Source organism: Thunnus maccoyii, chromosome 10, assembly GCF_910596095.1.
Source record: "Thunnus maccoyii chromosome 10, fThuMac1.1, whole genome shotgun sequence".
NCBI lineage: Eukaryota > Metazoa > Chordata > Actinopteri > Scombriformes > Scombridae > Thunnus > Thunnus maccoyii.
In genome coordinates this window covers 33,105,109-33,249,287 of record NC_056542.1, presented here as the reverse complement: position 1 = coordinate 33,249,287, position 144,179 = coordinate 33,105,109, and the positions used below count along the sequence as shown (strand labels likewise).

The 144,179-nt window shown below is 39.6% G+C and overlaps 2 protein-coding genes and 7 long non-coding RNA genes across 15 annotated transcripts; 6 read left to right on the top strand and 3 right to left on the bottom strand.

The window, feature by feature from the left end:
• Positions 1 to 49,334: 49,334 nt before the first annotated feature.
• LOC121904889 lies at positions 49,335 to 58,483 on the top strand. The gene is made up of 4 exons (XR_006098304.1): positions 49,335 to 52,489; positions 52,931 to 53,305; positions 53,480 to 53,533; positions 53,800 to 58,483. It is a non-coding gene; the product is annotated as an uncharacterized LOC121904889 (long non-coding RNA).
• Positions 58,484 to 58,579: 96 nt separating this feature from the next.
• LOC121905873 lies at positions 58,580 to 61,194 on the top strand. The gene is made up of 2 exons (XR_006098482.1): positions 58,580 to 60,501; positions 60,846 to 61,194. It is a non-coding gene; the product is annotated as an uncharacterized LOC121905873 (long non-coding RNA).
• A 4,812-nt stretch (positions 61,195 to 66,006) lies between these two features.
• Positions 66,007 to 78,096, bottom strand: LOC121905121 (zinc finger MYM-type protein 1-like). 5 transcript variants are annotated; one of them, XM_042423119.1, is made up of 4 exons: positions 78,014 to 78,096; positions 69,747 to 77,627; positions 69,103 to 69,528; positions 66,007 to 68,554 (listed from the first exon to the last, which is right to left on the bottom strand). In XM_042423119.1, exons 3-4 carry the CDS (start codon positions 69,521 to 69,523, stop codon positions 66,564 to 66,566), a joined length of 2,412 nt encoding a protein of 803 aa, XP_042279053.1. In that variant the 5' UTR covers positions 69,524 to 69,528; positions 69,747 to 77,627; positions 78,014 to 78,096; the 3' UTR covers positions 66,007 to 66,563. The 5 variants fall into 5 exon arrangements, with proteins under 5 accessions (XP_042279053.1, XP_042279054.1, XP_042279056.1 ...); XM_042423120.1 differs by lacking the exon at positions 78,014 to 78,096 and having other exon boundaries at positions 69,747 to 75,401; positions 75,537 to 76,015; XM_042423122.1 differs by lacking the exon at positions 78,014 to 78,096 and having other exon boundaries at positions 69,747 to 74,636; positions 75,301 to 75,373.
• Positions 78,097 to 81,011: 2,915 nt separating this feature from the next.
• Positions 81,012 to 85,030, top strand: LOC121905124. Its single transcript, XR_006098354.1, has 3 exons — positions 81,012 to 83,319; positions 84,361 to 84,432; positions 84,616 to 85,030. It is a non-coding gene; the product is annotated as an uncharacterized LOC121905124 (long non-coding RNA).
• A 3,695-nt stretch (positions 85,031 to 88,725) lies between these two features.
• LOC121905123 lies at positions 88,726 to 92,085 on the bottom strand. Its single transcript, XM_042423125.1, has 5 exons — positions 91,762 to 92,085; positions 91,295 to 91,396; positions 90,643 to 90,780; positions 90,355 to 90,507; positions 88,726 to 90,234 (listed from the first exon to the last, which is right to left on the bottom strand). The coding sequence occupies exons 1-5, from the start codon at positions 91,813 to 91,815 to the stop codon at positions 90,055 to 90,057; spliced, it is 627 nt and encodes a 208-aa protein (XP_042279059.1). The 5' UTR covers positions 91,816 to 92,085; the 3' UTR covers positions 88,726 to 90,054.
• A 124-nt stretch (positions 92,086 to 92,209) lies between these two features.
• On the bottom strand, positions 92,210 to 95,288 carry LOC121905127. The gene is made up of 3 exons (XR_006098359.1): positions 94,716 to 95,288; positions 92,839 to 92,994; positions 92,210 to 92,488 (listed from the first exon to the last, which is right to left on the bottom strand). It is a non-coding gene; the product is annotated as an uncharacterized LOC121905127 (long non-coding RNA).
• A 5,230-nt stretch (positions 95,289 to 100,518) lies between these two features.
• LOC121905126 lies at positions 100,519 to 102,289 on the top strand. 2 transcript variants are annotated; one of them, XR_006098357.1, is made up of 3 exons: positions 100,519 to 100,646; positions 100,740 to 100,798; positions 101,044 to 102,289. It is a non-coding gene; the product is annotated as an uncharacterized LOC121905126 (long non-coding RNA). The 2 variants fall into 2 exon arrangements; XR_006098358.1 differs by having other exon boundaries at positions 100,740 to 101,314; positions 101,395 to 102,289.
• Positions 102,290 to 111,229: 8,940 nt separating this feature from the next.
• Positions 111,230 to 115,535, top strand: LOC121905125. Of its 2 annotated transcripts, XR_006098356.1 has the most exons (5): positions 111,230 to 111,732; positions 112,584 to 112,698; positions 114,503 to 114,592; positions 114,682 to 114,737; positions 115,228 to 115,535. It is a non-coding gene; the product is annotated as an uncharacterized LOC121905125 (long non-coding RNA). The 2 variants fall into 2 exon arrangements; XR_006098355.1 differs by lacking the exon at positions 111,230 to 111,732 and having other exon boundaries at positions 112,066 to 112,698.
• Positions 115,536 to 125,765: 10,230 nt separating this feature from the next.
• Positions 125,766 to 131,480, top strand: LOC121905128. Its single transcript, XR_006098360.1, has 3 exons — positions 125,766 to 126,067; positions 128,497 to 128,626; positions 128,850 to 131,480. It is a non-coding gene; the product is annotated as an uncharacterized LOC121905128 (long non-coding RNA).
• The last annotated feature ends 12,699 nt before the right edge of the window (positions 131,481 to 144,179 follow it).

Below are 144,179 nucleotides of genomic sequence, written 5' to 3'. Positions count from 1 at the left end.
ATTTCAGATGTGATTTGATTTGACGTCTCTCGCCTCGGCCCTAATCGCTTGCCCGCGGACGCCACCCAGCATGCAGACATTACTCCCAAGCCCAGCGGCAGCAGCTTGTAGAAGCAGCTGGAATGGCTTTCTATTGAACCACACTGACTTTACTCTGAGAAATGTCACAAACCTGCTGGCTACAAGCAAGAAAGATTTTTTCAAAAAATCATATATTTACATATACACGGAATATATATTAAGTATACACATGAATGAGTATATGAAACAATAAAACCTGGAACAAATGAATGAACAAATGAGTCTGTTGGTTTATAGTTTAAGTAGTAAAAAGTTCACATTTCTTTATTTAAACCCCTTTATACTCCTTTATTTAAAATCACTGGGGGCGAAGCCCTCATTTACAATGATGTCGGCAAGAGAGAAGACGAACATAAAAATACAATAAATAACAACAAAATCAATTAAAACAGGTACAGAGGTAGTCTCTGATAAACCCCGCTCTGTGGGGGCGAGTGTTGTCATCTTGGAGGACGGAGTTCAGTCCCAGACTGTGGAGACATGGGATTGCCACTGGTTGCAGAATCTAATCTCAATATCTCTGCATTGACAAGTGATGGCAAGCCTCATTTTTCCAGTGAGGGAGATGCCGCCCCACACCATCACACTGCCAAAAGATGTTACTGTATCGGTACATTCTGGGCAAAATTTCCCACATGCCTGAAATGCTGCTTTATTGAGGTCTATGAATTGTTCTTGGTATGGACCCTCACCTTGGACAAATTTACCTTGGGGAACCCTCCCAGGGGCTATTGCCCCCAACAACACAACTTCCAGGGTCACAGGGACACTCACACCCCTCCACCACAATAAGGTGATGATTCTTGGAAGAGTGAATACAAATATGAGTAATTAAATACATGAAATAGTGTGAAAGTCAGCAAATCAGATAAAACACATCATAAAGGAACAGATGAATGAATGACTGAGTGAGTGGCTGAGTGAAAGAATGAATGAATGAGTCATGTGTATGTAATTAATGGTGGATGAATGATTGAATAAACGTGAATTCATAATTGAATACACTGAATAAGTGAAAGTCGACAGATAAATACAGCAATGAATGAGTGAATGAACAGCAAACAAAAGAATATGTTATAACAGTTCAATTTAGGGCCCAAATGCAAACACAGACCAGGAGACACAGGAATGGTTAACGGGCAGTTTATTGTAGCTTGAGTTGTAGATAGATCTGATGACTTAGCTGTTCTTTGGGTTTTGATATGACAAAGAGGGCTCGGAGCTCGGAATTTAAACAACATTTGTAAAGGAATGATTCTGTCCCGAGCTTTTTGATCCATGTAAGTGGTTGATCATTGTAATCGTGATCACTATAAACGGTTTCCATTGCAGTAAAATAGCCATTAAAACTATGGATAATAGAGTAGCACCATCAGTAATCAAAGCAATAAATAATAAAACAAATGAATGACTGATAGAATGGTGAATACATACAGAAGAATGAATGAATCAATGATTATTTGTCTGTTGACAAATTATGTATGTGGTTTAGTGACATACACAGTAAATGATCTAATATATTTAAGAATCATTAAATGAATACATGGAATAAGTAAAAGAACACATGCAATTAGTAAGTGAGTGGATGAAAAATAAACAGAAATTAAAATATAGATAACTGAGTAATTAAAGCAATTTGAAATTGAAAAAATAAGTGAATAAATTTGTGTAGTAAATAGTAAGTGAATCAGTAAGTAAATACAGGGGTGAATGAAGGAAAAATAAACAAATCACTAAAAACTATGAATTGTCGGTAATTAAAGCAATGAATAGGATACTAAATGAATAAAGTAATCAATGAACGGCTGCTGCTATGTAATATTGTTCAAGCTGATAGAATCCAAGAACACCAGATTAAAAACATAAAAATGCAACACAAAAACAGTGTTCGGAGAGCAGCCTGCTGTTTGGAGCAGAGTGGTATTAAAGTGTGATGCCTTGCAGGTTAGCCCAGAAAGAAGATGTGTTTTACCCTGGACACTGACTGTGCTTGTTAACAATCAAACCCAGAGATTAGGTACACAGCAAAACAGACCGTTTTTGTGAAGCAAGCCAGTCTGAGCCTGAGAGGAGGAGGAGGAGATGGAAGGAGGAGGAGAGGAGGTCCATGTCCTTGAGAGAATAAACACAATGACTACATCTGAGGAAGCAATATTGCTCTGGTAAACAGGAGTTTGAATAAAGAAAACATGCTTCCACCTCATCTCACCCTGCCACTCAGAGACACATGAGATGAGGAGGAGACAGAGAGAGAGAGAGGTAGAGAATGCTGAAAACATGCTCAGCTCTGTGGAGTAGATTGATATATTCTAATACAGAATTGTATCTTTGGGGTTCACAACAGACACGAAGAAAAACATGACACTGGATCAAAGCTGAGTAGTGTAAAACGTTATTAGCAAAGAATATTTCAGTAGGGACAACTCCTATTGCGGCTTATCTAACTTAAAGGAATACTGCAACTAAAATCTATCTTTTGAGCATCAAACATTTACCCCCTATAGATGCAGTGAGGTTACAATGGATTCCAACAGTGACAAGTTTTCATGGTAGAGGAAAGTATCAAAACAGAAACAAATACCTCAATACAACAATACACACTTCTATTTCACTCCTCAAATCTGGAGCTCATCCTCACATGTTTCGATTTGTGGACATTAAAGCACAGCCCACCATCTCTAGGAATTATGTTTATATTGAACTTCCACACCTAAAGATTTACACACATCGTCTTTGCAGGAAGTAGTTTGCCTTTTATGCAGCGAAGCAGAAAGTAAGAGTGGGGAGATCACAGTGTTGGATGGGCATGTAGCATTCCATCACAATCAAAACATTACTCTTTCCCTTTTTTCCAAACATTAACCAAGTGTTGAATTAAATCCATTCTTCTTTCTAGTTTTTAACACTATTTAAGGTTGTGTAGCTTCCATTTACATTGCTGGCAGTGAGTTTGGTAACATACAGTATATAAGAAGGTGGGTGAAGGCGAGAGCCTAAACCTAACCTAACATTAAAGATCCCTTCCAGACATGTATTAAGACATATATAATCTCTGCTTGGAACAATAATGTGCACCTTATGTGGGTTTTCCACAAAAGAAGTATAATTACCACTTTAAAATCCTTAAAATGGCACATCCTCTTTCTCCCTCATTAAAAATTCCAGAATCTATGAATATGTAAATATATTACTTATCAGAAGTTTAACTGCTGGACAAAAGATGTCTTCTATTTCACTATAAAGTCCATTCTCAGTGTATGTGCACTGGAGGTTTCCATATCACACTTATCTAAGTTGAATATTGGACCAGCATTGACTGCAAACTAGTTTTGATGTCACAAATTATGCTTGAAGGCCCACCCTTTAAAATCTGATTTTCAGTGAGCACAGAGAAACTTTCCACGTTCAGCAGATGAATGTGAAAATAGCTTTCCTGTGTCAAAATTTACACATACATCATTCTGCACAGTGAAAACATATTTTTGAGTGGAGGGGTACTTTTGTTATCATAGGATGAAGCATATATATTTTTCAACTGTGATTTGTAATGGTTTTTGGAATGTTATCCTGCTGATAACTGATAGGGGCGCCAGATCACAAAACACTTCTATGTATTGTGCTGGAGTGCACTGACCAGTAACATATTTTGATGTTTGATGTGGAGGACTTGTTTATTTTCCATAAGGGCAATCTTTCCACAACTTTAACCATACCATATTTACCATGGGCATATGTTGTAGAAAGCATGAATTCAACAAATTTTGCAGATGAATGTTAAAAAAAAGAAAACATTATCAGTGGGATTTTGCAGAACATCAATATTCCCTCTGGTGACAGGGTTGTTGAGCACCCACCATTTGTTCTCCCAGTGGTTAGGAAAACTGCTTTACCCTATCTGAGACTCGGGAACCTGTAGTGCAATGATGAATTTGTAATTTAGAGTGGTAGATGCCACATACAGGTATATGTCATTGCCACTGAGTTAAATTCACACAATCCAAAGTTCTTTTTATACAAAGGCCGCAGAAAAAGAAGGTTGGAACGCAACTTCAACCACACACAAATCCTCCATCACCGGTGTCATATTTCCTTAGAGTACAAAATGAAATACTTTTATCAGTGCTGCAACAGTACCGACATGATACCAAACAGTGTTTTGTTGGTGTGAAAGGTTCAGTACAGGCTATCAGGTGCTTGGTGTTTGCCCAGCCCGGATATGAACTCTCTGTCCAGCTGAGCTCTTTGTTCAACTAAGCAGATAAACGATCCTTTGACAAATCACCCCAGCCTTCCCTTTAACACTGTTCCCCCTCCACACACACACATACACACACATGCACAAACACAGACATACACTACCCCTACCTACCTCCCCCACCTCAATCACCATTATCTTTATGAGTAGACGCCACCGGAGGACATGTGCAATCACCAGCACAGATATGCTTTCTCTGCTCCCATTTCTACCTCACAACCTGACTCTAATAGCATTTGATTGAGAGCCAGTTAGCTTGTCATTAAAAATCTTTGATTGTAGTAGAGGTGATCAGTACTCCTAATATTTTATATTAGAAGCTTTAATCTTAGTTAATTCTACAAAAAAAGATGCTTAAAGTTACATTCATTGATTTTGTTGGCCACTTGGGGGCAGTGCAACAAGCCTTATTGCCCTCTAAAGCTGTTGTGGCTAACAGTGGGCTATTTACACATCCAGCAGACAAAGAGCAACATTAATGTTCTTTTGGAGTTGTGCTTCTGTCCACCCAAAGCTTTTTCACTGAAAACAGAGCAGAATTAGAGGGCCAGAAAGTCAAAAAATCAGCTGAAAGAGGCTAAAACTGTATTTTGAGCTGAAGTAAACTGCAGAGTTGGTGATAGTTCTCTGTGGGTTTTGTGATAAGTGTCACAAAACAATTTTGTGATCCATTGTTCATATAAAAATATTAATATTAGTGCAGCTTTACATTTTGATATTTGATACTTAAACATCCGTGCATCGATATGTTTCATCACAAATAGTTATTCTTATAGCCTGATCCATGGTTTGGGTGAAATTTGGTTGCCCCATGCTCTGTATGTTGTTCCAGATCATAATACAGACATGTTGTTATGTTGAAATACTGAAATTTATTGAATACCAGTAGTGAGGGAATATTTTCTACTGAGTACAAGGGAGATATGTCCCTCTAAGTTCTATTTTTGTTACCCCATTTACAGTTTCTGTTTCTTACTAAAAGGGCTATATACATTGTCCTCTGACAGTCCAACAGATCCTGCCTCTGCTTCTGTACCTTGTTCTTGTTGTTGCTGTCTGTTCTTTACCTGATTACTTGCTACCTGTTAAGACCTTCTGCTGCCCTCACCTGTAAGCCTTAGGAGACAATGCTGCTGATTTCAGGGCTAACTCCATTCACTTTTCCAGCAGTTGGGAAAACAACAGATTAGACTTGGTCTAATCTCTTGGTCTTGAGAAGCTGTAGCAGTAACTGACACACTGTAGCCTGTACTGTATATTTACTGCCAGACTGACAACTTACTGCTTAGCTTTTCCTCTGCTCCGCTTGAATTCACTGTCACTTTTCTGTCGCTCGCTGTCTCCGCTCACTCAACCACACACTCGCTTTGCACACACACTATGCACTGCCCTATTCCTTAAAGTAGCTATGCTTCTCTTATAATAATAATAATAATTATTATTAGTCTTTATTAAACAAGGATCACGCACAAAAAACAATCTCAAAATGAGAGGAGATGATTTATGCAAGATTTAGCTATTAGCTAATTTCCATCTGCAATCCCTGGGCAGGAACACAGAACAATTACCAGATACTAAAAACATTCACTTACATGCAACACCATAGTCTCCATCACACTAACAATTGTACAGACAAATCTAAAAACACACATCAACATATAAATACCAGCACATTCATCCAGTACAACTATAGAATTACAACTCATTACAATTTAAAATCTGAATCACTGTGAAATTTATGTTGACATGACTGGTTGCTCAATGTCCATTTTTTTACACCGTGGGAAAAAGAATGAAAGTCTGTGCAAGTTTTAAACTCAGCTGGAAGCATATTCCAATGTTTGATGGCCGCAAAAAAGCAGTCCACCGCTGAGGGATGTTTAAGTCTGAGTTTGGAGCAGAGAGATTCTCCTAATTTGCTTGGAGCGGAGCTGAAAAAAACTCTTCAATTGTGGAGGAGCAGCATTGTGTATTTTGAATACCAATTGAATACCAAACTTCTGAAAACAACAAATGCTGGTTGAAGAATGGGATGCCATCCCACAGCAGTGTGTGACCAGACTGGTGACCAGCATGAGGAGGAGGTGCCAGGCTGTTGTGGCTGTGTATAGTTCTTCTACACACTACTGAGGCTCCTGTTTGTTAAATGAATAAATTGTTAAATTGCCAATATGTCTTGTTTCTTCAAACTTCAATCATCCTATCCACCAAACACCAAACAAGAGTCAATGGCAGAATAAGCTGTTTGGCATTGGCAGAGAAGATTTGGCAAATTTTTCATGGGCGCAACCCACATACTCAGCTCTGCTGCTTATCCCACAAATGCATGTTCCTTACAAATGTGGCACCATTTAAAAGGGAAATAAACAAGCTTTCCAACGGTATAAGATTTATTGCCAAGAAGCATTGTTACAACAAAGAAATAATCTACCAAACACAAATTTCCTTACTTTTTGTGCTAAGTTTATTTAACCTCATCAACGTTTTTGATTATTTGTTCATTAACACTAAGCTGTGGATACGTGGTTTGTTTTTATTTATCAGCAAAATACATTGTGTGTACATTTTGTATTTAAAGTACAACATAAGTCACTCAGCCACTTTGCAACTTTATGAAGCATTAATGATGTTGTTGTTCAGGATCTCTCCCATGAGTGTATACGCCTGTGTCATCAGCATACATCTGAATATCCACATTCTCACAAACAGATGGGAGATCATTGTTGTATAAACTGAACAACAGTTGCCAAAGAACTGAGCCTTGTGGCACTCCCATTATACAAAATTTTATTAATGACAGTTCATTATTTATACAAACACACTGTGAACAACCAGATAAATAAAACCAAATCCAATTCAGTGTACTAGCTGAAAATTTGCGCAACTTTGATGGAAGTATTGGATAACTCACTGTATCAAATGCTTTATGCAGGTCAAGAAACACTGCTCCTACCTCCCCTCCTTTATCTAATTTAGACTTGTTTATTTCCAAGAAATATCAACATACAGTCTCAGTGGAGTAATTATTCCTAAATCCGAACTGCATAGGATGGAGTAGATCTTTGTTGTTAAGATGTGACACCAGCTGTTTTCAACCACTTTTGATTTGTAATATAGATAATAAGAGTGGCTAAATAATTTTTATGCTTTTTAAAAAAGACTGTGTCAAGTCCCCAGTGATCCCTTGCCTTAGAATCTGATAAAGTTGAGATGATTTCATTCACTTTTACCTCATTAGTTCATCTAAGAAATACTTCTTTACCATCGCACTGTTTAAGAACATTAGTTAAATGATCAAAGAACCATAACAATAAACCATAACACCCCCTCCTTTACCATGAGTATGATCTTGTCTATAGATATTATATCCCAAGATATTAACAATATCCGATGGAGTTGCAGGGTTTAACCAGGTTTCAGAAAGACATAAATAATCAAGGTTTGAATCTGTTAATAACTGTTCAAGTTGTTCTATTTTTGATTAGATGCTTCTGACATTTAGGTGTCCACCAAAAATGCCCTTAGCTTTAGCATGAGTCCCTAACACCTTTGCATGATTTGTGGTTTGAAACATTTTAGTTTTCTATTGTTTTGTCTTGACGGGGTTGCAAATAGTGCGCTGAAAGTTTGATTTTTGTTCATCAGTAGCTTCTTGTAGTTCAGGATTGATGACAGAGTTACCTTGTGGCATTGTAGCATTATAAAGATCCGTGTGGAAAGGAAGAAAGGGGCACCGGTATACCGTTGGTACAAAGTGTGGGTCTGCAAGTCGAAACCAGGGTCTCTCCAGCCACAGCACAGCCATGTGAGGCTAGGGTGCAACTGATCAAAGATCCACTGATCAAAGTCACAACTCCACAATGGCAAGAAGCCAACTCGGTCAACACCATTGACAAAGAGCAAGGGTTAAATGGTTTCGAGCCCACCACTTGTTCACAGAGCATGGATGTATCCTGCACACCATCACTTGGCATCTTCTGAGCACGTTCAGGGCCAGGATTTAGATGAATATTCCCACTAAGCAGAATCATGCAACAAAACCCAGCAGACCCTCCGTTTTTCAGACAAAAAGTTCTGCTCCTAATGTGACCAGGAGATCTGGCAGTTTCCAAGTATGTTTTTTTTTTTTTTGGAAAGGTGGACCAACAGCACCTGCCAGACTGTGATCCACATCTGCCAGCTTCCATGTTATAACAGTACCCGTCACGTAGATGTCCTTCGAAGAATGAGGAGAAGGAGGATTCTGGGATCTGATACACTAGTCAGTGACTCAAAACAATTCCTCAATAACGTAGGGTGTTATCTTGCTCACAGAGTGTGCAAGTGCAAATCATTAGTGGCCCATTGATATTAATGATTGTGTGAAATTTTAGCAGCAGCACTCATGAACATGGGGGAAACATTGGACAGGTGGACAAACTGACCAACTGACTGACCAGCAGATATCACCATTCTTCAGTGCTGTTTGCTACCAGGACGAAAGATTTTGGAGAAAGTGCTGAATACTTAGAATCTTTTGAAGTGAAAATGATAGGCAATGTCACACCATCAGCCATCAATAGATGTCTTTTTGCTTTATGGCAGTATATTCTGTGTGATTCCAATATGGTCCATGCATACTGTACATACACAAGTGGTGTGTGGTGTTTAATGTAATGAGTCAGGCAAAGAGTGGCAGCATTGCTGTGGACACCAGCAGTAAGAACTGCACATTTATGTGCAAATGCATTGTATTTACCGATGTGAATTCCCCTCGTGATTTTATTCATGGAAAATCCAATCCTCTGAGATTTGTGACAGCTGTCGTCAGCGCCTACCCTCTGAGTTATTCATAGACCCTTTAGAAGGCTAGGCGCTATCAGAAAACAGTTTGTTCATAACTCACAGCAACATCAGATGGCTGGCCACCTTCATCCTCTCCTCTCTGTCTCTTCCTCTTATCTTTGCTCTTCTCGCTGTGCTGGCTGAAGCTTAGGGGGTTGTCGATAAGTGACCTTGTAGAGCAATTAATGTGAATAGTTTAACCTTTCATTTCAGCTTCCTAGAGGAATCATTGTGACTTCATAACCCAGGTCATCAATAAAGACTCAGCTCATGAGCCATTTCAGAAAGGTTAATAAGTATAACCCTCTTTTACCGACTCTCTCTGGTTGAAATCATGAGCCCATCTGATCCCTCTCGTGCTTCAGTGAATGCCTTCCTCCATCTACATCTGTTTGTATTTCCACTAAACATGTCTTTTATGAGCTTGTCGTCGCTCATACAAAATTTATCGATCCAGTCAGGCACTAAGTAAGGACTGTCTGACTGGATCAAATACACTGGTTTTAATGAGGCTACAGGGGACCAAATAGGGTGATTGGCAGTCAGTGATGTCCTCTAGCTGATGATCTGCATTGACTGCACCTCTTCACATGTGTTGTCCTTTGCTGACAGAGATCAGAAGAGACATATAAATCTCTTTGAGCAAACAACTCCAGGAAATAAGTAGCCCCAGGACTAAATTCCCCTTTGTGCAGAGAGATGCACAAATAGTGGCTATGGCAGGTGAGTACTCCTAGGAATTATGTCCACATTGGACACCCCAATTTACACTCAGCACCTACATTAAGCACAGGGAGGCAGACAGTAAGACCGGGGTGGTGGATGGCTATATAGTGTACTAAACTTAAATGCAGGAAACCAGAGTTTGAGTCCTGTCACAAGTCCTGTCCTGCCTTTTTATTAAACATATCCACAATTCTTCACTTAAATTAACCACATGTTTTAGTTGTCTTATCCTAACCATACCTTAACCATAACTATTGATTTACCATAACCACAATCTTTCACTAACCTTATCCATAGTGTTGTTGCCAGGCACAGGTATTGTAGAGAGTGAAAATTTAAAAAAAAAAAAAACAACAACTTTGGGATTGGACTTAATCCAGAGTTTTTCAGAATCATTCAATTTCAACATTCTTGTCTGGCGATGGGATAGACTATAGCGGTAGTGAAACTTTCACACAAGGTCACAGCTTTGTAATACCAACACATCACTCCAACAAAGAAAAAAAGACAGAAAAAAAAAGACATAAGAGAATTTTCCCATAATACAATTTAACTAAAACTGCCACATCTGACAAAACAACATGGTGGCCTGACTTGTTAGTAAGGGCACTGTTTGCCTGTAACCAGTGCTATCTGCAATGTGAGCACACGGCTTTAGTGCTGGACTGCAAGAGAATTAATGTGTTTCTCTCATCATTCCTTTTAAATGCTCCTAATTAACTTTAATTTTCTTTGCAAACTTTGAGAACAACATCTTACTGCTAGTGTTAATGTAAATGTTTGCATGCCATTGACATGACACCTTGTCATAGTAATGACATTATTTTTTATTGTGATAAGACCAAACATATATGCATGCAGCATTATGTATGTTCGTATGTTCTACATTCTGTCACGCTAGCAATGTTCAAACACAAGAACATTTATCCCTACATGATGTAATTAGTGATTGGACCTTGGTCCACACCTTGAGAAGCCCAGTTACTGCTCTTTTACCCACTTTAGAAAAAGTACTAATCTGGACCAAATAAATGATTAATATCTATTTTGATGTTACTGGTATTATTGTTGAGTGTACAGATCCTGTTCATGTCCAGTTCTAGTTGAATTAGCACTGACTTCACTTTTCTCTTTACACTGTTCTGTTGTACTGTTCAAGTCTCTTTGCCTTCCTGTAGTAACCACTGACTAAGGCAATCTGAGCTGATTCTCTGATGTGAGTCACATCCATGTCTGCTGATCCCAAACAGCTGGTTTGCATAGGCAGAGAGCTCCTAGCTTTTATTATAATTTTTATTTGACCAAATGAAGTTGTCTTGCTAATTGCTGGTGAATATATGCTGTTGTGTGTGAGGGTGCTGAGTCTTCATTAAGTTCCATTAATGATATACTATTTGTACACAACAGGGATATATATCATTCCTATTCAGTTTAATATACAGTAACCTAAAATATGTGTATAATAACATTTTATCTGGAACTTACTGTATCATCTGATCACATTTCCATCTAGGTACAGAATTTTAATAGCATATGTGTGTGTGCATTTTATTTTCAGCAGTAGACATTTTGGCCATGAATTCTTCTGTATATGTGGAGGCCACAAAGTCTTTGTTTTTACATTGGGTGTTATGATACATTTATCAAGAAGGATACAACTTGAGATTTCCTTTAGCTAGGGGTATTGTAGATGTATATTTAGGTTTTCAATTCATCGTTCTACATTTGTTTGCAGCTTATACAGTTAAAGAGCAGGACTGATATACTGTACATTTACAGGTATATTATATTTTTAAACATATCCCAAGGGTTCTATGTGCCCTAAGCAGACAAAGGTGAGGCAATATCAGATATAAAATTGAAGACAAAAAGATATTACATTGATTACAATGTTGCTCCACAACATGTGAGATAAATTCTGCTAACTGACATAAACCCCAACCGGTCTGTTCTCTTATGGAAAGCTTTAGGCGCAGGTTGGGTTCTGTTATTTTGAAGTGCAATTCAACAGCTTTCTTTCTAACCGAGCCAATGATCTATATCCACATATGTCAAGTGTTACAAGTAGATACACAATACCCAGAGGGGAGAGGGAACAGACTAGCAAACTAATGCTCAGTAATGTATTGAATAAAGCACAATTATAGGATTTTTGGGTCTGGGGTTGGGTTTAGGTCTCAAATTTGGCAGTTCAGCCAGGTCGCACCTGAAGATGCAAGTACAGGCCATTTTCAGGTCTCAGTTTTAGGCCCTCATAAGTCTAGTTAGAGTAGATCATATGATGTATTGTGCCAGCATTACTAGTGAGGACAGTACAGTGGACAGTTGTGGTAGGGTGGTATCAAAATGTGAAGTGCCTTCAAAACTCAAAAGTTTGGAAAAATTAGACTGGTTTTGTTTGACATATAATTTTTACATGTGACAAGAAAACAGTCATCATGTTATTCCTACATACAGTAGGTAATTAATGAAAATTAAAATGTGCATGTATTCTTGCCTGATATCAGACAGAACTGTCAACTCGTTACACTCCATTTCCATCTTCAGTCTGACATTGCCTCCACTCTAACCGATTTCTGTGGGGAAGGGAGATTCGGTTCGATCACCGAATGCTCCAGCTGGTGGTGATGTGGTGGTTGACGTACTGCAAGTTGGGTGGTGGTTGCTTTTGGCTTGTCCATTTTCAAAATGGAGGCCGGGTTATATATCACATTACAGCTAAACAGTACACTAAAATATGTTTCTGAACATTTGAGGTGAGAAATGGGCAATGCAGTAACAGAATCTTGTTTCATATTTGATCAGCACTGCCTAGTTTTACTCCTCCTTGGTTCTGGTGCACAGCTTGACAACAGCATTATTCCTGGCTGTGGCCCTGATTGGCTAATCGTTAGTCCCCCCGCAGCGCTCATTGGATTGATCGATTTTTCAACCAAGAAACCGTTGTTTCGTGTCATGATGCCAGACCAGAATCAATCAACTGGGTGGAGTGGGCAGAATCAAAGTTCTGGACCCAGGCAACATGTACTCATTTTGTACTGGGTGTGTTTCAATCTCCATTGTTGCAGTTGTACTATATTGTAGCCTGCAATTCAATTCATGTAAACTCTAAAAGCATAATGACAAATTTGCACCTGAATCTGTTTTATTACCCATTTAATCAAGACAAGATTCTATTGCAGTTTATTTAACAAAGCTTGTGTTTAGGTTAATCAAACAGTTGATGGGAATGCAGTGCCACAGTGTCCACCTGTTGGAAGCAAATGAGGTTGTTATTTCCCTAATAATGATGCATTTCAGTGCAGTACCTTGAGGCCTTGGGTTGGGGGTAATTTATGGCTTCTACAGAGCAAATGGTAACACGCACGCAAAAAAGGCAGCTGATCATTATTCATCTTTCTGCTCCTTCTCAAACTCATCCCCACAGATTGCAGAAACAGATACAGCCTGTTTCATTTTGCTGAGCTTTCAACTTAAGTGGAGCAAAGCAGAAAGATTAATTCTATGAAAACAAAGATTTTTTTTTTAAATTAAATGACAAGATGCAATTTTCCACCCTGCTGGCTTGGCACCACAGCAGTGGAGGAGGCAGACGGCGAGACGGGGAGGGTTGGGGGCTAGAAGGGGGTGGGTGGGGGGTGGGTTTGGGGGTTTGACTGTAGTTTCCCCTCTGTGGTGTGGGGTTGGGGGTGGCAGCACTCCATATGAACACTCACCATGCACCATCTGATTAGCTGCAGTCAGGGAAAAAGTATGGAATAGTACAGAACAGACCTCCCACCAGTCAGCAGATCCAAACACTGCTCAAGTTTATAAAACTGAAGGCTGCCCTTCATCAAAAAATATCCAACATGACCCTCTCTCTGGTAAGGGTTCAGGATGACACAGACTGACTGAAGTTGGCCCTACTACTCATCATCTATTTGATATTCTTATATTTCCAGGTGTTTCTGTTATTTTGCCCTGATGTTGTACTTGTTGGTACTGGTAGGGGCGCTTTTGGTTATTAGTAATTATTCATAATTCTAACAGATAATTATGAATTATGAAATCAAAAGATTATTAATATTAATTAATATTTTGGGCACCAGCTGTTAAAGAACCTCACAGGACACACACACACACACACACACACACACACACACACACTTTCAGATCTGTGAGGAGCATGGTTGGTTATTAGCAATATAAAAATTATTATTATAAAAATTAATAGAATTATTAATATGAATTAATAATTACGGGGCACCACCCAGAAACCGGGACCAATAACCAAACAAGGTAGTCTCATAAGAGTTCACCTAGAATGTTAATATCTGAGTGATAAACATTCACAGGTGAACACAGAAGGTGAATCCAAGCTCTGACTCCACACATAAAACACAATAATGACAAAAAAACTTCTCTTTAAAGATATGACAGTGTTTATTAAACTTAGCAGAATTAATAAATGCTCTGATCAATAAACAACTATTCTAAAATCTAATTCTACCTAAGCAAACACATAAACAACAGCTATGTACAGTGTGGAACACATGCAGGTGAATGCGTGTGTGTGTGTTTGTGTGACAAGATGGTGACGTGATCTGGCGTGATGACGTCGAGGGTTTAGACACGGACGTGACTATGGGAGGAAGTCACATCATGTGAGAACCTAATGGCGGAAGTGACGGCAGTGTCTTGGTTAGACAATAGCAAGATGGCGCCATCTGGTGGTTGATGTCTTGCACTCACTCAATTCCGTGTAAAACACACGTGTCTGATGGCGGATAGCGAGGGACGTGTCCCACGTTATCTGACCATCAGATGTGTAAAAAGATGTGTGTGTATGTGCGTGTGTGTGGGTTAGTCGAAAGAGAGGGAAGGAAGAAGAGAGAAAGCGACCGCGAGGGAGAGAGAAGCGGTTGCTTTGTCCACAGAGAGCGTGTGTACGTACGGCAGTCTGAAACTCATGTTGTCTGGTTTCTGATCAACAAAACAACTTACTTCCTCACTCACAGTGGCACAAACACAGCAGTAGTCCCGAACGGGACAAACTCAAAACAGTCTAGTGTGGTGAACACAACTAAACAGGCTGCAAACTTCAAATACTCCTAAGAGTAAAGCAGAACAAAGGGACTTGGCGGTCCGTCAATTCATACAACAAAACAATAGCAATAAAGCTTAAAAAGCTACAAGCTAACAACAGCACTGAAGCTGAAAATAACACACTAACACTGTCTTTGCCCAGACTTAAGCCTCTTTCTTGGTCACTACAGAAAGTGAGCAGGGTGTGTGTTAAGTCCGTCTTTCGGTCCGGCTTGGATCCTCGGCTCGGATGCTGACAGGGCCGTCCTAGTGCTGTCAGCGGGGTTCCTCGGCGGCATGGTGGAGAAAACAGCAGTCGACTCGGTTGAAGAAGAGCGGGGCAGAGAAGTTATCCGCATCTTCCTGAAGAAATCCTCTTTTTCCTTCTGTCATGTCATCATCAAATATGGGATATATACCAGGCCTCTGGTAGAGGACCCAAGCTTGAGGAAGACACACCACCAACCCCCCATGGGAGGGGGGTGAGAGGGAGATTTTTTTTTTTACATATACATACATACAATAAGCCTAGATAATTACATCTGAGACACACTGAAAACCTGAGTGTGATGTTTTGAAATAATACACAGGATTTCTTTGTTAGTAAACAGTGGACACAGCATCGTATACCTTCATTCATGGGTGGAGAGGGTATAGGGCAGGAGCGCCAGATTCATTCAGAAGTGTGGGGGCCAAAAAGTGTGTGTGTGTGTGTTAAGGCCTTTTCATACTTTCCGAGGACTGCAGATTATAATTTTCGGGAGTCGGCAGACACACACACATTCCACATGTGCGCACTAGTAAACAGGGTTGCAGCGTGATAACTTTTGTTGTGAGTTGTGAGTATTAAAAACTGCTGCGCAGTGTTTTTCTGATCAGCCTTTTAATGCAATAATCTGTTACTCCAACCAGACTTGCTTGCACCGGAGACTTCCGGATAGCCCTCTGCTAACTTTAATGGGGATAAAATAATTGAATATTGTGGCTCCCCTAGACTTTCCAAATGTCATCAGACTGAATGGATCAAATTTTGATAGTGAAATGAGTCATTTCATGGGGGTTGTGTGAGTTTTGTTACATTAGTAACGTAATGAGAGCTCAACAGAATGTGCCTGCATTGGTGGCAGCATGTTGGTTGAGGGGGGGACTGTATCTTTATCCTGTATCCTGTATGTTATACTCTGTAACTTTTACTTTAATCCTGTCCCCTATGTATCCTGTATCTTGTATCTGCACTTTATATCCTGTTCCTGCCCACCTGCCTGTTACTTGTCTTACTTGTACAGATTGTCAACACATCTTTTCTCTCAGGTGTCTTCCCACAGGCCCTGAAAACTGCTGTCATCAAGCCACTCTTAAAAAAGAATAATCTAGACACATCACTAATGAGCAACTATAGGCCCATATCAAATCTCCCATTTTTAAGCAAGATCATCGAAAAAGCTGTTTTTCAACAGCTGAACAACTTTGTAACACTAAACAACTATTTTGATGTCTTTCAGTCAGGATTTTGACCACACCACAGCACTGAGACTGCTCTTGTTAAGGTCTTCAATGACATCCACTTAAACACTGACTGACAGTGACAGAATTACAGTATTAGTATTACTTGATCTCAGTGCTGCATTTGACACAGTCGACCACAACATATTACTAGACAGACTGGAAATCTGGGTGGGACTTTCTGACACTACTAGTACTAAACTGGTTTGAATCCTACTTAAAGGACAGGGACTACTTTGTGTCTATTGGTAATTACACATCTGAGCGGACAAAAATGACATGCAGAGTTCCCCAAGGCTCCATTCTGGGGCCTCTTCTGTTCAACATCTACATGCTCCAACTAGCTCAGATTATGGAAAACAACAAAATATACTAACACAGTTATGCGGATGACACACAAATTTACATAACCATATCACTAGGGGACTATGGTCCAATACAAACGGTGCATAAGTGCCATTTTTTGTGGGTCTTGTAATACTAATAAAATGCTAGAATACTAGCCTTATTCTTAAAATAACACACTATTTTCATCTATATACATTATCATTACATCTTACAGAAGCTGCAGGATCCCACCCTGCAAGTGTCTATCTGCATGTCAATCTTGGCAGATATAATTAATATAAATGGAGGGGGTGTGTACTTTTGGAAGGACATTATGCTTTCAAGGGTCAGCATCCTAGGAGTCTTCGGGCTGCTGCTCAGGTTCATGAAAAATTTAGATTTATATAGACTCATAACAACTGAAAACTCAGGTCACTTGCAATGTGGGATTATATGAGTGATTAAAGTATTACAGCTGTTCTTTATCAGATGAAGATTTTTATGGACAACACATTCAGTTTGTCACTGTCATTTCAGTAATAAAAGTGAACCATAACAAAGTAAAGTTGGAGGGAAAAGAAAAATAGAAGCTTAAGACCAAAGAAATCTGAATATGACTTAACGGGTTAAGGTTTACTGATGCAAGTGTTAACCTCAATTCCTGCATCTTTTAAATTAAAGTCACAGAGACCTGGAAACCTTGGATTCAACCTCTCTTATAGTTCAATTCATATTTAATATTGTCAGGAGGGAAAAAGGAAGTGCAAGAATTGGATTGGATGCTGCTGGCACATGACAAATTTGTTGAACAATACTGAATACTGTATGAGCTGAGCCTTCCTGCTATATGGGAATTAAAATGGATATCCAATCGCTCATTAATCTTGTTGCTTGTCATGTTTATAAATGGGTAATTATGTTTGCTGCTTGTGGATCACTTATCAAAAAAAGAAATATCCTTCTCTGCCAAGGGATCCTTGTTGTTTTGACCTTTACTGAGTCACATTTATTTACACTGAAAACAAGGTTTGGTCTGTTTGGACAAATTTGTACAAGACCCTTACACATTTTCTTTACAATGGAATACATGAAAATCACACTACTTCCTGCATTGACACTGAATGTTAACATTAACTTCAAAAACAATGACTTCAATAACTTCAAAAACAATGTTATCGTGAAAAGAAGCAGGATGAAACATGTCATTACAATAAACTGAGTTTTACAATGTACTGGATTATTTTAACAATTTCACAGTTATATTAGGCTATATAGTTTTTTCTGTATTTATCTATATGATTATTAAGTGTATAATGATGTATGTGTTTATTTAATATTGAACACCATTTTTACTTTGTTCTTTCCAAAATAATAAATATTCTTTATTGATATAGTGATATTGACACAGGTTTGAATTTAATGGATCATAGCAATTTTACATAATAATGTGGTAAAGTAACTTTCCACAGGCAGCAACAGTAATGAAGTCCCTAAAATTACATTACTGGGGAAAAGTATTCATGGTACCCTAACACTGGCTACCAGATTGTCCTGCTTTGAGCAAGAGGCTGCTGACCTAGGGTCAGCAGGGCCATGTACCTGTACTGTACTACAGTAGGTGGAAACAGAGCCAGAGCTCTCTGATTTACCAGGGACTTCCTGTTTGTGAGGCCCCTACAGCACCCAACATCTCCCCTCCTCTCTGCTGCATCCAAAAGCACCTATAGTAATGAAGGGTGAATGAGTTGTCTGGCTCGAGGTTACATTCACCCTCTAGGTGGATTTCTATAATGAGACCTCCTCTTTTGCAGCTCGACATCTCTGTCTAGGTGAGGGTTGCAAAGAACATGAAATTCTGGCCAAAGGGCAGAAAAACAGCAAATTTTTTTGAAGGAGGTTGGTGTTGTAAAGCTTGTAAAATGTGGAACAGTTCACTTAATGGGAGCTGGACAAAATCACTACAGTATTTTCTTTTATAGTCCTGAAACTCATCGTCTCTGGAGAGGTTGTTCTTCTCTGTATAGCTTAAAGTGAAAAAAATGACTCAGAACTAAAAAACAACAGTTATCTTTGAAAGAGAGTGTGGCAGGCATAAAATAGTTGCAGGTGTCTGAGTGTTAACACGTACACCAATTACTCTAATCTCACCTCCTGTTCCTCTTTCTCCTCATCCTCTTCAACTTAACACAAAGACACAACATGGCCTGCAGAACAGACAGAAATTGGTCCCTTGGAGGCTCCCATGGCCTCGTTACTGAGGCGAGCAGAGGAAAACTCACTCAAATGCATGCTCCCTCACTGGCCCACAATCCCCTGAACAAACCACCAGATTTATTCTGTGCTCAAAGAGCTGTTGCCAGATTTGTCTTAGGTTTGTTCCCATTACTGGATACCTAATATCTTCCTTTTGTCATCAAGTTTGGTAGCCTAATGTCCTCTCCAGCCACTGAGTGCCGAGAGTGCTGCCAGCAAAGAGTGCTGCCAAGGTGATGACTGAATATCACTCAACTCACAAGGCCAGAGCATTTAGCAGACTAGCTTGGGACCAGTAAATAACAGAACTGGCTGTTCTCATCACCCTAAACTGTTCTTTATAACATGTGGCAGATTAGGCTTTTCTCCTTTTTTCCCCAGCGCACTAAAGTGTCACTGGGTGTATTCAAACAATCAGCTGTGTGCTGATTACAGGGCGGCACTATATCTGGGCAGGTGACCTCTCCTCAGATGGACATTTCTGCCTCTTTTTGGAGCCTCGTTTCCATATGGCTGGCATGTGCACAGTTTGGCGTACTGGTGGGTCTGCTGTGTTTCCTCGCAATCTGGTCTAATAGCAATTGTAAGGTGTGTATTTTTACAGTCTTCCTGTGCTGCATGTTCATAGCGTATGCCATTGGCTATTTTGCTAACTTTAAACCAATTTTACCTGGCTTCCAGCTAAACGTAACTAACTTTCTTTTTGGTCTCTCATCTGCTGTCAATAGTGATTGAGCTGAAGCTTTTTTAGGTATTTTTGAAGTCAGGCTGTGCACTACGGTGTGTGGCCCTTTCCAAACCCTGGTCTCCACTCCCTGAGCAACTGCTGTTCTGTTTTTACATCTCTACATCAGCTTTTTTGTCTCTACGTTTCCATGCTTCCACTTTGCGACCATTGTTGGTATATGGACTGGTTTTTACTTTTATTGTTTTTTTGTTTGTTTTGTTTTTGCACCGCAACCAATTCAGGTCACTGTCTTTTAAAAAATTATATTATTATTAAAATTTATATCTATTTTTGGAATCACGTCTCAGTCCAGTGTTTTTTGAGCGGATATCACCTTTCTTTTTTTTAGTTCCACAAGTGGTTAAGACTCAATTTCCTTGGGGTTAAATTCCCTGAAGTGGTGTAGTTGACACTATCTTTAGCAGCTAAATGTTCCACTATGTTTACCAGTGAGTCCCTAACAGGGCTTTCACACCAGAAGTGCAAGTGTGACATTCCAGAGCAAGGCCATTATTTCCAATTAAGAAAGCCATTTAAGCTGAACTTTGTCCCCAAATATGCTGGCTTCTACAAATCGGATTCTGACATTGACAGGAGGCAAAAGTTATGGAAGTTACAATTTTACCGCAAGGAAGAATGGTGGAAAAGCTTATTTTGTGCATCTGTATATAATACTACTCTCAGATCCTACCTGGACTCAACTACCCATTGTAGCAGCTCTTAATTCTGTGCATTACCCCATGCAAAGTACTCACTCTGGTGTGTTTGGTCTGAAACCAGCATATATTTGTCTGCTGTTTGGTGCTGTACAGGTAGTGTACAGTGGGTTTATCTGAGCTTTTTTTTTCAGAAAACAGCTGACTGCTGCTGCTGGAAACTAGGTTGATGAGGGCTGATTTTTGGGTCATTAAACCAAAACAATGAGCTAAAAGTGCACTGTTAGACATTCTATTGCATTTTTACAGTAACTTACTGGCAACACTGCCAGAGAACAGACAAACCCTTGCCAGGCTAACTGTAGTGGGTAAAAGTGCAGAATACCACAACAATGATGTACATTTCTACAAAAAAATATGACAGTATGATAGAAAATATTTCTCTTACCAAGCATGATTACCCTGGGTGTGGTGGGTAAGGTCATCTCCATCTCAACAGACATCTTGGTGGAAAATGCCCTCAAAACACAGAAGGAAAATGCTCTTCAATATTAACTAGTAACTTATATTTACAGGGCCAGTTCACCCAGATTACAAAAAAAATTCTTACTGGAGGGGCTAACAGTTTTTTTGCGACTGAGCAAGGTTTTGAGATCTTCACCCCTGAGACTAGACTAGAGTTTACCCCTGGTCCTGCTACCACTTGAAACAGTGGAAGTGAATGGAAGCATTTTTTCAAAGCATTATGTTCCACAAGTACAGTATCTGTTATTTAGCCATTTGAAAGAAATGGCTAAATAACAGTATGGCTGAACACAAAATGTTTATGTAATTTGAGTGAATTGATCCCTTAAACACATTAAAATAAACAAATCTCATTGAAGATGCCTGTTTTAAATTGAGAGTAAATGTCTAAAATTTAGGAGCCAAGATGAAGATTGAGTCCTCTTTTTCTTTGAAGTACTTCATCAATAAAAGGATGGCTGTTGTGGCAATCAGGTGGCTGTTGAACTCTGCACTGTTGCACTGACGTAGCAGATGCTCAATCTCCTTTTCTTCCACTTAAGTAAATTCTACTTCCCTTCGTAAGGAGAGCTTCACTGAGGCATATGTCTACCTTGATACCTGTGAGTGTCTGGAAGTAAGTGCAGAGGCCTCTTTTAGTAAAAAGAAAAGGCCACTGCTCTTCATCACACAAAAAGTAGGGGCAGGCCAAGAATTTGTCATGTGCTTTTGGTAAGTCAATGTCATAAATTCATCTACATCCTTCATCTCAACAGCTTGAGGTTCTGCTGATCAGAAGACAGTTGACATAGTCTGGTTTTTTTTGTCTCCTAGGATTCTGCTGTTTCTCCTGGTAAAGCTCTGGGTTGTCAGTTGATGCAGCCATAACTATCAAGTTCAGATCTCCCCCTTTTGATGGCAGTGTCACCACCACTGTTTTCACTGGCAGGCCTTTTCATAGGCTGTTGCTACTGACATTGTTGCTGTTGACATGTTCAGCTCTCGTTTTAAGCTGTTTGAGTAGGGAATAATAACCTAACTACTCACCGTCCGCAGTCTTATCAGCAAAGATAGCAGGATACTGAGATACAATAGCTCTGGCTACCTCCACACAAGCAGCTCTGTTGGGGTTGGGGCAGTGTACTCACATTGCCTCCACAACAGTCCTAATCATTATTTTCCTGTCTTCTGAGTGAGCCAAGTCACCTCTTGCCATGGCCTGTGAGAGTCTTACCGGCATCTTCTCCCATGGAGTAGTAAAACTGTTGATTCAAGAGGCTTTGCTTATGTATGGTTATGTGGAAGGAAGTTGACTTGATGTTTGTGCAGAATGGAGAGAAATTTGTGAATGGTGGGCAATTGGTTTCATCGGGTGGTTTGAAGAATCTGACTCCACTTGGTCATCTGAATACACACACAAAAAAGAACAACTCTCCATTAACTATGTACAGATGGAATATTTATAGAGTAATAAATGCAGGCTCTGAAGTTTCTATGAGAAACAAATTCAGAGTGCTTCGGGAAATCATACTCCTGGCAATGAAATCTAGAGTTTCAAGAATTTTCTTCTTCTTTTTTTTTTACATGTTTAATACTTATAACTAGGACAGATCTTCAGCCATTAATTAAACATATGTTCTCACCTTTTCTGAATGCTTTAATGAGTCTTTGAATCTGTATTGTAGTTAGGAAAGAGTTAATGTCGTCAGGTTCGACATACATGAGATCTTCTTTCTTTCTAATGCCAATAATGTCTTTTAGGTGCTCAAAGTGTCCTTGCTGTCTCTTCATGCAGTTCAGGTAATGCCAGGTTAATTTCATGTTGTAGGCTGTCATCATTAATATCTGCAATGGTTTAAGAGGAGGATATTGAATGATGCAAGGAGACAACAGACAGGCCTGAAGCTTTATACACTGGCAGAGGGTAATAATCACACAAAATGTCTGCATGAACACATATGAATCTTTTTTCAAAATTTTGTAGGCAATGAAGTCCAAGATCAATCAATGACACAGACTGAAGCAGACTGTCCAAAACAAAGTGTACTTTTCTTGTGATTGATGAGAATCACTGAGATTTTTCCTAAGACATAGCCATGTTTATTATGGCCCTAGGCATGTACATAGTTGCATGTGTCAGTACTTGGCTTTGAACCCGTGAACAATGCTGATATGTAACAAAGAAATGTCTCAATTATCAATTATATTATTCAATAATGGATCTACATAGCTGGGGTTGTGTTTTTAAAAACACTGAAATCAGAAAAACACCCTAAGATAACTGATTCTGACTATAACACTTACACTAACCCAGACCTTTGGAACATAACAAAGATAACTTAAATTGATGAATGTTAACTAGGATGTGAAGAAAACAAAAATACATGCCCTCTTTCCCCCTTAAAAAATAACATTGAGTTGACGGAGTGTCGGGTGTCACAGCAAGGCATAGGAATGGCATTGCTTACTTTATATGTTGACGTTCACACAAACTGCAACAAACGTGGGAAGTCCTACACCTAACCTGTTCAATAAAGTGGCTTTTAAAGTGGTCCAACAATAAAAGCCAGTAATTAGCACTCGTAATTGCTTCCTGTGGTTACTTTGGATTAAAAGCCAAGCAGTCACGTCAGTGGACGACATTTACTTGAAAGAGGGTACAGCTTAGCAACAACAGAAAACTTTCCTCATTCCTCAACAACCCCCTGACCCTCTGGTGCCTGTGTTCAGTTGTCTTTTTTTAATTGAATGGGGCTGTTGAAAAAACAGTCAATTTAGTTGACAGGAAAAACACTATAATCAGCAATTATTAACTCACACTGAATTGAAATTAGGGCTTATGTTGATCTATTTACGATAGATAAATACACAAACCCCTTACTTTTCTTAAACTGTTGGAATAAAATGCTGGTTTGGTTTCAATCTGGAAATCTTCTCTAGAATTCATCTTACACAGTCCCGATTTTTTGTCAGCCAATGATGAAAAATATGGGGAGGAAAGTTAATTTTGCCATATACTGGAAAATAAAAAAGATTTTTATGTTTAAGTAAATTCTGATTTGTCATTAGATATTTAAAATGTGATGTATTAATGCAATCACTGAAGGAGTAAAAATACACAAACAGCTTATAATGTTGTATAGGAGTGATTCTGTCTCAGAGCTTTTTGATCCATATAAGCAGCTGATCACTGTAACTGTGATAACTATAAGCAGTTACCACTGTATACATTTAAGTACAACAGAAGGACATGGTTTGGACTTTAATTTTCTTTTTGTCTTCACAGCTTGAACAAAATGAGTGAATGAATAAATAAATAACTTTAAAATAACGCTGGCACACTTTTATTTCTTAAATTATAAATGCTAAGCCTTTAAATAATAGGGTTGCGAGTGCAAAAAGACACTTGATGGACGCGTCTTTTGAGAGTCTGTTTCCGTCCATTGGACATTCTTTGACACGCAGCTGAATTAAGCTTGACCGTAAGCCTGCCACGGAGCAGGCTAGTTCTGCTGACTAAGTTACCATGGTTACTGAGCTGGGACTCATATAGGCCGCATTGATGGAATGAAGCTCTCACTTAAATTAGCGAGCCTTATTGAAATAAGCAAGGCTATCCCGTTAGCCAGCTTGATGGAACACCCCCATGGTCATATGGTTTTGCTTGTTTTGATTTGGGTGGTGGGTTTAGAGGATTGCCTTTGTTGGTTAGCTTAGGGTGTTGTGTACTTGGGTTTGTGTTAATGGTTATTCTTGGGTGGGTTAGTGTGGGTTGTGTTGGGAATTTGTGTTTTCTAGGCTTTGGTTTTCAGTTTGCTCTGTGCTCCTGCACTCCTCCCTGGCCTGCTTTTCTCTCCACACCTTCCCTGCATCTAGACTCGTTAGCCCTGCCCTGCTCTGTTTTCCCCACACCTGCCCTGTGTTAGCCTCATCAGCCCTGCTCTGCTCCCTGTGTTTCCCCGGCCAATCAGCTCCCTGTCTGTTCCCCTGTTTCATCACCTCACTACTTGCTACTCCACATGACAAAATACTTTTATTGGCAGCACATTCACATCATATAACTATAGTAGCACTATTCCTAATGTATTAACAGTGAATTACCACAATTTCAAGAAATACAGTAAGTTACTGTAAATGACATATAATATCACTATACCCGGCTGTGGCTCAGGAAGTAGAGCGGGTTGTCCACTAATCGGAAGATTGGCAGAATGATTCCTGGTTGTCCAGTCCGCAAGATACTGAACACCAAATTGCTCCTGATGGCTGTGCTATCAGTGTGTGAATGGTTAGATTCCTCTGAATGGCAGGAACAGTAATCCGTCACTTTTCCCCAGAGCAAAGCAGTTCTGAACAATGAAAAATCAGGAGACGAGAGTGACAGTGATTCAGGGACATAAGAACCATGTTGATGCAACATCTTGCATCTTAAGGCGGGGACACTCATGACGACTGGTGAGCTGATTATGAATATGATTTGGGCGTGGCGACTGATTGGACCGCGTCTGGGTCAGTCGGTGTTGACAGTCGGCAGATAAAATTTAGTGTGTGATAAGTAAAGATTTTAATCATACATCTTCAGATCCAGTCGCTGCCAGTCCTTCTCATTAAGATTATTTAAAACATGTTTGACATTTCTGACTGACATTTGTGAGAAACTTGTGTGTCAATGTGAGGGAGACACAGGGTCAATAGATAAAAGAGAGGGGAAAAGATGCTGAGCAAAAAGGCTTATGGTGTGAGAGCAGTGGAGAACTGAAATGGAGGAAAAGCTGAACTGTAGAGAGAACGAATGTCTCTACAACATCAAATCAAAGAGCTACGCAGCTGACTAAAGGTCACTCACCTCCAATTGCCTTTGCAGGCTCTGTAGTCCACATTACTCACACCTCTCCATGCAGGACCTTAACCAAACTCTGTACTTTTTTCTTCTGTTTTTGTTTCTGTCTTTCTTTTTTTCTTTTTTTTTTTTTTTAGACTTTTCAGCGTAAACTGCACTGCATATTAACCATGGATGTTTTAGTACAAGCAGCTGGTTGCCTCCATGTTTGTTTTGGTACAAGAACATATATTTGGTATCATTCTTACAGGATTTTCTGGGTCGTCTCCCACCAGAATGCAAGTTGTTCCAGAGCAGTGTGTTATCTGTGTGATTACTCAGTTGTAAGGTTTGTACTCCTCCCTGACAAGGACTAAAAAATCAGTGCCAGTTGGTGGAACCAACCTTTATGTGTGGTCAGTCCAGTCTTGTAGGTTTCAGCTAGTTTTCAGGTTTGTCGGCAGCTTTATTAGTCAAGTCTTAGTTTGTCAAAAATATACTGATAGTTGGTTACAGTTGAAAATTTGCAACTGGGACATTTAGAGAAATGTTGATTAATTTCTATAGCTCCCATCGTGCTTTGGCAGATGTAAAGAGGAAGTGTTACTGTTGCCTAAAGTTGGATTATATGTCAAGTAAATATTCACAGCTCTCAGTTCCTGTTTGCACTGAAACCTTGGATGTGCAGACAATTACTGTTGATACTGAAGAAAAAAACATTTGTCTTTTTGTCTACATTTCATGATGTCAGTCATTCAGCTGCACCAATTCCAACAATATGTGTGTATATACAGTATGTCTGTATGTACTGGTTTGAGTTATGATGCCTAGAAAGGATCCACAAAATGCCTCAATCTGTTGTCAATCGAGGAGTTAAACCTGCAGTGCGGAATTTTTACATATAAATTAATGTCCATTACATTCAAGCTTTTGCCAAATGAGTTCACACAATGCTGATTAAGCCTATCACAGCCAGTTAAATCTCCCCGTGTTTAACATTATACAGAGTTTTTAAATCTCAAGTCGGGAGGGACATTCCTGCACTGGCTGGCTTTCGCTGGCCGAGCTGGCTAACTTCTGGTTAGCCCTCTGCTAGCTTGAATGGGGATAAAATAATTGAATTGTGTGGCTCTTCTAGCCTTCCCGAATATTATCGGACCAAATTCTTTTTTAATTCATCTGATGTCAGGCTTTGGCTTAAGTGTCTCAGAACAAATGTCTCCCCTTAAGGCCTCTAGCTCTTACTTTTACAGTATAAAGTTTCCTCTGACAGTCCACATGTTACAGCCAGACTACAGGATAAAAGCACTACTCAGCTACACTGCCAGGTTTATAGCCACATGAGAGTGATTATTCATTGCAAAGCAGGAGTTAGTAATGTGCATGTGTATGGACACAAACCATAAAGAACCCAAGCAGGAGTGCTTTCCCTCCAGACTCCATAAAGTACAAAAGGGCAGCGAGAGAGCAACATTTCCTTTACGATGTGCCAATAAGAACACACTGAAGTAACTGGTTTGGCTTGTCTTAACAGATCCTCTGCCCCAGCTCCCCTCACTGATCTAAACTGGAGACGATGAGGACATTTCAATGTCTGGACCCATACCCCATCACCTCTCCCTCCACCCAACCTTTCTGCAACACCCCTCCCTTTGTCCCTCTTTCCTTTTGCACCATTCCTGACCCCTGTTTGCCTTTCCTTTCCTCTGTACTCCTTTTCTGCCACTATCTTACCTCCTGGGAAGGTCTTCCACGCATCAAAGCTGTCCACTGCCATCCATTCCGAGACAATCAGCAAACATGGGATAATTGGGTGTCGGTGGAGGTTCCCCTCAAGCCCACAGTGCCTTTCTGACAGGAAAAGAGCATAAAAAAAGGAGAGAGTGACAGGCCTGTAGCCTGAAGCAGAAGTACGGCAATGAAAGCCAGGAATAGTGAGTGATGACATGCATATCAATGCTACCCCTGCAAGGTAAACAATGACTCTTAATTACCAGGCCAAGTTTTAATTAAGATGATGGTAGAGTAATTATTGCCCCTGACAGGGATGATTGAGCCAGGGAGTCCTTGTTCTGATTAGGGAGCTCGTCTGGATGCTTCCTGTCCTATAGGGAAGTAATAATGACATGACCTCTTGTTGTCAGAGGGTGGCTGGGTGGCAGAGGGAAGGAGTCTTCAAATGCTCTCGGTGCTTCTTTTTTCTCACATGCCTGAGTACACTTCAGGAAAAACTTCACATAGATATCAGCACGAACAGCACAGGGCAGAGGGTCAAAAAGATAAACTCTGGAAACTCCCGGTGTGGCCTTTTTCTTCATATGTCGTTGCAGTAGTGTGGCTGATGATATTGAATCACATGAAAAGATCAAATCAACAATGATTTGATCTATTACCTTGTGTGTGTGTGTGTGTGTGTGTGTGTGTGTGTGTATGTATTTAAAACTTGATATATCATTCGTCTGTGCCGTACAGCTCCATCATTGTCCAAAAACTGGTAAAAACACAATGTATGGGGCTAGAACAGTGACAGTTAAATTTTAGCATCTGAACTTAAAAAGGAAACATTGTCATTGAAACACTTGTATTGGAAAAAGTTGTATTGGCACTGAAAAAAGTTACCCTGAAAAATAAAATAATTTATTTTATTTTGAGATTTTTTTGCATTGTGATGTCTTTTTCAATGTCAGTTTTCAGATTTTTTTCTTCATGTCTGTCTTTTTTTGTGACAGTTGTTTTTTATGCTATTTTTTTTTCAGTGTCAGTTTTCACTTTGAATTTTCTGTCACTGTTTTGGCATAGAGAAGAGGGCCCTTGCTGGTACTGCATTACTCAGTATGCCTTGCGGTCCGACGATACCCTTGGGCAATGGCGGAGATTTTGAGCTGCACTGTTGTAATTTTCACTGTAGGACTGTTAATGTCACTTTAAGTTTTAATATTTTTTTCAGGGGAGAAAGAATCCATGTAGATTTCCAGCATGGGGTCAGATTATCCAAACAACGCCTGTTTGTAAATCTGCTGCAATGTTTTCAGAGCCGCTGGCAGGGTGAGACCAGCCAGTCATCTCTCAGCAGCAGTCTGAGTCCTGTGTCTTCATCCCGGGGAGAAAATGATCCGATTAACTGATCTGTGCAGTTCTTTGATAATTTACCACTGGCTCTAATGTCTCTGTAGCACTTTGATATATGATTTAATTCCTTTTGGAAGATAAATGTTGTTCTCACAGATTAAATCTAACACTTGTAGCTGCCACATTAGTTTGTCTGAATGTAAAGTGAAGCTTCATGTTTTTAATGGACAGAACAACAGCGCTGCCTCTGGGGCGATATCACCACATTTCAATGAATATGAATGTATTAAAATGAACAGATCAGGCTATATTAAATTTCGTTACTTTGGGGTTTTTTGTGGGATTACTTTGGAATAAGCCAATCATGTCCTATAAAGTCAATCTCTAGAATCTTTTAGAAAGGTAAGAAGCTTTCCCCTTTAGCATTACACTGAATGTGAATTTATTGCTTCTATGTTAATTTCCTGTTTCTGCAAAAACATGAGGAATAATGAGGATGAGATAAGGGAGTCAAGTCAGACTGATAAAATTGCAAATACCTGCAATAAAACAGAGGCATATCAGAAAATTAATCGGAATCCTGTAAATATCTTTTCAGCTGTTTCTCTGCATGATATTCACACTTTACATTTTTACTCCCCTACTTTGAATGCCTCGCAGACAAAAGCATCAGAGGAATTGGGCTTCTTCCACTGATTATCTCCACTTCATTGTATCGATCAGTTTTAATTGAAGTCAGAGGCTTGTTTCTGTATTTGAAGTCCAGCGGGACTGCTGATGCTGGCCTTTTAAAAAGTTCTAAGGCGCTGCACAGGTGGATGAATTATTCACCGCTGTTGACGGCACCAGTCCACTGCTCCTTTACTAATGAATGAAGGGCTGTGATGTGCCAGGAAACTTGGCCTTGACTTGCACTGAACCTTACATTAACCTACAAAGAGTTCACACTCAGCTGCTGTTATTTTAACATTATGACCTTTGGGAGTTCAGTGGAATTTTACAGTAACTGTTAGCTTCCTTAAGGCTGTTCTTTAATTCAATACATGTCAAGGCTTTCGACCTGCGCATAAACAAAGTTATTTATGTGCTGGAAGATATAGTATCATCAACGACCTGACAGCTCTAATGTCTATCAAACGGAGTAATTCACTGAGACATTCATCACCCTCACACAGCTGTCATAGCAGCAGTCATTACACTGTTCCACACCCAGCCATCTTCCACTGAATACTCTGCTGCCTGAAGCCTCAAACAGGTTGCTTGATTATCAAATGCACAGTGACCTTTTCAAGAAGATCCCCTCAATAAAAATCTCATTCTTCTCATTTTTTGCCCTCCCTGTGGATAATACAAGATCAACTGCTCTCAGTTTATTGAAATGTAAGCACACTGAAATGAAATGAACGCAGTTAGTGTTCGTGACATGGAAACATAGCCTACACACAAACAAAACCAGGGAGACACACTTCATTAGGCTATCTCTGCCTCTAATACAGGGCTCTACACTAATGTTTTTTCCAAGGACTACATGTTCTCCTTAATGAAAAAATTTTTAGGAGCAAACAAAGAAATTTAGCACAGTGAAAAATGTAACACTGAGTTTATTAACTCAGTAATGGGCCGACGTCGCCACAGTTTATCTTTCACATGAAATCATTACTATGTCTTACTGTCTTTAGCCCATTGTCAGCTTCCACCTACTGCTGTTTCTGCTGTGCTGTGCTGTGTGTGGGTGTGCTCAGGTCTATGTCAGTCTCAAATTTAAATACACTGAGGGCAGCTTAATGCAAGATCTGTATTCTCAGAGAACATCATTTCTCCAAGGGGAGTATCAATGAGAGAACAAGAAATGAACTATCGTTCACCTTTTTGTGTTGGACCACAGTCAAGAAGTTAATTCAATAATACAATACAGTCCTCATTGTGTGTTTTAAACTAGAGCTGTAAAGATTAGTGAATTAATTGATTACAGCATAGTTGGTTATTGGCACGTGTTGTGTTTACTGCCACAGAGAAGTAATACATCTTTGGTTTATTAGCAGGATGTTGCCTTTCTGTTGTCTCTTATCAGACTTGCTAATGCTACCAGCAGCTCTGTGTGCGAGGCACAAACTGAGGCAACAGTTAGCAGTGTGCTGATCTTTATAATTAGTGGCATTTCTTTTCTGTGAAACTAATGAACTGTTAATAAACATTGTACATTATCTGACTATTAAATACTAATTTTTGAACAATTAGCAGCGGGGAAAGATTATGGCAGGTTGCGAGTGAAAACCTCACACTGTAGAGGAATGCATAGGGATGAGAATTGTTAAGATTTTATTGATACCAATACCTTATCGGCCCAATTCTGTATCGATTCCCTCATCAGTGTGGGGGGGGGGAAAGCAGGCCTACACAGGGTTTCAGTGTCAATGCAACTGTTGTCAGTCAGCTGCACTGACCATGCAGGGCAGAGTTGTGCACACACTTTTAAAATTACAGATGACAGGACATTAGAGTTTAACTTGATTTGATGTGTTTCTTATATTATTCATTGCACTCAGAAATGCTAGGGGTTTTTCAAGACTCCACGAAAGTTGAAACTTTGTTGCTTCCAGGGGAGCTCAGGTCTCTTTTAGGCGAAACAACCCCTGGCTCCCTCATAATAAAAAAGTATTCCAAATTGAATGACAAAACACATCATTGGTCCATGCACTCCAGAACAGTACATGGAAGTGTTTTATCCCCTATCAGTGTTTTTATGACATCATTTGTCTGTGCCTTCTAAAACCATTACAAATCACTGTTGAAAAATAAATATGTTTTATGAGGTGCTAGGGTTAAAGTTTGGTTAGGTGTAGGAAACACTGTTGTTTGGGTTTAAGTACTACTTCCTTAAAGGACCACTTTGAGTTATTTCAACCTTGTCTCTACCTATCCGAATAGGAATATAGTGTGAAAAACAACACCAGTTGTTTTTAATGCTCCCTGTGTCTCTGGGGCGCAGCTCCAAAATTTGCTCTGCTGCAATCCGTTGTACTCGGAACTAACAACCGCCGACACAGAAAAGTGCAATAGAATGGTCATTCAAGTCTATCTTGTGGGTATACAGCCATCCCTTCCTCCTAGAAATTCATATACAACTGAACTGTAACAGCACATATGTTTTGTTAGAGACATAATGCTGACAGAATTACATTTTCTCTCAACATGAGAGAATGTTCTTAATTAAGGTATTTAGCAGTTTTTTTTTGGAGTGATATGTTTCACAACATGCCTAGTTCTTTTTTCCCACCACAATATTCTGTAGAAACTACAGTATTATTGAAGATTTATGGTTATGTTTAGGCACTGGCAGCACTTGGTTAAGGTTAGTGAAATATTGTGTTCTTGATTTAATACAGAAGAAAGTTCATAATGACTCAAAGCACAACATGTTCAGTAATATTTAAGTGATATCACAATTTTTCACTAACCTTAACAAAAGTGCTTTGCTGCCTAAACCTGAACACACACCGGTCTCAGGACACGAATCCAGGTCTCTGTTGTCAGAATCCTACATCTTCAGAGCGATATATAAATGTAGTTCTTCATTCATTTGAAAAAATGTTACCTGTGAACATAATCCAGGCAGAGATGACATTTGTCAACGTAACATAATTGAGAAAACAATTTAGTTGTATATGAATGTAATTTCTAGGAGACAGGTAGGAATAGCAGGACTTGAAGATCAACACTTCAAGTCCTGCTATTCCTACCTGTCTCTTCTTGTGTTTGAAACACAAGAATGTTATGGTTACATTGTACTAAGGATGTGCAGAGAGCCCAGTATTTGTATTTGTGTCTATATTTGGTGAGGCAGCAAAAATAATTATATTTGTATTTGTGTTCGAATAAAAGAGGAAATAGGCGTAAAAATCCAGTTTTTGTTTTTACTACGCTTTTAATTTTAGGATACTAAAGTGTTACAATAAGTGTTTATGAATAAAAGGAAGTCCTCACACCGGGTCTCAAACTTGTGTCTCCCAGATCACAGACAACTGCACTGCCTACTGAGCTTAAAGCAAGTGCATTCCCAACATGCAGACAGACCTCTACTTATTTATACACCCATAACACGTGTAGAGAAGAACTTCAAAGGCAATTCTTGCTTTGCATTTTTCATTTATTTTTTACAACCTAACTTTGTGGAAAGGAGAAGGGGAACAACAGGTTATGGAGAGTCCCTTGGGAGCACTTAGCGTGTGTCAGTAGCTCAGCTTTATCTCTGGGGAACACCCCCAACTCCGGGAGTGATGTCCAAATAAGGAAATGTGCGTCATGTAGCAGGTGGATGTGACTCCCCTCGTTGAAACCTGTTGATAGACGTAACAGCAGAGCAGAGGAGAGAGACTGAGATGGTGGTGTAACCGACCTGTGCGCTGATATTTGACATGTTTTTTTTTTTTCTTCCCGAAAGCAAATAATTTAATTCGGACACAGCCCTTACATTGTACACATAAACATGGAGCCCAAGGCCACCATGACACCTCTGCTGCTACCCTGCTGCTCTGCTTGCTGCTACTTTACCTCTTTAACCTCTGGAGTACCTTTACATTTGATACTTGACCATACTGCAAAGAACACTGAACCATGCAATCTTCTCAATATTCTCAATATTACCCTAATCTGGAAAATTTCAGTACCCAAAGTATTTGTTTGCATGTCAATATACTGTAACTTTCTCATTAACAACAAAATAGACATAAAACAAACAAAAACATTATAAAAATGAAATTGTCTTTTGTATTGATCTGGATATTCCAGAATTCTGATCATTGCTGAAAAGGTTGTAATTAACAGATTATTACAGTGCATGTGAACATAGTGCATGTTGTCCGTTTCCCTGCATGGGTTACTTCTTTCTGTCCTCTCTGAGGCCTCCCTCTATTCTCTTGCACACAGCTGATCTGTGAGCTGAACTCAAGGCAGTTCTAGTTGGAAACACAAAAGAAACACAATTTTATTTTATTTTTTTTATTCTAATGTGCTCCTTTGGTTGATGTGCCCTGGGTGTGTGGCGAAAAATTACAGCCATTACTGCCATCACTGCTTTGCCTTGAAGGCCTCTGCTTTTTCATCATCTTTTTCTCTCTCTCTCTCTCTGTTCCTCCCACCTCACCTCTTCCATTTCGTCGGTGCTGTAATATGAAACTGTAACTGAATTCAGAATGAATTCCAAGCTGTGGCGGGAGGAAACTGATGTGTTGAATGCTAAGCTCTGCATTAAAGCATGACGATAATGGCCTGGTGTTTTACGAGTCATCTCGGCGGTCCTTCTACTCCTGTGCCCCCCCCCCCCCCACCAGAGCACTCTCCCACACCCTTAATCTTACCTTAGCCTGCAGCTAAAATAAATCCCGGCTGCTGTAACCTTTGTGGTAAAACAACAGATTTTCTAAGTATTGATCATATTTCTAAATGTCAGTCAGTGCCTGGCCCCTTGCATTTTACTGGTTTCAGAGCTGAGGAGGTGGCAGCCATCTGAACTACACACACTGGCTGACAAGGTTCTGAGGACTACAAGAGATCTGGTTTGTTAACAGATCCATGAGTTTTTGAAGGCTTATCCGACATCACAAAACCCTGTGCAATGCATTTTATTACTATGATACAGGATTTTACAAGGCTGGAAAGTTCTAATTTTAGAATTACGGTTGATCTAGGTTGAACTTTTTTGCCACCCTGCATTTTTGGTTGGAGCCCTCTACATCAGGGGTTCTCAACTGGTCTCACTCTGGGACCCACATTTTCCCATCGTCATTAAGTCGCAACCCACTTTTATAGAATTCAAACCAAGCAAATTTATTCTTCAAAAATATCCTTTGAAAACACATGTATGTCATCTTTTTTTTTAACATAAATACATATATTTACATGTACAAAGTGCATTTCAGAGCACATTATTAAGAAACTGAGGAGGACCATGACAACTGCATGTACACTAAAATAAATATCAGAACTGCACAAAATAAATAAGGTCACAAATGAGATATTATGGCAAAAATCATAATCACAATTATTTTGGTCAATATTGAGATTATTTAACAGGATTACATTTTGACTCTCATTTTTGCCAATTGCCAATGCTGATATATGCACAAATTTTTTTCCACCTGGCTGAGGAGACTATTACACCTGCGATCATAGATTGTACTAATGATCAAGAAAGACAATATATGAGGGAAAAACTTAGGAAGACTGGCACTCAGCATTAAAACTTTAATGAACCTGCCAAGTGGGTGGAGCAGTAGTTTTCTTTGAGTTTATCAGACAGACAGGATTAATGTGTAGGATTTAATCTTTGGTCCACAGCCTGAAGCAGAAGGTGGCAGTAATGCACCTAATACGCTGGTTGCCAACCACTGATATAAACCAAAAAGAAGAAGAAGAAAAAGTTTTTTCAAACAGAGTGGTACATCGTGTCAGCCGAGGGGTTTCCTATCTGTGCAGCCGAACACCGCAGCACCTCCACGGACTATAACATCCTGACAGTCCTGGTGTTTCCTCTGCAGGCACCGAGCCCCGCTTTGTTATTTAGGTTAAAGTGGGAAGAAGCAGCAGGTCTGTCGGGCAGCTGAGTGAAGTGGAGTCCGCGGAGGGAAGCCAAAAGCATAATCGAAAATAAAATTCGATGAATCGCACAGCCTTATTTCATACTCTCAGTTGCAAGCACTTCACTACATATCACTCACTGGGGTTTCTGTCCCCTTTTATCCTCAGTGTACGAAAATCCACATTTTAAATACTCCGGGTCATACTTTGCTTCACCATCTTGCCTCCCAACATCTACACAAACTTAAAGTGAATGTCAATTAAATGATGGTTACCATGGCAATGGCGGAGACTGCTGCACATCTCCTTTTTTTCAAAATAAAAGACAAGTCCAACATCAGATGCGCATTAAATATTATTTATTTATTTTTGACCAGCTGTCCGCGACCCACTCAGAACAGGTCTGTGACCGACTTTTGGGTCACGACCCACCAGTTGAGAATCACTGCTCTACATGGCACCCAACCTGTACCCCACAATACAGTGGCCTCATTGACGCATTGAAATCAATTGATTTTCATCAACCATTTGCTAGGAGAGAATCTTGAAGTTTGACAATTTTACAAAATCCTGGATTACATTCAAAATCAACATCTTTAAAAACGATTTCTTTCTGCTATATCTACTCATGGCAACTATAGTAGGCTATGGTTACATAATAGTTTCACCGCTCGTGTTTATCAAACTTTTAAGAATCACATTTGAGAAGCTGTAAAGTACCAACTTATGATTAAAAAAACATCGCTGAGTGTGAGCAATGAGACACACTTAGGCTATCAGGCAACTTACTCCTACTTACAGCAAAGTGTAAAAGTAACATTTAAGAGCAACTTTCAAGTGATCACATGATTGGCTATAACTTCATGTGATCAATTAGAGATATCAACTGATACTACATCTCCCAACAGTTTGGAGCAGTCTAAATTAGATGAATCAAGTGGGTATCTTACAAAGTTACAGTCTTTTTAGTACAAAATGCCCACCTTGTATTTCATACATGTTTCTTTGCTGAGCTGCAGTGGAGGGAGAAAAGCACAAAGAGAGAATGTCATTGTAAAAAGACTTCATTTAGCTAACTCTGATAAAAGCCTCATATTGGAGATTTAGCTGAACTGAGGTATGTATTTTTTCAGAGAATGAGGAATGTGGATTGTGTCCTCTGTCTTCTATTGTAGCCACACTAGGAAAGGATGTCTTCATGGTCAGTGTGGATGGGAGGAATGATTGCAGCAATGTAAGTATTGTACTAAAATAGACTTTAAATGTGAAAGAAATCTGAACCAAGCTGGAAAGATCATGGTCATGGGACATAAACTATACTAGGGGCATGGGTTGGGTTAGGCATGACAACACTGAAGTAAGCCTATGTAACTTTTGCTGAATAGTGGGGCCACAAGTAGTAATGACAGGATATAGGGTACAGGGTATAACATCAGCAAACTTACTAAGTAATGTCAGTAGCTAATATTAGCCATTATAAGAATCTGGTCATACCAGTACATAAGTAAAGTATAGGTCATTTTTGCCAGCCTGAATTTTAGACCTATACTGTAGTTTTTCGTGTGAGGACGGGCTGTAAGAGAATACCAGAGGCTAGACTGGGACGGGGATGAGATTTCATGTTAAATGCAAGCTCCCTTTTCTTGTACTTTGCATGCTGAGTCTGTCTCTCTGGTTGATGTGACTCTAATAGCAGAGATGTTTGTCAAGACAAATCAGCACTGTGGAGACTCACTTTTCTCACTCATCTGGCAGAAGCACAAAGTTCTGTGGAACATCATTATTTCCACTCATCCCTTTTATCTCTCAAACACCCACTGCACATGAGCCTTTAATACTGTTAGCTTGAAGCTCATCTAGTAACAGTATTATCCATTTTGCTGTTCCATTACTTATAGCACCTATTGTGTATTATTAGATATGAATTTCTGTACATTCTGATTCCGGACACTGATGATTTACGATGCTGATTTTAAGTGGATACAGTACTTTTCATGGTCCTGATTGAAATGAATGACTTTCCAGATCTAGGCAGACAGAGAGAATTGGCTTTTTTTTTTTTAAAACACTTTACCACAGAATCACTCACAGCTAGCGTTTGGTAAGCTGTGGGGTCTTCCACAGCCCCCCACAGGGGCAGAATGATAGTCATTCAAAGACAGGTGGGAGGTACCTTACCCATCAGCTGCACCACAGGTTATTCCACCTGGACAAACCACTCGGGATATACAAGGACACAAAGCTCTTTGGTTGCTGTGAGACACTGCATACATTCCAATTCCCTTATTTGATCATTCCTTGCTCCACGCTTGACCCTGAAATCCTTCCAGTCCATGATCATAAAGGACGTTCCAGTGCTCTTCTGCCTTGAGGATCGAGGATTGATGAGCAAGGCTACATGAGACCAGACTTTGTGGAAGTCTTCTTTCAACCCTTTATTGTAAATAAATCTAACCCTAAACACAGCTGATAGGACTGCTTTGACACTGCATCATAACATCACCACAGTTTTATTCCTGGAACTGAAGAGTATCACTCACAAGTTTTAGATTTTATGTCTTTTCTGATTCACCGTCTAGTTCAACATAGAGGACCGGTGTTAACTGTAGGTCTGATCAACCATTAACAACTTTCCACCTTCATTCGAAAGAGTTTTCTCTTTATTATCTGTTATTTTATATATGTTATTCTGTTTATTTTAATCTGCATAATGGATGATATTATAGATAGGAAGAGGAGAAGAGTCTCTTGTCTTTCAGCAAGAAACACATTTTAATTGTTTATCATCATTTCCATATAATTATGACAATTGTGAAAACATAGAACTGAAATGGGATTGCTTAAAATAACTAATGACATTCTTATGCATGCAGATAAAGGTGAATATTTAGGGCCTGAGCATGAAAGTGCAAGGGCCCAATGGTCCCTGGCACTGAAAGTGTGAGGAACCTATTGTTTTTGTAAAGATTATTAGGGCCCAAGCACCAAGTGGGCAAAGGCCCTACTATGTTTCGAAGATTTTTTTTTTTCAATTATTTATTTATTTATTTATTCATTTATTTTTTACAAGTCAAACACATTTTTGAGGTGCTGGGGTGCTTGAAAACTCATGAAACTTTGCACATGCATCAGAAGTGGCAAAACCTTATATCTGATATGGGTCTTCGGCTTGGGCGTGGCAAGCTGGCTCGATAGCGCCCAACAACAATTTTAACCCGAGTGACTTCAAATTTGGTCAGTGTCAACTAAAGACTTTTGCAATGCTGAGTTTTCATGAAACCCTGTTGCCGTGACAAAGTGGCCAATTTCGATGTTTCACTATGATAAAGAAAGTTGTTGTAATTTGAATATACATATACTGATGGTTGCCATTTAATCACAGCCTCTGTTCGAATGTGACGTAATCCCACACACTCTCTCACCCGCACACATTTCACACAATTCATATTAATACTTTTATTGATTTTTAATAATTAATAAATATGTTCGATAATTACTTACTGCTAATAACCAAACCTGCTCCTAACTGAGTCTCAACACATGTTTGATAAGAATCCTGGTCTTAAGACATGTACAGGCCAATAGTGAATCATAGTCATGTGCTGGCAACAGGAAGTTATAGAACCTATATGTTTACAAACTAGCAGCACCTAAAATTTGGTCAGCTAAGTTGTAAGACCTTTATAATGCTAAATATTGAAGCCTTTGAGTTTTCATCAAACACTGTTTCATGACGATGCATTATTCGCCATGAAACAGGAGGCTGTCTTTGAGGTGCTAGGGGTGTTCAAAAGCTCATGAAACGTGGCACACACATCAGAACCTGTGAGCATTGCAAGAATATACAGCAGTTGGGTTTGTGTGTTTAGCTCCATAGCACTCCCTAATGCGTGGCAGGCGGTGGTCAGAATACAGTTGCTCCGACATTCACAAAGTTTGGTGTGCACGTTGCTCTCATCTTTTCGGACATATTTCACATTGGCTTTCATTAGCTCTGCCCAACCGGAAGTCATCCATTTTTAATTTTGTGTGTTTTTCCTGTATTTTATGCAAACCTTTTTGAAGTCCTCTTGGAGGGTTTATCAGATTCATTTGAAATTTGGTTGGTATAAACCTCAGACTAATGTGATCCTAAATTACGAAGGAATACTCAATACCTTGAACGATGATGTCATAGGTCATGTCACAACATGCCATTTTAGGCACTTTATTTGTATGGAATGCCTCATAGAGGATTCAACAGGTCCACTTCAAATTTGGTCAGCAAAATCTCAAGACCTTCATGATGCCAAACTGCAAAGCTTGTGAGTTTTCATGGAACACTGTTGCCATAGCGATACAGAAAATTTATGTTTTGCCATGAAAGAGGAATCTCTTGTAACTTGATTTAACATTGTCCAATCTGGATAAGAGTCCAGGCCTGAAAACATCTACATGCCCATATTGAGTCATAGTCATAGCACCACCTGCTGACAACAGGAAGTCAGCCTTATGTGACAAACATCATCTGATTTACATTAAATTTACATGGCCTTATCTACACTGGAAGATGATGTACAGTTAAGCCCAAAATTATTCATAAACATGCCAAATTTTGATTTATGGTGAATTTTTATTTGACCAACAGGTTTCTTCTGGCTGGAAATGACATAAGCATGTGACAAAAGATGGTAAAAAAGTGAACAGAGAGTAATTATTAAAAAAAAATACTCTCTGTTCACTTTTAGTTTTCATTATCTTGGTTGTGTGGTTATTTCTTGTCTATGTATCAGGCATATGTATGTAAGTATGTAGGTTTGTAAGTATGTATGTATATTTGTATTTGTATGTGTGTATATTATCCTATATGTGAAGAACTTTGTAACTGTGTTTTTAAAAGTGCAATATAAATAAAGCTATTATTATCATTATTATAATTAGGGGTGAGCGAGTACACCATTGTCTGTATCTGTTCAACCAACTAAATTATCTGTATCTGTATCTGTACTCTGAATGGGCGGGGCTTAAACCATAAGTGGGTGGTGCCTAACCAGAAGTTGGTATTTTGAGCCTGAAATGTATATGGGTTGAAGCAGTAAGAGTTGCAAGCTGTTAATCCCCGTGGACAGAGAGGCTGTGACAATGGCAAGATTGTGATGTGTGGCGCAGCAGCAGTGAACTTTGTATAGGCTTTGTGTAGGGGAGGAGCTCTGTGTGTGACTGGCCTGTCATGGAACGATGTGGACACAGAGTATTTGGCTTTACCCTAACTATTATTGTTGTTATTATTATTTTTTTTTTTTTTCCATGAATTCTGCAGGGCAAATGGAATGGTTGAAATCACCCCCTCCCCATCCCTGCAGTGCTCAATATTGTGTACAAATGGTCATAAATTCCACAGTTCTTTGTGCTGTCTACTATTTCCGGTCCCTAGGTAAATGTGAACTCTGTAGTCCTAATGCACTCTGGAAAGTCCAATAAAACTATAGTAGCTATAGGCACACATTTATATGCAAGAACATGCTTGTGTTTCTACTTGGGTGAGTTGGACTATGAGTATACCCTCACCTTTATTCTGGGAACGAGTCCTCCTTCTTATTTACCCGCCTCTTATTCTCATCACATCCTTTTGTCCCCATGCCACCCTCAGTGAATGTGTTAATGCATTATCACTTCATTAGAGCAACATCAGGGTGATAAATGAACTGCTGCTTTTCCCCCCTAAGACACCTCCACCCCCACTGATGGCACTGCCTGATCTGGATCACTGTCCTGGGGGGAAGGATGTGGTTGGTCAGTAGTGGGGGGGGGATGGTGCGGGTGATACTGTATAGCTGCTATCCCAATGTCACCTGGATGTGTGTGGTTTCTCTGTGTGGTGCAGGATCATCCTCCTACCTCCTGCCTCTCCTCAACACGTCCTGATTTCCTCAGACATTGTAATCAATCTGCCTCCCTGTGGAGTGTGATGAGGTGGTGCATATGTACGGGATCTCAGCAGCTATGCCTGATGAGATGCTGCATGTGCATTCAGGTTGTCTTGTACATCAGAATGGATGGAGCGAGCCCAGCAAACATACTGATAGACACTCTCTGCAGCATGTACCTTCCGGCCTTCCTGACCTGAGTTACCAAGAATTCTTTAACCTCTTGAGCACTTCCTTTTGAATTTCCCCTGTTCAACTTATTACACATTTTCATGCTCTGTGACAATATTCCATAGGAGTTCTTCCTCTGCTCCAACACTTTTCTGAAGCCAGGGGATATTTAAGGTGAACTCACACCGCCTGCGTTGCAACTCCTGTTGTATACGGTCATTTGAAATTTGACCTCTGTTGTTCACGCAGTACACACATAAGAAGTAGTTAAGATATGGTAGGATGCTGTCCTTCCAGGACTAATGACAGGATAAGTGCCACAAACAACAGATTTATTTTTCAGTAACAGGAACTGTAGTAATTATGACAAAAGCAAAAGGAGGAAATCAATCGATGTTATTATAGAACAACAAAGTCTGCGTAGGAAGGACAAAAAAACATAAGACTTTAACACAAGAGATTGCTGTTCATTTCCTCTACCTTAAAGAAGTAGTAAGTTTAATTCAAATTACAATCTTTACCTAAACCTAACCAAGTGTTTTTTGTGCCTAAACCTAACCAAACTTTAACCATAGTGTTGTCACATCATGACACATATTTATTTTTCAACAGTGATTTGTAATGCAAGAAAATGTTTCAACTTGAGCAAAATATTTGTGCATATCGCGGCAATTTACGAATGTACAGAGACGAGAGGGGGGGAGGAGAGAGACTGGAGGGAAATGACAGCATGAATCAGAGTTCTTGATGAGTTCTGAGTTCAGTCAGAAGCTGCATTGAACACAAACGCACAGTCACACTCCCTCAGACACAGTTGGTGCCTTCTGTTACTAGCTAGCTTACAGCTAATGTACCGTGATGTATTTGGTTGTTTGGGGTGAATAAACACAAATGGCTCATTGGTCAAACTAGCACAAGTAATGCGAGGTGAAAATTTGCTTTACATTTGGTCTGAACACAGCATAAGGAAAACCTTTCAAAGCCCTGTTGGACAGACTTGCCACAAGTGGGCACCAAGCTTGAAACAAACACATTGACTTAAACCATGACGCCCCTCCCACTTTGTATAGTGGGCTGTCCTGGCAAACCTGAGACACCTAGCTGACAGTTGACGATCGTCAGTTGATCTGGTTCACCTGGGACTTCCAGGCTATAAAGCTGGCCCATGTGCTCACACTTGCTTTCTCTTCCTTCACGTGACTCCACCCTGCATCTTCTCTGTTTCTTTTCGCATCTTACCCAGCACATAACCCACACATCCATGTATTGCTTTCATTGCTAATGTTGCAGACTCACACACGTTATTTTGTTTGTGTTAACTTCACATTTCTCAAGCCAGTTTGTGACAAAACTCTGAGATGAAAGTTGATCTTATGAAGGAATCTTATGTTCAAAACACTTGAGAAACATAATTTGCACTAGTACATTACCAAACAGCCTGTAGAGATAAGATTGTTTCACTATGGACATTGACCGGCGAGTTTTCTCTGGAGCTTGCCTGCTAGCATCCGCTGGTTGATGTGAGATGCATTCTAGGATACTTGCCCACCCCAAGTTCACACAAGTCAGCTCCCAAAGCATTCTCAATAAAATAGGAAGAGTAAGAACTCTTCTGTTTATGTATTATTTAGGTATTTAAGGCTTTCTTGGCTGAATGAGGAATTGTATGCTTGGGCCTTGATGATGTTAAGAACAGAGAACATGTATTGAGTAAAGCCTAATAGTCATTTAAAGCAACCACTACCATACCTACCACTACCACTTTCAAGGGCGTAGATTTGGTTGGGACATTTTTTGTTGGACACTCAAAATAAAAAAGTTGTGTATGTGCACTTGCTTCTTCATATCCACACATGTGCGCACACACTTTCACACATAAAGAGCCAAAAAGTTGACTTTATTGAATATGTATCTGCTGATATACAGGAATCTCTCTTGCATTCCTTAATGCAAGGACAATATGCCACAACTAAAGTATTTTAGTCATGACATCTGAGTTATTAATGATGTTCATGTCTTCTTCATAGTAAAATCTGCAGTTTCAAGGGACAGGCTAAAAAGCTGAGCAGTCACGTTGTGCAAACGTATTCTGTTGAATTCCAATCATTGTAATCATGATTAAGTATGAGTTTTTCATGATTTCATCCTGTTTGTGGCCCTTCAAATAAAGTGGTGACATGATCATTATTACTAACTTAGATATCATGATGATTAAGTAAAGTATTGGGCTTGCATTAAGGTATGCACGAGATACGTTAATACTTATTCCTAATAGTTCATGAGGTATTACATGAATGAATTTATCCTTTTTCATCAAGTCAAGTATACGCCACTCTTTCGCTTTTCATCATAATAACGCACTTGTCACAGAAAAAACAAAAACTTTGCACAGATCTTACCGGTAACATTATGAGTAGCAGCCAGATGTTTGAGATATCTAAAAATATGGGTGGGGACAATTCAGCAACACCTTGACATTGGAAGGGACATGTGCCTACTGTCCATACAAAAATATATAGGTCCATGACCACTTTATATTTGTCATCACGACTGCTAAGAATCAAAAACATTTAATGCTAAACATCAAAAACAAACACAAAACTTTGGACCTCAACTTCTATCCAACTTAAAATTTGGTTTTCTTCACAATGAGCATTGGAGCCTCATGGAGCATCCTGTCGCAAATTTCTGTCAGGGGTGTAAAATTACATGTCATTGCATTTATTTTTGAATTTAGCAGGATATATACACTACAGATGTAAATGAGCACAGCTTAGCTCAGTTTATCTGATTTGCATAAAGTGCTGCTAAATAGGATTTTAATGCCAGACTGTTTTAACATGTGTTGAGCATATCTATTGAATCAAGTGCAAAATAGTCTTCTGCTGCTGATCTGTGAATATTGGTTGAACAGAAGACACTTTTGGATCTGCAACTGGAACGCTATATGTGAGGAAATATTTAATAGCCTGCTGTTACGTGCTCAACAAGAGATCAGGGATTGAATGAGTTATGAAATATCAGTGGGAGACTTTTGGTAAAACTTTAAGACTCTTGACAAGATTGGTCTTGGTACCCCCCAAGAATCCGTCGGAGGTGAGCCACACATTCAGGTGATCTTTCAGTTCATGCCATTGAATCAATGCATTAAAAAAAGCCCCGTTTTCTTTGGGGGGCAACATATACGCACCACAGACAATCAGAGCTGATAGCCTCATAGGCAGCTTTGCTTCCTCTCCCAGAGGGAGAATGGCAGCTTATTATATGCATCAAACCTCTATTTGAAGTCCTTAGTAGTGAAGTGCTAGAGGACATTAATCAAGACGAACAAGCTGCCTCTCACATCTGTTTTGAGTTGAGAGTGGAGCTGGCAGCTCCCTCTACCTGAATGTCTGTCACTGTCAGTCCTCTGGAGGTCTGACAGCACCCCCCCTCCCCCCCAACGCTCCCTCCACCACCACCAACACATCCAAACAGGATATATTTAGTCTAAAAAGCTGTGCATTCAGATCTGACTCCATTTAATTACATCCTTCAAGGTGGCAAGTGCCTGTTAAGAGTTTCTATTCAAGGAATTACACTGGAGAGAAAATTGACAAGCAATAAAAACGAAAACGAGAAGCTGTTATTTTGTATTTAGGGCGTCTTGCAGCCAGCACCTTGCCTCTTTTCACTGCGCACTTCCTGGGGAAAGAAAACATGGCAGCATCCTGAAGGGGTGGCAAATCTGCAATTTTACTTTTACTCTGCAAATAATCAGTGTTAATTTTGACAGCAAATTTTGTTTAGTAAATTTAGTTTTAGTCATAATTTAGTCATCTGAATTGTTTTAGTTTTAGTCTAGCTTTGGTTGACTAAATATCTTAAGACTTTAGTCAACTAAATCTGCAGGAGATTTGTTCGACTAAAATCGAAATTTAGTTAAATTACATTTTAACTAAACAAGTTTAGTTAAAGTGTAAGAATAAAGAATAATTGATGGATCAAGGCCAGGTTCTTTTTAGCAGTGGCTAAATACAGGCTTAAATAATCTGGGAGACATCCAGAGCAAAGGGAGCTGTTTAAAATATGTAGCAGACTAGGGCCTATTTCCTCCATCACTTTTCTGAACAATTTAGCTGGAATGATATCCAAATGACTGGATGAGGGTTTCATGGGGGACACAGTGTCAGTGGGAGTTTCCATATCTACTGGCTGGGAGCTATCCAGCAAGTGAAGACACGGAGAAGGAAGCATCATGGGAGAAGTTGGAAGTGCAATGTTTGCTCGAATTTGGTGAATTTCTTCAGGGAAAAAAGGAGAGAAATTTCTCACAGTCAGCAGCAGATGAAGCAGAGGGACTAATGGTGGAAGGTTTGACAAGCTGATTAATGGCTATAAATAAAATTCTGGGATTGTGCTGATTGGTAGTTATTAATTTAGAGAAATATTGGTTTATTGCCTCTTTTACTTTATGATTGTAGATGAGCAGTTGATCTTTCATTTGTCCTCCATATGCGTTCTGTTTTCCTGAATGCTTTTTTAAGGTTTCACATGTCCTCATTGATTCATGGGAAGGAACTGAAAACATTTTTTGTTTTTAGTTGTAAGTGGGGCGACAGTGTCCAGTGTAGTCTCACAAATTTGATAGAATTTTTCTAGCATTTTGTTTATATCTGAATTAAAAGATAGATTGTGTTTTACCTTGTTAAATGGGAAACAGAATTCATCAGCTGTATGTTCAATAACTGCCTGCAACTGAGTGGTGCATTTACATGTCTTTGGTGCAGCCTGTAACAGAGTCTCAAATAAAATACATTGGAAGTCAGAGATGGAGAGGTCCATCAAAGACACATTATTTAAGTCCAAACCAAGTGTAAACATCAAGTCTTAAGTATGGCTGTGGCTATGAGTTGGGCCAGAGATATGTTGAACCAGATTGAAGGACTCAGTAATATTTGAAAACTCAGCTGCAGTAGAATTTGAGGTGTCATCTATGTGTAGCTCAAAATCACCAACCAGAATCATATGATCATATTTTAAAACAATTGACAATGATTAATAAAAATTCAGAGAATTCCAATAAATGGTAAATGGACTGCATTTATATAGAACCTCTCTTGTCTTCCGACAACTCAAAGTACTTTTTATACTACATGTCACATTCACACACACATTCATACACTGATGGCAGGCTGTCATGCAAGGTGCCGACCTGCTCATCAGTAGGATCTAATCATTCACACACACACTCACACTCTGATGGCACAGCCTTCGGGAGCAATTTGGAGTTCAGTATCTTGTCCAGGGACACTTTGACATGTGGACTGGAGGAGCTGGGGACCAAACCACTGATCTTCCGATTAGTGGACGACCTGCTCTACCTCCTGAGCAAACTTGCCAGCTAACGAGCTAACTGATACATTTTATTATTGCAGTTAAAGTAGTCACAATGTTTCTTATTCTGATAGAATTGGGCCTTATGGTATATTTACAAAGCATTTATGGACAGTGAATTGAAACATTGGAATGGAAAATGTGACTCATGCACTCTTTTTCTCTTATTGCAGCCACTGAACATTTTCAAAGTTGGTTTTGGTCTCATATTGTTATCTCTTTTTGTTTGCTTTGTTTGCTTCTTGACCAGGTGCACAGATTGGAGGGACAGCCTGATTTCAAGTCAAGTCAGTTTTGTTTATATAGTGCCAAATCACAACAGAGGTTATCTTGGAGCACTTTTCATATAGAGCAGGTCTAGACCATAGTCTTTAATTTACAGAGAAATTCCTCCATGAGCAGCACTTGGCAACAGCGGCAAGGAAAAACTCCCCTTTAACATGAAGACACCTTGAGCAGAGCTGGGTTCTAGGTGGGCGGCCATCTGCATTGACTGGTTGGGTTGAGAGAGAAAGAAAGAGGGAGGGGGAGAGAGGAGAGAGACAAATAATGACAACAACAACAGTAATGATAATAATAGAAATATGATTAATAATAATAGCAATAGGGCAATATCTTGCTTCTTTCATTGCTTGATGATATGGTGGTGTCCCCATGTGTTTCATTGACTGAAACAATGTTTTGTACATTTATCTGCCTCTCATTCATATCTGCTTTGCTATAACTTTTACTTTTGGGTCATTATGATTGAGTCTTTGCCTCAGGTTTCATAAACCGACTGAGCTCCTTTCTAAAACAGGTGTACTATATCGATATCTGTGATTGTTCATTCTGAAACATTATTATCATACACTACAACAGACCACCCAACTAATTAGGTTGCTTCTAAAGGTAACATTGTGTACCTAACTGAATTGAGGTTTGCCAAAGTAAGGGGCTATCATGTATAGAAAAACAATGTATTAATTAGTCAAATGAGTGACTTAGTGGCTGGGAGGACATGCACTGTATGCATGTCACATTCTCATTAGGGGCTGAGCCCCCCCGAAGGTCTGATCCTAGAGTTGCCCCTGGTAGAAATATAAACAGGACTGCACTACAGGGACTTTAGAGTTCCAAGTTAGTCCCTGAGATTAGTTCCTCTGACTGAATAGGGAAGCTTCTATTCAGCGAAACCAAGTATTTTTTTTTATTTTAGCTGTCATGCTTTCAGATATTTCTGCTTACTTGTAAGATTAAATTCACCGGAAAGAAGAAAACGAGGTATAGAACTCCATGATTTTATAGAAATGATTGACTAAACAGCTGTTCTAACCATAAACAGTTGTGATTCAGTACCATTACACAGGATAATTGCACCTAACTCTTTAGAAATGCTCTCAGAATTATCCTTGCACTGTGTAGTCTATAAGTAACTCCATGACGATTTCAAAGAGGAAAACACAAGTAGGCCCATGTAAAGAGGGATGTAACTGCACCCCTCCACCCTTCCATGGTCATATTCAGCCATATCTGCCTGATGTTAATTCATCATACCATTTAATGTAATGTCAGACCTATAGTGCCACTATATCCAACCAGTCAAGGCAGATGGCCGCACACCTAGAGCCCGGTTCTGCTTGATGTTTCTTCCTGTGAAAGGGGAGTTTTTCCCTACCGCTGTCGCCAAGTGCTTGCTCACGGGGGAATTGTTGGGTCTCTGTAAATTAAAGAGTACAGTCTAGACCTGCTCTATGTGAAAAGTGCCCTGAGATGACTTTTGTTGTGATTTGGTGCTATATAAATAAAATTGAATTGAATATTGTTAACCAGTGTTGGGGAAGATACTCTGAAAGCATAATTGTACAAGCTACCAATTACTTCACACTGAAAGAAGTTGAACGACAGCAAAGCTCCCTTCAGGTGAAAAATAGTTTGGTTAAATAAAGTTACTTGGAAAAAGTAGTTTAAACCAACTTGTCTATATGTATATAACATCTCCTTATTTCATGTTTTTATCTTATGTTTTATATATGTAATGTTATATGTTTTTGTCATGTATAATCTTTACCTATTTATTTATTTTTTAAGCACACTGAGTTTACGCCTGTCATATGAAATGAAATGTGCTATATAAATAAACTTGACATGACTTGACTAGTTAGTTATTGTGCTAGTGAATGCATGTCAGAAGAATGTTTTCTATGAATGGATTGACCACAGAATTCCAGTTATTAGGGGAATTGCACCAAAACAGCAGAAAGATTAAGAGGACTAGAACAACATGAAATTACTAGAACAAACTAAATTTTAGCTATATATACAGCTATATATATATATATATATATATATATATACATATATATATACACACAGCTGGATAGCTGTCAACAAGGTCTGCGTCAGGTGTTGGGGAACCAGGACACCCTGATGAGAAATGGGCTACTGGAACAAGACATAGATGGAGCAGGACAGAAAATAGGGATCTGTTGGAATGCTACTATACAAGTAACCCCGATGAGAGGGGCTACATGCAGAGGTTGTGGGACATATGGATGCTTCAAAACCCAACATCTAAGCTGACAAAGAAACAACTACTAGCTCAGTGTTCCAACATCCGCAAACAAGCAACTGCTATCACAACTAGAGATTGATGAGGTACAACAAACATGCTACGGCAAGGGGGAGCCAGGATGACAGGTCAGAGGGGAGATATCATCATCCTCCCCACACTCCGAGATTGGGTACCAAGCCCCAACAAGCCCTTATGACCTTAACACAAGGGCAACTGACCTAAGAATGACTATCATGACTAAGCTGGACACCCAGCACCCCCGTAGCCGATTACCAAGGCTAAGTGACAAAGTACCCTCTGAAAGTCTGCAGGAGGATGTGAATGCAGCGTTACGTGCTATCCCTACTAGAACCGTAACTGAGACCAATCAGCTGGTATACACCACTGCAACAGTGATCCTAGAGATGCTTGGCTACAAGATGAACACCATAAGCCACAAAGACTGCAAGACCAGGCAGACCAACCTGTGCACCGCCTGGATTGACTACAAGGCGGCCTATGACTCAGTGCCACACACATGGATACTGGAATGCTTGGAAATGTACAACATCAACAGGACATTAAGAGCCTTCATCAATAACTCAATGGGGCTGTGGAAAACAACTCTGGAAGCCAACTCAAAGCCAATTGCACAAGTTACCATCAAGTGCGGTATACACCAAGGTGATGCACTATCCCCACTGCTAAATGAGAGTTAACAGTCATGTCTAATATGGATGAATGAGCGTGCTGAATCGTGTTAGTATACCGATGTGATGAGAGAGATATTCCTGTAGCCTTCAATATAAAACATGATCGATGGTACATAACATTACAGATGTTGTCACAAGTTAAACTGAACGTTATGCTATCACAACTTGACACAGCTAACCCAGCTAGCAGCTAACTCCACGCTATGTTCGAGTTGAACACAGACATACCTCAGACTGTATGTTTCACTTACAGGCTGTATGAAAGTGGAAACAGTTCTAAAGTCAAGTTGACGTCAGATTCATGACGGAATATCAGACTATCAGCAACATCATTTTGTGAATGACTTAATGCTACTGATGTTTGCAGTATTTTGAACAGACATCGACACAGTCACCTACCACAGCCTAATGCAGGGGAATATCACCAGTTAATTCAACCACCAGTTAAATCGACACACCGGTGTGAGAGTAAGACAGTGTAAACAAACTTGTGTTAGCTTGCAAGTTAAGGACAGAAAGTGTTGTTAGCTGTTGTGTTGAACTGCAGTCTTGACAATTTGAGGGACCACTCATGTTTTAACTGCAGCATGCAGGCTAACTGCTAATGGTAAGCTAGCAGAGTAAGTGAGTGGGCGAGCTAGAGTAAGAGGGTGGCGGTGTGGCTGCTGTCAGGGCAGATAGAAATGTGCAGAGCTGGGTGAGCAGAATAAACTCTGAATGTGGCAGTACATGTATACTATATTATGATCCACATTTTGCAATATAAATAAATTGTGCAGTCCAACAGATACATTTTGCTGATTGTAGTGACTCAAAAAAGCTACAGTTTATTCCAAGAAGCAGTAAAGGTGACTCAGAGCTCTTCAGCTAGCTGTGGAGGATGGATCAGGACCAATGTCAAAAGTTAGTCTGGAACCCTGACTAGTAGTATTAACACCCCATCTCCAACCCGACCTATTTTCTAACATATCTTAATTTATTCTTAAGCTTCATTTATACCCCCAAGCAGACGTGCACACGGATAGCTGCGGACACCACGGATGGATAGTTGATGTGTTTATACTTCCTTCTGGGGTCCGCGTGGAGGACGAGTTCCACACATGTGCAGTAGATCGCCGTATACAGGAACACAGCGTTGTGTCCATGCGGACACAACAAATTGCAGGTACACGGATGTCCGCACAGAGCCTACGCGCACACCCTCTGTTGACGGAATTTACGTCACGCGGACCCCAGCAGACCCTCACGGACGCGTGAATGCGACAACTATAATTTCAGCTTTAGGGATCCATTAGACCTTATTCCCAGGCCAGATCTTCCCAGAGCAGTGGCTGCCAGACTGATCCCCTTCCAAAAAGATCTGTTGGCACCCAACTTTCCAAGGACACTCAAGAATCACGTCAGAAGCAGAGGGGTTTTTTAAAATTTCCTTTACATTTTTGTTTATAATGGGTGATAATTCAACTTTGCACACAGTTTGTCACGTATGGTTTTGCTATATGTAATGTTACAGGTAAAATATAAACTTTGTAGGTATCCAAATGTTAAATATTGCTTCAAATTCTCTTGATACTTTTACTATTTGGTATTGTAACGGTACATAGATATGAAGTAATGGTTTGACTGAGTACTGGAAATAGTTATTCCCAAATCATATGTTTATGGACCATATATTCACATTGCAGTTGAAAAGGGTATTTACCCCAAATTATGTCAGACCCAAAGTCTCAGTGTAACACTTTTGAAGCCCAGTTCACATAAATTATGAGAACCTTCTCTGTGAGACAGTACATAGTGAGAGCAGACATTTAACACTAATCTTAGACTGTTTACAGATATCTTGTCCTATGCACTACATTTTTTAACAAAGGCATATGTTCCAAATAGCTTCTCAGACAAGTGTGAAAACAAAAAAAAGGGCCGACATCCCTTTTATTCTCAGTGGAAAGTGCAATATTTCACGACAGATCCGGCATCAAAATGCGTTTTGTTACTAGAGAAATGTGCATTCTATTTTCATAATCTATTTTCATAATCTTCGTTCAGTGAATGTTTATGTTTAGTTTGTCAGTTATAATGAAGATGAAGCAACAGCAAACTGCTTCCCAATCTTTTAAAATAAGACTGATGTAAGCTATTTTATTGAGTTTCCTTGTAGCCAGATGCTCTGAGTGAATTTCAGTTCCCTCCTTTAAGCAGTTACGCACTGTATATGGCCAGTGCTTTAATTGTGAAAGGTGAGAACGGAAGAAGTGGATCTGTAAAGCGCAGCCTTTGAAAATGTTGTAAGCAATAAAAAGTTTGCCATCTTAGTCAGAATGTGATCGGCTGGACCTACCTAGACGTACCTAGACCTACTTATGCCCAGGCGTCAATCTTCATTGCGATCCATCCCTCATCCTGGTAAGCTGCCTCTGCGCTTTCTCCATACTTGTGCTTTCCCTATTTCTGTGCATGCTAAATAACAGGTGTCAAACTTATACAGTGTTATAAATGCAGGCCTACATTGTAAATATGAGTGTTACTGAATGTTATAGCTTACATTCGGCTCCTCCTTGTAGGCTACTTTCATTCATTCATTATACTAACGGTAATGCTGTAATGCTAGACTAATCAGTTTGAAGAGAGATTTGCATACCCAAAGTAAAGTTGAAAATGTCTGGTTTGCTTTATTTATTGAAATAAGCCAAATATTCTTAAATCCACAATTAAATTGAAAATGTAACAATTAAAAATGTCACCTCCACACACATAGGCCAATTGTATGCAGTTTGTAGTTTTGAGTTTAAATATAACCTAGTTATGAAATTTTCTTTAATGATATATAATTCTTTTACTTTGCAGCATCTTCTCCCAGCCACCTCATCAAAACATAGACTACAGAGTAGATCCTCTTTAAAATCCAACCCAAAGGCTCTTTTAAGAGCCATCTTTCTCTATTATTTTCTATTCATTTCACAACTTTGTCTTTCTACTTATCTGTTTACATCTATCTAGCTCTTCTCTCTCTCGTGCTCTCTCTCTCTGTCTGCCTGTCTGTGTGTGTGTGTGTGTGTGTGTGTGTGTGTATGTATGTGTGTGTGTTTTCAATGGCAGGTTTTACCAATAAAAATATATTGGAAGCTGCACTGCTACTTGGGGACATCTTTATTGAGTGTACCCCAGCTCCTGCTGCTCGGAGGGAGACAGTGAGGGGAGACCCCAACGTCCTTTAAGAAGGTTGGTTCCAATATTTTGAGATGGAGAGTTAATTATCTTGTTAGTGCGTTGTTGTATTACCAGTGACAGCTCCTACCTCATACTAATTGTCAGTGAATTTATATTTTACAAATAAATAGCTATGAGGTTATATTTATAGTCACGTAAGATTTGACTCTTTTTAATGTGTTGCAGCTGAAATATTAATTCCACCAGTGACGGAGGACAACACCAGGAGTTCAGTTGCAGGTCAGACAATATCCAGTGTTCTACCAGTGCTTAACACATTTTAGACATTTGAACTGAGTATATTTGCTTATGCAATAAGCAGATTTTAAAATAGGGTCTGTACTTTGTACTACTAAACTTTGCACATCCACGTCCCTTTAGATAGTGTCTGATCAATGAATGTGATGAAGTGATGATTGTTGGTGAGAAATGCAAAATATGGTTTGGGACGCAGGGATGAACATAATATCTTTGTTACCACAGTAATTTAATTGTTTCCTAAATAGATGCACTGCGTCAGGAGCGCCAAGGAGCTGAGGTGCAGGACCCTGAGCCTCTGACTGCGTCAAATGACTGGGCCACAAGAAACATAATGACAGCAGAAAGCTGGAAGGAGGTAAAACCTCAGCTCCTCCTGAATGCCCTGGCATCAGAGGCCATTCCAAGTGTGCGTTGTGGCAGTTGCCATCTTAAAAAGGCAGTGCTGGAGTGCAAGGAGTGCTTGAGGAGTCCACAGTTTAATGGCACTCCATAATCGCAGGTCGATGATCTCCGGCTTCTACTTACCTTTACCTCCTATAGTAGTTGTGTGGGTAAAGGATGAAGATTACTGCCATAACTCTCAAGGTAAACACTAAATATATATATACATATATACACACACACATATGTGCTGATATGTGTCACGCTTCAATCCAGGTAGGTACTGTCTGGATACTCAGTCCTTATTAAAAGGATGACATGAGGGGGTAACCACCCTGACCCTTCGGCCAAGAAACCCCCAGCACCAGCAAGAATTTTCTGGCTGCTTCAATAATTAAAACCTCAAAAGTAATTTAGTTTACTAGTTTTAAGTGTATGCGCACAAGCTCAAACTATGCTTTTTGACTTCACATTGAGAAAACTTGCAAACGAATAACATCTACACACAGATGAGATCCCACTGGCTTATGTTTTATAGAGTGTTGGGCTGACAATATAATGGCAACTCTAATACAAAAATATATGTTGAATTTTACCAGTTTTAAGCAAAATCAGTTGTGTTTTGTATTAGCTATTTAGGATACAGGGACAGTGGTGAGAAGATGGATACATACTTCTATGTAAAGCATGAGACATGCAGTAAATGGGTGAGAGATGCAAGATGGATGACGTGTTAGTTGCGGGTGGGAGTTGATTGTTAAGTAGTTTATTCTTACCCAATATGTCCTTACAAATCAGCAGCTTAGATGGAGCTTAGACACATAAACAGTACAGATATAACTATAGGTGTTAAAATATGGGACTTTAATGAATCAATAATAGCCATATTCTTTGTGTTTAAACATACCAACACTGTCAAGGGCCAGAGCCAACATGACCTCTAATTTTGACTCTGGGTCAAAGGCTGGCCACCCGAAAGTGGAAAACTTCAAATATCTCAGACTCACTCTGGACAATAAACTGAGCTTTGAACAACACATCACTAACATCCACAAACGCTGCCAACAAAGATTCTCTGCCATCTGCAAACTCAAAGCACTTACGGTCGCTCCCCACCTCCTGCTGCTGCTCTATAAAAGTATAATTGAACCCATTATCCTCTACTGTTCCCCCTGTTTCTTCACCATGTTAACTGCCTCCAATAGGAACAATCTCATGAGCATCACACAAAATGCCTCCAAAATTATTGGCCTTTCCATCCCCAATCTCTCAGACCTCAACAGCAAAGCTATCACGCAGAGCACACGACATTGTACATGACTCCATGTACCCCCCTAAACCCATTCTTCACACTGCTTCCACCTGGTGGCAGATACAGATCCCTGGCCTGGAAATGGGCACTTTATGGCTGTAGTTTTGTCCCCTCTGCCATAGCATTGCTAAACAAAATACCCAGATGACTGTAACTTGTATATGTGTGTATGAATGTAGATATATAGGTGTCTTTCATGTAGTTATGTTGTGGATGTGTACTGTATTTATGTCTCTATGTATTCATGTAAGGTGCTGTACAGACTGTGGCAACAAATTTTCTTGAAGGACATTAAAGAATCTGCTGTCACTCTACGAGCCCTACTTACTTATGGGAATTATGAAATCTGCTCCCAGGTACAAGCCTAAAACTGTTAAAATCAACTTATTCTTGAATGAATTAAAAAAGTAACAGAATATATTAAAAACATGTTAGTCTTTGTTTTCACTGCACCTATATGTAGGCCCTCCAATGAGCAGTGCTGAAAAAATTGGCCCATGATTGAACCTAATTGCTAATCCCTGCTCCGGTGTTTGTGTCTAGTTTTGTCTAACCCGTGTCTTGATAGCACAACAGGAGAGGAACAGCAGCAGCGAGTGCTCCCTCTGTGTGTCCACACTGGAGGTGTTGAGGTGCAGTGTAGAGCGCAGGTGGAAGTGCTCAGAACCCAACACGCGTAAAACAGAGGAAGAGACATGAAGCATTAATGCAAAAAATGGGAGCATAAATGTTGTGTGTGACATGTGCATGAAAAAAGCGTCTAACATGCTTGCTGTTTAGACATGGGATAAGAATCTATCTATGTAATATTAGGTTGTTTTGCACTAATAACAAAATTCATTGTTACCAAACACTATCTTGAAAAACTCATTAGTGGACATTCATGGCCTCCAGAGGATGGCTGCTAATGATTCTGGTGACTCCCTCAGCTTTCCTCTGGTACCACTTTTAGTATGTTTACTGAATATTTCTGAGCACATTTCTGCTCCCCAGAGGATGAATAAAAATCTAGTATGGCTGAATCAAAATGTCTCAGTGTTTGGACACACCATCCCATTCGCTTGAATGTCCAAACTTTTGACTGGTACTATAAAGCCTGACAAACCATCAGTAATTTAGATACAATTTAGATACATAGCACAAATGTACAATATTTATTTCAGATTTTTTTATGTATAATTTAGTCGTGCTCCATATTGCAGTTAAGTTTCCGATGCTAATTCTGGTTAGAAGCCTTCAGAAGAATACTAGGGGTCAAGATCTTGGCACTGGTTATATCCATGGCAATGGTTTGACATTGTGTCTCAGTGTATTTTATCCCCTCGTGGTCCAGCACCCTTGCAGATGTAACATCATGATGGTGAGCACTTCAAACCCTCACTGCAATCTTTTGTGCGTTGCATTTCCCTGAGTTCACAAGTCAATTTCTTCAGCTTTGGTGTCTTTTCACTACTTTTGTACTAGTGCCCTGTGCTTTTGTGTAATACCTCACTTTGTGAACATTTTCCAAGGAAAGACCTCCCAGGTGTTTACAACAGCTAACATAAAAGCTTTCTTTATGAAGTGCTTGTAGGTTGTATCAGTATTATACTAATAGGCCAGAGAGAATAACAAGAAGACATTTACTTTTCTGAAAAAAAACATGAAGTATTACTTTAGCCTTCATCTTTCTGTTGAATTCTGGGACCATTCTTCTCAGTTTCTTTATTCAGCACAAGTCTTGAGCGTGCAGTGTGATGAAGTGCAGGGAGTGAGTGGGGTGAAGTCAAAGAGAGGGAAGAGCAGAGGTGAGTGGAGGTGAGGAGGAGGCTTGGATAGAAAGAGCCTTTGTCCTTCTTACCTTTGATCTGACAGCTTGTTAACAAGAGGAGTAGACCTACTTCTGTATGCTGGATACTTCTTTGTCTGCCTTCTCTTTCTCTACCTCTCCCGTACTGTCTCCATCACCAACATGAGGGCCATCTTCCCATGACTCCTTGTAGAATTCTGCTCAAACTATTAGTCTACAGTCTAGCCTTTGACTGAATACCTTTTTTAAAGATTGAACATATTGTGCATTATGTAGGCCAAGAGTGTTGATCTCCTGATCACTCATGTGTTTTCATATTTTTATTAATAATAATCTCTATTTGTATATTACTTTTCAAAAACACGTTTGCGAAATGCTTAACAGAGTAAAAGGAATGATACATAGACTAAAATATTAAGAAATAATGAAAGGTAACAAAATAAACATTGGAATAGAACCATGGGCTAGTAGACAAAAATATAAGATACATATGCAAAACAGCAAAACATCCAGATCACAATAAAAAGACCGAGATATAAATTATAAATAATAATAATGTAATAATAAATTTCATTTGTATAGCACAGTTCATACAAGTGCAACTCAAAGTGCTTTACATCAATAAAATCCAAAGATTTAAACATGAGACAGAACAAAGGCAAACCCATAAAAGAAATGAGATCAAGTAAAATCAATTAAAAACAGAAAATAAAATATAGCGAAACACAAAGAGCCCATAAATGGTTATAAGTAGTCATGAGACCACTAAACTATATAAAAGCAAGCCTAAACAATACGTTTTAAGGTTTCATTTGAAGCTATCCTCTATGTCTGATGCCCTGACCTCCTCTGGGAAGCTATTCCAGAGGCGCGAGGGCTTATGATACAAAATTCAGCATTACTGTCGGTCGTAGTTCTGGGGTCTCATTCATAACTGTCGTGTATGCACAGAATGGGGCTTGAAATAGGCCTACACCACTTGGGAGAATGACCGCATCTCTATATAAACTCTGACCCATGCGTACAAACATTTTGAAGACAGGGGAAATTAGTGATGCAGATGGTGAGGTGGTGATTTGAAGCCAGATTGTACAATAATCCTCTCACACATTTAATTTCACTTGATATCACATGTTATAGATCCACTTTATCTTAAACATTCAAACTAGAGGTGTTATCTGTACTCGCCCTTGTAGTGAGCCAGAACTATTCTATAAGCACCTTTCTATTTGAAAAGATATGAGCCAACTCAGATCTTAAATCAGAGTCCGCTCAACATTTCATCAGCATTGTCGCACCCAGAGTGCAGAGGAAAGATCCACGTATTCCTATAGCTCTCAGTGGTAAAGACTTCTTGAGCTTCTTTAATGCTGAAATTCTAACTATTAGAGACAAAATTCATCACGTCCTGCCCTCAACAGGCACCGATTTATCCACAAACACAGGAACCTTAGAAACAGCTGTAAAACCTGATATATATTTAGACTGTTTTTCTCCTATCGACCTTCTTGAATTAACTTCAATGATTTCTTCATCTAAACCATCAACCTGTCTCTTAGAGACAGGTTGCTACTACTAGGCTGCTTAAGGAAGTCTTACCCTTAGCTAGCTTCTGTATTCTGTATTAACTTATGTATTAGATATGATCAATCTGTCTTTACTAACAGGCTATGTACCTCAGTCCTTTAATGTTGCTGTAATTAAACCTCTTCTTAAGAAGCCTACTCTTGATTCAGGCATTTTAGCCAATTATAGACCCATATCTAATCTTCCATTTCTTTCTAAGATCCTTGAGAAAGCAGTTGCTAGACTTTCTACATAACTTTGATTGTGTTAACTTATCTTTGATTCTTAAGGAAAATAAGAGACAGACTCCCTGGATTCCTAAGTTTATAAGAGCATACCCCCAGCCTGCAGAACTGACCTTTGTAACCCTCTAAGTGGGGGTTTGATCAGTGATGCTCAACAGACTCAGAAAACCTCCTAAGAAACTATTTCGGTAAGTTGAAGTATGATACGAACTAAAAGCATGAAATGACCCTAAAAGCCACTTGGACCGGAGGAAAACGACTCCCACCTTATAGATGGAAGACAGGCTCTTATCACCAAAGCCATAAGCTAACCCACACCCTGAGGACTTTGTGAAGCCTCCCTGCAAATCTGAGGCAAACCCGAAATTAATGTAAATTAAATGTCTAATCATTATGCAACTTATATCATGTTATTTGTCATGTAAATACAAGAAAAATGATATAACTTTCATAGGTGTATGACTATCTACTAAAGAGATATAAGACTTTATTAACCTTTTATACTACAGGTAACAGTACTGCTCTCTATTGACAAGAGTTAAACTCCCTTATTTGAAGAGTTAATGAATGTTTGATAATCATGTATTTGTATTTTAAAATCAACCAAGTGTTTAACCTCATAGACAATCATGTTTTAGTAGTTAAATTAAATAAGTAATTGTGTTGAAAGAATGAAGTTTCTGAGGTAATAGGAATATAAATATATAATATTTGAAGGATTTGAGTTTAGAGTTTTCTTTTATTGTTAAACAATAGTCACATTGAATGGTTTTATATTATGAAGTAAGGGTTATGTTCAACTTATATTTAAATATGTTTCTGAAAGTAATCCAATCAGTAATCTAATAAGTGTTGCCTCACTTTATTTCCTTTCACTATAGTATTAAACTTTATTTCAGTAGATGCTTTAAGATGTGTAAATAGTTTGAGAAAGTTGAATCAATGAAGGTTGTATGCTTAGACATGAAGTGTTAATGTTTGTTATTAAGAGAACGGACTTATTATGAAGCATATGTAAACTGCTTAACACTAGAACGGCCACGGCGGTCATTTTGACCATTTTAAAATTTATATGTGCAATAACTTTGTTGAATAAAAAAAATACAATTCTGCTGGTGTATGACTTTTCCTAAAAGAGTCTGTATTTTCATTCTAAATGTTTTTTATATAAATCACACAAAAGGCAAAGAAGATATGATCATTTCTACCTATTTCGGCTATATGCGGTCATTCAAGTTCATCTTTCCCACGGTTAATGTTGCAATTTTGGTTGCTTAGCAACTGTCACTGTCACGTCACTAGCGGTCTCTAGTGATACTTGCAAACACTAATTTGCTAACAAATACAAACAACTGTATTTGTACGATTGTATTTATCTACATTGGAGTTATAAGGAGACTTTAGACAATGTCTGAAATGAATGAACGAAAGAAAAGAAAGATGACAACTGCCATGGCCTTGGAGATGCTTCACAACTTGGACAGCAACGATTCTGATGGAGGGGATCTGTCAGAGGTGGAAAGTGACAGCGACCTTTCCTAGGTGAATGAAAATACTTCATCCTCAGAGAGTGAGTCAGAGTCAATACCGAGGGAAAGGAGTCAGCTTTCATCGGAGACTATGGATCCAGATGTTCCGTTCACTGACGTACCAGGTGAGCTCCGCTGTCCTGCTCTCCTGCTGTGCTGCGTAATTCTCCACTGTTGTGTCCTGTGCTGCATTCCTCTCCACCGTTATGTGCTGCATCATGCTCCACCAGTGTCGGAAATTAATGGGGGGCAAGGGCAAAAATCCCCAAAGAAATCTCAGAATGCCCCCAAAATAATGATCGAGGGGCAAAAATTGCCCCCAATATTTTGAAAAAAAATAATTTTATATTTACCAGTTTAGGTCAATATCCTAATTCTACATGAAGCCATCATTTATTTATTCATTTATTTTCATTCAATTAGTTTAATTTAAATTTCTGTTTCAATTTCAATGCACAAACACAAACAGCGCTGTTGTTCACACTACGATACCTGACAGGCGTTGCACTCCTGCTGCACCTGCAGTGAAGTTAGCTCGGCACCAAGCCAGCAAACGTCATCGATTCTCTTATGGTAAGTAACATTAACGCTAACCTTAGTCTCTCTTGTTTTTGTTATATTCTCGCATTTTTACACAGATATATATATACTTTTAATTGTAATTGAACAATTAAAAATACGATACTTTTAATTGTTCATGTTCTGAGTTATGTTCAATGAATTCTCTACGGAAAAATACTGGTGTGAATATATGCAATAATTACGATTTACGATGTTATGAAAATTGATAAATGAGTAATTAAACTTGTTAAAATATACATCTTGGTGTTATTTTGTTTTTTAAAAGATATCATAACACATTAAATGCATTTACGTTTCAATGGGGTATTTGTCATGAGAGAGTATAGGGTTTGGAATGAAGCGGCCATTTTGACCGCTTACGGCAGTTCTAGTAGCTATGGAATTCCGGTACTTCTAGTGTTAACCGTTATCTATCAGATATTAGATATCATGAAATATCATGAAATGCTTGGACATGAAAAAGAATGTACTTAAAACAGAGGAAAATGGACCCAAAGCCTAAAAACACACTTTGGGTCGTGGTTATGCATGAGCTGTTACGTGAAATGTGTAGACAGCTGTATTAATTAACATAGAAGCTGTTCACAGGCACATGTGACACAGATGACTGAAAAACGTGGCTGAGATGCTTTCAGCATAGGCGTTAGAGGGGTATACCTAACCAGCATATTAGAAATATAATCTGATGCTGATCCATTAGATGTTAATAGAGATTAACAAAACTAAGTGTCCATATGTAGCCGGTCTGGCCTAACACTTCATGGATGGAGTAAAATGAGACGAGGATAACTGCTGTCTCGCCAGCTGGAGGGGTTTATTCTCTCAAGCGATCTGCAAAAACACACTGCATGCTCCGGTAGCCTTCAAAAAGTGCTGTACTCGATAAAAAATGGCAACATATAACAAGAAAATTCTATAACATAAGACAAAGTCTATGACTTTAATGAAGAGATTTGCACCTCTGTTTAGCATTTTTACAGCCTTTCAACAGACACACTGATGGGAGCACTCGCATAGACTCACCTGTCCTCAGTAGGGCCTCCAGCCAAGTGAGGAGAACAGCACAAATTTTGCAACTTGCCAGATACGTACATTCACTAACATCATTTCCTCATGTTGATATGAAAATCTATTTGCTGTTGCTAAATAGAAGTATATACTAAAACATAATTTCTAGGGGACAGGGTTGGATATGTTCCAGAGTATAGGGGCAATGCTTACAAACCTTAGATTTGGGTTTAGTTTGAGGGATAGGCACTGTTCTGGTGACCGCAGACATCATGGCGGATAGTGTGGTTTTAACAGTTCAGTGTACTCTGGGGGCTTTTCTATATGATGCCTTATATAATTTTAAAATCAATACTAAAATGAATTGGAGCCAATGTAACAAAGCTACAATTGGAGTAATGTTAGGGGGCGGTTTAGTGTTTGTTTGAAGTCTGGCAGCAGAATTTTGAAAAGAGCTAGTGTTGATTAATTACAGACTGAGATAAGCCAGAGAAAAATGTGTTTTAGTACTCTAACTGGGAAAATGTGACTTTCTCAGTGTGTTGAGATGAAAGGATGGATCTAATTCTTGCAATATGTCTGAGCTGAAGAAAGCATGACTGGGCCAGTTTTGTGATATGGCTGTTAAAACACAGACATGAGTCAAAATTGAATATTAAATTCTTGCACACCAGCATTACATGGCTAGATAAGGAACCAACTATTTTAGCAATAGGAGTAGGAACACTGATTAATATCTCAGTTTTGTCATTCACAGACATTCAACTGCATCTATTGATATCATGACTATAGCCACGAAGAATCATTAGTCTGCCGAGATTATTAGGATTAAAACAATGGTTCAGGTAACTGCATAGTGATCGACTTGGCAAAACAAAACCTCCATGATATGTATGCATGACTCCACCACCTGACAAGAACTCATGTTGGTGTTTTCCTCAAAGGTCAGTGACTGCATGTTGCCATGACTAATATTCCCAATAAAATACCCACTAATAATAGTAATAATTGGATGGATCAAACACTCGCTGGGAAGTAACCATGACAACACAGGGGTTAGGTTTCTGACAGCCCTATGCTACGGGAGCCCAGAGGCTATTTTCACCCTCCATGGAAACTATTAAACACAATCTAGCAGGGCCACTTGCTGCACAGCAACACATTATGAAAGAGAGGCAGGTTTGCACAAAGCATCCCAGAGGAGGAGGACACAGAGACTGCTGGACTCCACTTTTCACTACACATACATACAACACCCTGTTGATTACTGTAGCACCGTAGGATAGAAATCACTGACAGAAGAAATACATTTGATGGAAGGTTGTTCACATCCACATGTAACACTACTGTGTCTGATTAAATCCCTTACTTTTAGAATTCAGCCCATTGTTCAGTCACTTATGATGATTATTATCCATAGTATATAAGTACCTCTTTTAGTTCTGCAAAGTTTTCAACAGTTTTATAGTCAATGGCCTGTACATCTAGAAGCTCTTAAAAAGAGAACTTCTTCACTAGTTTTAATTCCTCTGTGCTTTAATGAATTTAGGATCCTTAACCTCAGCTACAGCCTTTTGAAATACACTGATGACATGTCTGTGGTGGGACTGTAACCAAAAGGGTGATATACAAGATGCAGAAGATAATATGAAATATGCTGTAGCCCTGCAGAATGTTAGAAAAGTTGTGTCCTAGACATCATGTCCCCAAATTCATATTTGTGTTATGTGGCTCTCTGATCCGCTGGTATACATGAAAACAAGACAAGACGTCCTGTCAGTGGAGTCAGACCTGCAGGTTGTTCTCTCTCCACATCAACAGCAGCTCACACGTCACATTAAAATGCCTGCAGACTTTTTGAGGTTTTGTTTGTTTTTCCTAGGCTGCATCATAATTTTAAGTAATTGAAGAAAATGAAAATATAATTTATTCAATTAAATATCATACATTCTTCAGTTAAATGAAATGCATTTAACATATTCACGTATTTAATTGTATTCATTATTTATTCACAAAGTAGAATTATTTATCTATAAATGTGCACAGCAGCTGTTGGCTTTTATTTTGAGTCATTTAGAATGAGTCTATATTATTTAAAGCTATAATATGTTATTATTCCCCATTAAAATGTCAACTGTCAAAAAACAACTAGACCTAAGTTATATATTTTGTTGAGTTGTGTACTCACATTATCCCAAATGTTTCCAACAATTTTCAAACCCAGAGAAATCTGTAATCTGAAATCTGACGTCTACCAAAGAATAACTTACACACATACAAGATAATACACCGGCGTTGTGGTTGTTCCACAGAAACATGATAAATTGACTTTTATTCAGTTTTAAGCCGCATTTTCATGATAAATTTAGGTGGTTTTTAACTATATCTTTTAGCCGGAAGAAGGATTTTAGTCATTGGACGTCTGGATCTTAAATTATCAGAGAAATAAACTGGGCAAACGTTAGCAGCAGCTCGGCTAACAGCCCCTCCAGGAAATCCGGTGGTCACCAAACATTGTTGGAGAAATATTGATTTTTTAGGTGAAACAGCTTTAATTAGTATTTTTAACGATTTTAATCCGCGTGTACGTTTATTTTTGGAGAGGAGGAGACCTCTGCAGATAATTCGGCTCCTGGGAAAAACCGACCGAACGTCTGGATCGTACGTTGTAAGAGAAATAAACTGAACAAGTGTTAGCAGCAGCTTGGCTAACAGCCCGTGCTGGACGTCTGGTGGTCGCTGTACATTGTCAGAGAAACACTGATTTTTTAATGTAAATGTATTTTCAAATTTATGTAACTCTGTTAAAATAAAACCCCTACACCTCTCAGTTCATGGTTTATTAATCATCTAGAGAATTTCGGGGGGTGTGGGATAAAAAGAAAAAAAAAAAAAGATCATTTATACCTAGAACCGCTGAGGAGTCATTTTTACCCCTCATAGAAACCGCTGTATAACGCTGTGCTCAACGCGCCACTGTGCGTCTTTTGATAAGTAAGCTGCCATATCACAAGCTAAAGCTAGCTAGATTTGATAAACAGAGAGAGAGATAGTGAGATAGAAATAGATAAATAGATAGATAAATAGATATAAATAGACAGATAGATAAATTTATTTATTTAGGCCATTTATTTGGATTTGGACAAATGGACCGGAGCAGAAGATAGATGACTGTCCATGAAGTTCTGGAAATGCTCCAGGACATGACTGACGGGGAGGAGGGGAGAGAAATCAATGTCCCGTCATTTTCCTCTGAAGAGGAATCTTCATCTGAAAATGAAGAGCCATCCCGAAAAAGGCCCAGGCTGGTGACAGGAGAGGGACCATCCACCTTGTCTGTCATCACAGCTGCCCTTCGGACGCTGTGGGCCACATGGGCCTATAACAGGTAAGCTTACAGTCTAGCGAAACACATTCTTCTAGTCAGACCTATTCTATCCTATAATTAGTTTACCTATGTTAGCTAAACTAATTATAAATATTTATATTATTTAGCGTTGGCGCCAGGGGCGGATCTAGAAAAATATTTATGGGGTGGCAAAAGGGGGGCAGGAATTTTCGAGGGGTGGCAATGAATTAAATCACAGTTTGATAAGACAATAGTAGACATAATTTACACAAACACTTCTGCTTGCAGGACTTTATACATAACTCAAAAACATGTCTCATATGTGGATATAATGGCATGGGCTACTATTTACAAACTCATACAAACTTAATCTCATGCAATCAGTGTTTCATATGAAACAGTCAACTGAATGAGAGAAAGAACTTTGATGACACTGCTGTATGTGGGTCATTATCACATGAAAAGCATTAAGGTAGGACACTGGTGATGAATGACATATGTGTGAAAGGAAGAATAAAACTGTGTCAGAGTGGTAGCATTGCAGAATGCATTTGTATAAGTAACTATCCAAAGTAAAACTTACCCATGACGATCTATGCAGTACGCTGTACTAAAATTAGTATTGCTACATCTGATTACCTCAGGTCACTGATGGCCCTGGGTCAACTATGGAAATAAACAGTATTCAAACAAGGAATGGACATGACTTTTAATGGTTACTCAGAGCATACTTTTGACAAATGAGGTTTTTACCAATAAAATCATATCAAATACAGAACATTACAAAAGAGTATGTTAAATTAAAATCTCCACAAACCTGGAAAGGAGTCACATGAAAATAAACCTTGCTCCCAGTCATAAAATGTACAAAGAACTTTTGTGAGTAGACTGTTCCTGGACAGTTTTATACATACAGTGAAAAAGTTTTTGGGCCCATGCATTTTGAACATTGCATTAAGAATCATTCTTAAGTCTTTAAGTACAATTTATTTTAGTACAGTCATAGCTAAACTCTAAATAAATTTTAAAGACATTAAAAACATAAAGTAGGTTCCATAAAAGTTGAGACTGGGGACATATTTAAGGGTGTCTGAACACTTTTTTCCCACCACTGTAAAACAAAGAAAGAGACATTTAATAGTCACTATCCAATGTCATGTCTATAACAGTTGAATGCGGCGATTTCCATGCTGCTCAGCAAAACGTTTTACAAATTTATCTAGATCTAATGCTTTTGTGCGTTTTGATTCAATGCTGAGTACAGGATGCACTGCTCACAGGTAAAACAACTGCTATTTTACACAATCTGAACAACTCATAAAAAACATCCTGGTATGGGTCCAAAAACCGAGTGAACTCCATTAGAGTGGTAGGACTCTCATTTTCCCCCTTTTTTCTATCAAGTACTCTCCTCGTCTGATGTAACTCGTGTTTGAGATCCTCAATATTGGAGTCATAAGCTTCAGCCAATAACAGTACAGCATCCTCTCTCAGAAAAGTTGGACTTGATGGATTTAGTGCCTGAACACCCTGCATAATATCACAATTTGTGTTGGAAAATCGTCTTCCTATTTCTCCAATCATGTTATCCAGAACTGGATAGTACACAGAGACACAAAAAGTGTGTTTGCTATCTGGAACTACATGCTGTCCCAAGGTGGAGTGGATGACAGTATCTTGAAGCACCTTTGTTGTCTGTCTTGGCCTCTTTGATTTTCGCTGAGTCGTATCAATGTTACTTCGTTGACATAAATCAAGTGTTTCACTCCACATTTCATCAAAAGAGGCTTCACTACGGTACTGGACCAGTGTCTCTTTGAGTGCTTCAATAAGTTCAACAGCCTTAGCATAGTCTACTGTTTTAGACTGGAGCATGTCTGATAAAAATTTGGAGTCACTCAGGACCTTTCTGAACAGAACAAGAGAGCCAGCAAAATTCAGATCAATCTGGGCCAATATCCCTCTTGCTTCAACAGCTCTTTGTGGATGGTTCTCAGATGCAATCTCTTCAAGCACTTGTACTATTGCTGGCAACCTGTCCATAACATTGCGACATGCTATGTGTCTACAGGCCCAGCGTGTATCACTCAGCTGTTGGAGTTCTCTTGGTGGGCCATCAAACATCTCTCGTCGCACTTCCAGCCATTTGTTATGCACATAAGACCCAGACATAAACACATACATTTGCTCTAATAATGAAAAGAAGTTTCCTGCATCTGCCACACTTTTTACAGCGTCAACTATGACTAGGTTCAAGCAGTGTGCACTGCAGTGAATGTAGAAGGCATGTTTGGCCACTTCTTTTATTTTTGCCTGGACACCTGCATGTGTCCCACGCATTACTGCCGCACCATCGTAGCCCTGGCCTACAAGGTTATTCTTGTACTCTAGCCCATGCTTTTCAAGAAAGCATATAATTTTTTCACTTAAGGCAGCAGCATGCAGGTGTTCTGCCACTTCAAATTCCAGAAAGCTCTCATGAACCACACCATTGTAAAAATATCGCAGAACAAATGACATTTGCTCTTTTTTCTGAGCATCTTTAGTTTCATCAACAATAACCGAAAACTGCTTGCTCATTTTAACTTCCTGGATGATTTCTTCTTTAACCATAGAAGCCAAGCATTCCAGTATTTCGTTCTGTATTGTTTTACTGGTGTATTTTGCATTCTTAGCTTGTTGTTCAAGTCTTTTTTTAATAATGGGGTTATGGTTACCCACCAAGTCTAACATAGACAGAAAAACACCTCTTTTTTCTGAGTCAACAGACTCCCTGTGACCCCGCTGAGCTATGTTTTCAGTTGCTGTCAGAATCAAGATTTCAGCAAGTGTTTTGACATAGTACTGATTTTCAGCAACTTGCTTTTTGTTTTGCTCATCCATTAACCCAAACATTGAGCTATTTTTATCCAAATTTTTTTTGTTCTCTCTCCAAGCAAACATGGCATTTATGTGACCTTCAGATCTGGCATGAGAATGGAAACCACTGTCTTTCATGGTTGCCTTTTTCCAGTTGCAGTAGCCTTCAAATGAGGTGAAAACTGTCCTTGGAGCATCAGGTAGGGAAAAATGCCTACATGCAAAGCAGTAAGCTGAATTGTTTGATTGCGAATATTCTAGCCAGGGGTAAGTTTTGTACCAGTCACTTTGAAAGCTTCTTCTGGCTCCTCCTTGGAGGGTCTTGGGGAAGCTGCCTCGCTGTGGTTGCATAGGCACCTCACACCTGGACTTAGATATGTCTAGAAGATGGAGGGGAGAAAAGATTAAAACTGCACTACATATGAACTAGTCTTAAAATATAAGAACTAGAAAATACAAAATAAATTTGGAACTGTCATTGATTAGTTATAACTTTCAGATTGTGTAAACACACAGTAACATTTAGAGTATTTTTTGATTCATGTGTTTAATTTTGGCAATCTAAAATACATTTCAAACAAAATATTAAAATTCTGTCCCCATCTAATTACACTTTCACATTTACAAGTTCCCCAATTATTCATATTTAGACTAACAAGAATATTTATATTTATTTGAAGAAGTCTAAGCAATGTCTCTTGTAGCAAAATTTTATAAGGCATTAATTAGCATATAATAGCTAATACTTAGTTATGGAGTTTAACTTGCGGTATATTACTAATCAATACCAACATTTTCTCTTGTAAATAATGTAAATTGTGTCATGGTTATTATTTTAATACAGTATTTTCTATTACTGAGTTTTTTTTACTCTATTTACTGTCCACTTGCTGCTGTAACTTATCTTATGCATTATCTTATTTCATACCATGTGGACCAGCTCGACTGGAGATAGCTGGTGATGGTTCGCTCCTTTCCCTTTCTCTTTCTGAGCCCTGTACTTCATCTTCTCTCTTATTTTCTCCGTCCTCATCTTGGTGGTGCACTCCCTCCATATAATCTCCGCTGTGTTCTGTCACCTCCTCCTGTCCCTGGTCACCTTGGCCTTGAACTCTGTCGCGTTTCTGTTGCCCTTCTCTCTCTCCTTTCAACTCGTCTCTGTCTTCTTTCTTTCCTTCCATCTCCTTTCCCTCTCTCTCCACCTCGTCCTCTCCTCTCTCTCCTTCCTCATCTTTTCTCTCTCCTTTCACCTCATGTCCTCCGTCTACCTTGCTCAATTGTTCATTTTCAATCTCTTTGGCTTTTCTCTTCGGTCCGAAAAAACTGTGTATGTTACCTTTCCTCTTCATTTCTGCTGGATTCACAGACGTTTAACGTTAATCAATGTTAGCTTAAATTAGACGATAGCCAATATTAATGTAACGGTTACATGTACAAAATAACCTTCTTCAACTAGATTTTTTCATCTTAAAAGCAACATAGCAACTGTACAAGTTACACTAACTAACTAACTTACAACTAACGTTATACTAGGACTGTACTTTCATCATTCGATAATTAATCGGTATTTACCTCTTTACTCCCGTGTCTTCTCTCCTTGCTCCTCTGCTTCGCGCCACACAGTTTAAAAATAAAATAAACAAAGAAAAGGTCCAGTAGTGCCGCTCTGACGCTCTCGTGCTGCATTCGGTGCAGTAGGACATCAGAGATTCGCGCTCGTAAAAGTCAAGTTGGCCATAACTTTTCTTTGAATTCGTTGCTGCCAAGTGGGGTGGCAGCAGGGGAGGCAAGGCATTATTTTAGGGTGGCAGCTGCCACCCCATGCCACCCCGGTAGATCCGCCACTGGTTGGCGCAACCATCACCGGATCCGTGCATGAGACTGGCAAGGACAGGACTGTCTGGACACTTGTACAGCCAGAACCGCACCACAAAATATTGTGAAAGGAGGACCTGGCCCAACTGCACACTTACACCGTAATATTGACAACCCTCTGAGTGCATTCATGTGCCTGATGGATCGTGTAATGCTGCAGTTGAAGGCTTTCATTGCACTCCTCTTAGCCAGGGGAGTGCATCACGGGGGGAGCATGGACGTGGAGCACTTGTGGTCAAAAGAGTTGGGTCTTCCCTTCTTTAACACCTCCATGCCAAGGAACAGGTACAGAGAAATCATGCGCTCCCTACGGTTTGACAGAAAGGACACAAGGCACATCTGACTGTCAAGTGACAACTTTGCTCTGGTCAGTGAGGTGTGGGATAGGCAAATTGAAAACAGCATCGCTTCATATGAACCAGGGGCAGAAATTACTATTCACTCAATATGCCCTATAAACCTGACAAATTCAGCATAAAGTTCTGGCTCGCTGCTGATGTGGAAACTAAATACATGTTGAATGGATATCTCTATCTGGGGAGGGATCCGAGTCGCCCCACAACCCAGAGCCTCGGGGAAGAGTGTGCTTCCAAAACTGATGGAGCCTTTTTTTAGGGAAGTGGAGAAATATAACCACAGATAACTTTTACCTCACTCCCCCTTGCCCACAAACTCCTGGCAAAAAACACCAGCCTGGTTGGCACCATCAACAAAAATAAAAAGGTCACTGTCTCCATCTGCGCACCAGAAAGCTGGACTATACGAGACCAAAGTGATGCAGAGCGACAGGGCAACGCTCACTATTTATCAAGAAAAAGAAAAGAATGTCTGCATCCTTAGCACCATGCACCAATCAGTAGAGATACTTGGTGATGCAAAACAGAAGCCAGAGACAGTTCACTACGACAACAGGATGAAGGTGTGAAATATTTATATTTTTTGATAGACTGTACACATATTCACTCATTCAGAGATCCAGTGTGTATATTTTATTTTATCTTTATTTATTACTAATATTTTTATTCTTTATTCTTATTATTGTGCTTTGATACCACACATTTTTTGTGTGGTATAGTATTTTTCAAAATATCGTATTTTTGTCATTTGAATTAATATTAAATTTGCATGTCACGAGCTTCATATTAAAATTCGTGTGTGCGTGAGAGAGAGACAGAGAGATAGAGAGAGAGAGAGAGAGCGGTCCGTTTCTTTGTTCCAAGCAAGCAACGTGTTATTCGTTCAAAATGTGTCCTCTTCTTCTGCAATAATTCAAGTATTTAAACGTGTTAATTATTTTTGTTGTTGTTATTTGCTTGTCATAGCATACAGTTTATTGATGACTTTGTGAATTGTGAACATGTATTTGGACTTTTCGATCTTGAAATAAAGTAATTGTAAATAGTGAGCGCTCCTCCTTCTTTATTCCCAGCAGCATAACTGGAACACATTATCCAAAATTTTTTAACTTTTACTTTATGTTCTTCTATAATAATTAAATTATTTAAATGTGTTCATTATTTTGTTATTTGTTTGTTATTCAAAGATATCTTACAATCTAGGCAGGATGGCATTTTCTCCAGAACATATTTGGCAAAGAACATTGATACATTGCTCAAAATACAGAATAAGTATCAGTATGCATTAGGGTTTAACACAATAGAGGAGATTCTTTTTCCTTTTTAATGGTCAACTGCTACAAAATCAGATCATTATAGCTACCAACTGTCAAGGAAGAAACTGGCTGTCATAGTGGGTTTTATATCTTCCCATTCTGTCCTGTCTTACCATTTGTCTTCCCCTCAGCAACACACATTGCCATGCCTAACTCTCAACACCCTTTGCTCTGTTAAAATGTAGCATAATTTAACCTTTTTACTCACTCGGTGGTGATAATATAATTAACTGTGAGAGGTGGTACACTTTTGCTGTTTGTTCAAATATATTAGGGTTGATTACAAGAAAAGAAAAACAGCTTAATACAAGAGTTCGAAAGGCACATCATGGCTACCTTATGAGCGTACATGAGGAAATATTGCAATCACTCATCAGTTGCTGCTGTTACAACCAGTAAACAAACAGTAAAAGGCAGGAAAGCTCAGCTCAGGATGATATAGGCAGCTATTTTGAAAGATGACTCACAAAGAGCTCTGTCCATAACAGAAAGGCTGGAAAACATAATTGCTGCTGACTTCCATTGTCTCTGCTGCACAAAAAGAAGGCTGGACTCATTATCCATGTTTTGCGCTCACCTTGGATTTGGTTGTGAAAGATTTCCTTTAAAAATGTGACTGATTTACCTGACAACCAGTGGAAATGGAATGCTGCTGGAGCATTCTGTCACAAGAGAGAAAATGGAAAAGCAGCTAAAGATAGCAGAAAGTAATCCAAGAAGCTGAGACAAGGTGGAACTATGTTTTACATGTTTGAGGGACTCTCTGAACAGAGAGGAGCTGCAACCACTGTCTTCTGTGTTCTAGGAGGGACCTGAATGTGCCTGAACGCTGATGAATACCCATGTTCGGTCTCGCTATTAATGCTCTCAGAAACCTTGAAGATTTTGTGAAGGGGAGAGCGTGTTTCAGTGTCAGAGTTGAATCCCCAGCTGAAACAGCAACTGCATCCTCTGAGCAAAAAAGGCAGCTCTTGCAGCTACCTCCTTGGTTTTTTAAATCTTTTATGATCTTACCATAGGCGTAGATTTTGGTATGGACAGGAAGGACACAGGTGTTGCTGAATTGTCCTTACTTTTTTTTTTTTTTTTTTACCAATCTCAAATGATTTCTCTATTTTAACTCCACATATTAACAGTAAGATTAATGTCCAGTTGCCAGGTGTGTGTGTTTTCTGCAAAACATGGGTAATTATGATAAAGAGTTACAGAGCAGGATATGTAGGATAGCTGACCTGATGATCTGGTAACTCTCAAAATCAAGCTGTTTAATCCTCTGACGACTAGCTGCAGCTGGGCAGTAGCAGTAGTGGAGCTGGTGATGAATGAACTGTGGTGAATCTGAAGCAATTAGTATTTCCAGTTTAAATGTTTCAAATGTCAAAGAATTGAAAACAGCTTCTAGTTAATAAGAATGTTCTGTAATCAATGCAAATATTTACATTTGAAATTAGTGTGAAAAATATTTATTATTTAATTTTATGGTTCTGTCCCATTCTGGCTCTATATTCCTTTGTTGCCATTGTCCACCAGTCCACCAAATACCCTCAGACTTTTTCCCTGTTTGTTATACTGGACTGAGTGGGAGACGGTCCTTGTGCAGGACATTGAAGTTTACTTTCACACTACAGGTGAAATGTGACTGGGAGTTTAACTTTTGTTTCTGTAGATTTGAGTAATCTGCATTTACAGCCTCTGTGTACCACTTTTGAACTACATCATTAAATTGTAAATAAGAGGGTTTGCAGGTTATAGTGTACCTGTGTATTTAGGTTATATTCATGTATATTCTTAGATGGTTTATGTATGTTGGTTAATCATGAAGAGGGTTTCTTGGTTTTCTGCTGCTCTGGGTTTTTCTTCCCGTGTCTGTTCTGTCTTTCCCTCCACACCTGCCCTGCATGGGCCTCGTTATCACTGCACTTTTCCCATTGTTTTCCCCAGCCTATCAGCTTCTTTCTCATTCTCCTGTTTCATCTCCTCATTCCCCTTGAGTTTCTCCACCGCTTTCACCCTTTTCTCCCACAGTTCACCTAAACTCGTTAGTTTAGTTAGTATTTCAGTCTTGTGTTTCAGTTCAGTCTTGTTGGATCTTTTTTTGTTCTGCTCTGCATTGTTTTGTTTGTTCAGTTTTGCCGTGCCTGCATATCCTAAATAAAGAATTATTCTTCGGTTCCTGCTGCTCCTGTGTGTGTCAATAAGACATGAACATTATTTATAAGCTAAATTAGTCATAGCTTGTCCAACTGATCTGTTAGTGAATGTCAGGCATCATTTTGTTATGGAAATCCTGTCAGCAGCCGCCTGAGCAGCACAGAGACACACTGGGCTCTTCTTGTTTCTCTATTTTGTGCCTCCTCGTCTCCTCTCTCCTCCGTCCTCCTGCCTTCCTCCCAAGACCCAGAAATCGATCTCAGCGCATCATTTTTAAGGATGTCTCAATTCCTAAAATGCATCTCAAGGAGAGAGGAGGCTTGCTGGTGAAGCTATGGGCGATGACGCACAAGTGTATCCTTTGCGGAGGGTTTTCAACACCAGTGGGGTATAAAAGAGGCGTGACACACAGCTGGAATATACAAACCATGGCAGGAGCAGGACTCTACAAATGTAAGTGTTCCTTTTGTGTTTATAAGTTGTATTAGTTGGTAGAGCTGAAATAGATTTTTGTTATTGTGATTTTGTAAATATGTAAATATAATCATTGCATTTCTTATTGAATGAAAGTGTGGACAGGTAGAGCCACAGATGCTGTTAGATGGCGCCCCTTTAAGAAAGATTCGTGCCTGCCTTTGTTTGTAGCATACATGATACATGACTAGCAGCAACAATAGCAGGAACAGCTGGTGAAGGACAGAAGAAGGACGTCAACACGTGAGCATGGTTCATGGGGTTTCCTGCGGATGAGAAAACACAAAGAACTACGGGGAAGAAGTCAAGTTAGTAACATGCATTAATGGTAAAAGAATACATACAGATGGAGAAGACGAGAGAGGAGCTCAGTGCATCACTGGAAGTCCCTCGGCAGTCTAAGCCTATAGCAGCATAACTAAGGGCTGGTCCAAGGCGAGCTTGGTCGGTCCTAACTATAAGTTTTATCAAAAAGGAAAGTTTTAAGCCTACTTTTAAACGTTCATGTTGTCATATAGTCAATTGCCCATTATTCCAAAAGTATAGTCTTGTGACCAGATTTTACTTTCTCATTTCTTACAGGGACTGATGATGAAACGCTGAACCTTATCAGGCTAAGGGCAGAAAATGATCACCTGTTTACAGGCAGAAGGCACACAGCCAAAAAAAGCCTAGGAGTGAGTTACTGAATTTCTATGTAGTGCACGATACTGTAATTTGTAACTGTTGTGCTTTCAGCATATGCTATTAATGTTCATTGCAACCTTGAACTGTTTCTACATGTCAGTGTTGACACAGACATTTTTCTGGACTGTAAAAATATGATCTATAGCCTTTATGTATTGGTGCCGACAATTGGTATCTTAATGATGTCTACTGAAACTCGTAAATTCAATAGCAATTGCTATTTACATGTGAGTTGACACCTGTTGTGGCTGTAAACCTATTACTAACCTAAACTACTTGCTGACACATCTCTTGTATCACACAGGGAAATTCTTCAGAAGATGGCCCTTGCACGTCACCCCCACACAAGTGGCAAAAAGTGGGACAACCTAAAACATAAATATAAGGTATGGTTAAAATGTTATTGGTAAATGCTCACTGATATGTGATGTTTCCCCTTGGATTCATGTTTGTCTGTGCAGTATTTTTTATGTCTGCTCATTGAACTGTTGGATAACTTTAACCTTGCTTGTGTTCCTGTAGGAGTTGAGATGCCCCGCAGCGGGGACGGGGACTGACAGGGGAGAGGCCACAGCAGCTACATGGCCATATTTTTCCGCTATGCATGAGGCCATCGGTGGGAGGCCATCTATTGATCCTCCCATTGTCATGGACCCAGCAGACACTTTGTCAAGTATGGATGCTGTGGCCTCTGGCAGTGGCTCAACATCCAGTGAGGCTGCCCAGAGCCAGGAGACAGTGGAGGATGAGGAGGCCCTTGAGTCTGACTCAGACAGCCGTTTAGAGGATATTGAGCCATCCACCTCTGCCAGTCGCCCTCCCCGCAAAAAAAGGCGCTTCCAGGTCCTGCAGTTTTTAGAGGAGGAGGCAGCAAAGGAGGAGGAGCGCTTCAACCGAAATCACCAGGCCATGCAAGAAAATACAGAGGTTCATAGACCTTTTTGAAAAGATAGTGAGAAAAAGCTAGTGTTTTGTTCTTTGTGCTTTTTTTTTTTTTTTTTTTAAAGCTCGATGACTTACTTTGGTTTATGTTCACTTTTCTTGTGATTAAAATCAAGCATGTTGCAAACAAATCAAGAAGCTTTTTTTGGAATTCAAGTCCAGACAAAAAAAATACGTTTAATACCTAAATTCACACTGACATCAGAGGTGATCATGGTCATATTAAAACTGAACATCAGCACATTGACACATTTTCGGATTCTTGAGTCTAATCTCAAATAGTTCTGCCCATAAGAAAAACCTTTACCCTGCGCACAGTAATGCAACATGACTCAATATCAACACTGAACGTAAAACTGCTCATCACGAGACGATGTGATAGCCTATTTTAACATCCCATACAATTTTTAATAATAACCTGTGGGTCTATAAAGGCCTTTGATATTGTAACAGTAAAAAAGGGCTCTAAATAAACTTGCACATGGTTTAATGGGAAATTACATTAATGAAAAAAAGTTATGCATGTGGCCAGTGCTCAGAAGTTCTTTTCTGTCAAAAGAAACATAACATCCAAAAGAAAATAACTGGCCATAAATTAACAAAATCTCACAAATCATGTTCATTCAACTCTACAGGGTTATGGTCAGGACCAGAGAGTTGGTTTGCCAGTCTATCTCGCCGGCCATGTCTACTTCGTTTGCCCCTCACTGGATGGGGTTGAGGCACATCAATCTCCTCAACCTCTTCAGTGGGCTCAAGGATATCTCCTGTAGTGAGACAAATGTTGTGGAGGGGACAGCAAGCAGTGATGACCACAGGAGCAAATGTATGGTTCACCTCCAAGGCCTTAAATAGTAGGCACCTCCATCGCACCATCATTATGCCAAAGGCCCGCTCTATTATGTTGTGGGCTTTGGCATGGTGTTGACTGAAGCGGCTCTGTACCTTCCCATGCACTTGCTCCCGATACTTGGTGATGATGGCTATAGGCTGGTCAGTAGCCACCATCCCCCACAATGAAATACCCTGAGGGAGGGTACAGAGCCTCTTTGAATAGTCCACTGTTCTTCAGGACACGGGTGTCACGCACCGACCCAGGATATCCCACAAAGGTATTGAGGAACCGGCCCTTCCTATCACACACCACCTACCATTGAATGGATGGGAAGAGCTTGCAGTTGATGTAATCCTGGACACTGGGTCCAGAAGGGGGTCTTCACACGTATGTGGCACCCGTCAATGGCATCCACATACTTCAGAAAGACAGGGCTGTTTGCCAAGTGCTGGAAGCACTGCCTGATCTCCTCCAGCTCTGAAGCAGCAGGCAGTACAAACAACTCATGGCAGAGAGCAGCAATCTTCCCAGCCCCCTTGTGCACCTGCCTGCAGACAGTCACTTTAGGAACTTGAAAGGCCCAGGACACCACACTGTATGATAAACCGTGTGTGAGCCAGTACACGGTTATCAGTATAGTTATATGGTGTCCCCAGGCCTGTCTCCTCCCAGGTGGCAGACGCCATGTCAAGGCCTCCAGTGATTCACAGCTGAGACGGTAATCATGTAGGAGGTCTTGTTCCCTGTCAAAGTGTATTTGGAGCACGGGAACAGTGCTGTTTAGGCATTTGTAAATGGGTGCTGATTGATTTTCAGCCTACAGAAAGAAAAAACATTAAAGCATACATAGGTTATATCCTCAAGCCAGCAAACTTTGCATAATAAAATGTGTTGTCAAGATTTAAAATACAATTTTCTATCCTTTAAGGCAAACATGTTGTATGGCTGAGACCTAAATAAAAGTATGTGTCCATATGTGCATCACCTTCCTACCTGTGGTTGGTTATCTTTAATACAAACCAAATAAGCTCCCTCTTTTACAACTAGGCTACATTAAAAAGAAGCAGTCATAAATGCATCATGTTGGAGCAGGGTGGCATAATGCGGTTTTGCCTTCCATTGCTGTGAATAGCGTCTTTCTTTCTCTCTCTCTGTTGTAGCCATAAACATTAATTGTTGTTGTGACGGAAATGGGAGGTATACCTTGCCTCAACTCCTCTATCCTCATGTCTCTCCCTCACCTCCTCCGCTCGCATCTGGGGTGGGAGGGACTAAGACGTGGGGAGAGGAGGCAAGGAAAGGAATCAAGGATGTACAAACTGAGAAATGAGAAGAGGGGACAGACAGGACCGGCTCTAGCCATTTGGTGCCCTAGGCAATATCAGGATTTGGTGCCTCCCCCCCAACATATTACCCCACCAGTATTGCCTCATCCCCACCTGCTCATTCTACGTTAAAATATGGACAACAAACATCACACACCACAATGGTTTCAAGAAAAATATATATTTTTATTTTTATAAATTAAAATTACTTGTCAAACAAATGAATCATGTATCAAAGAATGAATAAATTGTTAAATATTACCAACTACCTTTACCTGTAATATCCAAGACACTGGCACTCGGTTATTCACACATTAAACTCAGTAGATGACTCCTTCCATGATGTTATGTGCCTAGAATGTTCTGGACTGTTCTCATGGGTTTTGAGTATTTAACTGCAATTTTTCCAGTCTCTGAGTCCATTACTGATTAGTTTGTAGTTTTTTTGTGAGAACAGCCTGCAGCAGAAGCAGTCAAGCCTATTTTTTTTCTTAGAATATACCACCCAGCTTCTCTTGACTTTCTCTCCATTCACTAATTTTCTGTAAAAGTGGTGGTGATGGGAACTACTCCCATCCTCTCATTTTGTAAATGTAGTCTTATTTTACCTGACATGGCCCTCTGCTGACTGTGTCTGTCCTCACCATATCAGACAGGGCTGCCAGTCAGCAGGATCTACAGGTGCTGCCTTGATAGACTCACATACTTCAGGATATGTTCCAGTTGATGGTGTCTGCAGGTTGTAGAGTAGTGGCAGTGTATGTTGTGTCTGTTGTTCCTTCATCTGCAGGCAAATCTAAACATACATGCAAATATAGTTATTAATCCTTTAGTAAAGACACACAATGATTCATAAATTACAACGCATCAGGCAATAAACACATCTGAAACATAAATTGCAGATAACGGTTGACAGTACTGTTCAATTACATGAGTGAAAAAAGGTCAAGAATCTAGTTTTAAATTATTTTTCATGGGAATAAGTTATTCTAGTTTTAATGTGTCCTGTAGACAACTTGAATAAATATAGATGGTTGCAGTCTAATATTGATTAGTATTTAAGTAAGCTATGTTCTCTTTCTTAATATAGAAATGATATTTATGATTCAATGTATTTTATTGCGCTAGTGTTACCATCATAATGCGTAAAGTATGTAAGAAACCATTTAATAATAAATAATATTGGTATTTGACTTGAAACTTTCTTAAATGGACCCATAGTTCAGTGTAGGTCTACCTCATTTGAGCACTTCCCATGGCTTTCTGTCATTGTGAAGGGTTATAAAATGGTTAAAGGTTTGGCCGAAGTACTGGCATATAAAAATAGATTCTCTAGCATCATAAAGTGCATCCATACTGTTACACCATTCTATTAAGTCCTTTGTGTCATTCTACTGCATATAAAGTAGCACTGTACAAATAAACTTTATTTAATTTGATACCAGTGTGTAACTGTAACACTCGACAACAATAATAAGAATAAGAATAATGATAATGACAACATAGCGATGTATTATCAATTACACAGAGACCACAAATAATTGGCTCAACTTACCTGCTTCAGAAAGTGGAGTAGATAGGAGATCAGATGTTACTTCTCCAACAGCTGCAAATGTTTCCTGAGTGCATCTGGACAGTTAGCTTACTATGATGTGCTACAGTGCTAAGTGGCGCTGATATTGGTCAGTGAAATTAAAAAAACGCCTTACGTTCTAGGAAAGAGCAGTTATCCAGATAGCTAGCCACCTGCTTACCATACAGATTCATATCCTTCATTCTGTAACGTTATCCGAGTCCAGCAGATACATCATTATCTTACATTAGCTTTATTGCTACTTAGCTAGCAAGCCACTACAAATGAAATGTCTACACACAAAACGTCATTTTATTGCTAACATTAAACAACATACCTCTATATTGGGTTTACTTTTACTTCTCTTTTCTCTGTTTTCTTCCTTACACACCTGAAGGCTTGGACCTTTTTATTATGAAATAAAATGTGAATATTTGCCTCTTAACATCTTCTCACAGACTTAGCCTGTCTGTGACATACATCATTCCTCTTTTTCAGTGTGCACAGTACAAGTGCAGATTAAAGATTGTGAAGAACAGGGGGGCAAAGTGTATTTGTTTCCTTCTTTTTTAACTCAAGGCAGAAAATGAGGAAGGATGCCCAGTGGCGAATTTTTATTTATTTCATTTTTTTCTTTCCTTTTATGGTGGTAACTAAGGTAGCGCCCTAGGCAACTGCCTATATGGCCTATGCCTTTAGCCAGCCCTGCACAGAGCTCTGATGTCAAAGAGACACACAGACAGGTGAGCTGCAGCCTCTCAGGTCAGCTCTGATGTCATAGTGAAAGATCTAACCAGAAGTTCAGGAAAAGAAATACAAATAGAAGTTTTTGAGATTATTTAAAGATAGGTTTGAACATCACTGTGGCTCTGTCAAGAAATTCTTCAGTTGTTACCCAAATCAACATACTGAAAGAAGCACAGAGCTGCAGAATCTCAGGTAAGGTTTTAAGGTCTTACAACAGATAATTGGTTTAAACAGAATAAAACGTTACGTACATGCTCTTATATATTTATTTTGGTAACCTTTATTGTGAGTCTATGAAATGTCAATTTTAAATCCTAATTTTGGTCTCAGATTTATATCAATACTATAAAATCAAATGGTTGATGTTAATGGGACCCTTTCAGAGTCAAGAATCATGGGGTTTGGGGTACCACAGGGTAGTATCCTAGGTGTACTATTCTTTTTTTAAATTGCTAACTGTATGATAACTTCTCCTTGATGGGGCAAACCTTTGCAGAACCTTGTGTGGCAAACTGCAGAACATACCTCACCTTCACTGGTGCTAGTTACCTCTCAGCTACCATTATGGTTGTCATGCAGCTCTGACAGTAGAAGCCTGTAGAATAAGCAGATGATGCAAGTCATAAGTTTTTCCATCATGTGAAAAATGTCGTTTTGAGGTGGATGTGCCCAGTAGGGAAATGAAGGTGTGTCGAGTTCATGGGTGTCCTGAACATGGTTCACCACTCGGCCTCCATCACATCAGAATCTCCTTTAGCATTGGAAGCTGCAGTCCAGTACAGGTGGTTGATGATGGCTGGCTGCTTCAGGTCCTCCAGTCCTGCTCCTTCATGCCTGCATCCAAAGCCTCCCTGGATCTGTTTCAGAACAGAAACAATATGTTGAAATAAAATGTTAGACATAAAAAACAGCCAACTAAACTACAAACATCAGGATACAAACTTTTACCAATATGCCAGACATTTAAGAAATGGTGTGTTCCTTCTTGACACACTATGACAAAAGATGTGGGATATCAAAGGAACTGAAGGTGTTTACATGATGTTGAGCCGTCATCAGATGCTGCTGAGCAATCAGCTGGCACACCTGGTATTTATTAGCTGTTTCCTGACACCTCTAGCTGCTCCTGAGGATGGTCTCAAAGTTACACAGAAAGCTTGAAACTACCCGTGTCTGTCCTTTTTGAGAGTAACTCTTACTTTAAATAACAGTGCAACGTCATACATACACTATTATGCTGGAGAACATGGTGAAGGTCAATCATTAATAACTGTGTGATATGGAACAAATGCAGCTAACGTTAGATATGAGAGGCCCTCAGAGACACCACCACTCATTACTACAACATCTCCCAAAACCTTATATCACAGCTACATAACACAAATGTTTCAGCTGAGCAAACAGAAAGTCACAAAGTTATGTAACTAGATACCAGGATCCTGCGTTAGATAACAGAACTTAATTAACATCATGCTGTGTCAAATGGTAACCGCCTTTACAAAATAGGATGCTAACAATGTTAGCCAGCTGTTAACTAACGTTAGCATTATCCCTCGTCAGCTAGCAGGTTAGGTGTGCTGCCTAACAACAATCAAAACTCCACATATCAAAACAGGAGGAAGCTCTGCATGGTTCTGATGGCTCATGTGACAGGTGCTCTTTAGTAGGGCAGGTGAAAACACACAAAAAAGCAGAATCCAGGAAGTCTTGCTGAATATTAGGCCTTAAGTTGCGCAGACAGCCATGGAAAAAAAAACGAAACTCCATCTTCAAGTGAAATAATGCATTTATTCTTTGAGCATAGGCAATCAAACAGACCAATGCGTTACCGACTCTACATCTTCATCAGGGTCTGATGACCTGAAAAACTTCCTGGGTTCTGCTTTTTTAACAATAAAAACTCGTCAGACATAACTTCTTAATTCAAGCCAGTGTCCTGACTGATTTGTAAGTTAAAAATATTAGAAACAAGAACTTACCAGAACAGTTCATGTCTTCTTGAGCTGAGTCTCTCCGGTCGGCACTGAGCTGCTGCTTAAGGCGGAGCTGATGAGGCAGCTGTGTTTACCGGAGGAACCGTACTAGCTATCAGCCTCACACAGTCCTAGTTTGACGTCCCATCCTGAACTTCATCATATCACAAATAACATAACCCTCCTGTCTAAAATGGGCCTGCACACAACTGTGTTCTTCCGTTACAGAGGCAGCAATGAAGACTTCACCTGCACAAAACTCAGCCGGGCACAAAAACTAGCTGCTGCTTTTCCTGCTAGGAAAGTGGACATCAGGTCCTGAAAGGCTGGAATTTGTGCATCCTGAACAACCACAATTATTCACAGTGATGAAAAATGATAAAATGCAAAACAAAACTAGAAACAAACAAAAAAAAAGAAATACAAATTCACTTAATGACGACTGCTCAGACTCATTCGTACTTAGTACAGCACAGTGTACTGCAGCTGGGACAGGGAGAGGGACTCCCTCTAGTGACGTAATATGACGCATTGTTGAAAAAAGGCTTGTTTTAAGGGTGCTGCTCAAAATGCTAACTTTTCAGTCTGAATTTCTACCTTTATGTTTCGTTAAACTAATCAAATCACACATTAACCTTTCACTGGATAATTTTCATGATAAATATACTGTAAATCCAGTAAAAACTCTTTAAGTCTGGGCAGAGACAGTGTTAGATTGTGTGTTGTTAGTTTTAGCTTTATAAGCTTTATTGCTCTTGTGTTGTTGTGAATTGACGGACCACTGAGTCCCTTTGCTCTGCTATATTCCGAGGAGTATTTGAAGTTTCCTGCCTGTTTAGTTGTGTTTGGCCCACTTGGGACTGCTGTGTTTGTGTCACCGGGAGTGAGAAAGTAAGTTGCTTTATCGATCAGAAATCAGACAACGCACATTACAGAACGCCATCCGTACACATGCTCTCTGTGGACAAAGCAACCGTTTCTCCCCCCAACGCCTGAGACACACAGCCTGCATGAACCTCAGCAGTGCGTTTGCGTCGCTGAACTGCTGCGTCATGCACGCTTGCAGCGTTGCTGCTGCGGCGCTTCTGCTGCCAGTTTTATCTTTCTACATAGAGTTTGACTTTGATAATGGCCATCAATTATAGAATATTTCATATCATTTAATGATAAATTTCATTTATGGTGGGGTTTGGTTGGGGATACTTCTGTGTCAACCACATACACTCCTCAAAAAGGATGTTTTTAAAAAAAATTTTTTATTGATTATAGTGCTGAAGCTCCGTGTGTCACTGACTCTCCATACTGGAGTTCCCCGTCAGAGAGGCTCCCTGCCCTGGCGTGCACCACGCAGGCTGACCCGCAGTGGTGACACTTCATGTCTGTGACATATTCTACAGATATAGACATTGAAACTACAGTGAAGGGTGTAATGTTGCTAGTATGATATCATATGACTGTCAACGGATGGTTTTCCCTGTTTATTTCTGCTGAGAACCGCGCACGTCACGCGGAGAAAATAGGTGAGACCTTGAATCTCTAGATGACGTGACGTCATCTCGTGACGCAGCAGCCTGTGTGGCTGCTCTAACCTGTTCATATAGGGGTTGCAAATCAGGTTATATTAAGATGTTCACACCAAACACTGAGACCAGAGAGATGAGCAGACAACCAACAGGAGTTTATTTCATTACACACGAACATACAGAACTCAGAAAGTCATAAATGCAGCAGCCCCTTTCAGCTCACACCCAACCCCTATTTATACCAAAATGGACGTGACTTTTGGCATTTTCGTGAGCCAAATGATCACTTGGACCTTGACCAATGGGAGTAGATGTCTCTGGACCATTTAGACATTTCCTAATTTCTGCTGTGTGTGTGTGTGTGTGTGTGTGTGGTGTACTTTGCTCCCCCCTTACCTAATATTTCCAGATGTCTCCTGTTTGTCTGGTAGCCTAACGCTTTTTGGGTGGGTCAGTGACCGGCGTAGGTCAAGTCGATCTGGTAAGAATTTTCTTTTCCCAGGGATTGCAACCAGAACTTTCGAAAACAATCTCCTTTAAAGGAGTTGTTTTCACCTATCCATTGGTGTTGTGCAACCCTTATTGTTTTATATATTACTTAGTACAATTCCACAAGCTCATCATATTTTCGCTCCTACATTAACATGGGCACCGAAATGAAAAGCAAAAGGTTCCGCGATGCACACGCGCTGCTCACGCAGCCTGTGTGTCCCAGGCGTAATGCATGAGAACTGCAAGGAGAAGGAGAGGGAGTGAGGAAGATGCAGGTGAGAGATATGGTCCACAACCAGGTTATTATAGTTTACATTAATACAGAGAGAATGAGGATACAGCCATTTCATACAGGAGAGCAGCGTGGCTTTACCTATGTACGCAGAGGTTCATATGAGGCAGCTGTCACTGTATAGAGACTCCAATCTACACTTCACTGATAAACTGAGAATTAGACAGAGTTACCATCATATTATATGATGTAGGCCTGCTAGGATAATTTATATCTAATGACTTTGGCCAAAGAACCTCACACAAGGCAGAAAGCCAAAACAGAAGAAAGGGGCGGCGCTGGCCCAAAAAAGACTGAGAACCACTGTTCTAAGCTCACCTTGTTTTTGCTGACTCTCTCTGGCTTTGGGCATATGATGTGGAGGTACATTCTTGCAGGGATGTCAGCCTGACACCTGTGCTTCTGGCATACTGGCATCATCTGGGTACTGAAAAAAAGTTTCTTCAAATATAGAAGACAGATATATCTAATTAAAATATGATGTAGCTGTCAGTAAAGCTGGCTGGATTAGGATCTTTATCATGCATAATTTTTCTTGTCATTGTGACAGCAATCAATTTGCAGTGATCAAGAGTATAGATTATATAAAATAATATAATATAGTATATGGCATGTGTGTCTCTCAAAGATGAGCAACAACAGTTTAGAGTAATTTCATATTGTTTCCATAGTTCTACAATATAGCGATAGCACAGGTTTAAATCCCCCCCCCCCCCTTCATACAGAACAAGATTTGCATTCACATGAGTAGCAAATCACCTGGAGACAATGTTGCACACTCCTCCATTGCAATAGACAGCAAATCTTAAATATGGAAACTATGATTTGAAACTAAAAGATTCTATTAAAGCAACAACCAAATATTTGAAAAGCCCTAAAGGTTGTGTGATAAGACATCAACATTTGACATGTCTTGTTTTTTCAGTTGCTAAACTTTGTGTGTGCTGTGTCTAACGCTGTGGTATGTGTGCTTACAGCACATGATTGAACCACACAGAGGAATATATCCTATAGTCCTATATCAGTTGTCTGTAACATGTAAACAGAGTGTGTGAGTAGCATGAACATTTGGCAATGTCCCTTTTCTCCATTTTGCACTATACACAAACACATGGGGTTTCTCCATCAGGGCTTTCACAGATTTGGTTGCTTTAGCAGAATCTTTTAGTTTGAAATTATAGTTGCTGTATTTTAGACTTGCTGTATATTGCAGTGGAGAAGTGTGCGAGATTGTCTCCAGGTGATGTACTACCGTTGTGAGTGCTGGTCTGGTTCTGCATGGAGGGGTTGGATTTAAACCTGCGCTGTCTGTCTACCCCTTTATTGTAGAATTATGGAAACAATATGTAACTACCCGTTTTTCCCCTTTAATTTTTGAACAGTGGATTGACATTTATTTCAGTTGACAGGGAGTACCTGACAGTTTTCCATTGTTGAAAACCTGATGAGGACACTCGAGTTAACAGAATTCTCATCTATACTGATTGACATTGAATACAAAATAGAGGCTGGCTTGAAAAATAGCAGAATTATCCTCTCAACCAATTGGTAAAACTATTACCACTACACAACTTGCCGTCTTCATCTGTATTTTAATTAAGGTCAAATGGGTCAATGATGTGATGCTAATTTTTTTGTGTGTCCATATGGTTAAGTTAAATTTAAAAGGCTTAAAATTTGAACACGTGAACTCACATGAACTCACATGAACGCGCAACCAGACCAGCTATCAAAACAGAGAACAGAGAGGCTCAGATAACATAGAGGGAGTGTGATGTAATTCTCTGCTCTGGTCGCCATTAAGGCCTTTTACACACTGGGGGTGTGACAAATAAACAACACGAAAATGTGAGATGCTCACCTGTGAATAGTTCACATCAAAACTATTCACACTGGCAGCGATATGAATTTGCGACAGAAACACAAATTTGTGAGAGAATTTGTGACAGCTCATTCTGCTGTCAGTCAGCCCGGTGAAGACAGTTTGTCTGGTCGCTGTGCTCTAAGCTCACCAGGAGCTGCAGCTGACAGACAGCTGCTTCTGTGGACAGAGTCACTGAACGCAGGTCGGAGTCAGAGTGGATTGAATGGATATAATGCTCTCCTCTTCTTTTGTCGAGTGACGAGAAGGAGGACAAGGACAAGATGATGTTGACATCATTCAGTGATGAAGATGATGATCTCTGACCTGTGTTCTGGGGAGCTGAGAGCACAGCGGCCGGACAAACTGCCTTCACCAGGCTGACTCACAGCAGAAAGTTACTGAAACAAAATAGTTTGCATGTCGGCTCCACGGGAAGAAATCCACAGTGTATATGTATAAATACATGATGATGATGCATATGATACATGAATCAATGTATTGATTCCCACTATAGCGAGTGAGCATACCTGCCTGCCTGCAGTGAAACAGGCAAGCTCACAGACAGACTGGGAGGTGATGAATCAATGTAGATACAGTAAATATGTTCAAAACACATACAGCGGGATATTCAACACCCCATGTGGGCCTTCACAAGAAACAGCTGTCTGTGTAAATTACGCTTCGTGATTGGTTGATGCTTTATTCACCGGGTGAAAACTCAAAATTATACTTTTTTCACCTTGTAATATTCACATTCTGTATGAAAGTACACATCAAAAACAAGTTTAAAAAAACATTGCACAAAAAAACTGCCCCCGGTGTGTAAAGGCCTTTACTCTCCTATATCTTTATATGACAAATAGTTGTTTGCTGACATGTCATATATTGCACCAATATAATAAGACTTAATACCCCTTACATATTTCATCCAGGCTCTTCCCTTTGTATTCTCCTAGCCATCCCTGTCCCAACGCCAGGAGAACTTTGCTTATTTTAGCTAGCTGGAGGGTGCCCTCTAGAAGGCGGTACTGCTTTTTGTGGTCGCTGATGTTATGCCCAAAGAAATCTGCCAACTGGTCAAGTTCTGTAGTCTTGAGATTCAGAACGGTTGAGAGGGTAGCGATGTGTTTCCTGAGTTTCGTTGAGGTTAGCACTTTGGGATTTTTGATGTCATGACATTCATTCACAAACTGCTTTATGCAGTTGGAACCCCTGAGGTAATGGACAGAATGCGGCAATGCAAACAAGTATCCATTTTCATTCAGCAACCCACATTCTTCTCACTTCTCAGTCAGAGTATCAAGCGATTCCCTCATGAGAGGGGTGAGGAGAACAGTAACTTTCCTTCCTCTCTTTCCTACTATGGCTATCCATACAAAATGTTTGCAAAGCATCTGCTCAAGTGCTGTAAGGGCCGAGTTGACATCTTCATGCATTTCTGACGTGTCCTTTGATAAGTACGCAAACAAGATCCGTTCTGGATACCTCTCCTGCTCTCCCGCGGTTAAAGAGAATTACTTGCATCAGGTTCACTTTAGCAAGGCTTTTCCACTTAAGGGCAAAGGCTTTTCTTTCAGGACATTCAAGTGTTGCTGCTGTTCCTCAGACAAATAGCAGTGAAGATTTTGGACATCGTGCGTGAATGGAAGGAGTTGAGGAGAATTCCATTTGGTCTGGTCAAGTTGAGTTAGCGCTTGGCTTGCAATGTCAAATTTCCAACTTTCTTGATATAGCTCTGTAAATTCCTCAGCATCTTGGGCAGCTGGCATCTTTAATCTTCAATCCTTCGGACTTAATGAACATGGCCAAAGAATGCAAACTGTGTCCCACTTTACGAGCAAGAGATGGATGTTGATATTTGCCAGTTTCATCACTGAATCCAGCTAGGCATCTTGCAGCAGTGACAACATGACTGTACTTTTCAGGTTTTATGAGTTCTTTGATAGTCTTCACAGGTTTAACTCTTGTTGCTTCCAGTACCAGTCTGCCAAGCTCTCTCAGTTTTTTTCGAATGTATTGCAGTGCTCAATGCTTACTTTTTTCCTAAATGAAAAAATTTAGGAGCACACAAAGAAATTTAAGAGCACACTGAAAAATATCCAAGTAACAGTTTATTAAAGAAAACAATTCATTACATACATATTTAAGCTCTGTGTGTGTGTGTGTGTAAATCAAAATTTATGTTGTCTTATTCTTCAAGATACATCATTCATCATTTTTAGCAGGACAATGAGCTTACAAAAGTAGGCCCATGCCTACTACACGCAAAGGATATCGGTCGTCCAGCTGCTTTTATAGTTTGGTCGTCGTTAGCGTTGTTAGCATCACTAGCATTAGCCGCTGTGCTAGCGTGAGCCACCTCAGTTGAACCTTGCAAATCAACTTCGCCGGATTCCTCTTTCACCTCTTCTCTTTTTCGCCCAAAATAAAAATTAAGGGGCTTCATCTTTAGTGATGATGTTAATTATTGTACCAAATACTTCTTCAGCACGAGCACAAGTCTGTCCCTGACTGACTGAGTTACTGTGGTTACTGCCTTGTCGGCCAAGCGTCTCCACCTCCTCTATCCGTTGTTTCAACTTAAAAGTCCTCTAGCGTTTCATATAGTCTTATGGTTGTAATTTGTACTCGCACAGTGTGTGAGTAAATTATTTTTCCAGTTGGCACATATCTATTTTTAGGGGCAAATGTGAATGAAATACTCACACAGTGGAGCCCTGCATTGGTGTTGGCTGATTAGCTTCTCATTCAACCAAACTCTAGAATGCAGCGGTTTTCCTTAATAGCAACTGTAACCTTGTCTTGATTCATAACACTTAAGAACTTCCAGTATGCTTCGCTAATCCAACTGGAGCAGGTTCAGCAAAAGCACACAATGCTTGGACTCTTTTTTTTTTCACCTGCTTTAGATGTATTACTCTGAGGCTTGAATTTGCAGACCTGAAAATGTCGCCACATAACTCTTTTTGTGAACAATCCATAGCAGTAAAAACAATGCATAAATTCTTGTCCATCCGTTTTTTTCTTCGGTTCCACTTCCATGGGATGAGTTTGCCTCTCGCTCTGCAAAACTTCAGTGTTATGTTCAAAGTCCTACCTCCAAAAATCAATACCAGACTCACTAACAAGAGCACCAGACAAACACAAACATTGAAAAAAAAAGTAACACTTCCTGATCATCATCAAATACTAAACTATACCAATCAAGTTGACTAAAAAATTAGAATAAGAATTTTATTCACAAATCAAAATTCCAGTGAAAATGCAAATGCCTACACTCGTAGGATTCATAATCTAACCCCAGGATAAACAAATGGAAATTTTGTAAAAGTATTTTTTTCTTTAAAAGTGCAAATAACGTTTGAATAGTGCAAATGTACCTATAGCGGTACAATATTGATGGTATGAAAATTTCAGCCTTAATGCATCGTCTATATGCATGTCTGGCACTCTAGTTAGTGAACATGGTGTTGAGTTTGGCTGGTGCTATCCTTTAAGTGATGACATGAAGGAGGTAAAAAGAGGCTTACAGGATGGCTACAGCTTCTCCTCAGCCTTTGTGAAGCCATTTCAGACATAGAAGTGGAAGGGCCCTTTGTGCTGTCATCACTTGAATCGCAGAGAGCATCAGAAAACTGTCGAGGTTATGATTATCCATTTTTGTTCACAGTCTATTAAAACCAATTACAGGGGAAAGATTTGGAGTGAAATTGCCCATCAACTAGATATTGGTATTAAGAGTGTCTTAAGCATACCAGAATGCTTTTTGTCCTTCTCAGCCTTGGAACTACTTCATCATCTGATTGCACACTGGAATGGTCTTTTACAGAATCCTCATCATCGGTTTGGTCCACTATACTTGCATGTGAATTGTGCAGAGGATCAGAAAAATCTGATGCTCTATTCATCTGCAAAAAGGGAATCATATCAAGGAATGGTTATCCATTTTTGTTTACATTCTATAAAAATCAATCACAGAGGAAGGATTTTTGAATCAGTTGCCTATCAACATGTTACTGGCGTTCAAAGTATCTGAGGCATACCAGAATGTTTTCTGTCCTCCTCTTTTTTCTTCCAACTTCATCACAGTGTGGAGTCAGAGGTTGGTCTTTAGTACAGTCCTCATTGGTTTCATAACTTTCGGAATAATCCACCAGGGAAGACCCTCGGACAGTAAACACCTAGATATAATTAAACACAAAATAATCAGTACGCTGATAGTAATCATGTATGTGGAGGTATTAGCTAGTTATAAAAGTTAGCTCATGTGAAAACTGTTTCTGAATTAGCATATAACTTCAAGTGAAATGCATGGCACGTTCTTTTCTAGATGTCTCAACAACTTTAACATATAATGGGCTGCAATGGATCATGTTCAAAATACCCTTTTTAAACATGCAACAGCTGGGGAAGTGTAAAGGTATACCTGTAACAATTAAATTTAGATACTGACAGGTGTTGCCTTAATGATATCACTTAGAGTGAAATCCATACAGAAAGGCCCCATGAGGCAAGACTCGAAACATGAGTGTGTGATGTTAACTGGCTCCTACCACATCACCTAATGAGTAATCCTGACTGAAAAGCTGTATCAGAAGAGCAATGTAAACAACTTCATATCTTGGTAATAGAACTACATGGTGAACAGGTCAACATAAATAGTTAGTGACAACAGTGTCTACATTACTCCATTACCTGTGTGCTAGAATCATCTCTCTTTGAATCCTCATGGGAACTATGATCTATAGGGAACGTCTCGGTCTCTACTGCCACAGCAGGAGCCTGCTTGCTTTTCAACTGTAATTCAGATAAAAAACAAGAACTTATATTGATCAGATCATATATCTCTGAGATAAAATGAAATCCACAGATACACAGATAATCAAATTAATATAAATACTGGAGAAATACAAAAGTAACTGTACTAATCGGCACATTTTTACACACTTTAAATTCTCAAAAAAACTTGTATCCCTAATCTAACCAACTCAGTAGGGCTCTGCATTATGATGATATATATCACATGACAAGGAAAAATGTCGTAAATCACTCTCTTTACGGTGATATTTTTCATCATTTGGAGTCTGTCCATCTTTTGTGTGGATTACATTGATAAATTACTCTTTTTGGCTTTTTACTTGCAAATCTTTCATTGCACTTACAGTAACATAATGAGTGTAGTCGTCATCAACTCTCCACCACTGTGCTACACACATGAAGGGCTCAGCTCCGCCTGCACTGAGAAAGAGGCGACTATAAATGACAGCAAAATGCAGTAGAGACTTTATTTATGTTATTTACCTAATTTATGTGCACACGTTTCATTTCAGCTCAGTTGATAGTCTCTGCGTCTTGCTGTTACTTATGGTTGTGCTAGTCTCCTCGGCTCTCCGTGGTTCACTGCACGCGGGGCCAAGTCCTCCGTGTGTGCAGCACAGAATTGGAGAGATGGTGAACCAAGTGAAGTACTTGAGTTGATGACAACAACACTCTTTACGTTATTGTAAGTGCAATAAAAGCTTCACGAGTAAAAAGTCAAGAAGAGTAATTTAATTTAATCCACGCAAAGGATGGACAGACTGGGAGGTGGGGGTGGGGGGGGGCATGGACCAGAAACTATTTATTCATTGGATTTACAGAAAATTTATCAGGACACATATCATCTTTGGGATATGAGATCTTGGTCATATCGCACAGCCCTACAACTCCCCTTTTTACACCATGGCCATTTTGAATCACCATAGTTGTAATCGATTTCAACTCCTATTTCTATTTTCTTCACAGCAAACAGGCACAAATGTAGTGACTTTTTTCATGATGCAGTTTGGAGATTTGTGGTTGTCATTCACTAATCTTCCAAGGGATCCATCTTCTTTGGATGCATCAATACTGAAAAGTATAAGAAAACTACGCATTCAACTTAAACTGTACTACTTAAATATGTAATTTCATAAAGTGTATACATCTTAACAGTTTTACTGTAAGAGTCATTTAAAATACATAGCACATCAACTCTATCTGTATGATGTGTGATAGGAGAACATCCTGATAAAGATAAAACTCTTTCCATTAGCCTAAAATGTCAAGACTTTTCAGTGATGGCTAAAGTTACAAACCAAATCTGATTCACTGAATTAACTTTTGCAGTTGTTCCTGCTTTCACTCATTCATCAACTATTCAAAAGGTCTTAATTAGAATTTCTCTGATCTCTACGAAACATGTATCTTTACATGCTCACCACCAGTGACGTTCCCGCCATTCAAATTCAAACAGAAATGTACTCTCTCTCTCTGAGTAGTGTCTGGACCGGCATTCTTCCAGTGATTTGAGTTCACCCTGTACTCCAAGACAAAAGAACCTAGTTCGACGGGCTGGGTAGCGAACACTTCTCTTCCTATGAGGACATATAATTAAATATACATTTTAATTAGAAGAAACATTGAGTTGTCTTAACCTGTCACATACAGCATGATCCACCGCTTGTAAATTAAATGTGGTATAATCATAACAAAATGATGTTATAGCCTACTGCCTTTAAAACCAACATATGTTGGAGCTAAAGATTCAGTGCAGTGTTTTCTGTGGAACAAGAGATTTACCGTGGGGGCAGTGTGTACTGGGGTGGGGTGGGGGCGGGGGTTCCCAGCCGAGTCACGAAGGCATTGGATTTATACACTAGAAGATTTTGAAAAGACTTTTAAAAGACTTAAGTCTGACACCCTCTCAAAGTCACTGAGTTTAGTTACCGAGTAAGATTTTGCAAACAGACACTACACGCTGATTGTTCCTGTTATTTACTCATTTTCATATAACAACTTTTTCCTCTTTTTTTTTTTTTGTTTTTTTTTTACAAATTAAGTTTTTGGGGGTTAATGTTTCTCAAATCATATCAGCTAAGACAATCACATTTCAAAGGTGCTGTCCTGTACTCGAAAAATGCCTTAAATTTGCAGGGAAAACTAGTTATTTAACATTAAAACAGCTACACAGTTTATACAGAAACCACATTCAACCATTAACTGGACACAGCGCTTTCAGCTGCTGACCATTTACAGCATACTGCCATTAGAAACTGAGTACAGTTAGCTGATAATCATCCTGTGTTTTGACAGTCCACTGGCCCAAAAACATGGAATTCGTCCCAGTATGCCTGATGGCCAGTACACCTCTGGCCGTAACCTACTGTTGTGGCTGTAAAACAGTGGATAAATTGTTTTGAGCGTCACACAAACTTAGAGGTTGAGGTCTGAAAATTGTGACTGCAAGTTTCAGTTTTGTTAACCTGTTGGCTGTTTTCAATCATTAATAAGCCAGGAGCGGAGGAGGAGGCGGAGGTGGTTTTCGTTTCAACGCTCTCTTCACCGGAGGATTCAATGTGTGTTTTCGTTTGTTAATCTGTTTCTGATCATTAGGAAGTCTGGCTACTATTTGCTATTTACTTAAACATTTATTTATGTTAAATATTTTTCATGTAGGCCTATTGGTCTCTTTTATTCCGTCTGTTATACAGTAAACGTTTGTTGTATTGATATATTTTTTAAATGTGTCACAGACACTCATTCATTCTAAATACTACATTTTAATCTTGTCAGTTAGCGAGCGTCAGCTATTGGTCAGGAAAAAAAAAAAATCAAAACAAGCATCCCTATCAACAATAAATCAAACCACTAACGTCAGACAGCCTTATCATACTTTAGCAGTTATCTCGTGTTTCTGCAGTGTTGCAATGGTGGCAAAGATTTTGGCGTGGCAGCCCACCACTGCAAAATGTTACCAGTGGAAACACTGCAGTGTAGTAACACAACGTGGACACTTTCATAGCCCTTCTGGAAATGCCAATACAGCCTTTTATCATTTTCCAACTACAAATATAGACATTTATAATTCATATAGACAGGATATAACACAGGCAATATGCCATTGAAAGAAATGTAGAGCACTTTAGTTTATTTCTCTTACGTTTACTGCAACATTCATGATTGAAGCCAGGCTTATGTAGAGTTGTTTTTTTGCCAACAGATCTCTGATTCTGACAAGTAGGCTAAATATTTGTGTATTTGCACAATTTTGCACTTGTGTAATATGCTGCCCCCCAAAGGACCTGCTGCCCCGTACCTTTGTTACTGTCATTAAATCTTTCCATAAACCCCGGCTTGTCCATCAAAGACAGAATGTGTGATGTTGCATCATCAGCAGGCCGTATCCCTCTCTGCCTTTTGAACATCTCTCTGTGAAAATAACTTTTAAATCATTACACAGGTATTCAACATGAGAAAACAAACTCATTGATAACTTATCAAATGATTTCAGTGAGTCGTTTTTATATTCAGTGGTTTATGATCTTTGTGGAGTAGTCACCAGAACCCCAGGTATATCCAAGATGGCGCAGATCATAGATATAAAACACTAAATATATCTATGGGGTGGACTGACTGACCTGCTGGAGGGTTATTCCAGAAAGTGGGTTTAGTGAAAACTGAGCTTGTTAACCCTGAGATGAGAGAAATTCTGTTTTTCAAGTTCCAGAAAGAGAGGTAATTTAAACTCTGGGTCAGTTACCATGGTGACTGTGAACTTTACCTCCTCACTGGCAGGTTTTCTTCAAAAAATCCAGAGTTTCTCTCTGTCTCCTCCCTCTTACAGAGCCAGGCACGCTGTTTCATTTCCTTATTCATTCAGTCCATATCAAAACTTGTATTGAAGAATATTAATTAGGTTTACTGTCAGAATCAAAGTCCTGATTGGATATTAGTTTGTTACTCCAGGACTATCTAAATGCACAGTCATGCACAGTCGTTTCTTTCCCCCACTCTGACTCAGGCTCTTTTTTTAAAGATAACTGTAACCGTCCACATACACATGGATTAATATCTCTACATCCACTGGATTTAAATGGAGGCTCTGCTTTTTAATTAGCCTACCTGTTGACATGATGAATCATAGTATTGGAGCTCCATTGATGATGGCTTTTTTTATTTACCACTTACAGCTTAACCCAGAGTGAACAGATGCAGGATTGATTGAACTTAGATCAGTTGTTCTGGAATCAAAAAGCTGGGATAAGCCGCCACAGGTTTAATCAACTCCAAATTCAGGGTTTATGCCAGGCTAGGTTAAGTGCATAGGTGATAAATGAAAACAGCCATCATCAATGGAGCTCCGATACTAAGATTCACCACGGCAACAGGTAAATAAAAGGCAGAGCCTTAAAAAAAAGAGCCTGAGTCAGAGCGGGAAAAGTGTCAGTGAGTTAACACAATAAAGTTTTATTCAGTGTAGTTGATTAATTCATCATTTACTAGACTTACATTTCCTTAATGATGATAAAGTGGAATCAGACTGTGTATCAGGCTGCAGCTACATTACATTTTAAATATATTTGTTCAGCTTTAATCTGATGGGGACAAAACACAGCAAGCAGCAACTGAAGATGAAAAATATAGTTAAAGATTTAAAATATATGTAGTTTAAAGACATAGAGACATGACTGTAGCTCACAGTCTGATCAGTAATAATGTGTTTGATGATTTGTACTTGAAAAGGCGTCGAGGTTAAAATACAGTAGATTTTAAATGTTCAGACATCTATTTGGATCTTGGCTCAACAGCATTCAGTGATCCTGCTCACTCAGAAATATTAACATATAATCTCCAACATTTATGTTCCATCAGATAGAGATAGAGATAATTATTCATTGATCCCAAGTGTCTAAAGCTTCATACAGATTGTTTAAATTTAAACTGAGATTACACATCTCAGTGTAATCATTGTAATCTCAGTGTTACACTGAGCAATGCAATAAACATTTCAGGTCAGGAGGTGCTCTAACAAACTGACAGCTGTCTTGTGTGCAGAGAGTCACAGTGTTATAACAGAAGGACATACAGAGGTTTGATTCTGAGCTGAGGCCGAATTCATGCTGTGTAATATTTGAATGTGGGAGCAAAAACCACTGTTCAAAGAAATAATTGATGCACATAAAAGTGGTAACTTTAGAAAGTCCTGAGTAACAAACTAATATCCAACCAGGATTTAGATTCTGACAGACAGTAAACCTCCACTAATTAACGTGCTTTGATATGGACTGAATGAATGAGGAAATGAAGCAGTGGTTCTGTAAGAGGAAGGAAAAAGAGAAAAACTCAGGGTTTGTTGAAGAAAACCTGCCAGTGAGCAGGTTAGCTTCACAGTCAGTTACCATGGTAACTGACCCAAACTAAAAATAACACACAAAGGGCTGCTTATTAGGCCTTTCACCTCACGCAAGATTGTAGACAAATCGTCTAAATTTTGGGCCCTGTTTACACCTGGCATTAACATGCGTCTCAGGTGATCCGATCACAGGTGGACATCTCTAAATACAGGTGTGACCGCACCCAAGAGATCCGATCACTCAGACCACATTCGGAGGTGGTCTGGGCCACATGTGACCATATTCATTTAGCAGTGTAAATGCAATGTGTCCTGGGCCACACTGAAGGACCACCTACTCAACTGATGTCCTCTACTTTCCTGCAGACTAGGCACAAGAATTGCATTGCTGCCTCCTAGTCCAAAGCTGTGTTGACTAGTTTGATAACAAGATAAAGATAGGCATTATTTTGTTTTTCCGTTTTTCATGTGAATTAAAAAAACATAATCCAACTTCCCGTTTTCCTCTTCAAATAAGTAATGGGAGTAGAAATTAAACCAAAACCAGAAAATAACTTGTTTTTTGCTTGTCTGTCTAAAAAAAATATTTCAAAAGCTAAATGTTGCTGAATAGTTTTCTCTGTCCTGTCAAGTTGATAACTACAGTTTTTAGTTTTGCTGCTCAACATAATGTGCTCAGGCAACTGCTTTACTCCAAACAGTAGAAAACCTGGACTGTGTGTGTAACAGCTGACTTATTGGATGTGTAGAAGAAAACAGAACATAAATTAACATTAGATCCTGACCGATCCTGTTGGCGTGTTGGAGATTTAAATAATCAATTAACTTACGCTGACTGTATCTTGTGCGTAAATGCGCACAGCGTCTCTCAATGGGGAGACACAGCTGCGGGGAGATCGCTGCATATAACATTAGTATTTGTTACATATATATATCAGTGGAGGCTGGTCCATAGAGGCAGAGGAGGTTGCTCCTCTATTTTTTGAGAGGCAAGAGGGAGATCAAAATATTAAAGAAGAATATTTGGTTGAAATAAACCACTATCAAATTTCAGTATTATTTATAAAATATTTTTTCTCTTCTTTGGTAAGAATCCATTATTGAAATTCTGATTAAAATGCTTCAACAGCATCACCTGCAGGGCGGGAGGAGAAAGGGCAGTCTGTGTGAAGTGGTGGTGGGAGGCAGTGGGGGGGTGTGGGGGACAGAGGAGGACAAGCTCCTGCTGTCCTCAGGATGGGATTTCTTACCTCAATTTAATGAACTTCACTTTTTTTCATGCTAATCTATGATTGGCCAAGACACATAAAATGATGCTCCAAGGGAGGACGCCCTCCCTAACCAATCAACAACCAGAATGCAATATTGACATTGCATCGGTCCAGTGATAGTTTCTATATTTCATCTTCAGTTCTCTACCACTGTAACATAGGTGAGTGTGACAGACTGGTAAGAGAAGAAGACCGTAAGATAACGATAAATTAGGTTTCACTTCTTTTATGGAGCAGTAGATAGCTGCTTCCATTAGCCAATGCAACAGTTAGCTTGATGTAGCAGCCCTGAAGGACTGTTAAGGACTGTTGTTAAACTAATGGGAGAATGGATTTGGACTGTGCGGCGCAGCAGCAGCAGCAGGACGCCTTCAGGGAGCGGCTGGAGAGAGAACCAACTGAAGAAACAACCAGGAGAGTTAGCTTGTGTCATTGTTGCTAATAATAGACTTGTTAACCAGCATCCACAAACAAACAAACTAGATGACCAACAGCCATAAATGGACGTTATGACATGGATACTTCATCTCCATGAAAGAAAGAAGACATCAGATAATGTGAATCAGAAACAGCTTCTCTCTCTCTGTCTCTTTCATCGTTAATTTCATCTCTGATGGTTAAATGTCTCTCTGTGTGGCTGTTGTGTGAATTCATCTCTTTAACACAAATGCAGCAGAGATCATATAGTGTGTTGTGGGTAGTTTGCTTGTTGAAGTTACAGTGAGCTGTCTGGTCTCACTCATTCATTTGGAATTGATCCAGTTTTTAATTGAGTGACTGTTCAGTCACTTGTTGATGTTGTATGATTAGTGAATGAGTGTGCAGGAGGTTTGGCTGGTTGTTGTGACATTTTCTTCAGCTGTATATTGAGTAATAAGCTTAAAGTAACCAGAATAACAAGTGTTAACATGTCAGCTTTGTAGACTATATCTTGTATGTTGTGTATATAGATAAGAGAGTGTAAGTCATGTATTTGATAAATGCGTTAATACTCTCTGATGTGAACCTACACTTTTAGATCTGTGAATGTTTTTAGTGTTCAATCTTACTAGTATTTAGCAGTGATCTGAACCTGTATCACATTATAAGCTTTGTGCTACTTCATATATTTCTGTAAAATACATAGGAAACACGTGTAAATCCTGTGATATATTGTCTGTTTTTGATGAGAACATAAATCTGTTGTCACAATAGAACAATACTATAAATTAGAATTTCACTTTGTTAGTAAAATGACACATTCTGAACCACTCCATGGCTAAAATGAGCACTTCTTTGTTTAGAAACAATATGTATAAATGTCTTTAAAGAAGCAGCCTTTTCACCATTCAGGGGCTTTTGTTTTTGATAGCAAATTGTTTTATTGGCATATAAAATTGCCCCCCACCTCTCCGATTTCATCGGGTATGTGTGTGTGTGTATATATATATATATATATATATATGTACATTCCGATGCAGTGCTAGAGCAAATCAATAGAACGGGCTGATTTTTGTGAGGGGATTGTATATTTGTTTATCCTGTTATCAAACAAGTTTAACACAGCTTTGGACGGAGGATACACAGACCCCCAGTCCTCCCACTGGTTAAAATCAAAAGAATTTGGTCTTTGCAAACAGAAATGATGTAGGTGTTTAGTTGCATATAGAGCAGGGAAGTGAGATCCAATCGCAAGTGGTCACTCAAGATGCATGTGGAGACGCATGTTAACATCAGGGGTCCGTTTCACAAAGCAGGTTCAACAAACTCTGAGTCTAATCCTGAACTCTGAGTTGATCTACTCTGAGATAGGAAACTCTGAGTTTCCTGTTTCAGAACAGCTGATTTGAGTCAGTTTAATCAACTCAGAGTAATTTCACCTCAAGCGCGTGCACCACAACTATAAAAAGCCAGCATCAATGGAACCCAAATTCGACGAGTCGCCATGGCAACAGGGAAGAGGAGGGCTGCGTTTTTCACCCCACTAGAATTAGAAATCTTAATGCGCTCATACAGCGAGTTTGAACACGTTTTCGAAAAGAAGTGCAACACTGCTGCAGCTGCAAAAGAGAGGGAGTCGGCGTGGGAGAACATTGCTACCTGGGTCAATGCGTAAGTTTAAATGTAGTCCTTTGCAATCACAATAATATTACAGGGGAAAACTGCTTGAATGGTCGCCTATTAATTTATTTCATTTAGGTGCAATCCCGCCAGGGAGAAGTGCACTTGGCAGAAGCTTAGGATGAAATATAAAAACATTGTTCAAACAGGTGAGACCTCGGCATAATCTCATGGGGGTACCTCATTTTGATCATGTTTTACATTGTAAAGTAAATATTAAGTGGCTGTTTGACTGAGCAGTTGTTTTATCCCCAACATAATGCTGTTTTCACACACATAAATGTCTTCTCATCTATGTCCTGTTAAATAATTAAGCCTATTTAAACTAACACAGACTTCTTCTCAGCCAACAGAAAGAAGGCAGATGCCTGTAAAACAGGCTGTGGCCCAGCACCGCCACCTCTAACGGGGGCAGAGGAGCTGGCCCTAAGCCAGAATTTAGGAAGGCCAGTGGCTGAGGGAATCCCTGGAGAGAGCTCATCCTCTGAGCCCACCCCCCAAGACACAAGTGCCTTTATAAAATGTAATATGCCTAGGCCTTTTTTTTTTTTTTTTTTTGAGCCTATTCATACACATTTATTTGCCTTTCATGTCCTTTTTTCTTTTGTCCCAACAGATTCTGATGGTGCTATCTGCCTGGTGGAGCCCCCTCACGCCACAACAGACCTTGTAACTGTAAGTAGGCAATACTCCAAAGATTTTGCCAAATGGTAGTTTAAGTATACTGAAACATACCACTCATCTAGAATGAATATGTCTGCTGCCTTTGCAGAGGGGGATCCAGAAAGGCGTATAGGGGTAACATCTTGATATGTTACTGATAGTTCTCTTCCCATTCACATTTCTTACCATTCTGGTGGAATATAGAGTGACATTTAGCCTACACTGAAGTATTAACACATTCTCATCCTTTTTAACAGAGCATGGCTGGGCAGCACCAGTAGGGTCCCTCAACTTCCACTGCACAGATTGACACAGTGAAATAGATGTTCAGTAAACACCATTCTGTGGAATTCATGTGCAACTGTATAATTTAATGTCCTCCTTATGTATTCCCAGTTACCAGTAAAAGAAGTTTACAAAATATACCTGCTGAAAAAAATACAGAAAGCCGATAAAGAAATGCTATACTTGGACCGCAAGATTAGGAGGGCAGATGAAATAATTGAAATACTGGAGCACAAGTTAGAGGTGGGTGCATGGTCACAGGTGAATTATGTGAATTATGTTAACTATTGGAACGTTAACTAAACTAGCTTTTGTATTTGTAGGAAATAAAGAAGACCAAATGAAACGTGTATTATGTCATAACTGCTGTGATGGTGGTGATGATGGTGACTTAAACTCTAAAGTGATTATGGCATATGGTGTCTCTGACTGCTCTGCCGTCCTGGGTCCAGGGTCAGGGTAAGGGGTCAGCAGCCTAGGTTGGCATGGGTAACCCCTGTCACCCGGCAGAAGGCCATCAAACTGTAATGTATAGTGGATACATTAGAGTGTATTAAAGGAGGGAGACAAGTGAATTATATTGTGCAAATCTTTAGGCTTACCACGTTGCAGTCTGTTGCTCAGGTTAGACTTGCGATATATCCCCGAGTCATGAACAGACCCAGGCCACATGGCCTCCACATTGGAAATGATGTATGCAGCATCACATATGATCCTGACAGTACAGAGAATTACAGATGTTGGTTGAACTATGATGCAGTCTTTTTTGAAACAGTAGTCAATCTACATGTACCTGCACATTTATGCTGTGAATGGACTTCCTATTCACATAATCAGCTTAATTTGTGAGGGAGCCGTGATCGGAATGTGTACACCATCTATGCAGCCAATCACACTGGGAAATCCTAAAAGAAATTAAAATTACCAATCCCAGTCTGAAGTTGCAGCACAGTGTCATTAACAGAATATAATTTAAAATTAATTTAACAGATCTCTACATCATTCACCTGCAATCCTGTGGAACTCCTCCTTGATGGCTCTGACAGGTTTATGTCCAGGGAAAACGACAAAGATGGGTAAAAGCGGTTTCAGGGCGAGGCACGCTTTTCTGACCGCCCTGCATACAGTTGCCTTACTCAAGTGGTCAGCATCTCCGACATTGTACAAAAAACTTCCATTTGAAAAGAAACGCAGAGTTTCCCTCATTTCAGGGTTAACAGACAAAGCAGGTTTAGTTTTCACTAAACCTGCTTTGTGAAACGGACCCCAGTTGTGAACAGACATAATTAGAGCTGTCCACTTGTGATCGGATCACCCGAGACGCCAGGTGTAAACACGGTCTTAGAGTGTAACATGTGCACTTGCGTGCATCAGCTGTGCAAAAGCATGTGTGTAAACTTGATGTAGTAATACAAAAACTATGTTCATAAAGTAAGAAAGGAAATGAGAACATTATAGTGCTTTTTATCCAGAAAAACTGCAGCTCCCTCAATCTATAGCTGATGTTTAGCAGCTAGCAATCTGTGCTAACATTAGCAGCTAGCGATGTGCTACAATTGCAAGAAACTGGGTACCAAAGAAGAAACAATATTAAATGAACAAAGTCATATTCAAATAAAATTAACCCACCTGTTGCTCACATGAACATGTTCCAGCGTTAGTACACAGAGGAAGCACTCCGAGTGTGTGTCAATGCCATGGATGTATTATAAGAGCTGGATACCGGACTAAAAACGGCGCCCATTCAGTCCGATAGGAATTGCTCGCCTGGCGCATACGCCAAAAAAAGTTTCTAGCTTCCGGGTTTGCTTCTGTGTTGCCCACAAGCTCCCGCTCAGCCCATAGATTTTACATTGTGATGACGTCACAGATATTTAAATCACTTTTCTCGGCTCAAGGAAAGTTTGACAAACACAAAACCTCCATGGATCAAAAGTTCATAATAGAAAGAGTCATAATTGATGTTGTTTGCAGTTCGAGGGGTTCTGTCAACAGTTTTACAGGCATCTCTTTTACAATGGTGGTCTATGGAGAAAATCCTTTTTGGGCCGCAGGGGGATTTTTCGCTGCATGAACCAGTTGTCAATCACTGACTAATCATTTGTGTAGGAGAAGTGGGAGGTTTGACACAAAGCAGCATGTTAGTCTTCCTACTGTGGAGATTTTGAGACAGGCTAAAAGCTATTAATATGTCAAGTTTTTCAGTTTTAATATTTTTTCAGGCAAGGGGATTTACTGCTGGCTCTGATGTCTCCGCAGCATTTTGATATATATATTGATACATGATAAATGTGTGTATGTATGTATATATATATATATATATATATATATATATATATACACACGACATTAGCATGATTTCATTGGACAAAACAACAGGGCTGCCTTTGGGGCTCTATATGTACAGATATCACCATATTTCAATAAATATAAATGTATTAAAATGATCTACCATCTACCATCATAAATCCACCTGGCACTTGAGGTTTAAGGCAATGTCTCATTGGCTAAAATGTTACACACTTCCTGTAGTGTGTATCTGTGGCAATACAGCAGACCCAGGCATAGGGGGCAATAGAGAGCAAAAATTTCACCCACACTTTTCACACGTTTCCATACTTTATCACCTTGTGGGGCAAGTGGAAAAAAAGGAAGAGGCACATCAGGGGAGGCTCTAGAGCTCCCCTGATGTGCCTCAGGTATTGGGCCCACCATTTTGGGCCTCACGAGGGCATTGGTGTGTTCCCTGTGACTTGGCCCCACGAAGTAATAAATACAAGTGCACACACGCACACACACGCGCTCCCGCTTGCATGTGTTTTCACTGCACATAGATGTATGTTTATTATATATATTATTATTATTATGTTATTATATATAATTGTATTATCATTATTATTATTATTATTATTAATATTATTATTATTATTATTATATAATATATATTATATATATATTATTATATTTTGTTTTGGTAGAATTAGATTTTAGGATATTAATTTATTGATCAAAGCATCGGCTAACCTTGTTTACTTTATTATTGTTTAATAAACACTGTTATATCTTTAAAGAGAAGTCTTTTGTCATTATTGTTTATATATTGTGAAAAGTGGCTGATTGAGAGCTTGAATTCAAACATTCTTCATTCACCCATGAATGTTAATATCCCTCAGATATTAGCATTCCAGGTAAATTTTTTATGAGACTACTTTATTGTCTGGTTATTGGTCCCAGTTTCAGGATGATGCCCCGTTATTATTAATACATATTAATAATTGTATTCATTTTTATGAATAATTCATTCTTATCACTAATAACCAGCCGTGCTCCTCTAGATCCAACAGTTGGTGCCCCCATGTGAGGCTCTCTAACACCTTAGTCAACATGTTAAGACATCTATTTTTTATAAAGAACTGTTAGGATTCAAACAGTTGCATATTTTAAGTTTAGTTTTACATGTTGTTTGAAACATGTTTCTTGCTGTGCAAAGACACAATAGGACTTATAGGACATATGCTTCAAAGACAAAGTGGCATGTGACAATCACCAAAGCAATGTTGTCCAACTATCTAAAAGTAATATAGCTGGGGCAGATACCTTAGTCTGTACTTGACAGTACAGGCAGTCAACTCATGAAATTGTAAGTTATTGTATGTCTCTCCATTTCCAAGATTTTATTTACAGTAACAGTCAGCCAAGTCACATGGAAAGGATTATTAAATGTAGAATATGTACAGCATTGGGTCAAAAGTTTGGACACACCTTCTCATTTAAGTAAACGGGAAGGTGTGTGTACCTTTGACGGTACTTTATATATGTGTGGGGACACTATCTGGACAGGCGCTTTCAATTTGGTGAGCTCCACAAAGTTTTATTAATCTTCGTTGTATTGAGGTAGAGGAAGCGTCTCATGGACAGACAGCAGAGAGGGAGGAGGAGAGTATGAGTTTTCTTAATTTGGTTTAAGAAATACTCCGAGCATATTTTATTGCTATTTTGGCCTTTGTTGATCATTGGCAGCAGAGAGTGATAGGAAACATGGGAAGATAAGGAGAGGGGGATGACATGTGAAAGAGGTATCTCTTAAATAGAACCAGGGAAGTTGCAGTTACATGGGATGCGTCCAGATGGCCAGGATGACCTGTGTATCTCACAGTATTAGAAGTGAAATGGGACACAGGTCAGTCTTTCTCTGTTGTCATGTACTGTGGTTAGTGAGGGTGAAACACTCTGGTTGTCATGTCTTGTGTGCTTATTTGGGATAGTACCCTTTCAAAAGTTGCTGGTTCTTTAATCCGGTCAAGTTGCCACAATGTTATATGCACGCAAAATTATGCAGTGAAAGTCACTTTGCTCCAGTAAGAATGCTCCAAAGTGACTCCAGCCTTCCAAAGGCAATTTCTGTCCCGGTAGCACTTGAGTAGACATTGAATGATTCTTGCTGTGGTGTTATGCTGTGAGAGTGGATATAACCCTTCATTAACCAGTCCAGCATGGGACAGGCCAGGATGCCAAGAAGAAAGAAATCTATAGCCTTACCCTCAATTTCCCCTAGTTCCTGCAATAGGATGTGATATGCATTAGGTAAATCCCCCATTTGTGCACAAGCATAGAGAAAAGAGAAGAGAGGGAGAGGAAGATGAGGGGGAGTGAAGGAGAGAGATGAAGATCTGTGTGTGTGTGTGTGTGTGTGTGTGTGTGTGTGTGTGTGTGAGGTAGAGAGAGAGAGAATGAAAGAGAAATTGGAAAATGAAAAGGGAAAAGGGGCAGTGGGGTCACAGACAGAGTGTGAATGAAGGGAAGAGATGAGTTCAAATAAGAGAAAGAGGAGGGAGAGAAGGATGAAGGAGAAAATAAGTAGCTACACAAGAAAGGGTGAAAAGCATGCATAGAGAGGGGAATGTGGAGAGAGGGAAAACAGGAAATAGAGAGAAAAGGGGTGAAAACTTGTGGGAGTTGGTGCAGCTTCTCGAACAGCTTGGATTGTTTTGGTACATTTGCTCTGTGTGTGCTCTCTGGTACTTATGTTCCAAGATGCAAAGAATATTTTGCAATTGATTTCAAAAACATGAGGTCTAGCCTTTTGTGTTTACAGCATTCAGTGTAGCTGGAGCCAGAAATAGTAGTTAATTGAATGTAACTCGTTCTATGAGTATGCGCATAGCTCTCTAATGGGCTTTGCTATCAGGCTTCACTTTTGGTTTACCTCAACATGCTTAGAGAGATCTTTGCACTCACTACCCAAACAGGTAGTAGCATGTATGCCCTACTTAAAGGCGGTTCACCCACCACTCTGCTCTCTTCTGAGCCCAGCAACTGACAACAGGTGTCAGCTGGGCATGCAGTTAGAGGGTCACACACACTACATACACATAGAACTGTTTACACCCTGGTTACTACTGTTTCTATTTTGTACATGCTTCGCCCGCTACCAGTCTTCATTATTGGAGGTGAAAGCCATTAATAACGTGATGTGCTTCCAGCTGGGCCCAAATTTCTGCATACAACCACTCAGACCTAACTGCTAAATCCAAACCAGACAGTACCTGCAGAGACGTTACAACAAGAACCGACTGAAACATACAACCTGACGTCATATCCCTGAGATACAAAATGACAACACAAAAGTACAGATGAGAGACTGAGGCAGCCTAAAAATCTGTGCAATGCCACTATTCCTGGCTGTGATCACTGCCACAAGCACCCCCCAGCTGAGTGAGGCGTGATGACAGAGAGGGCAGGTCACTGTGCATTTTTATCTGTTTGTGAACAAGCTGCCATCTAACCAACCCCAGAATGCTCGACTGACACAACATCTGCCCACCCAACTTAAGAGCTCTTCCCCAGGAATCCTGCTTTCCCTGGGAGACCCGGGCATGTGCCAGCCTCTAATGGAACAAAAAGAGACCATCAGCCCAACAGAAGACTCTGGAGCCAATGTGGGCTACACACATGGTCCTCCACAGTCCTGACTGGCATCACATGGGCTCTGCTCCGGAGGCCATTGCAATAGTGACGCAACAAAACCAGCCATGACCATCAACCAGCACCAGCCGACTGAAACAGTCTGGAGAGATCATCGAGTAGCAGTATTTCATCGAAGCTGGAAGCCAGTAATCTTCCTCTTTGTATTGGTACCAGAGCTAGTTAGCCACCACTGCCCCCCTCCGCAGCGACCAGGCAATGTAAAGAAGCAAGCAAGATATAAAAATAGGTAACAAGAAACTTCGACAGGACTTGCTTGAAGACACCTCAGTGACAGTGGCCTGAGGGGGGGCCAAAGGTTTCATTGAGTGCTGTTTCTGTCTCCAGTTGTATACAGGAAACGTCAAAATGTAATGGATAGATTCATGCTCCACAGAGGATGTAGCATTTCCATTTTAAGTACTTAATGAGCCTTTCTCTTGCAAAACCCTCACACAAAATTTCTTTAGCCCTACTATTGGTTAGGCTTGTGGAATTACTAAAAGCCACATTTTTCATATATGTCACTTCCATTTTAACCAATGCACCTGTCTACATCTGCTGCATAATATTTCACAGTACACTTACCCTTTACATGCCTAACTGCAAACTGCAGTGCTCTCAGAATAAGTTTTATTATTGCCATCATGGTCAGAATTTAGTAAAGGTGGCAAGGAACTTGGGGAATCTGGCTGCCTTAAAACTGGGGAAAACACCATGACATTCTTGTTTGAACCTCCTTGAACACAGTGATGAGTTATGGCACTTCCTCTCATTTATTAACTAGAAGATTGAAAACATTGAGATGTACTGTATAATGAAAAGTCCTAATGGAAGTTTCTGCCAATCAGGAGAGATTACAAAGGCAGCATTGTTATGTAATTCTGGCGAATATTAAAGTACTCAAAAGGCGCCACGGGCATATCGTGATGTACATGCATAGCAGCCACAACAGAAGCTGCAGCTCACTTTGGAGTAAATGGATTTTTCTCTTGGAGCTCCCCTGAATACCATATTATATTACAACCTAATCTCCCCTGGAAGGCCCTGTGACAGAGGATGATTTAATGCACAGCAAACAAAGCTACCACCCAGAAATTAAACACAATCAAACACAGAAGGCGCAGGACTGCTGATAGGGGTATCCTCATTACAGTGTTATAAGCATTGTGGGGAAATGAATGTCAGCAGAGTTTGAACCATGAAGGTGATGAGTTTAAAACAAAAAAAATGACTTTTTCACCTTGTTAGGTAAAATGATAACACTTCACTCTTACCATCACTACACTTTCTGGTGTAGATTTTTTTTTTAATGCATTGGCCATTTTATTAGTTTTAGAAGATTAATAAAAATTACCAGCACAGTAAGGTGCAGCTCGGTTTGCTGTGAGTCACTGGAATGATCTAGAGATGCACCGATCCACTGTTTTCAGTTCTGATCCAATTCTGATACCTGAACTTGGGTTTCTGCCAATACCTATACCAGAGCTCTTTTTTCGTTAATATTATTATTGTATTATTATTATTATTGTTGTTGGAATTATGTGTAAGGTTACATGAGGCAGTAGTAAACTACACTGCACTTCTTATTAAAATTACTACACGGAACTTTTAACTTTTTTAGTTATGAAACAGTCTCAATGTAATACTGATGCCTCTATCCCAGTAAGCACATATATGTCGCAGTGATGTCTGCACAAGGTCGCGACATCTACAGTTGATCACGGGCATTTTGAATCGTCGTCTATTGATTGTCTGAACATATTACTGTGTGATGAAAACCTATATGTTGCAACAACGTAAAATTGATGTAGTGTCATATAGTGTAACAGCTCTACACATGCGTAGCACCATCCCACCATTTTATGGATCGGTACATTAGAAAGACAGCAAGAGAGTGCACAGCAGAGACATAAAATTACATTTTATGCTACATACAACCAGGGATGGCCTGGGACTAAAAAATGGCCCCAGGCTGTTTTATGTGGGGTGGTGCATAATCAAGCTGAGAGGCTGAGCTAGCCAAACTCGACTATCAAGGTACCATGTGTGTTATTTGTGAGAGCGAAAAGAGTCATTTGCACTCATGGCAGCTACCATTCCTTATATTATACATTTTGCATTAATGTTTGGAGCATGTGTGTTTGTGTGTATGCAGATGGGAAGTAGGAGAGTCTGCTGGACCAAAGAAGACAGTCAACCATGCAGAAACTGCAAGAGGTAGGTTGACTGTAAAATTCAGTCACACATGTTATTCACAGGTCTGAAATATGTCTACAAAAACACATTTTCCTGTGTTCAATTTCATGTCATTATTCTAAAAAAAATTTTTCAAAATCTCCCTTCTTCTATGCAGGAATGATCATAATACCTGGATACCAGAAACTGATGCGAGCAATTTTTAAATCTTTATGGTCATTGTTTTTGCTGCTCCTTTAATGTTCAATAGAATATTTAATGTTAAATACTCTCTTTTTTTGTCTTTCCAGAACTCTGATGTAGCAGCTTCGGTTGCTGATGCTAGAACATCGGGTTCTTTTCCTCCAGCAGGCCTCTTCAGTCATGTGGTAAAATCTTTCATCTGTAAACACACTTAATTATGTGATTACAACACATTAGCTCTGTTAACATATTTTACACCTTGTCATTGTTTGTCATGATCGCAAATGTAACTGTAGTGTGTGTTTCTGGGTTCATGGCTAATCCATGTTCTTCTGAAGATACTGATGGTGCTGCTGGTCGGTAACTTTGAGGGAGCTGTGTCTGAACGATGGTCGCTACGCTGAGGTCATCCTGCTTTCTATCAGTGGAGTAGAGGAGCTGCTCAAGAAACTCAGCAAAAATACTTAAGCAAGCAAAAGAACAGCATTTCAATGGTGAGAAAATGGATGTTACTAATGATATAGCTACTCTGGATGGCATTACCCTGGCCTCCAGCACCACGGAAAGGAATCTGGGAGTTATCTTTGATCAGGATATGTCCTTTAACTCCCACATAAATCAAATTTCAAGGACTGCCTTTTTTCACTTACGTAATATTGCAAAAATCAGGCACATCCTGTCCCTAAAAGATGCAGAAAAACTAGTCCACGCATTTGTTACTTCTAGGCTGGATTATTGCAATTCCTTATTATCAGGCTGCCCTAACAAGTCTCTAAAGACTCTCCAGCTGGTCCAGAATGCAGCTGCACATGTACTAACAAAAACTAGAAAAAGAGATCATATTTCTCCCATTTTAGCTTCACTACATTGGCTTCCTGTAACATCTAGGATAGAATTTAAAATCCTTCTCCTAACTTACAAAGCCCTTAATAGTCAGGCACCATCATATCTTGAAGAGCTCATAATACCGTATTATCCCACTAGAACACTGCGCTCCCAGTATGCAGGCTTACTGGTGGTTCCTACAGTCTTTAAAAGTAGAATGGGAGGCAGAGCCTTCAGCTATCAGGCTCCTCTCCTGTGGAACCATCTTCCAGATTCGGTCCGGGGTGCAGACACCCTCCCTATGTTTAAGAGTAGGCTTAAAACTTTCCTTTTTGATAAAGCTTATAGTTAGGGCCGACCAGGCTCGCCTTGGATCAGCCCTTAGTTATGCTGCTATAGGCCTAGACTGCTGGGGAACTTCCCATGATGTACTGAGCTCCTCTCTCCTCCTCCTCCTCTCCATCTGTATGCATTCATGTACCATCAGTGCATGTCACTAACTTGGCTTCTTCCCTGGAGTTTTTTGTGCTTTCTCATCCCGCAGGAAACCCTGGGATGCAGGCCGAGCCTTCGCGGTCCTTCACAGTCCTGTTGGCATCCTTCCCTGGCTATAGCTACTTATACTTATTGTTATTGTTATGATTGTTGTTCTTCTGTCCCCCTCCCCCTTTCCCTCTTTCTTTCTCTCTCTCAACCCAACCGGTCAAAGCAGATGGCTGCCCACCAAGAGCCGGGTTCTGCTTGAGGTTTCTACCCGTTAAAGGGGAGTTTTTCCTTACTGCTGTCGCCAAGTGCTTGCTCATGGGGGAACTGTTGGGTCTCTGTATATTAAAGAGTACGGTCTTGACCTGCTCTATGTGAAAAGTGCCTTGAGATGACTTCTGTTGTGATTTGGCGCTATATAAATAAAAATTGATTGATTGATTGATTGATATTTGTTTATGTTTAATGAATGAATGAATGAAATTAATTAATCTACAACTCCAGCTTATATCATTAGTGGTGACCCAGAACTGGAGGGACATTGTGCAAAGCTGTGAGCTAGACAATTGGAAGGAGGCTCTCGCTGCTCTGCTTACTTATACTCACCCTGAAGACTTTTGCCCGTCTATGCAGTAAGCTGCTCACAAGTGAAGTAGCACATTGATCATGCTGCGACTTGCCTTACTTCCATTTTATCAGTACCTTTTTTACTTGCTGAATAACATTTCTGTCTGAGCTCATCCCCCCTGCTCTCACATTAACCCCCCTGCTGTTTTCAACATTTTTAAATCTGTAATTCTAATATTTTTTCTCTCTGGATTGTAATAAACATATATGTTTGTGCTCCATTTTGACTCCACAGCCAGGGATTATGATGCTGAGAGACAGGCTGTTCCACACTCAGGATGTTAGCTGTTAACGTTTCCCGGGTGTCGTCGTTTGCTAGCTTTCTGCTGTGTTGTCTTGATGAAATCATTTGATCAGTGACTCAAAGTTGCAAATAAAACGTATGTTGAGACACTACAATCAAAGTCCTACCAAGCACTAAAGTTTTAGGCTGGATATTAACTAACAACTGGAATTGAATCAATTCCAGTCATTAGTCAATATCCATATAAGTGAAAAGCTGGAGTCATGGATAGTAATGTACTTGTTATGAAATAAAAAATACATTTAAACTTTAAAAAACATTTTTAAAATTAGTTTTTTCAATAATATTTTCATTAACATTTTGTTACTGTGTTTTGAAAACATCCAAATTTGAATGTTTTTGTTCCAGCTCTATTCTAGCACATCTGATCTAATTATGGTCTTAATGCTGACAGGTTGAGCAGCAGAAACAGATCTACCTGAACAGGGCAGGCATCAAAGTGTGTGGCCCTTAGTTGGATCAAGTGTGCAAGAATAGAGCTGAAGTCCATGCCATTTAATCCTATATTCAAGTTTTCAGTTTTATCCATATCAGAATAAATGCATGAAATTCTTCCTTAAAAAATAAAAAATCCAATCATTGTCTCAAACACATTTAAAAAAAAGATTGGAAGCAAAAAGAAGAGAGAATTATTTTACCCTCTGGCAGATTATTTTCACAGTGTGAAAAAAGATTGTACCTTTTTTATTTTAAGACTAAAGATGGACATCAGTTGCAGTGAAGATGATAAAAAATATAATATAAAATATAATTTTTTGGTTATTTGAGAGATAACACTTTGCATTTTAAATAGGAAAGTTTCTTTTTGTCAAACCCTGTTTTAATAGAAATAGAATGTCCTTTAGCTGATTTGACAGTCTCCATGTGTTTTTGCTGGTTTGGGTCAGATCACATTTAGCTGTTCACAGGTTTGTTTTTTGTCCCCAGCTCTTCCACCTCTCATGGGTCCCACTCCACCCTTGAACTGAACATGCCCTCAATTGTATGCTGGAAGAGAAACATTCATTTAATACTACTCTTTGTTTTCCCTGACAGCATATCTGTGAGTTTGATGATGTGTTCTTCATCCCTTGGTGTCCTCAACCTGCAACACGTTTTCATTGTCGTTGTTCATTGTTGGTGTAGTGGTTTATGTTGGTTGATTTTTTTTATTTTTTTTTGAACCACTGACTCATGAAGCCAATACTCTCAACTGCTTTGGGCTCCATTCTCCTCTCCCAGAATGTACAGAAAAAAGGAGACAGCCATCACCGTCCACCAATAAAGTAGAATAGCCCACGGTGCTTGTCATCTCACTCTGAATTATTGCTTTGCGAGAAGCAGGGCCTAGGAATGGCACTGTTAGAGTATGCCAGTCTGTCTGTTTAAACTTTAATCAGCTACAAGATTATCCTAATAACTTCTGGCCAGATTGTTGTGAAGTCTGCTGTGGATATTCATGGTCCCCAGAGGATGAATTAAACCTCTGACCTTTCCTCTAATGCTGCCATCAGGCCAAAATTGTCAGTCCAAGGCATGTAGAGCTGACCTGGTGTGTGAATTCCTTTCAATTGTAAGTTTACTGTGGTTCAATGATGAGACTGAGCCAGGATCATTCATGCCTTTCTCTCTGGTGAAGCCTCTCCTTTCTCCTCCTACCTCCCACTTCATCCCATTCATTCAATCACTGTATGCGTTCAGACCTTCTATTGTGCCTCTTCTCATTAATAAATGGTACTCTTCCTCATTGTCTGTCTTGCTCGGCTTGCAGGCACCCACTGCCACCCCAACTCCACCTACTGCCAGAGGGCTCAGGACTCTTTAACCCTCTGTTTATTGTCCCACAAGCAACTGAGTGTTTAAGATGTGCCTTAAACACACTGTATGCTTTATAGGGAAACATTGGGGAGTTTTTCCTTGGGTCTTGAACAGTTATTTACTTGAAACCATATGAAAAGTTTAGAGGGAAAATATTTTTTGGCAGAACTGCTAACAACATCTGACACATGGCAAGGAGTCCCACATAGACATTGATTTATTTATTTATTCATTTATTTATTTATCATGTTTTTTTTTTTTACATTTTAATCTGAACAGTAATAAGTAAGGCTGTCAGATAAATGTAGTGGAGTAAAAAGTTCAATATGTTCCTCTGAATTGTAGTGGAGTGGAAGAATAAAGTAGCATACTTAAGTGGAAATACTCAAGTAAAGTACAAATACCTCAAAAGTGGTGGAAGTATTAAAATCCTTTACTTAAGTTAAAACAAAAACAAAACAAAAAAATCAGTACCACAATGTAAAAATAATCCATTACAAGTAAAAGTTCTGCATTTAAAATGAAGTAAAGGTGTAGAAGTATTATCAGCTACATTTACTTAAAGTACTTAAGTAAAAGTACTCATTTTACAGAAAATTGGGCTGTGACTGATATATTAAATATATTTTTAAAAGTACATTGTTAAAACTGATGCTTCCATGCATAAGCAGCTTTTTTTGTTGTAGGTGGTTGTAACTACTGGTTTAATCTTTAATAATGTAGTATAATTTATAAACTCATCATAATGTTTGTTAACACTAGGAGCCACTGTTTAATTCAGCACCTATTTTCTAGGTAAATGTGGACTTACTTCAGTAAAAATGTAACTTAAATGACTAGTTAACAAGCGATCCATCACCAATCATCGTTATGTTAACTTGTTATTTTCAATTAGGTTTGGTGTCATCGTTACTCACTTCTTTGAAAGGGCGAGGGTTCTCGATGGTTGTCGAGCTTCCTCCGTTCACTTTGTCAGATATGTTCCGACGGCATCGCTGCATCTTTGGGTCGCATTAGTGGTGTGTCTTATGTGCTTTCTGCTCCAGCAGAGTTGGCCTGTACTTCGGCCGGAGGTTGGCAGCTAGGAGTGTGTGGCCTCAGAGCCGTGCGTACTACACACGTTGCGTTGGACTCCTGAGGTAGGCTGGCTCATTTCTGTCTGGCGCTTACGCGCTTTTTGTTTGGCTGCACAGAAAATGTGACTTTGGTTTCTGATTGCTGTTAGCAGTCATCGAGCTGCCTCTCTTGGCGGCGTCACCTGGGAAGCTGCGCCTTCACTTACTGGTATGTGTGAACTCACTGTTTTAATTCATCCAATTGTAATTCGGAGTAATAATTTCAGTCTATAGTTTACCGCAGGTGGCTCCACTTCTGAAGCGGGCCGCTGCGCTACTGCTGTTCTGTTGATGTTCTGTCGCTGTTCTGTCTGGGGGTTCTCCCGTGTGTGTATGTGTGTGTGTGTGTGCGTGCCCGCTGCTGCGCATGCATGGAGTAACTTCCTGGACAAGAGTTGAGTGAAGGATTTAAAGCTGCACCAGGAAAAAACTGACTCATCAGCTAACCTATTAATCTTTGATTATTATTTTTTTTCTCTTGTTTTGGTTTGGGTTATTGGGTTCACTGTGTGTGTGTGCAAGTGATATTTAGAGCACGATCAATCTTGGTGGTGACCTTTTGGGACCAGTGTTGTGTGGTGTCGGGGCAGTTTTGCTATTTATTTATTTTTGCCCCGTTGCCTTAACTGAATGTTTGCTTCTTTTTTTTCTTTTACTAGGACAGGAGCTATGGGTCAGTGGCGAGTGGCTGACTGATCCCTGCGTGGTGGTCCCTTCACGTCCTGTACAGTAGTGCACTTTGGGGTGTCAATCAATGATGTGTGGGCTTTCACATGTGATGTGTGCAGTATCCGGATCCTTCCCTCTTCCCCTCAGTTAGCTACCTCCGCCTGGTGAGCCCTCAGCCCTGTGCCTAGTCTATACACTTTACCAGCAAACTTAAAAATTAAAAAGGCCCTTAGGGATCGTGCAATATCTTGCCACTAATTTTCCTATCAGTCACTTGTATCACCATCAAGAGATTTTTCTGTAAGCTGTGAATTTTAAAGTGTTGTTAATGAACTTCTTTTTGTATACTTTATTTTTGGAATCACGTCAGTCTCTGGTATTACTCTTACCTGTGTGACCAATTTTAGAGTGGCGGTCCTTTTTAATAAATTTCCTAGGGGTGAAATGCCCATAGATGGTGTTGTCGGACACTTAACTAACAAAAGTAAAATCTAACCCTCGTAGTCTTGCCACACTACCATTGACAGAAAATGGCCCCATTCACCAGTAACAGCTAATACCATGACGCTAACTAACTAACTCAGGACTAACTCCTCATTGGCTATCTCTACCCAGCATTTTCCTTGCCAATGTACAGTCTCTGGTGAACATGGATGAACTGCGACTGCAGATCACCACTCAAAAGGATTATGAACTGCAATTTCATGATTTTTATGGAAACATGGCTTAACAGCAGCATCCCTGATAGTGCCATTGAGCTACTGGTCTGCTACATCCTCAGGGCAGATACAACAGCTACTGACTCCAGAGGTGCATGGGGGACTCTGCATTTATGTTAACAAGCTTGGTGCACGGACAATGCCATTATCGAGAGGCACTGCTCTGCTAACCTTGAATACCTCATAGTTAAATGTAGACCTTCCTATCTGCCCAGAGAGATTACATCTACTGTTGTGACTGCAGCATACATAGGGATGCTAATGCTAATGCTGCCATTAGCAAACAACAGACTGCACACCCAGCTGAAGCCATGGCACTCTAGTTCTTATATCATCTGCATCTGTGCGGCCCATAGAGCATACACACTAGTGACTTTCGCCGGCCAAGTCAGCTACTTCCGGTTTAGCCCTCCAGCTAACTTGAATGGGGATAAAACAATTCAATCATGTGGCTCTTCTAGGCTTTTGAAATGTGATCGGACCGAATGGATTTAATTCTGATAGTGAGACAAGTCATTTCACGGGGGTTGTGACGCTCAAAAAAATTTATCCGCTGATTTACAGACATCTCTTTCACAATGTAAGTCTATGGAAAAAAGTCTTTTTGGGCCAGTGTGCATCATGTGACATTGTCGTTACACGGTTTAGCCACAATTGAGTGCTACATAGTTCATTTTCTTTTCACATATTTTCAGCAATTAATTTATAACATGTATAATGTGTTTCAAAAGAAATCTCTGGTTTTCCTTTACACGGACTTGATTATTTCACTTGTACACAAGAATTATTTAAAAGGGAAACTTGTCAGGAAAATGTGAGTATATTTATGCTCAGAGAGATTTGGGATAATTTTTTGGATAATGATTTCCTCTAGTCCCATCCTCTAGACAAAGCTGACACTTTCAGTGTCACTAAGAGTATGGATGTAAAAAGAGTGAGATCATTGGTATGTTATTTATTGTGTTCTGCTCGTGAGAATTTTGAGTTTCAGTTCTGTGGAAATGAGACCAGAGTGAGACGAAATAAATAAACCAAGTTTGTGTTTCAGCTCTTAATGTGTCAATTTACAGACACAAAATGTCCTTCCCGATTTCCTTGTTACTTTAAAAAAATTCCTCCCTTTTCTTGGCTTTAAAACTGGTGTTGTAGGTTGAGTAAGAAGGCGTCCATCAGGCTGGGCCTTCCCTCTGTGCTTGACTGAAGGAGGAAGGAGGAGGTGGAGACAGAGGGGTCCCCCTGTCAGTTTCTGCCAGCATTTCTTCTCCTCAGTCCACAAGCGTATCTGCATTAAAGAAGCTATCAGTGACACCCTGACACCAGGCAGCACCTCAGTTACAGCTCCCTCAGCCCTGCAGTAGATAGCCCCGGACCTACAGAGTAGAAGGGATGGGGAGTGGGTGGAGGCAGAGGAATGAAAAGGAGAATCCCAGGCTTATCACCAACTCCACACTGAAGAAAGAGGCTAATCCATTACTGCTGGAATGATGGTGCCACTGTCACAATATGTCTTGGGAATCCAGGCAGACAAATCCTACAGTCTGCACTCACTGAACATGGATACACCTAGTTGTGTGGGGTGAGACAGATAGTTTGGTTCACTGATACAGTGGGCAGATGCTGTGTTTTTATTATCCACAGCCCTGACTCATGAGTGTTCTTTAGCTTCCATGGTAAAATGCCAAGGTATAAAGTAATATCTCTTTGATTGTTTTCAATAATAAGAATCTCTGTATTAGCTCTATTCCAGTGTAGGCAAACATTTATACATTGTCATCTACACAGTGGATCAGAAATCAGAAAATTGATCACGCATTAATTCCCAGGAGCAGATATTGTAGGCAAAATAAATGACAATGGCAGTAAACATGTTGCTGTTCAAAATATGTTTAAAATGTGGACTTCTGTTTCTGGCAGGACAGGACATCATTTCCCTCACATTATTTCTAGTGAAGTGGGTTGTGCACTGAGGTAGATCTATGGCTATCTTTGGCTGATCATTTGAATATGCTACATAAAGGTTTAAGGAACAAAGTTATCCAAGAGCTAAGAGAAGCTAAATCTCGTTTTTATCTCAGTATATTGGATGAGGCGAAAGGCAACAGTAAATTGATCTCAAAAAACATTGATAATCTCACAAGGAGGGACCCAAAATTTTTAGGAGATTTTAAAAGTACAGGGAAAGTTAATTGAAGATCATTTTACTGTTGCTTTTGTCTTTAATCATTTTTTTCTTGAGTCTGTATATGAGATAGGGGAAAAAATTACAGAAAAGAAACTGGATATTGGTCCTATAGATGCTACAGGTCAGGTTTTCGAGCTGGTAGAGACTAATGAGTTACAAGTAAACAAAATCATCAGCTCCTTAAAAAGCTCCAAAAGTAGAGATGCTTTCTAATTTGACACTGTGTTTGTCAAATCACACAAAGGTATTTTAACTCCCCCTATTGCTCATTTAATTAACTTGTCTTTTAAACACAGCTCCTTTCCTGATGACTGGAAATGTGCCATTGTCACGCCTATTTTTAAATCTGGAGACCGCCTTGAAGCCAGTAACTACAGACCAATAAGTATACTGCCAGTACTCTTAAAGGTTGCTGAGAAAGTTGTCATTAAACAACTTACAACATTTCTTAATACAAGCAATTTTGGTCTACATTGTATGCAATTTTGCTTTAGAGCAAATCATTCCACCGAAACTGCTACCTTGCACCTAATAGAGCAAATTTAATCAAGACTTGACAAAGGAGTAGTTGGTGCTGTATTTTTAGATCTGCATAAAGCATTTGATACAGTCAATCATGATGTTTTAATATCGAAACTCTCTAAATTTAACTTCTCATCTAGAGCACTGGCATGGATGTCTTCATATTTATCCAATAGGATACAATGTGTTAAAGGTGGTGACACACTGTCCAATAACATGAAGTGCACAATCGGTGTTCCACAAGGGTCAGTGTTAGGTCCCCTATTATTTAGCTTATATATTAATGATCTCCCTCAACAGTGCCATGATGTAGAACTACAAATGTATGCAGATGACACTGTTGTGTACACACATGCAAAAACAGCTGAGTTAACTGCTGCTAAGCTAACAATTGCATCGGAAAGGATCACACATTGGCTTGATCATCCATGTCTGAGTCTGAGACAAAAGGTATGTTTTTCTCTAAAACTATGGTACAACCTCCTAATGCTGATATTTTCATCAAAGGTGAAAAAATTGAAATAGTTACTGATTTTAAATATCTTGGTGTGACACTGGATCCAAATTTTTAAGAAACAAGTTTTAAAAACGGTTAAAACCATAAAGTACAACTTAGCAAATTTTAAACATATTAGAAACTGTCTCTCTTTGGACGCAGCCAAGATATTTATGCATGCTATGATTCTTTCCCATATGTCTTATTGCATCACATGTTGGGGGCAGGCCGGAGAAACAGCCATAAAACCTCTTGAGTCCTTATACAAATAAACTCTAAAAATTCTAGAAAAAAGCCAAAGCATTTCCATTACTGTAGGGTACTGGAGAAATACAGTTTACTGAGCTTTGACAATTTTAGATTATTCTCAAATTTGTGCCTAGTTTATAAAATTTTAAATGGTTTGACCCCTCCTCCACTATGTGTCTTTGTGTACACTCGCTCAGTAAGTTCTGTTAGATCCTCCAGAATATCCTCTATACAAGATTGTACCATACCATTTCATCACACTGCATTTGGGCAGTCAGCTGTGAAAGCCACAACTCAGTGGAATGCCCTACCTGATGATATGAAGAACTGTAGTTCTATAAATACATTCAAGGCCAAACTAAAAACATTACTAAAGACCAATCAGCTGTGTGACCACTGAGTCTAGTTTGCATTGTTAGTTTCTGATTGACATTGTGGGTGTATGTGTTGTGCTGTTGTGTGTAGCTTTGTATTTTGTGTTTAGTATGGTGTGTTCTGTGTGTGTTTTTTTTTGTTTGTTTTTTTTGGGGGGGGGATTATTTTGTTTTTTGTTTTGTTTTGTTTGTTTGTTTTTTTTTGGCTTTGTACTGTTTGTTGTTATGGTGTTGTATGTTTTGATTGTGGGGGACTACGGATGCAAATTAGCTTCGAGCCAACTCCGGTGCAGTGCATTTTTAATGTTTAAAACTGCACACTGTCCCAATCAATAAATCAAATCAAATCAATCAATTAGAAGAGAGGGGCATTGAGCAGACACAAAACAGCCCAAGCTGAGTGAAACAGAGGAGCTGCATCCATGGTTTGAACAGCTGTAACTAGGTGCCTTTTGACCATAAAAACATGCAAATGTTTGCAAATGGACCACAAAAATGAAAATATAATACTGGGAAAGGGGCATAATATGACCTCTTCAAATAATTTCGCTATCCAATAAGTCCGGTGATTTAGTTCTGAAACTCATGAGAAAGTTCAGTCAGTGTGTCACTGCTGAAGGCCACCTGTAGGACACCATTCATCTTGGGAAATATGTGGGGCTTAACTTTACATGCAGTACTTCATCAAATGACGGATCCCCGCCAGTGAAAAATGGGTGCTGACAGGTTGTTTAGGCACTGAATTAGCATCCACATTTGTCTACTCACTGGTGCAGGTCACAGAAAAAACTATCTTTATGAATGACGGCTTGATTCAAACTTTTTCTCTTCCTGGCAGCATCCTAAAGTAACAATTGCTTTGTTCGGCCATTCTACAAACGTGAGGGTAACTAAAAGTGGGGACTACCCTTTGGACCAAAGGCCTGTAGTCCAATGGCCTGTTATCCTGAAAACAAATGACCACTGCTCCAAAGGCCCATTGCTCCGAAAATACACACTCTGGAGTTGGAGTTCAGTGACTGCTGGCCTTACTACTTTCTAGACTCTGTTAACATATTACTTAATTTAACATAACTTATAAATAACTTATAAGTCATAACATACTGTAAATCATAACATATGGCTTTGTATGACTCCTAAAGAAGTCTTTTCATTTCAGCTAATATTAAACTTTAACTTGTCTTGTGTGAACTAAGTTAAACATGAAACATGATGCCAAATTCATTAGAAGAACTAAGTGAATTGTGAAAAGTCTGTTTGATCATTTAATTTACATTTTAAATGTAAATGCAGAGCCAAGCTTACTGGTAAACATGTTCTACTGAGTGAAACATGACGCCAAATATAGCAGAAGACCTCAGTAATATATAACAGTCTGATTTGTCAGGTAATAAACATTATCCATGTCTGATAACCAATGATGCACTACCATTATTTATGGTCAGGATAAAAAGTAATGATGTTTTATGGTGTGACAAAGCTATGGCTAAGGTCTGATTAGGCTTAGGCACAAAAAACACTTGGTTAGGTTTAGGGAAAGATCATGGGTTAGGGTTGCAAGGGAGAGTCTGTATTTTCTCAGCAACAGGCCTTTGGAGCAGTGGATGTTTGTTTTCGGGATAACGGACTGTCGGACTATGGGCTTTCATCCAATGGGACATTTTTCTAATTATTTGGGGTTTTGGAATAATGGGCTGTCAGACCAATGGCATGGCACCCTAAAAGCATGGTAGCTCCTGCTCCTCTGCTCTATGCAGTGTTGCTGTACACTGACTGACAGATGAGCTGCTGACAGTTTTACAAAATGTAGCTACTGCCATTCAGGAACGAAATTATCAAGTGATAAACAAGATCCACACACAACAAATGTTTTGTTTTCCATAGACAAGATATAGAACATGAGAAAACGATTTAAATTTTATCCATTCATCATCTTCAACCTTATGTATGTATGAGAGATGTGTTTTGGTTAAGTACAGCCTGTTTATTTGGTAATGCCAGTAAGATATGAGGCTGCAGTGTTCTGGGTTTAGCTTCACTGCTGTGCTGTTCACATTCATCTGTGATGAGATGAATTATTGGCATTTATGGCTTTTGCATACTTGCAGGTGTTGTGCTGCTGCCAGCTTAGTCTGCTAAATGTTGCTGAATCTCTTTCATCCGAGTAATACCTTTGAGTGTTCCTGTATGAGCTGAATTGGTTCTGGGAATATTTTCCACTGGTGGTTTGGAGTTGTTTTGGGGTTTTCTATTAGCTCTTTCATGCTATTTAGCCGGAGAGGTCACCAGAGATACTTACTCAGACTAGGTTTATGGGTGTTCATATCATAATAGAATTACAGCTGAACTGAGCTAATGTGGTTAGCTTTGAGAACAGAGCAGGCCTGGTTTGCATAAGAGCAACATGTGTCTCTAGTTACATTTTCCTTTGCATCAACCTACTATTTGTGTCTTGCTGTATGTTCATCTGAAAGTCATGAGTATTGAGTTAGATCTAAGATGAGAAAGGCTTTGCTAGAATTCAAGGACAATTGCAACATGCTGTTGCATTGATTCAGGATGGCGGAAGCAATCATTTTGTTTCGGGGGATTAGCTCTCTCAGTAGAATCCCCGTCACTGCTTGCATTCTTTGAGAGCAAAGCAGAGCCTTTTCCACCAAATCTAACTGTATAACCATTTGCTATAAAAGGTCGATTTCTTGAAATGTCTCTGACTGAAATAAAATACAAGTCAGAGCAATTTTATCATAGACATCTCAAATAAGAGGCAGATTTCAACCCATCCTGATTTTTGCACTGTCCTGTCTGTTTCTTCACCATGCATGCTGATCCTGTCCTTGTTTAGTTATTTAGCTGGAAATATGTCTGAATCAAACATTGCTGGCACAACAGATCAGCATGGGCCTAGACAAATCATGAAGGGACGCACAGGGTTCATAACTATTAATACACCTTGTGCTGCTTGCAATAAGAAAAAAAAAAATTTTAATGGAAAAAAAAACTTTCAATAGTTATAACTATAAATATTGACAAATGGGGTTTAACATGACTGAAGTGTAAGTATTACCTTTCTCAGCCACCTGTGGGGGGTGCTTAGTCGTCCTCGATGTTTTGGTGCTACGAGGTAACTATATGTGTTACACTGGCTGCCCACGGCCTTAGTTTGAAAGGTATAGTGTGCACATGTTAGAGCCAATCAGGTCAGATGCAAGGTGATACAAATTGGCACACCACTTTTATATCAATGTACTGTAAGAAAGCATTAAGAGTAAAGACACCAAGAAAGTTCAATATAGGAATGAGTAAGGTTTAGCTTACAGTCAAAACACTGCTTTGCCTGTTCTCTGCTATGTCCATTCTCCAGATATGGTCATCCGATTTCCCTGTGGGTGCTCAAAATTCTTGAATCGGCGCCTATGTTGGCTCTTTAAGGGCAGGTAGTCTGTGATGGTTTTGTGTGTGTGTGTCAGATGCAGCCCGGTTGTTTGGTAATTTTAGTCAATGACTCGATTAGTTGGTTGATCATTTAGTCTTTTTTTTTTTAAACAAAAATGTCAAAGATTCTCTGCAGCTTCTGGAATGCCAGCATTGTATACTTTTCTGTTTCATATCATTGTAAACTGAACATCCTTTTTGTTTGGATTGTTGGTCAGACAAAATAAGACATCTGAAGACGTCACCTTGAAGATTTGCAGCCCTCTCAGGGTCTGCCTTTGTCCTTGGCAGTGGCAGCAGCATACCAGATGGTGATGAGGGAGGTGAGGATGGACTCAGTGATGGCGGTGTAGAAGTACACCATCACTGACACTGGCAGGTTGAACTTGTTCAGCTACCGTATCCTCTACTGAGCCTTCTTGGTGAGGCTGCTGATGTTCTGCTCCCACTTGAGGTCCTGGGTGATGATGGTTCCCAGGAAGTGGAAGGACTCCACATTGTCGACTGGGGAGTCACACAGGGTGATAGGGGCAGGTGGGACTGGATTCATTCTGAAGTCAACAACCATCTCCACTGTCTTTAGAGCGTTAAGCTCCGAGTTGTTTTGGCTGCACTGAGTCACCAGATGGTCAGTCTCCCACCTCATCTGACATTTTATAGACTAAGTCATTAATTGAGAAAATAATTGGCAGATTAATTGAATTTATTAATTGCAGCCCTATTAAAGTTGATTTAAAAAAGTGCACAGTATGCAAACTAATTTCCCTCCTGGGACATCTATCTATAGATACGGATAAATATGGTCAGTTTTTTTCCTTTTGACTTAAACCTGCAGTGCAGAACTTATATAAATTAACATCAGTTACATTTGAGCCCTTGCCAAACAAGTTCACACAATGCTGATCAAGCCTATCTCTGCCAGATAACTCTCTCTGTATTTCACAGTATACAGAGTTTTAAATCTCACATTGGGTGGGACATTCCCACACTGGCTGTTTGAATATGCACCCAGAGACTTCCGCCAGCCGAGCGGCTAACTCCAACTTGAATGGGGATATCATTTAATTGTGTGGCCTCACTAGACTTTCCAAATGTTATCCAACAGAATAGGTCAAATTCTGATAGTGAAACAAATCATTTCGCGGGGGTTGTGTGACACGCAAAACAACATTTTACAGCCACAACTACGGTGAGCAGATGTCCTGAAAAATTACAAGCAGTTGTCTCGAATCCCGAATCCTGTCCTGTTTGTCCCAAAAATTAACCATTAAGATCATAATAATAGATAATATGAACAAGCTAAAAATGAGAGCTGCCTGTATGCTGTGAGACTTGACATGACTTGACTTGAGACTTGAAGGCAAAAATGTTGAGAAGACTTGACTTGGTGACACAGTAATATTGAAAAATGCTGCACTGAACCTATTGTGTCTTTCAGAGCACTGCCAAATCGTCATGAATAATTAATAACATAACTGAATACCCGAATAAAATATAGAAGACTAAATTCAAATGAGAGAGGCCTTTCATTAAATTATCACTTAGGCTAGTCTACATGAATTAGTAGCTCAATAGTTTTTTTACTCTGAATCCGTGAAAATATTCTGATCAAATCACTTAGGCTATAGGCTATAATCTCTGCTTTTAGTTATTTAAAAATGTCCTGTTTGTTTTTGTAGTTTGTAATTTGTTTTTACTTGTCTATTGCACTGATTAGGCTTTCATAAAAAATGGATTTTGTCATTTGAACTATTTTAAAGCAGATGATGGAGAGTACAGCCACCACTGCAGGGGGAATTCGTGATGAAAAATATCTAAAAAAATGTGTTTGTAAGCTCCTACAGGTTAATGACAATCACAGCAGCCGAAGAGACGTTTAAAATGACTGTAACATACCTGTCATCTGTGTGTAATGGTTCATGCATCTTGTAAACATAGCCAGGACACTGTGCTTCATATCATCCTCAGTGCCAACCCATCTATCTCTCTATTTTATCCATCTGTACAAACTGATCTATTAGTAACAAATTATTGAATAATATGTTACTGTATATTATTCAATGCATCTTAATCTTTCTGATGTTAAAAATGAAGCCACCCGTTTGAGTCATTGGTTCAGTTGTTTCAACATGAAAATGCCATAAAATTTAACAGTACTAGATATAAACATTGTGAATCATCTGAACTATGGAATACTAGATTTGTTTGCAGTGAGGTATTATTGAGCTTATATGGTGACTTTCTGAGGTAAACATTACTATTGCTGCTCTCGAAACAATATGTAGTTATTTTTGAAATATATATGACTTGTAATCCTGTTCTGAATTTCTTTTTTAAAGTGAAATAGAAGTTGCAGTCGTGAAAACAGGGGAAGTGTAACTGCAGGCAGCCACAGATCTGACATGTGCGTCATGCAGACCAATGGACCAAATAACCAAATGAAATGGCTATGGCATAGCCTATGACATAAGCACATCGACAGTGTTTTTGTAATTACTCTCACTGCCAGAAGGGGGCGACAAAACTCACGCCAGCTTTCCAAAAATGCCTTTTGGTTTTGGCTACAACTGAAATGACAGAGAGAATCTGAGAGACTCTTACTGTGCTCTCAGCATCACTCATCACTGTAAGAAATGGCAGAGTGCACAAGTGTGTTGTTGTCATTTCATTAGGAAACATCAACACTTGACAATGGGCCAACGGACGAAACCACGTCAATGATGACACAGTGGGGGAAAAAAAGACGTCTGATTTGTTTTTCTGTCAGACCCAGATCTGATCTGTTCTAATCAGTCAGAAGAGAAAAAGGCAGCACAGGGTCCAATCTGTTCAATTTCAATCTGGACCACATAGGTATGTGCTATAAAATCAGATCCTGCAGCATGCAACCTACAGGTGACTTGTATCTGAATACTCAAATGAGAATTTGTTAGTGTTGCCATGACAATATGCAGATCTTCCATCTGAGATGCTAGTCATATTTTTGGCAGTCACAGCAGATAGTGTGAGCCAACATCAGCACAGAAGACAACAATCAAAAGAAAACCAAACAGCCAAGTCGACTAGAGAAATGACTCAATTTGGTCAAAATAAGGAACTTGCTGTACCCAGGATACATTTCTTTTTACCTTGTTATGTATATTTTCTACATAACTGTCAGTCCATAATACATACGCTATCCTAGTACAGCCAGCCAAAGCATCTGATATGGACAAGAACAAATTCTTGAGTCAGGTTGGGGATGGACAAAGGTGCTGGTGGACAGGTCTGATGCAGTTACTTCAAGTACAGGATTTGCAACAACAACCCTTGTTTTCCTTAATTTAGAATAATTTTTTCAATACCTTGTAACATGGCTGTATATCTGCCTAAAACAGGCCATCATTGAAAACTATGTGAGCATGCAAGAAGGAGAATAGTGAGGGAGGACAACAAGAGACCTCTGACAACTCTGAAGGAGTTCCAAGCTTCAGAGACTGAGACTAAGGAGACTTTGCACAGTTGGTGAAGTTGCAGCTTTATGGGAGAGAAGAAGAGCCAGGGTTTAAAAACCAAATCTTACAGACTATAAATATTTGCATCAGTGCACATTAGAGCTGCTACGATTAATTGATCAGACAATAAATTAATCTGTAACTGATTGATAATTGTATAGTTGTTTTAGTCATTTAAGTAAAAATTCCAAACATTTTTCTAGTTGCAGCTTCTCAAATGTGATGATTCGAGGACTTGCTGTGTCATACATGATAGAAAATCTTTGGATTTTGGACTGTTGATTGGACAAAACAGGACAATTGAAGATGTCACCATGAAATTATAATGGATATCTTTCATTATTACAAAATGATTAAGCAGCAGATTAATGAAAATAATCATTAATTACAGCACTAGTGCACATGTAATGTCTTTATTATTTGTTGTTAATCATCAAGATATCATACATATGTTTCGGCAATGATAGGATTCAAACCACCATCTACATATTATCATATTTACCTTCTTTCACTGGTTCAATTACATCTCTGGATAAAAAGCATGAAGGCTTGCAGGATGAATTGAGCACAAGTGACAAGGAAACAAAAGACATACAGATAGCATTCAGCTTTTCATTTACAGTCTTAAAGCCGTGGTCACCACAAAGTGACATTCGTTCATCCATGTGAAATAGATCTGGAAGGTTGGTGACGTAGTGACTACTCTCAGGGCTAGTTTATGAACTGCTGAAGCGCTGGTCAGTCACAATCTCACTATTTCCCCTCTACTCCTCTGTTTACATTCTTCTGGCATTTGTTCACCATTGGATACCACTTTGTTCAATAAAAAGTTATTGAAAAGGGAACATAGAGCTCTATAGAGTTAAGATCAGTTCCTATGTGTTGTGACTTGTTTTAATTAAATAATTAAATAAGGCAATTCATGTCAGTTTAAACAATATATCAAGAAATGTTAAACAAAATACTATTTACAGTATTTACAGTAAATGTATCAAATTACAGGAAACCTGGTAATGGTAATTATTCAATGTTACCGTAGAGAATATACAGCAAATATCTTGTTTGTTGCTACATACAGAGAAGTTTCAAGGAAATAACCTGCCCTATGTTTTGTTGCTAGTTTTAGTGATGAAAAATATGTATATTCAAGATGTCAGTTGCAAGGTCTCCCATTTCTATAAAACTGCAGAATCTTAGAGAATAAAATATTCAGTGTGAACAACACTCGTTCTGATCATCAAATGAGGCTTCCACTACACAACACCATGGGACAATAACTTCACACAGTTTATTCAAAAGACATATCAACTCCTGTCTCATAATTGTCTGCAAACCATTGTTCTTCTGTGGAACAGTTTTTACTCCAACAGAGGAGGATAAATAAAAATGAATGGTGTAACACAGCAAATACTCCTGGTGTGTCCAGACCTCGTGTCAGTAAAATGTGAACACTCAGACCCATGTTAAGAGTTAGTAGTGACACTCCTGTGTCACTACTTTGATCTTTGAGAAATACTAAAAGTGGGTTTTCTTGAGAGGAGGCATTGTACAGATAAATTAAAGCTGAGTTTCGTGGAATTTTCCTGTGAGGGTTAATGGCCTAAAACCGTCTTGGCCAGCCAGGCTGTCAGAGCAGTTCAGCAGACAGCCCAAGTCTACCAGAGCAATACGCCGGAGGCCATTTTGGGTGTCACTGAGGCCATTTTGTGTGTCTCATTTTGACAGAGCTGTAATATATCACCCTGCTGTGTAATCTGTCTCCTCTGTCCACTCTAATTGTGTCTCCAGTGGCTGGAGATCACAGCCCTGCCAGAAGATTGACCTTGCCAGCTGGCTGAAGACAGCGCCCCCGCCGGATATGGAGGACCCGGGGCCACAGTCACACTGTGGAGGTTTACACAGTCAGAGCATGGGAAGTGTGAGCGATTAATTCACCCGCCAGATTTCCTTAGATTAAAAATAGAAATATTAATTCCAAGCTCATGCAATGTAAATTCGAATTAATTAAAATTGTATATCATTCAGCAAATAATTGGATCTCAATCATCTGTGTAATGCGAGGCGTTTGATTAATCTGCTGAAGAAAACATCCGAAAGTGATCAGACCTTTTTTTTTTCTCTCTCTCTCTCTTTCTGAGTAGATGGAGTACCATCAGACTGGAATAAATGTCTGTGAAGTGGGAAGGAACCCAAGCACATGTTTTGGATATAGAGATGGGCGAGATATGGATGTGAATGGATTTTTATCACCATCCAGGCTGTGCCAGTAGAGCAAGGGAGCGTGAGCAGAGATAATTCACATCCAGACCTGGAAGGTTTACTGTGTAGCGAAGGAGAAGCGTGCATGACTCAAGGGCCCTGACATAGTGGGGGAGAGTGAGCATGGGGGAGGAGGGGGAGGGTGAAAGAGGCGATGCTTGACCTTAGCTGAAGGGACGAGCCCCTAGGGGTCAGTCATTCTGCTGATTTCTTCCATTTGGAGAAACATCGCAGTGAGGCGAGATGATCCCGCCGTGCAGCAGGGACCAAACAAATGCACACACGTCACCGAGACAAGCAGCTTGCTGTCGCTGTCTCACACCATAACTTTCTTCCTCCTGCCTTGTTTTTTTCTCTGCTCTGCTCTGTTGCATTACAGCCCAGTCACATAAGGCTAAGACAGGTTCCTAACTACCTGATTAAGGACAGACTTGTAAATATACAGATAGACATTTACATTTGTGGTGTCAGACTATTTTACAGAATAGCACTGAAACAGCTCATTTTGTGAAAATGTAAACTCTAAGCGTGGACTGTGCAGTACCCGGCATGCGATCAAGAAGGCTGCTGTAGGAGAGGAAAGCAGGAAAAGCTGAGCGTGACGGTTCTTAATTAAAACTTTTACAGTGTCTGCATGTCGGTTATCTGCTTCTTAGTGTTTTTTGGAAGAGAAAGTGTTTAGTTCGGGGGCCCAAGACTTTGCCCAAGATTATGTTTGCTACATGCATTGACATAAAGTAGCAAACATACAACCGACATAGTAATGTGTTATGTTTTATGCATGATTCCATTGTGGAGTCTCTCCTTATATCCAGCAGGCCTTTTTATAAACATAAGTCTAATGTGTACCATGCTAAACCGGGTTGGAATGACTATGTAAAAGAGCTCCATGCTGAGGCTAGAACGGCTTTTAAAGCATGGGTAGAATCAGGTAGAAATGAACATGGTCCCATATTTGAACATAAGAAACGTGCAGATGCTCATTTTAAATATGCCCTTTGATTTATTAAAAGGTATGAGAATACAATGAGATCTGATTCACTTGCGAGGAAGTTGCAAAATAATAGTCCTAATGATTTCTGGAAAGAAGTCAGAATGAATGAACAATTGTAAAACGTCGCTACCATTAAATATTGATGGAGTAAGTGGCTCAGAAAAAAATTCTCAGTTGTGACAGAAACATTACTATGATCTGTTCAACTGTGTTAAAAGCAACTCGTTTAGTGTGGGCAACACAGACAATAATGAGGAGGTGATTGTCACCCCACAAGACGTCCAAGACACTGTCATGAAGCTAGGAGATAATAAGGCATCTGGTATGGATAATATAACTGCTGAACATTTAAAACATGCTGGTAAAAAACTCTACCCTTTGCTTGCTATTTGTTTTACTGGGTTATTAGTCCATGGTATTCTACCTGACTCTATTTTATCTGTTATACTAGTGTCTGTCATTAAAGATAAAGCTGGTAAACTAAACAGCTGGGAGAATTACAGGCCTATAGCCTTGGCCAGCATTTTATCCAAAGTGATGACGAGAACGCTACTAAATAGGCTGGAACAGTACATCCTGACTTCTGACAACCAGTTTGGCTTTAAACGTAAACATGGCACTGATATGTGCATTTTTGCTGTAAAGGAGGTTTTAGATAAATACAATAGGCAAAATTCCACAATTTTTATGTGTTTTATTGATGCTTCTAAAGCCTTTGACCATAAAATCATGAAAAACTATTTAATAAATTACATGAAAGAGGTGTTCCTAGATTTCTAGTTAGAATCCTGGTTTTTTGGTACGCTCATCAGATGATGCAAATTAGATGGGGAAATTCCGTATCTGCTCCGTTCCATGTGAATAATGGAGTTCGAAAAGGCAGTATTATGTCTCCTTTCCTTTTTAACATCTATATGGATGATCTGTCACTGCAGTTGAAAAGCTGTGGAACAGGGTGTATAGTTGGCAATTCTATCATTAACCACCTCATGTACGTGGATGATTTGGTGATTTTCTGTCCATGTAGTGCTAGTCTTCAACAGTTATTGAGGGTATGTTCACAATATGGTATAGATTTTGACATCAAATATAATGCAACTAAGAGTAATATTATGTGTTCGGTGAATGTGAAGATCTCTCTTTTTAAAGCTTTTTGTACTCTACTACATGCGGCCCACCTGTGGTGTTGCTACAGAAAAGGCAGCATGCAGAGACTCACAGTGGCTTATAATGACAGTATGAGGCTGCTGCTTAAAGCTCCAAGAAGCTGCAGCGCAAGCCAAATGTTTGTTAATGTTGGAGTACCTACCTGCTCTGCTGTAATATGAAATCTTATATATAGATGTATGTGCAGGTTATCTGATTCTGCTAACGGTATTGTTTCAGCTTTGACCAAACCTGTACTGAGTTCCGTCAGGTTCTCATCTAGACTGTGGAACCATTGGCGTTATAGCCTAAATGCAGTTGCCTGATTATTGTGGAATGCCTTTTGTTTTTTGAGATTGTTTATTAATTTATTTTGTTTTGTTTGTTTTTGTTTTTATACTTTACACTTTGTATTTTATTGTGCTATGGACCCTCCATGAGTGGTGTCCTTAATGAAATTTAAATTGAATTGAATTGAATTGAAATGAAAAACATGTAGGTGATATAGGAATTTAACACTTTATGTTCTGGACAACACTGCTATCTGTACACAAGCTTGTAGAAATGCCTCGCAAGTACAGCTTGACACAAATACACTTTCATTAAAGATATTTCCCTTTAGTTTATTTCAACTAAAAAAATAAGCTGGTCAAGTTACTCTTCTAATAGAATTAATGTTATTTAGTGACAGTTGATATGATCTGCCGCCAGCGATGTTGTCATTTTAACCAGCGAAAGTGACGGTCAGAAAATAATAAGCTGCTAGCTTAGTGTTTAGTGCATTGACAACTGACAAACAAACATCTTCTCCATCAGAGCCTCATCAGAGAAATATAAGTTGTGTATAAGTTGTAGAAAAAAATATGAAAATATTAAACATTATAGTTATATTAAAGTAAGATCACTGTAAAGTTACTAAACTGTACCACAAGTAATTGCGCTTTAGTGCTCTGGATTTTTTATTTTATCTTATTTAATTTAGATTTGTCTTTTTAATGATTGAGTAGCTCTACTTGTGTTACCCAGGCTCTTTACTTTGATTTTTCACACAACAATATGACACATCTCCTGGTGCTTTTATGACACAGAATAGAAGTCAGAGTTTCCACCAGAAAAGTTGTCAGGCCCGGCGGTAGTGGTGGGGGTTACCGGTGATACACAGTGTTCAGGCACTGATTACATTACTTGCCCACTGCCCCCACTGCCGTTTTACTTTTTTTTTATAGAAATAAAACCCATTTAGTTAATTTTCATGTATTAGTGCCCATGTTCATCAAATAAGTATTTGTAAAATACTAAGCGTGTTATCAATACTTAGTCAGACAACAGACGCTGCAGTTATAACCTGAAAGTGTCTGCTCCGTGACCATCTGTAGTTACACTACTTGTATAACACATTTTAGTGTACTAAACATCTTAAAATACGTTTTTTTAAAAATTCCCAGATGCTTAGGCCCAGCAGGGGGTCAACTCAGGCCCAGCGGGCTGCCTGGCTTGCAATACACTGGCAGAAACCCTGGAAGTCATAATCAATAGCTACAGTCTACTGTCTCTCCCGCTCCGTCCCTCACTAAAATGACCTGCATTGGTTATTGAAGACAGTCATTTATGTCTACCATTAACAATTATGTGGTGATCTTGATGAATAATTCTCTGCAAAGAAAGATGTTAGAAGTGAATTTATCAGTGAACCAATGTCTATTTGTTGTGAATATGGTAAAAAGGCAGGTTGAGATATTTACAGCTAAGTCCTATTAAATGGCTATTGAAGCTGTTGTGAACAGGTAATTTCAAAGGGGTAACATATGGGTGATGCCAGGGCATCCTGCATAGGGAGGCTATAATTCCCTGGATTTTCATGGTCCTGAGTCTCTTATGCTCCTTCTACTCTATCTCGTCTAGTTTCATGGTGGTACAGTGGTGTAAAAGGACAACACTGTTCAGGACCTACTTGTGTGCTGTATGGAGTTGAAAATTTAATCAACAAAAGGTTCTCCCTCCTCACAAATCCACTGAACCAGTGCTCGAAGTGGGCCAGTGCTCACCAGTACGCAGTACTGGCACCTCTGCATTTTACTCTTTTGGTGTAGTGTGACTTTTTTTTGCACACTGGCACTTCTCACAAGCTGCTGGTACTTGATTGTGAAAAAAACAGACTCAGACCATGTCTGGATGTGTCAGAGATGACCCCCCCACCACTGCCAAGGTGTTCTCGTCTTACGCAGCAAACAGTGGGGGCACTATGGCCTGTTTGTGTTGTCATTGATTCCATCCCCTCAGTACCCTCTTAATCGGGCCCCCACCATCTGCAACAGAGGGGCCAGCCGCAAATGTCCCTGACTGATTCAAAACACAAAGAGCGAGAGAGTAAGAAAAGTTTAATTGCATCTTGCTCATCGTTTCAACACAACCGTGATAATGATTGAACGGAAAATCAAGCTAATGTTACTGCTAGCACTACAAGCCTGACAGTGGCTAATGATGAGGCTAGCATCGATCAAAGCATAGCTTCCAAACCCCTTACCATGAAAAGCACATATTTTGTTCTATGGACGATGGTGGAATACACAAATGGAGTACACTAAACTACAGCAGGCTGAGCAGGGACAACAACTGAAACTGAAAACTGAAAGTAAAACATCCATAATTAGTCTATATTAACTTAAATTTTGGCTATGAAGAAATCAGTCAGAATGTCATATTAATCTTGTTGTTTAACTCCATGCTTACCTCATCTTGGCACCTGTCTGTGGTGTTGTAGACTGTCTACTTTGTATTTGAATAAGCCTTGTAGTGTTGTAGACAACTTTGTCTATTTTATGATTGAATAGGCCAGGCAATAAAGTTATCTTATCTTAATTTAACAACATTAAAACTACAAGAGGAAAATGAGTATAAGTATATTTTATAGGGTTATGGGTAGTTGAGAGAATTGTTAAGGGAGTGATCACATAGAGACATGTTGCCTATAAATAGAGTGCAACATGGAGCAGTGTGACACTGATGGGTTGTATGACTCTGTCGTGGGTTTGGAGTGTGACTTTAACTTTAACAGCATGCAGACAGAAATTGAGGTTAAGTTATAAGCTAAAACACAAGAACATATTTAAAAACAAAGGTTAAAAGTCTAAGTCTCTTAGAAGAAATAAAACATCACTAAAGGAAATAAAATGTCTCAGTGTTAAAAGAGTTCAATGTCCAATCCAGCTGAAAGCAGCTTCTGTTTGCTCTGTTAAATTTTTTGTTACTGCATTATGCTATTAATAAAATAAAAGCCTTAATTTCCTGACTTTTATTGTGGAACATTACACAAACATTTTAATATAACTTGTGTGAGGTATGACCGGTCAAGTACCAGAGGGGAAATATGGCCAGTGTCAGTTAAAAACTAAACAAATCTGAGGTAACGTTATGCTGGATATAAACATTAATAGCCAGTTAACAGCACAGTCAAATATCAAATATCAATCAGCTGTCTCTCTAGATCCAAGCTAAATTTATTCCTCCCACCTCCAGCTAGCCGTGCTCTCCTCTTGTCAGCTAACAACAGCTCACGCTTCTGTTTTTTCCAGTATCTGATTCTTGTCGGGTCAGTGTCAAAATGTCTTGCAGCTTTCGCTCCTTAATTTTCTTCCGCATATTGCAAAACTCTCTCTTTGAATTTGATGTCAAACTTCCGTCTGGTGGGTGCCATGTTTGCTCTCTACAGTGTTGTGGCATTGGTGTTATGGAAAATCTAGTCACTGACACTTGCACAAGTCCTATATGGTACTTCAATTATAGCTACCGCCATCTTGTGGCACTTATACATTACTACAAACCACAGTCACATTATAACAGGCACCAAGAGGAGGGGGGCAGACATTTCTTTTCATTTGATAACGTTAAAAGTAAAGTTAGGCTTTGCTGTCAGTTTCCCAACTCATTTTAAAAAAAGACGAGAGAAGAAGAGGGAGAGGGGGCTAAAGAGTGAATGACGAGATGGAGCTGGTAAGAAAAAAGTGAATCAGATCAATAAAAAAATATCTAATTGTTTCACAGCGGTTTCTTTCTAGAGCACAAATAAACACACCCACACCCCGTCTGAATACGGCCTCAATCCACCCTTGTTTTTTCCCTCCCCGGCCTGTATTTGGGGCCGGCCTTTATTTGTTTGTGTCAACCACATCCCGACCATTATTGGAGGCTTTTAATTGACCACTATTAGAGAAAATATGGTATATAGCTTCTATCAATTTATCTGATGCCTTTAGAGTTACTGCCTCCTCATGTTCCGCAGTTCAAAAGCAAAAATGAAAGGGGGACTTAATTGAAGGAAGGGTGAAGCACACATTCGCCCCTCCACTTTCCCATGAAGTGTCTCCCTTGTTCCTGCAGTGGCCTACGGGTGCAGCATGCCACTTGTGCAGAGCTCTGTCTCCTTCCCTCTGCCTCACTCACAGCTCCTGTGGGATGTTGGCTCTTCTCCCGGCTTTTACACTCTCCTTATTCACAACCAGGCTGTAGACTGGCGTCTTCCCTTCATTCTTAGGTTGCATTCTGTGAACACCAAGTCTCATCTACCCTGCTCTGTCACGGCTTCCGTAAGATCACACCGCGCACCTGCCCTGCACACCTGTTAATTAGCTGTCAGGAGACAGGCGGAAAACACCCCTACAGAGCCCACTGCACCAATCACAACACGCTGAACCCAAGTGTCTCTCTAGGTCAATGTAAAACCCTGTGAAAGCCTAGAGTTCCCACCCAAAACAGCGCCACCACCAGGACCAGCCATCACATACATCCCCTTACACACACACACCATCACCCTGTGACAACTCCATGCCTTCTTTAATACCATTCTCATAACAAACATACATAGTAAAGCTTCAAGAATGGCAAATTGTTACTATGTGGTTCATTTTCTCCAACACTTGGTATTTTGGTGTGTAATGATTATTGCAACCATTAGAGGCCACTACTGGAGCTTTAGACATTTGGTCTTATTAACTAGAAAACACGTAATTCATATTTCCACAGTGTTTGTACCTTATTTCATTGTATTTTTATGATTGATGATTATTTATATATTATATGACTGTGTTCATAGTAAGTAAGCATGAAACACCATGTCATCAATAGCAACAAAGTCCACCCTGCCCATTCTCTTAAAGGATTTTTGCTATGTAAAAACAGTAAGACAAAACATAGTTCACTGCCTGCAGCTGCAGAGTGTTTGGTACCTGAACCTTTTGTGTAGGGTGAATGAAGAATGCCTTGTTTCATACAGACAGGTGACAAATTAAAGGAAAAACTGGTACAGGTCTGAATGCTTGACCCCTACTGTGAGGGGATCTGGTGGCTCTGTTATGCTTTTGGGGGCATTTTGCTGGCATGGTTTGGATCCACTTGTCCCCTTAGAGGGAAGAGTCACTGCTAATCCATACAAAGTTGTTCTGAGTCATCACCTTTATCCTATAATGAAACATTTCTATCCTGATGGATAGAAGAGTTCCAGAGATTTGTAGAATCAATGCCAAGGCTGATGAACACCAAAAGATATTCCTCATTTAGTGTTTTGATGAGAGTGCTGTCTAACACATCAGTCCAAAATCTCCCATAAGTGTTCAATAGTGTTGAGATCTAGTGACTGTGAAGGCCATAGCATATGATCATTTTCGTACTCATCAAACCATTCAGCGACCCCTCGTGCCCTTTGGATGGTAGCATTGTCATCCTGGAAGAGACCATCAGGATAGAAATTTTGGCATAAATTGACCAGATGTGTTGGGATAACGATGCATGCTCATCTGAGCTCTCTCAGTTCTTTGGTAAAAGTTTCTCTCAGTAGCACTGAGAATAGGTGTTAAGAGGAAACTCTTATCTACAAACCTTAAAACAAGCTTACATTAGTGATAGCTGTTGATGGAGGGTGTCAGAGAGTTCGATCCTGTGACATCCTGAGCACAGGCCTGCTTTTCTAACCTCTTTTTTTCCAATGCAGGTAGAATTTATTAGGAACCTTATGGTGCTGGTGGGGGAGGGATGCGTCTGCCTTGGACTCCTCAACCACTCCCACCCCCACCTCAGCCCCTGACACAAACACCACATCAGCACCAATTTCTGTCACTTAACTCGCTCCAGATCAGGAGCGATTACTGTGGGTGCCACCTGGATGGGTGAGCCTAGGCGATGGGGCGGCGCTGGGCCTCAGCTGCTCCCCTAATCTGCAATGACACCTCATTTTAGGAGCTTTCGCCTCCTAAGCCACAGTGGGAGCATGCCGCTGAGAAACTTAATCTAATCACTGAAGGACGGGGAGATATTACCCTCTGTTTTTCTCTGCTATATGTCCATTCTCCGATGTGGAATGAAATGAAAAATAGCACAATCTAAAGGTTTGCTCACATGTAGCGTTTGGCTCCGTATGTGCAATTTTTTTGTAGATTTGTGGTGCCCATGTAATCTGGCAAAACATTGTAACTGCTGTTTACAAAGCCCTCGCTGAATGGTTTTCATATGAGATAAAACTGCATGTGCTCTGTAGTTGTGCTGAATTTGTTTTTCTCTCTCACACCTACACACACACACACACACACACACGGAAACCTAATTATCAGGACAGAGCAGACAATAAAAGTGTGAGTGTGAGAATAAGGCAAACAAGAGGCACAGAGTTTGTATATCATAGTAGAAGCAAGAGAAAGTTAAATATTGTGTTTGTTAATGAAGAGCTTGAGGCTTTCTTCTGGTCCCTCAACTTCACAGCGAGGAACAAGTCCCCGATGCCCCACACAAATCATCAGAAAACACAAAGAACTGAAGGAAAATACAGTTGCTCAGGAAGTGGAGGTTTAGTGTGCCAAATAAGACTCCAATTAAGGAATGCAATACATTCTGATGACCTTGCATGGGCTCTAAAAAGCGGCGGCAGTACAATTCCCTGAGAGGTCAACGTCTTCTCTTTGAATCAAATAAGAGCTACATAAACAGAAAAAAAAAAACCAAGGACTCTCACTTGACCTTGACACATTCAACAACACCTCCAAAAATACTACTGTCACCCACAGCGCAGCTCTCTTCCTCTCTCTGTTTCAGCAGTCATGTTTGCAAGGTGATGTGTGACAGGCACCTCTTACAAATATTGAATTGGACTCATAAACACTGACGTGTGAATGAGCCCTGGCTACATACAGACCCTTACTAAAATTATCCTGGTGGAAGTCAGAGGATTGGTGGTGGAGGACGACAGCAGGTGTTGCTCTACAGTGTATTTACTGAGGAATTAAGCTGTAATGTCAGAGGCTGCCTCATTGATTGACTCTTTCTTTTGTCGAGGTGGGAGCAAGAGGCAGACGTGTGTGTGTGTGTGTGTGTGTGTGTGTGTGTTTGCGTGTGTGTGTTTGCAGAAGACCAAACCATCTGGCTTTCAGCACAGGCAAAAGATTATGTGTCTTTTTCCCTCCGGTAATATCAGAACCAAATTGTGATGTGGTAAGTTTGGCTAGAAATGGTCAAGCAGCAGGGTTCAGTGATATGCTGCTATTAGCAAGATGTAGCAAAATACGGCCAAAGTTGATCAAGATTATAATCAAATACTGTCAGTTGATATTTGACACCAGATGCTGTTTGAATTGGCTGATACGGCCTGTACTGATGCTACTTCATTGGACTTTCTGATATTCCCTGCAGTGGAAGGAAAAGTATGTCGTTACAACCTTGAAACCTTGCTTGCAGTCAGTGTTCTTGTCTGTACCTGTGTTCTAGTGGACTTGTGAGATGTCATCTGTCACAAAGTACTTCTGAGTTCAAAGTCCACATTTTGCCAATAACACTCCAAATGCCTAAGTGTTTTTGCTCTGGACATTTCAGCGAGAGTACTTTAGCAAAATACATGTTGGGATAATTGTCTACCCCAAGTTTGCGCAAGTCATCTCCCTAACTCACACTGTCATCTGTCACTGTCATCATTTCTATAACTGTTGTTTTGTCACTAGTTTCAGTTTTGATATTTATTTGGGTAAGACATTAATTAAGCTTAGATTTCAACTATTGCTGATTTTTGTAGCCTGACTGATACAGGATTTTTGAGGCAGAATCTGATATTCATATTGTTCAGAGTTACAGATTAATCTGATATTGATATGTTTGTATTCGGGCACACCCATACATTGCACTAGTTATAGCTAAAAGCTAATTTCATCTGTAGTCCACTAGTGATACGCATATTACAAAGATAAGAGATCAGTTATAATAAATCATAAACTTACACATTGTTAAAAAAAAAACATACAAAAACTAAGAACCAAACGAAAAATAACAACCACCCAAAAGCTGAACAAAATGTGTTGCTGTGTGTAAAAGTGTCACCAGTGATGTTTGAGCATACACTGATTACTTGCCTTGCCCACTGTCCCCACCCTCATTTTGCTTCTTTTTTTTTTTAATAGAAATAAAACCCATTTACTTCATTTTCACATATCAGCGCCCACATTCATCAAATAAAAAAACTCTAATTTGTAAAGTTTATAGTCACTCTGGTTGCTGCAGCCTCACCGTCACACACGCTTTCTCACACTGCACACTTGCTATGCACTGAGCTATTCCTTAAAGGAGCTATGCTACTTGCATAACACATTTTAGTTTAGTAGACATCTTATACTTTTTTTTTTTTAAATCCCTGATGCTTAGGCCCGGCAGGGTGCCGGGCTCGCAATACACTGGTGGAAACCCTGAACAGGTCTTCAACACCCCCAAAATTCAGGTGATTAAGACAACACATCCACGACAGCGGGACACAGCTAAGACTGGGGAAATCCCAGGGTATGTTTTCCAAACATCTGGAAGTCCAAGCAAAAGAGCCTAAAAGCAAAGGTCCATTTGTTTAACAGCAACATAAAGTCTGTCTTAACGTACTCTTAAAGCTTGCAGGAAACCACAGCTGGAAAGATCACCACCCTGGAATTATGCAGAAAACCCATCAGTGAAATATGGCAGTAAGGATGTCACAGTGAGGAAACACCTATTAATAAACTTTTGACAATACTGGTGTTAGCGGTTACACTGGACATTTAACAAGATGAGATATTCGTCGATGACGTTCATCTGTAGAGCGCTTACTTTGATCTTTGACGTTAGATCTTTAGTTTAGATCTTCCCCGTACTTAAGAGTTAGTGACGGCGGGCTTCAGGCTGCTGCCAGCTGCCCACCTGCCATCCAGAGAGAGAGACACAGAGAGCTGGTTGACTCTAGCTTGAACAAACTGTTTTTTTGGGGGGGGGTTTTACTTTCAAAAATTCGAGTTCCATCCACAAACTATCACAGAACAGTTTTCATGTAAAACAAGAAATAAGATGACTTATCGTATTAATCTTACAATTCAGAAAATGTAAACATATGGGAGATAGAGGAGAGAATGAAAGAATGGAAAATAATAACTTCAATACAAAACATAAGGGCAGATTAAATTAATCAAACAGTAAAGGGGGGTTCTGTTAACATAAGCCTTATTACAGTAATAAATTGCAGAGGGAATACTGTTTTTGTGCTTTTTTTGTTTTTTGGTATGTATGAATGGCCCATAACTGACTGCAAAATTACAGCGGTGATAACCGAATCATAGATTGATATATATATATATACAAGATATATATTCGTCGATGACGCTCATATATACATATATATGTGTGTGTGTGTGTGTGTGTGTGTGTGTGTGTATACATACATATGTATATATACATATGTATATATACATACACACACACACACACACATACATATATATACAGTACTGTGCAAACGTTTTAGGCACTAAAAGTAAAGTGAGAATGCTTACAAAAATATTGCTATAAATCGTTTTAATTTATCCATTAACTTCTTACAAAGTTGAGTAAACAGCAGAAACCTAAATGAAATCAATATTTGCTGTGAGCAGCTTCGCCTTTAAAACAGCAGCAGTTCTCCTCGGTTTACTTTAACACGATTTTTCATGGTAACTTGCAGGTAGGTTGTTGTAACCATCCTGAAGAAAGAATGTTCTTCTGTGGATTTATTATTTAGGCCATCTCAGGTGCTTCTTCATGTAATCCCAGTTTGACTCCATGATGTTGAGATCAGGGCTCTGTGGGGGCCATACCATAACATCTGTTGCAGGACTCATCATTCTTCTTGTTGCTGAAAATAGTTCTTTATGACTCTAGCTGTATGCTTGGGGTCATTGTCATGTCATGAATAAATTTGGGACAGATCAGACACCTTCCTGATGGTATTGCATAATGGATAAGAATCTAAACATCTAGGGTGCCTAAAACTTTTGCACAGTACTGTATATATAACATTTCTACAGATATGATGATAGATAAATATCAATAGATCATCACAAAAAGTGGCCACGGATACTGGTTCCAAAGTGGAACAACCATCAGTCACCTCCTCTACATGGATGACATCAAGCTGTATGCCAGGAATGAGCAAGACATCGACTCACTGATCCACATCACCAGGATATACAGCAACAACATCGGAATGTACGCCCTGCCAGTCGTCAGATACCACACTGGTATAATAAGCTGGCTAAAGGAGGAGATAGAGGCCACTGATATCAAGACAAGGAAGCTCCTCACAATGTATGGAGGGTTTTATCCCAAGTCCAGCACCCTGAGACTATACACTAAGCGGAACAAGGGAGGCCGAGGACTGGTGAGCATCAGAGCCACTGTCTAGGACAAAACAACTAAGATCCAGGAATACATCAGGAAGATGGCCCCCAAAGATGAGCTGCTAAGCGAATACCTCAGGCAGAAGAAACCCAATCATGCAGAGGAGGAAGAGGAACCATCATGAAGGGACAAGCCCCCACACAGCATTTACCACCAACAGATATAAGAAGTGGCTGATATCAAGAAATCCTACCAGTAGCTGGAAAGGCTGGGCTGAAAGACAGCACAGAAGCACTTATCATGGCAGCACAAGAACAGGCACACCAGACAGAACCCAAGGTGCAAAGATGCTCCTGAGACTGTTCAGCACATAACAGCACGGTGTAAGATGCTGGCAGGAACAGCGTACATGGAATGCCATAACCAAGTGGCTGGCATAGTGTACAGGAACATCTGCACTGAGTATGGGCTGGGAGTCCCAAGGTCACAATGGAAGACACCTCCTAAGGTGGTTGAGAATGACCAAGCTAAGACCCTGTGGGACTTCCAGATCCAGACTTACAAACTGGTGATGGCTAACCAACTGGACATTGTGTTGATCGACAAACAACAGAAGAAGGCAGTGGTGATAGATGTAGCAATCCCAAGCAACAGCAACATCAGGAAGAAGGAACATGAGAAGCTCGGAAAATACCTAGGAGCTGAAAGAGGAGCTAGAAAAGATGTGGGGAGTAAAGGCAACAGTGGCACCACAACATTGGTAATTGGAGCACTGGGGGCTGTGACCCACAAACTGGTTCCAGATTCCAGGTACAACATCGGAGGTCTCTGTCCAGAAGAGTGCAGTCCTAGGAACAGCTAAGATACTGCGAAGAACCCTCAAACTCTCAGGCCTCGTAGAGGACCCATGCTTGAGACACACCAAAATCAAATATGATATAATATATATACTCAACTCTGTCCATCATGCAGTGTTTCAAAGAACTTCAATGCAGAAATGATAGAGGGCCAGGAGGCTGGACTACAAGTCATGGCCTGATCTTGAGTGAAGCTACTAGACAGGAGTTGACTCAGTTCCCTATGCTGTATAGATAGGACATGTAGAGTTTAAACCAAATGTTAATAAGTTTTTTTCCTTTGGAGTAGTTGTATAACAACATACAATACACAAACATCATGTGTCATTTCTCCCTTATTTCTGCATGAGAAGAAATTTTGAGGTTGGGTTAGTCTGGAGGCCTGAAATATCTGGGTTTTTGTCAGTCTGGCAACCAACCCTGTAATATAAACTCACAACACACCATACAGGTTCCCTCTTTGAAAAATAAGACACTACCTTGTTTGTTCATATTTTCTAGGTCTAATATGTAAAACCAGACTGGACCATTTCCCTATAAAATTTAGTTTTTGCTGCTTGAGTGTGTTGATTAACATTTACCTCAAAAGTGATAAATCTTTTTTAATTCTAATGAAAGAAGACAGACCTGTGTTATCAGTGTATGCAGTTCTATTTATTGGATCAGAGAGTTTTTATTTGGCATATGCCTATGGAGTGCTAAAAGGTAATACAGATTCAAGTGCAGCAGCACTTTGTGTGTGCTTTGGAACAAATTAAGGCTTTTATGTGGAGATTTGTGTTTGAGTCATTCAAAGGGGATTTTACCAAGAAAATCTAACTTGTACATATCTATTTAGGTTTCAAGTCTCATATCACCTACATTCGGTTTTCTGTACATCCAATAAAACGTTGTGGTCTTGAGATCTCTCTCATGTCAAAGGATCGGTTGCATACTGTATATCTGAATTCATATTTCTATCATCTTTGGTCTGGTTTCATGTTCTCTGTATTGTGTGCAGGCTGAATAGAGCACATTCACTACCATACATTCTCTGAATCACAATAGCAAGTGAGCAGTAGTGACAGTGAATTCCAATTTTCCTGGTGGCGGGGCCTCAGAAGATTGAAATTCTAATGAATAAAAGATAATCACTTCAGCAGAGCTTTTGTCAGCCAGTTTCAGCTCATTTTCAATTATAATCCCAGCCTCCCTTCCACCTCTGTGAATGTATTATGCTAAATAATATTTAAAGTTTTTTTTTTTTTCCCCAAGTCCTTTCAACCAACACCAGCCACTGAAAATGTATTGTCAGCTTTGGAATCTCTGACAGGTATATATTGTTCCCATATCAAGGATCCAAATCATCTACATTAATGTCTACATATTGCAGGTTCTTTGCAAGAATATTTAACTGACTGAGCTGAAAAAACAATACAATTTCAATTTTTTAATTTGGTCCTGGTCCATGAAAACCAGCACCACCAAAGCAGCAGTAGTTCAGTGAGGACTGGCTTCCCACAGACAGACACGGCCCATTGTGTTGGTTGGAATGCACAACCCAGCTGGAGGTACTTGGTTGGGCAATTGAATCTTGG

Excerpts from the sequence above, each read along its gene's own strand:
- LOC121905121 (XM_042423119.1), bottom strand. The coding sequence starts at position 69,523 with ATGAAGAGGAAAGGTAACATACACAGTTTTTTCGGACCGAAGAGAAAA. Across the intron at positions 68,555-69,102 it reads CAGTCGAGCTGGTCCACATG|ACATATCTAAGTCCAGGTGT; the intron begins GTATGAAATAAG and ends TCCATCTTCTAG.
- LOC121905123 (XM_042423125.1), bottom strand. The coding sequence starts at position 91,815 with ATGTGTGTAGCACAGTGGTGGAGAGTTGATGACGACTACACTCATTAT. Across the intron at positions 90,508-90,642 it reads GGAGGACAGAAAACATTCTG|ATGAATAGAGCATCAGATTT; the intron begins GTATGCCTCAGA and ends CCCTTTTTGCAG. Across the intron at positions 90,235-90,354 it reads GAAGGACAAAAAGCATTCTG|TTTTCTGATGCTCTCTGCGA; the intron begins GTATGCTTAAGA and ends TAACCTCGACAG.